This window comes from Chiloscyllium plagiosum, unplaced genomic scaffold (assembly GCF_037043375.1).
Source record: "Chiloscyllium plagiosum isolate Xiang-an unplaced genomic scaffold, Cpla_swu_hap1 HiC_scaffold_19, whole genome shotgun sequence".
NCBI lineage: Eukaryota > Metazoa > Chordata > Chondrichthyes > Orectolobiformes > Hemiscylliidae > Chiloscyllium > Chiloscyllium plagiosum.
The window spans coordinates 16971947-17093842 of record NW_028270157.1 but is presented as its reverse complement, the minus strand read 5'-3'; the positions used below and the strand labels follow the sequence as shown (position 1 = coordinate 17093842).

General features: G+C 42.6%; 1 long non-coding RNA gene across 1 annotated transcript; it reads right to left on the bottom strand.

The window, feature by feature from the left end:
- Nucleotides 1–315: 315 nt before the first annotated feature.
- LOC148146723 (uncharacterized) lies at nt 316–94270 on the bottom strand. Its single transcript, XR_015760382.1, has 4 exons — nt 94214–94270; nt 23820–23895; nt 8650–8873; nt 316–926 (listed from the first exon to the last, which is right to left on the bottom strand). It is a non-coding gene; the product is annotated as an uncharacterized LOC148146723 (long non-coding RNA).
- Between the last annotated feature and the right edge of the window lie 27626 nt (nt 94271–121896).

Sequence of the window (121896 nt, the reverse complement as noted above, 5' to 3'; positions counted from 1 at the left end):
TTATGCTAAAACTTTATAAGTCACTAGCTAGGCCTCATAGAGAGAATGAGAATGACAGGCAAGGGTCAGAGATGGAGACAATCCACAAGTGGGGGTAGGGAGCGTTAAAAAGAGGTTGCTAAGGGTAGCATTGGAAAGAAGGCTGGAGGAATATTTGAGAGGGGCTGGGGATGTTTTGGCGACTATGGTAGGGACTTATGATGTGGGTTTCTCCTCCAGTAGGATATTTTAACTGATGCAGAACTGCTTATGTTATCCCACAAAACGTAAGAAACAAGGCAAGGATAGCGTGTCATTGTAAGTTCCAAAGGACATTTAATGCAGTTGAATTATTTATACAATATTACATTCGCAGGCACATCTGAATGTACCTGCGCTCAGATTAACTTATTTGATTACTGCAAAAGAGAAAGCTTCTTGTAGTGTGTCATGCTTTAAGTTATCTCACTCAAGTATAATGTGAGACACTGACATGTTGACTATGAGATACTGACATAATGACATGAGACATAACCCAAATCCCCCTTTTTCCCAAAGATTAAAGATCCCAACGAGATGGATGTTGTTGTGCATAGGCATGTATTTCAACATAATAATTCTACATGATTGCTGTGTCATACTCTGGTTTGAGCAGAGTTTGGTTCTTTTGCAATGTAGCACCCATGATCAATAAGGATTTCATATGATCTGGACTGGTTGCATACTTTAGAAATCTTTGCTGGTATCAAAGTATTGGTATTTGTTTTTTCCACATTCTGCCAGTGTAGTTTGGTAAATGTTTACTTGCTTGCTTGCTGTGTATCTCTTTCATTCTCCTTTGTCTTTGAAGAGTAATGGTCTGTCTTTTAAAACGGTTAGACAATTCTTTGCTGGGCAATGTTGTTCTCACTTTTCCTCTTAGCATAAATTGTGCTGGAGATGGTAATCTATTGCACGAAAATGCAGGAACGGAATGCAAACATCTTAGAACATAGAACATAGAACACAGAACATTACAGCACAGTACAGGCCCTTTGGCCCTCGATGTTGCGCTGACCTGTCATACCAATTTGAAGCCCATCTAACTTACACTATTCCATGTACGTCCATATGCTTGTCCAATGACGACTTAAATGTACTTAAAGTTGGCGAATCTACTACCGTTGCAGGCAAAGCATTCCATACCCTTACTACTTTCAGAATAAAGAAACTACCTCTGACATCTGTCCTATATCTATCACCCCATAATTTAAAGCTATGCCCCCTCGTGCTCGCTGTCACCATACTTGGAAAAAGGGGTGAGCCAAACTGCTAAATCTCCCACAATCCCATTCCTCCTCATTTTGTACAATAGCCTACTGTGGGGAACCTTATCAAATGCCTTGCTGAAATCCATATACACCACATCAACCGGTTTACTCTCATCTATAAGGTTTGTGAGCCACGACCTACCTTTCACAAAACCGTGCTGACTATTCCTAATCAAATTATTATTTTCTAGATGATTATAAATCCGATCTCTTATAATCTTTTCCAATACTTTACCAACAACTGAATAAGGCTCACTGGTCTGTAATTACCAAGGTTGTCTCTACTCCCCTTCTTGAACAGGGGAACCACATTTGCTATCTTCCAGTCTTCTGGCACTATTCCTGTAGACAATGACGATTTAAAGATCAATGCCAAATGCTCAGCAATCTCCTCCCTGGCTTCCCAGAGGATCCTAGGATAAATCCCATCCGGCCCAGGGGACTTATCTATTTTCACACTCTGCAGGATTTCTAATACCTCTACCTTGTGAACCTCAATCCCACCTAGTCTGGTAGCCTGTATCTCAGTATTCTCCTTGACAACATTTTTCCTGTCCACCCTGTCTAACCCTCTGATTATCTTGTATGTCTCTATTAAGTCACCTCTCAACTTTCTTCTCTCTAACAAAAACAGCCTCAAGTCCCTCAGCCTTTCCTCTTAAGACCTTCCCTCCATACCAGGCAACATCCTAGTAAATCTCCTCTGTACCCTTTCCAAAGCTTCCACATCCTTCTTATAATGCAGTGACCAGAACTGTACACAATACTCCAAGTGCGGCCGCACCAGAGTTTTGTACAGCTGCAGCATAACCTCATGGTTCTGGAACTCGATCCCTCTATTAATAAAAGCTAAAACACTGTATGCCTTCTTAACTTCCATCTCAACCTGGGTGGCAACTTTCAAGGATCTGTGTACATGTACACCGAGATCTCTCTGCTCATCTACACTACCAAGAATCTTACCATTAGCCCAATGCTTTGCATTCCAGTTACTCCGACCAAAGTGAATCACCTCACATTTGTCCGCATTAAACTCTATTTGCCACCTCTAGGCCCAGCTCTGCAGCTTATCTATGTCCCTCTGTAACCTACAACACCCTTCATCACTATCCACAACTCCTTAGTGTTGTTTGCAAATTTACTAAACCACCCTTCTACACCCTCATCCAGGTCATTTATAAAAATGACAAACAGCAGTGGACCCAACACTGACCCTTGCAGTACACCACTAGTAAGTGGACTCCAGGGTGAACATTTCCCATCAACCACCACCCTTCTTCTTTCAGCAAGCCTATTACTGAGCCAAACTGCTATATCTCCCACAATCCCATTCCTCCTCATTTTGTACAATAGCCTACTGTGGGGAATATTATCGAATGCCTTGCTGAAATCCATACACACATCAACTGGTTTACTCTCATCTATAAGGTTTGTGAGGCACGACCTACCTTTCACAAAACCGTGCTGACTATTCCCAATCAAATTATTATTTTCTAGATGATTATAAATCCTATCTCTTAGAATCTTTTCCAATACTTTACCAACAACTGAAGTAAGGCTCACTGGTCTGTAATTACCAGGGTTGTCTCTACTCCCCTTCTTGAATAGGGGAACCATATTTGCTATCCTCCAGTCTTCTGGCACTATTCCTTTAGACAATGACGATTTAAAGATCAATGCCGAAGGCTCAGCAATCTCCTCCCTGGCTTCCCAGAGGATCCTAGGATAAATCCCACCTGGCCCAGGGGACTTATCTATTTTCCACTCTGCAGGATTTCTAATACCTCTTCCTTGTGAACCTCAATCCCACCCCCAGTCTAGTAGCCTGTATCTCAGTATTCTTGACAATATTGTCATTTTCTAGAGTGAATACTGTCGAAAAATATTCATTTAGTGCTACCCCTATCTCCTCTGACTCCACGCACAACTTCCCACTACTATCCTTGATTGGCCCTAATCTTACTCTCATCATTCTTTTATTCCTTAAATACCTATAGAAAGCCTCAGGGTTTACCCTGATCCTATCCGCCAACAACTTTTCATGTCTCCTCCTGGCTCTTCTGAGCTCTCCCTTTAGGTCTTTCCTGGCTACCTTGTAACCCTCAAGCGCCCTAACTGAGCCTTCACATCTCATCCCAACATAAACCTTCTTCTTCCTCTTGACCAGAGATTCCACTCCCTTCGTAAACCACAGCTCCCACGCTCTACAGCTTCCTCCCTGCCTGACAGGTACATACTCATCTAGGACACACACAGTAACTTTTCCTTGAATAAGCTCCACTTTTCTAATGTGCCCACCCCCTGCAGTTTCCTTCCCCGTCCTATGCTTCCTAAATTTTGCCTAATCACAGCGTAATTGCCTTTCCCCCAGCTGTAACTCTTGCCCAGTAGAATACACCTATCCCTTTCTATCTCTAAAGTAAACATAACAGAAGTATGATCGCTATCACCAAAGTACTCACCTACTTCCAAGTCTAACACCTGGCCTGGCTCATTACCCAGTACTAAATCTAATGTGGCTTCGCCCCTTGTTGGCCTGTCTACATACTGAGTCAGGAAGCCCTCCTGCACACACTGGACAAAAACTGACCCATCTATAGTGCTCGTACTATAGTGTTCCCAGTCAATATTTGAAAGTTGAAGTCCCCCATGACAACTACCCTCTCTTTCTCACTCCTAGCGAGAATCATCTTTGCTATCCTTTCCTCTACATCTCTTGTTTTGTTCTTGACATGAAGCATAGGAGGCTGAGAGACGATCTGATAGAAGTTTATAAAATATTGAGAGGTATGAATAGAGTTAATGGTAGTTGTCTTTTCTCTCAGATAGGGGATTTCAAGACAAGGGGGCATATTTTTAAGGTGAGAAGAGAGAGATTTAAAAGAGACATAAGAGGCAATTTTTTTTACACAGAGGGTGGTTCGTGTGTGGAATAAACTTCCTGAGAAAGTGGAGGATGCAGATACAATTACAATGTTTAAAAGACATTTGGATAACCACATGAATAGAAAAGGTTTGGTGGGATATGGACCAAGCGCAGGCAGGTGGGACTAGTTTAGTTTGGGATTATGTTTGGCATGGACTGGTTGGACCGAAGGGTCTATTTCTGTGCTGTACGTCTCTATGACACGGGACCATTGATTTGATATGGTCTACCAATCGTTTTGTTAGAGAGTGTGAAGCACAGATAGTAGGGTAATGATGTGGTATGGGTCAGTCCCTATTTGATACACATAAATTGAAATGGTTTGTTAGTGCATTGTGGTCCATTTTTAGACATGTTCTATTCCAGGACACTAAAAATTGAAAATAGTAGTCATTGTGTCAATGATGGTCATGCTCCTTGTGTTGTTAAGAAGTCGAACAATTGGAAATTTAAAGAAGTATTCTGTAACAAGGAGCTAAATGCCCTGTGCGGTGAGTAGGTTTGTTGTTATTTCGGACCGAGGAGTGGATGAAACGTGCGGATGTAGAGGCTCCTTCTGTTGCTGGGGGGGGATACATTTAGTGTGCCTCACATGCATTCATGAGTGATTCAATATCTTGATCCACTTCTGCCCAGTACACAGATTCACATGCTATCCACCTTGTGTGCTGAACATCGAAAGTGTCCCTGGTGTAACATGGACATGGTATCTTGGCATTGTGGTTTAGTTATGAGGCCTTGTTTACCCTTGAAAAGAATTTGTGATGTAATCAGTTCATCCCTGTGTGGCCAAAGTTAATGAATCATTGTAGAGATGTCCTTAATACTCTCAGGCCATTCCTGAATAATGATCTTTTGCAACACTTGTAGTTGCTCACATGTGGCAATTGTCTGTTGCAACTGTTTACAACGGCTCTGGCCAAAGTGTAACAGGTCAACCTAGAGAACATTTTCAACTTCATAGTGTAGATCATCAACACTTGGATCAAGAAAACTGCCTCGGTCTTTGTGAGGGGTTGGGTAATCGGCTCAGCGTGTGAAATGTAATCATTCTAGTACCTAACTTATAATTCACTTCAAAGTCAAACTCTTAGAGATTGTTGACTGATTTGACTGTGTTACATGTGGTCTGTAGTGGGCGCAGTTTGAATCTCATGAATTGTGACTATATTAAAACTGTGCCTGCTGGCTGTCAGTCCATTAATATCTACAGGAAGAGGATATTGAGAAGCTAAGATGAGATTGTGTACTGGCACTGCAGTGTGATTCACCAATGCATAGAATTGGTAATTTGTTATACGCTCTTGTAGTCTGTACCATGGAGTGCCAATGGCTATGGTATATGTCTTTCAGGATGGTACTATGTTGCCACTAGCTCCTGTGTCAATTATAGCTCTTAGGGTATGTGGTCTTGCCTTTTCAGGGCATATGATATGAATTGAATTGAACTGAATTAAATTGAATTGAATGAACTGATATTAATGGTTGTAAAAGCTTCTGATCACATTATACTGTATTAAGCGAGGTTGACAAAATGGAAAGTTTGGTCATCCTTTGACATTTGCCTTTTACTCGGTTGACTCTTAAGTTTGCTGGCATGTTTATGATTGTGCACTATCTTAACGTTTCCCTTGCTGTCAGTGTTGTGGAGTTGTATCTGTTCTGGGACCTGGCTTGCCCTTTATAACTAGATTTCCTGTGCATGAGTTGCCAATGTCCTTTAATGCCCCATTCATTACAGACATCGAGAAAAAACTGGCCAGTGCAAGAAACTTGATCTCTAAATTTTGTATTGCTGGTGCACTTCACTGACTGTGACAATTGTGTTGGCTGCACCTAAGGAACGTTATTGTTGTTGCCTTAGTCACTATGGCTTCATCCTCAAGTGATATGCCAATGGTATGGCCCTTTGTTTTGCTTGAACCATCCTTCCAGAAGTTATCCTTGAGTGAGCGAAGCATGGACCTCGAGCATTTGTAAAACTGGAGCCGTAGAGGCAGTGGCTGGAGCCCAACATGAGCCCGGATGGTGGCAGTAGAGAGCAGTGGCCGGGGTGAAGTTTAACAGCAGCAGCCATCAGCTTTCTAATTTATTTCTTTATTTCTCCATTTCTGTAACAAAGTGCATAGATAGTTTGTACTGAAGATGGCGTCTTGTGTGGTCTTTGTACACTTTTCACTGTACTCTTGAATTCTGTACTTGAGTCCATATGGCAAGAAAACCGAAATCTAAATCTAAATATCAGGTTTCCAGTGATCCCAAGTAAGGTGGTGCTCATAAGATCTTCATACTTTCAGGTCACATGCTGTAATATAGTGCTGATAACATGAGCAGGTGTCTTAATGGAACATGTATAACAGCTTCTACACCACCGTCTGTCTGGGTTGGTTTGTCCCAAACCTTTTAGTGTTTCAACTGGTGTAATATGAGTCTGAAAATGTGTTGCTGGAAAAGCGCAGCATCCAAGGAACAGGAGAATCGACGTTTCGGGCATAAGCCCAATATAAGTCTGCTCCACTTTAACAGTAATCTCCATGGTATGCATAGTACAGTCGTTCCAACTCTGTATCTTCTTTCTCAGTCTCTTTTTTAAACTATTCTCTTCATGTCTTGATTATAACATCAGTTGCATCACTTACATTAACCTCTTACTCTTCAGAGCTGGGGTAATGAAGAGAGGACAGTGCTGAATCGCACTTGGGAGACTTTGCAGGATAGAAAATAAATGAAAGGAGCAACACTGAGAGAGGGCAGAAGTGTTCTGTAAGGATAGGGATTGGCTGGGAGGGCCAAAATCAATTCCAGGGAGAAATCCATGGGAGGGGTAATTGATTGGGGAGGAATTAAAATATCCGGGAAGGATTTGATGGGGGGGAAGGGTAGCTGGGATCATAAAATTCTCTTCCTGCATTAGCGGTAAAGATTGGGTCATTGAGTGTGTTCAAGATAGATTCTTAATCAACAAGGAAATCAATAAGTTTGAGGGACAGAAATGAAAATGGAGATGAGACCGATCAAATCAGCCATGATCTTATTGATTAATGGAGCAGGCTTGAAGGGCTGAATGGCCTCTATCTGCCATTCAAGTGTTCCTGCAATGAATGTTTTAATAATGCTGTAAGTGAATTGCCAGTTTGTTACAGATGTTGATGAATTATTGATAGATACAATGGTCTTTATGGAGTTTTCCTGGTTCCTATTTAGGTTAAAGGGTCAGTTTACTCTGCCTTGTGCATGTGACCATTGAATCAAGGGTTCCCAGGAGACTGTAGATCCTAGTATTAAACCAGAGTCATGCATGAAAAAGGTCCACATGCCCCAGGATAGAACCTTTGGACCTGTGATGGGATTCCTGTTTGGAAACAACGTTTAAATCATTTTTCCTTCTGCACTACCCTGGCCTCGCTTTGTAAATACAGAAGAATTCAGTTTCCCTGATGGAAAGCAGCAATGTAAACTTTACACAAAATCTGCTGAGTCAGGCTAACCCGAGACAGCTAAATCTGAACAATGGCCTCTTCACAAAACGCTGTGATAATGAGACCATACAGTGTGCTGTTTATCTGCACCTAGGAATGTCATAAGCAATTTGAAAGAGAGCCCACTATCTTGTGCCTGGAACCATCGTCTGATCTCACACAGTTGGGACAACAGCATTTCATTAGCTACAATCTTACAGCAGTTCATAAAAAGAGCCTCAGTCAATTTATTCTGAAGGCAAGTAAAATAGTGTACTCGTTTAAATCCTTTCAAGAAGATTTTTGAACTAATTTGTTTTCGTTAAGAACAGAGAATCATGCGCAATTGTTTTGAAGCATTCAATAATATGTGGTCAATTAATTAAAGTTATTACAGTTTTGAAAACCTACTAAAATGCATACTCTCAAGAACAAGTGAAGAAATGGTAATTATAATTTGTACTTCAACACAAAACACTTCACATTGATCCAATGACTTTTATGTCTGGTAGACAGCACATTACAGCAAATGCAGACAGTTTGAAGTGTTGTGATTTGTAACGTAGAAACTAAGGGATAATTCTTTTGTAAAAGCTCTTCAGTATAGCCTTGTATAAATAGTGCAGCGAGAAATGTCTCAATGTTAAGCATGCAACGTTCTATTTCCTAAAACAGGTAGCTTAAGAAGATGCAAACTTTCAACACAAACTAAAACACAAACAAAAATACCACTAGAAATCTGAAATAAAAATATAAAATACTGGAAATATTCAGCAACAACAATGGAGAACCAGAATACAGGGGTGAAATTTAACTGAGCTTGCTGCAGTTGGTATAATAGAAAGTGAGGGTACGTAAGAGAGTCAAGTGGAAGAGCATTTTTTGGATTCCTGTTAAACTGGGGACTAGAACAGCGCAACAGAGATATCCTGCCCACTATCACCGGGATGTTAATCAGACTCTGTTACGATCAGACCTGAGCAAGATTCTCCAAATTATTCAGGTTCCAGACTGATATTCCAAATCTTCAAGCTCCCCATTGAGGAGATGGGGGAGGATAGGGGGAAATGAATTGACTTCCCTTCAGCTATCACACCTTAGACAGCAGTCCCAACCGAGTTAGTTTAAAAATTAATATACCATCGATGGTGGAAATCTGAAAATTAAAAAAAAACACAAAGATGGCAGGTCTGGCAGCACCTGTGGAGAGAAAAAAAAGTTAATGTTTTGGGGCTGAAATAACTCCAATGGAGGCTTGTATCCCATCACCAAGTCACCCATTATTTACATGCACACAAAACATGGACTCTGACCAGCTAGCTAAGAGCTAGTCCATAGAGTGAAGAGACTCTCTGCAACGCTTGTTTATATCTGTCAGCCAGGACTCCCTCATTAGCCCAGGTTAACAGCCCCATTCAGGGAACTTATAGTCAATATGATCCACCTGACCAACCTCGATCCAATCACTGGACAAGACAAAATCTCTGCTTTAGAATTCTTCCAGTGAAGAGTTTTTGGACTTGAAACATTATCTCTGCTTCTCTCTCCATGAATACTGCCAGATCTGCTGAGTTTTCCAGCATATTCTGTTTTTATTGTAGTATAACAAAGATCTATTCTTTGTGAATGCCTTTCTTCCAGATCTAATACTTTTATGTTTTAAAAGGAGTCAGTTTAGCCAGGCTTTTGTGAGCTAATAAATGAGTGAGTTTATAAATTACTAAGTATGCAAAGAAAAAATAATCCAACAAACGCACAAATTATGAATAGGAAATGAGTCCCAAAACAAAAGACAAAGGTTAAACGTTACATGGATCAGTATATCTGGCTGGTTCATGAAGCATGGGGTGTTGACTGTTGAGCTGTTGCTTTTGGAAATCAGTCTGTGATTCAAGACAGATTTCATCATCCTCACTCCTGCTTGGTCTTTCAGATTAAATGTTAAATTGAGATCCTGTTTAAAAAAAATCATGGAATTGCTGAAGCATTAAACCCAGGTATCCTAGTCAATATTCATCCCTTACTTAACATCATAACAACCTGATCGCTGAGCCATTATCACATTGCTGTTTATGGGAGTTGCTGCAGCATTTTCTACATTACAGCAATGATTATGTTTCAAAAATGATTACATGACTGAAAACATTCTAGGACATCCTGAAAGGTGTTTTATAAATGAAAACTCCTGCTTTCTTTCTAGTTGGAATCACTTATTAAAGAGTGACCCTTATCCTGTACAAACGGCTTAGATTAATGCACACAGGATACCTGTTCTAATATCGTTTCACTAGGTTTGGTGTCAAATTTTATCACATAGCATTCCAATGAAATGCCTCAAGCACTTTTGCAACATCAAAGCCTCTGTGCAAATGTAAGTTGTGTTTCTGTATGCAAAATTCTTAGTCAAGCTTTCAAAATTCTACAAGTGAAGTTCGTGCTGTGTAATGGAGCTGGTGTGAAGCTGGTCTTGTTTATTTCCTGTTGTGTTCAGTCCTGTATCATAGGAATGATGGATATAGTGGCATGATTAAGCCATTCACCCAATTGAGTCAGCTTCACCAATCAAATAGATGGTGGCTGATGTCTCTGTCTATACTATTTTCTCCACTATCTGCATATCCTTTTAAGTCATTAGGCTCCATTAAAATCTGTCATAAATATGGCTCAATGATTGAGCCTCTGTAAGCCTCTGGGATAGATAATTTGAAAGATTTACCTTGTCTGAGTTTAGGAATTCATCCTCATCTCAGTCTAAAATGACCTATTCTTTGTTTTGTCTCTTATGTGGTTTGATTTAAATGCCACTTCATAATCCTTGATGAATGCATATATCATTGGGACTTTGGGAAAATTATTGATCAACATAGTGCAAGATAGCAACATTGTTGTGTTCTTCTGAAACAATGTATATTAAATGCTCTCTCCATGTATCCTCCATTACTCATCCTCCATCAACCTCACCGGCTCAGAAAGAAGTGTGTAATCCAGGAATTCAAAACTCTGTCGGGGAGGAGGGTGCTGAGGCAATTTATCTGAATAGTACCAGGGATGAGGGACTTGAGTTGTATAGAGGGGTCTGGGGATTCTGGAGTTTTTCTTCTCAGAGTAGAAAAGATTAAGAGGAGATTTGATACAGTTGTTCAAACACATGGAGGGTTTTGATGGTTTCCATTGACATCAGGTTCAATAAACAAATTTAAGATTATTGCCACAATTGCTGTTTTTGCATATGGCTAGTTGTTATTGATGTAAGTTTGCCTCTAGCAGTGTTTTCTTTCTGATGTGGCAATGTTTACATGTTCCTTAATAACAAGAAAACTGGGCATGGAAATTATGTTATTGAAGAATCTAACAGACATTTATTCCAGCTAATTATTATGTAGAAATATTACATTCCCAGATAAATAAGTGTCTGGCTAACATTAAGCTGTAAGAATACAAAAGAGAGCAGCAAGCTTCCAGTAACATGTCATGCTTCGAATGGTCCAAGTCAAGATGGAGTCCTTTATACCTTCAGGTCACATCTTGTGATACAGTGATGGTATAATTAGCCTGTCTCTTAAAGCTTTACTGACATCCTGACTATGAGACATAAAACAACGGTTATTATCAGGAATTACTAACTGAAAGAGCATTGGAAGTGATTCAAGGCTAATGTTTGAAAGAGAATTGGCTAAATTATTTGCAAGGGGAAATAATTTTAAGAGCTAAGGGGAAAGAATAGCTAAGAGCATAGCTAACTGGATAGTTCTTTCAAAGGACTAGCACAGACATTATGAGCTGAATGTCCTCCTTTTACATTGTGTGGTTCTTTGATTTATGCACATTTATGAGACTGTGAACTCATGAAATCTGACAAGATATTCACTCCTACATCAGAGAGGTTGTAATTTTCCATGAACATGACTGGTCTCAACTGGGCAGAGACCTGTTCTCACTCGTTCACTGACCAACAGGCATGGAAGCAAGTCCCACATGGAACACAGCTCCTATTCACAGTGTGGGTGTTGTACAAAAAAAAAACCAGTTCATAACGTGGGCTACTCAAAACCAGATTAAACCTAGAATTAGCTTGACATGCCTACGAGCTTTTTCAAGCCTTTATACAGAACGTAAATATTGTATCTGAAAACATATTTGGTTCCATAAACATTTTAAAGTTGAAACTCCCAGTTCCATAAATATTTGTCTGAATTTTACCCATACCTGTGCCTGCCCTTCATCATCGGCAATGCCGGCTAAATTATCTCCAGCTGTGAAAGCACGTCAGCGCAAGGATGAGAATTTGGGATTAATTGTTATTGTTATGGCTGAGTTGGCTTAAAAATTAACAAGAGCAAAACAGTTAACGTGCTGGGTCACAGACTGACCTCGTTACCAAAATAAACCTTCACACTTGGTTTAAACAAAGTGTCTCTAAAGTCTAACTAGGCTTGTAGGAGCCATTTTAAATTCAAGTAATTGTATGGTTTTGTGCAAAATCATAAATCTTTACAAAACGTTTTGGTTTGCAATTAAATTTGGTTTAAAAAAATTGCATTTTCATGTAAACATTGTCCATTTCGCTTCCAAGCCATAATATCTAAACCCCTGAAGAAAGGTCAACTCGTCAATAGACCTGCAGAGTTTATAGCGGACTAGCAAATGCTCATGGCCTATTCTTAGGGTCTTGTGGTCTGTTTTCAAAAATCCAGGGCCATATTCTTGGCATTCTTAGTGAATTTTCATAGCCTTACCTGCCCATTAAAAACCCGAGTACGCAATGGGACAGAGGGTTCTGTGTACTATGGTACCCATATGGGCTCAAGGTGAGAGTAGTGCTGGAAAAACACAGCAGGACAGTCTGCTGTGAAGGAATTCCTGATGAAGGGCTTTTGCCCAAAATATCGATTTTCCTGCTCCTCGGATGCTGCCTGACCTGCTGTGCTTTTCCAGCACTACTCTAATCTTGACTCTAATCTCCAGCATCTGCAGTGCCCACTTTTGCCTATTCACATGGGCTAACATGGGTTTGAACATTAGCATGCTATGAAAGTCACAAAGAATTATGCCCTTGTCACCCCTATATCACAAGTAAAAAAATTCTTTCACTCTGAGTGTTAGCAGCCAGCTAGCTAGCAAATCAGACAAAAGAAAAAGGACAACAAAAGGAGTCACTCTCACCACTAGCAATGGCCTAATTATTGCTGTAGACTTAATCCAGAAACCCAGGTAATATTCTGGTTACCGGATTCAAATCCCATGATGGCAGATGGTGGAATTTGAATTCAATCAAGAATCTGGAATGAAGGGTCTAATGATGACCGTGAAACAAATTGTCAATTGTCAGAAAAATCAATCTGGTTCATTCAGATTGCCCTTCAGAGAAGGAAATCTGCCATCCTTACCTATTCTGGCCTACATCTGACTTCAGACCCATAGCAATGTGTTGACTCTTAACTGGCAACTGGGCAATTAGGGATGGGCAATATATGTTGGCCTAGTTCATGATATCCATATCTCATGAGTGAATTAAAAAAACACCCGAAATTGGGGACTGTCATCTGGAATCTGGCTATAACACAGAGGAGAGATATGTCCCCACTCTGCTTTTGTGGCAATTTCTATTGCTATCTTATGTAGTCTCTATATAATAACATCCTTAAACAATAAGGTATTGTTGTTTACCATAGCGGAAAGCTAGTGTTATTTAAATATTTATGGAAACAGATCCATTTTCAATCTACCAAAGATCTTTCAATTACTTCATGTCATAAAAGTGGGCCTTTACTTCCTCGCAGGGAGAAGCGATAAATCTGGAACAGTGAAAAAGAAATTATTCAGACTCATTGAAGTTTCTAGTTTGAGTCTGTTAAAACAATGCCACCCTAAGGCAAAAAAGAACAACTAAACTGCCCTCTGTCATCAAACTCCATTGTCTTCTGCTTCTAGCAGAGTACCTAAAAATACTCTACCACATGTAACATATGTTGTGAGACATACTCATGTACAAACATAAATATAAACAGACACTCACGTGGACAAAGACAAAAAGAGCACAGAGAGGCACAGGCAGATGCTCTGCTGCCAGAGATTCAGACATTGCTAAAAGGAGGAAAGAAATTGATATTTTTCAGCTTGCATTCATCAAAACTAGGATACAGGAAACAGACTTGACAATATTTTATACAGCATGAGAAGGGGGTGCTGCTTAGTTGGGCCATCATAGGTATGGAGTTGTAGCAAGAACAATTAACTATTAATCTTGATTTTCAGACCAGGCAGGTAGATTCTGATTGAATAGGGTGTTGACAGGGAAATACAGCAGCAATTGACTGGCTCCTAAACCTTTTTTTCTGAAGAAGTTGCAGTGTATGTACAAACTCCCCTGCTTACATAAAGAAGAGTCCTGTTCATGTACACAGCAGAAGTTACACATATAAATACACAAAGCACTGTTGTACTTAGGTGAAAGGAATTTGTTCATACAAAAGGGGGTCATGGAGGCAGCCAATCTTTGCTTCATCCCTATGGCAATGACCTGTTCAAAAAGATTCTATCTGTCTGATCTGAGAAGTAAGATTGACAGTTAACTGTTGGCCCATCTCCATACCAACAATGGCCCAAATAATCAGTGCTCTCTTACACCATATAAAGTAGAGTCCTTTTTAGCAAGTCTGTTTTTTTGCCTTCTGCTTCTGATGACTGCAAGATGAAAACAATTTCTTGTTTTCTTTTGGCTACATTTAAGTTCTGTCTTCCCAAGCAATTATTTGTCGTTATACCGGAGATGAGACAGTATCTGGAGAATATGATTAGTGGGCTATTACAACAGAATGAGTCAGGATTTGCTTATCTCCTTGCAAGAAAAGTTATGGAACACTTCATTGTCTAAGTCCTTACTTGCACCAAGTCCCATTTACCCATTAGCTTGTTGACCTACATCCAAACTTGATCTGTCAATGCTGATTTTAAAATTCAAATCCTTGTGGTTAATTCCTCTACTGCTTTTCCCCTCACTCTCTGTAATCTCCAGCCATTCAACCTTCAACTCGAATTCTTGTGCATGCTTCACTTCCGTTTTATGCACAATTGCTGGCCTTGACTTCAACTGCCTACACTCTGGAAAACTCTCCCAAATCCTCAAGGACATTCTTTTAAAATTGTCCCTTTTTGACTTTAGCCTTTTGATCAGACTAAAAGTCTACGGTTTTGGCATGTGGTCAGTTTTTAATGGATTATGTCACGGGGAAATCCACTGATTTGTTGTTTTCAGTTTGCAGCTGGACTTGAATGCATCACAGGTTGACTGTCAAGGTGTAAAATTAATTCACATCCACTTTCAAAACCTATACTCTTTAGGTCTGGTAATTTATCAAAGCTTGATCTGGCCTTTAAAATTTAGAATTCTTAAATTTTTAAAAAGAATTAAGCATCTTTTTAATACATGCGTGGGGGAAGGGGTGATATAGTACTAATGTCACTGGTAATCCAGAGACCTAATCTAATGTTCTGGATTTAAATGTCTCCATGGCAGATGATGAGATTTGAAAAGCTATCCTAATGCCTACTATGTAAGGACCATCAACTCTCTTTAGAACCCATCTGGATCATTAATGTCCTTTAGGGAAGAAATCTGCTGGCCTTATCTGATTTGGCCTACAAGTGACTCCAGACCCACAGTAATGTGGTTTACTCTTAACTGCCTTCTGGCCAATTAGGAATGGACACTAAATGCTCTTCTAGCTAGTGATGCCCACATTCCATGAACAAATGGAAAAACAATTGAAATTGTTTTCTGTCAGATTTTGCAGTCATCTTTGGACAAAAATTAACGTGACACAACTTGCTGTCAAAGACTTTCCATGGGCTATCACCCTTGGGATTTGTGGCTATGAGAAAGCAACTTTGGCATAATAACCTCTCTGGGAAATCTGCGACCTGTCACATTGAAGAACCCTTACTTAGCTAAGCAAAGACTTAAACAGAGAGTGTTAGCTATATTTTGATTTCAATGTCGAATCAGGAACAGAAAACAAAATAAAGAGCAGGAAAGAAGATGGAATTAAAGGGGAAAAGTAAATGAAACAGAAATAAAAAGTTAAAAAAATTGTACTTCCTCTCTTTTAAATTGCCAACAATAATTAAATTCTCAACACTAGACTCCACGCTAGTAAAATTTAGTGTCAGAAAGGATGCTTGAAAGTAATTAAGCCGTTTCACATCATTACAACTTTGCTTACACTGGAATAACACTGCCGTTCTGTCATTTTTATGGATTTGTACTACAATTTCACACTGTTACATGTATTTGAATGCTCTGTCACTCAGTGAGATACTGGTATTGTCAATCTTTTAGGTTAACAGGGCAAATTTGACAACACTGACAGATTTCTACACTTAACTGCACAAGTGCGGTCCCTGAAAGTTTCTATTAAAGTTAATATTCAATGATGGGAGAGTGTTGGTACCCCTAATGTTGTTTTCAGTATAAAATGTAGGCCATTATTAAAGTACAAATATGTTGAAAAGCATCACTACATAATTTGCAAACATAGAGAAATATATGACTATATCATTAAAGTCATTGAAATACATTCTCGTTAGACACATACAGCAACATCATTATATCATTATATCATTACTTTGAAAGGTATCATATTATTATATACAAAGAAGCCATCATAATTCATCATCACTGCATTTGAGAGACACAAATATAGAAATAAATCAATACACCATTTGCAACTAATGACAGTTGACAAACAGAAAAATAGGAGCTACAACAAAATGTCTTATAATTTGCATTTATAAAGAAAATTCATCCCTCAAATCTTTACCCCACTTACCCTGACTGATGGAAGTATCTAACATATTTGGACTTAACCTGAATCTTTTAGAATGTTAGAAGCAGCTTTAGTTAATTAACTTGGTTTCAAATTTTTTTTATAGAACTTAAATTGATTAGGAGTTGTGCTCACCTAAGGAAGAATACAGGGCTCTGGATGGAATACAATGCAGAATTATACTTGGACTGAAAAGAGAACAGGTCTCATAGACTAGACTTACATTTGTTTGATCAAGGGAGATTAAGGGATGAAAGATGTTTCTTATGATTAAAAGGATTCAACAGATCTCGAACTCTCTTCTCCAAACAGTTGTTAACTCTAGGGACAACTGAAATTTTCCAAACTGTGTTTAATAGATTTTTGTTTATCGAGTGTGTGAAGGGATATAAAATCGATGGGTTTAACATACGGATCAATTCCTATCTAAGAATGGTGGGACAGGCTTGGGGGTGCTAAATAGCCTCCTTGGCAAGTAACTTTCACAGTAACCTTTACAAAGGTTTGCTGCATTAATATAACACCTTCTGTGATCACAGGACATCCTCCATTGCTTTACAGTCAATGAAGTACTTTTTCAAAAGCAGCCATGATTGTAGTGGAGGAAATGCAGATGTCCACAGCACTGTGATAATGATTGGGGTAATTTGGATTTGTGGTGGAGGATTAAATATTGGCCAGTACACCTGGGATAACTCCATTCTTCTTCCTCAAAGAAATGTGAGGCATGTCTTTTATGTCCACCCAAAAGTGTGGATATGGGCTTGGATTAATGCCTCCAACAATGCAGCACATTATTGGTATTGCATTGGAGGGTTAGCCTTCATTTTAACATTGAAATTCTGGAGTTGACTTGAATTCAAATCATAATGAATCAGAGAAGAAAGCACCACCAACTGAGACATAGCTGCTGAAACATATATAGAAGGAAAGCTCACTACTGTCAGCTACAAATATCATCCAGATCTTAATCAAGTGTGGGGCCTGTCCATTCAGAACAAAGTACTGGGATGGACATAAGTAACAGGCCTTGGCTTCCTTGTTCTTATTCCAGTTTGGCTTGCCTGATGGTTTTCCTGTGATAGAGAAGCAGATAAATTTCTGTAGGAGAGAGACCCAATGATGTAGGAGAGTGGGGAATGTTGTGGAAGATAATGGTCCTTCAAGAGTTAATGTTGAAGTTATATTAGCTCCATCCAACCTGATGATGTTACGCAATCTTTAGGTGAAGAAACAGTTAGTCTTGCACAAGGTCCCAATAGAGACATATGTGACATATCTGGTCACTGATAGTCATGCCCAACTAGTTAATGTTAATTATACTTGTTACTCTCATGCAATAAACTATACATTGTTATTTAAGATAAGTGGCCTTTCTCTGTAGTGATTTGTCCTCCACTTCTGATAATTAGACACACCTTTGATTTAATAAAGAACAGATTGGTGGCAAAAAGATACCCCAGACACAAGCCAACAATAGGGGGTAACCAGAAAGTATGTCATGCTGACAGCAACAGTATCCAAGAATATGACATGGTAAGCAGCGATGTGGATTCAAGTTCTATTTGACCCTGAAGAAAAGAAGTTTTGAAGAACTTTTTAAGAATATTGTCATTTGAAGGAATCACAGACTGTCAGTCAGCAGCTGAGATGTGAAAACTGACAGTTGGCAGCATGTGCGGGAGATGCAGCAGAACAAAATCAGTACTCCAGAACAGGATCTTTATCTCCAAGAGACACAGGGAAATCAAAAAGAGCCATGCTGAGAAAAAACAGAGAGCTTAGTAGAGAAGACTCTGCAGGAAGTGATTAATGGCCCCAGAGTAAAGTTAGAATCTGAAATTTGAACTTAAACATCTGAAGCCACTTTAAAGAAAATAATTTAAAACAGATTGAATACAAAGATACAAGCCTGAAGATAGTAAATTGTAAACAGCATTGAGATGCTACAGATTTAAAATAGATTTAAAGGAATAAGAGTAAATAAACACTGAAGTTTTTGCAATTATTAGCGATTCTTCTCAATGTGAGGGATTGCCAAATGGAACAGAAGATTGGATTTTTTGATTAAGACAATTCTTAAGATAAAATCACAGAATCCCTATGGTGGAAGCTGGCCATTTGGCCCATCAAATCCACACTAACTCTCTGAAAAGCATCCCACCCAATTCCCCCTGCTATCCGATCCCTGTGACCCTGCATTTCCAATAGCTAATCCATCTATCCTGTACATCCTTGGATGCAGAATTGCTTCAAAATATATCTGAGGCTAATGCATTCTGAAGAAAGGTTACAAAAAAGCCATACTGGACTCGTAATGTTAACTCTGTTCCTCTTTCCATAGATGCCATCAGAGCAACTGCGTTTCTCTAGCAGTTTCTGTTTTTATTTCAGATCTCCAGAATTCATGGGACTTTTCTTATAATTAAGTTAATACATTATTATATCAGGACCTTGATCAGTTGGGGAAATGGGCCAAGAAATGGCAAATGGAGTTTAACACAGATAAGCGTGGGGTCTTGCATTTTATTATTAGATTAGATTCCCTCCACTATGGAAACAGGCCCTTTGGCCCAACAAGTCCACACTGACCCTCTGAAGAGTAACACACCTAGACCCATTCCCTTACCCTATATTTACCCCGGACTAATGTACTTAACACTATGGGCAATTTAGCATGGCCAATTCACCTGACCTGACATCTTCGGACTGTGGGAGGAAACCGGAGCACCCAGAGGAAACCCATGCAGACATGGGGAGAATGTGCAAACTCCACACTGACAGTCACCTAAGGCAGGAATCAAACATGAGCCCCTGGCGCTGTGAGGCAGCAGTGCTAATCACTGAGCCACTGTGCCACCCTTATTTTGGAAAATCAAGGTAGGAGTTTCATGATGAATGATAGGGCCTTCAGGAGTGTAGTGGAACAGAGCGACCTAAGATTTCAGTTCTCTGAAAGTGGAGTCACAGGTAGACAGGGCAGTGAAGAAGACTTTTGGCACATGGGTCTTGATCAGTCATGGCATTGAGTATAGAAGTTGGGAAGTTATGTTGCAATTGTATGGTTGATGGGGCTGCACTTGGAGTACTGTATTCAGTTTTGGTCACCTTGCTATAGGAAGGATCTTACTAAACTGGAAAGAGTGTAGAAGAAATTTATAAGAATGTTGCCAGGACTCAAGGGACTGAGCTATGGGGAGGGGTTGGACAAGCTAGGACCTTTTTCTTTATAGCATAGGAGACTGAAGGGGGGACCTTATAGTAGTGTATGAAATCATGACAGGCATTGATAGGAAGAAAGCACAGTCTTTTTCCCAGGATTGGGGAATTGAGGACAAGAGAACATCAGTTTAAGGTAAGAGGGGAAAGAATAAATGGGAACCTGAGAGACCACTTTTTTACACAGAGAGTGGAATGCATATGGAATGAGCTGCCAGTGGAAGTGTTTGAGGTGGATACATTAACAACATTTAAAAGGCATTTGGACAAATAGATGGATAGGAGATGTTTAGAAGAATATGGGCCAAGTGCAGGGAAATGGGGTTAGTATGGATAGACATTTTGATCAGCATGGACCTGTTTGGGCCGAAGGGTCTGTCTTTGTGCTGTAGGATTCTATGACCCGATTGTATTCAGCGAGTTCTATAGCCGGTGAAGCAATAAATCACCAAAATATCAAAGACAATACAGAGAGATTTGATAAAGTTTTAAAAACCTTTGAAAATTTAATCTGACAGCAAATAAAACTCTTGATTGAACAAGATTTAAGAGAAGAGTTCAGTTTCCAGGGGAATTTAATTTAATTGATAAGCTTTACACATTAGCTCAAAATGGACCATGGAAGTATGAAATCAGATATTACAAGAGACAGAATTTTTGTTGGAATTATTAATGAATATTTGTCAGATTTATTATAGCCCAAGAAAGATTTAACTTTAGAGAAAACTATTAAAATTATTCTGGAAGCAGAAACCAGGAAGACTCTCAGATCCTGAGAGGAGAAAAACAATCCTACCTCAGGATAGCAACAGGGCCTATTCACTTTATATGATATGGACCGTCTAAAGGGATATGTGACAAGCCAACATATCATCTAAGATTCAGTATCAGCGCAGTAGAATAGTAAAGCTACACAGATACAGGCAATGGTTGGCTATAACACAAGAATGCCACGACCCGTAAGACTATACGTCACTTCAAAATGATAGGTGGAAGGAAGACACAGTTTCAGAAAAGCCAAATGCTTACTTCTTCAAAGAAATTTTTATGGTTTGAACCCCTTCTTTCAAAATGATACCTGCAGAAGACAATATGCCTCCACAAGAAAATGTGGCAAAGATTTTCTTAGGATAAGTTATGGTTTTAAATGAAAGGAGTTATATAACCAACTTGACTCTCAAATAACCTATTTAATGCACATCTTGTGAAGTTTAAGCCTGATGCAGGAGTAAGTGTTACTATTCTATCAGATCAAATATCTTGGCTGAAGAAACAGAGGTTACAGCCTACGAAGATGAGACTACATAATCCAGGTGGAACTGCTCCTAAGATTAAAGGTATGCTGTAAATAACTCTGCAACCGCAGACAGCACTCGAGAGTTGAAAATGTACGAGCAGTTCGCAATTAACACATTTCACTTTTAACAAAAAAAACCCAAAAGAACTGCAAGTGCTGGAAATCAGAAACAAAAGCAAAAACAGAAATTACTGGAAAACCTCAGCTAGTTTGGCAGCATCTGTGGAGATAAATCATTTTGAATCCAGTGACCCTTCTTCAGAACACACATTTCATTTTGAGCCTACACTCATACATTGGCCTCAACATCCTTGTGGTAGGAGAAGGAATATAACATGTTTCAAGAGAACAACTAGATCAGAAACACACTATTGTCAACCAACTGGTGAAGGATCAACTGGTGTAAGAGTTCACTGGTTTGCCTAGACTCATGGTGGAACACAAACCAAGAGAATGAAATTATGGAGCTTAAAAGAACCGTCCCTTACTGTCAACAGAAACAAAGCTACAAGCCTTACAGGCATAGTCAAAGTGTTTTCCATTCCTATCTTCAATGAAGAACATATCTCAAAGCAGAATCAACAATGCCAATGATACAGATGGTAATGAGTGAACAGCAATCCTTCGGTAACTCAACTAAGGTTGTGGAAAATGGGTAAGTTCATAAGGAAGACTACCTCTTGGAGTGCAGGTTCATAGCTCCTTGAAAGTAGAGTCGCAGGTAGATAGGATAGTGAAGAAGGCGTTTGGTATGCTTTCCTTTATTGGTCAGAGTATTGAGTACAGGAGTTGGGAGGTCATGTTGCGGCTGTACAAGACATTGGTTAGGCCATTTTTGGGATATTGCGTGTAAGTCTGGTCTCCTTCCTATCGGAAGGATATTATGAAACTTGAAAGGGTTCAGAAAAGATTTACATGAATGTTGCCAGGGTTAAGGGGGATTTGAGCTATAGGGTGAGGTTGAATAGGCTGGGGCTGTTTACCCTGGAGCATCGGAGGCTGAGGGGTGATCTTATAGAGGTTTTTGAAAATCATGAGGGCATGGATAGGATAAATAGATAAAGTTTCTTCCCTGGGATGAGGGAGTCCAGAACTAGACGGTATAGGTTTAGGGTGAGAGGGGAAAGATATAAAAGAGACCTGAGGGGCAATTTTTTCATACGGAGGGTGGTATGTGTAGGGAATGAGCTGCCAGAGGAAGTGGTGGAGGCTGGTACAATTGCAACATTTGGATGTGTATATGAATAGGAAGGGTTTGGAGGGATATGGGCCGGGTGCTGGCAAGAGGGACTGGATTGGTTTGGGATATCTGGTCGGCATGGATGGGTTGGACTGAAGGGTCTGTTTATGTGCTGTTCATCTCTGTGACTCTATGTCCAATTTATTCAAAATGTTATAGTGCTTCAACCATGACATATCTGCAAATTGCGAAAAAGATTTGCTTGGACAAAGTAGAGCTACTTTTACGTCATGGAAACCAGACCACAATCCAGCAAGTTTCACAGGCAGAAAAATATGAAATTGCTTGGTTTCAACATAGACTGAAAGAAAAGAAATTACTTGTTCAAATCATAAGGCATTTGTCTAGTTCAGAAGTCCAGGAGACCACAAGGAAGAAAGTGCTTGCTTATTCAGAGCAAACATCTTCCATGATGGAAATTCATGAGATTAAGAAGTCCCCCACATGATGGTATGGAGCAAATACTGAGTTAGCAGGGAAGAGTTCACTGTGAAAGAAATTCAGGAGATTAAGTTCGTCCAGATAAGATAGTGGACCAACTACCAGGTACATTTTCGTGAAGGTCAAACAAGTGATAAAAGGTCCTCCCACAGAGAAATTATTCACAGAGAATCAGAATGAAGGTCAACAGTCCTCAAACCAAAGGCTCACTAAGTTTCCAAGCCTGAAAACAACACATTCTGGAAGAAATTTTTAAAAACCTTCAAAATCATCTGTATTTGTAAAGTCAGAGACTTTGGGGGAGATGTGTATTGGTAAATGTAACAGTTTCTGTTCTGTGAGATTCTGTTAACTGTTTATTGTTTCTGTTGCCATGCCTCACTGGAGACTGTTTAACCCATTAACTTTTGTTGTTTTGAAAGCAGAAAGGCAATTGGTGGCAGCAAACCATCCAAACTGTCAGCCATCATTATTGATAATCGGGAAATATGACATACACTGCCTGCCGGCTATTGTCAAAAGGATACAGGCAAAAGGATTTTAAGTGAACTGCAAAGAACAGAATTACAAATCAACTGTTCAACTAATATCTGCTTCTCATGAACCACTCAAAAAAAAATCCATATTCCTTTCGACTTTTGTCTTCTTTTGGACTCACTCTCATTTCCAATCTGTGTGCATGTGTGCTCCAAAGATGAATCATACTGGATTCAAAATGTTAACTCGGTTCCTCTCTCCACAGATACTGTCCAGACCAGCTGAATTTCTCCAGCAATTTTGCTTTTATTTTTAAAGACTTCCAGCATGTCCAGTACTTTGCTTTTATTTGTGCACGTGTGTTGACATTATTTCTTCACACATCCGGTAACTAACAAACTCACTCTGTTACCTGGTGAAATTAGATTCATTTAAGAAATGAACTATTTTGATCCGGGAGAAAGCTATTCACAAGGGAAGAGATCCTTTGTAAACTAATCCTGATTCGCAACCGATTGAGAAGGTGGGTGAAGAAAGAAGGAGAGCTGGTTAACATTACTCACTGGTTAACACTACTCACTGGTTAACACTACTCACCTAGGAGCTTGACAATCTTATGTGGAATTGAATACCTGAGGGAACCTCACCTGGAGTCTGGTCGTAACACCACACTCAGCACAACCTGTGAGTAGAGACACCTGCCACCTTCATTGTGTCAGTGATCTGTGGACATCAACAGAACTATCAGTATTGCCATAAAGATACCTTCAATGGGAGCAAAGTCACTGTCATTACTGCAGACTAAGAAAGCACTAGCAGTCGTCAATCTCCATAAAGCGTCTGCATGGCTTGAGGAGAGATCGCCTTTGTGAATTTCTAGCAGAAAATTTATTTAAACCTTCAATTGACCCTTGGATATTTAGCTATCACTATTCTACGTTCAGTCTCCTGATTGAACAGGAGTCCTGTGCGGCAGCAGGAAAATCTCTTGCAGAGTGGAAAATTGAGGATAAGTGGCTCATTATCAAAATTAATTTGATTCCTGCCACTGCATCAGGGATCACAGCCAAATCTGTGTCTGTATCTCTAGGAAAAAGCCTCAGATGCAATAACAAGTCAGGCAGCTGTTCCACCTTACGAAATGTTATCATGATCCTCCTCTCCAAAGCCATCTTAGGGGGTCTGGGAATAATCAACTTTTTCTCCTGCTATTGTTTTTTCTTTGTTTCTCTTTCTCATGGAAAGTTGCAAACTTTCATAGACCCAAAACACCACTATCCACTAATCTGTCTTTCCACACAAAGCATCACTGTCCCCTAAGTGTTAAAAAGGCAGGGGGAGGAATTTATTTACTTTTCCTGCTCTTTTGAGTTGCTTGTAGTGTCCTGGAGATTAATTTTCAATTCTTGGAGACTCCAGTACAATCCTGCAGGTTATACTTAGTGTTTCCTATCATATTCGCAGATACCAGGAAGAGGGTAGTTATAGAGTTATAGAGTCAGAGAGATGTACAGCACAGAAACAGACCCTTCGGTCCTACTTGTCCATGCCGACCAGATATCCCAACTCAATCTAGTCCCACCTGCCAGCACCCGGCCATATCCCTCCAAACCCTTCACATTCAAACACCCATCCAGATGCCTTTTAAATGTTGCAATTGTACCAGCCTCCACCACTTCCTCTGGCAGCTCATTCCACAGACACACCACCCTCTGCATGAAAAAGGTTGTCCCTTTGGTCCCTTTTATATCTTTCCCCTCTCACTCTAAACCTATGCCCTCTAGTTCTGGACTCGCCAGCCCCAGGGAAAGGACTTTGTCTATTTACCCTATCCATGCCCCTCATAATTTTATAAATCTCTATACGGACACCCCTCAACCTTCGACGGAGGGAAATCAGCCCCAGCCTATTCAACCTCTCCTTATAGCTCAATTCCTCCAATCCTGGCAACGTCCTTATAAATCTTTTCTGAACCCTTTCAAGTTTCACAACATCCTTCCAATATGAAGATCAGAATTGCACGCAGTATTCCAAAAGTAGCCTAATTGCTGTCCTGTCCAGCCACAACATGACCTCCCAATTCCTGTACTCAATACTCTGACCAATAAAGGAAAGCATACCAAAAGCCTTCTTCACTATCCTATCTACCTGCGACTCCACTTTCAAGGAGCTATGAACCTACACTCCAAGGTCTCTTTGTTCAGCAACACTCCCTAGGACCTTACCATTAAGTGTATAAGTCTTGCTAAGATTTGCTTTCCCAAAATGCAGCACCTCGCATTTATCTGAATGAAACTCCATTTGCCACTCCTCAGCGCATTGGCCTAATCTGAGGTAACTTTCTTCGCTGTCCACTACACCTCCAATTTTGGTATCATCTGCAAATTCTCTTGTCCTGCTTTATTGTGACCAGCTTGCTGGCTTCTAGCTCTCAGAACAAGAGAGAGGTATCTTATCTTTAATGCAGGGATGTCTAATGGATGGTTCTTCAAATTTGACCTTCACAACACACTCACACCCATATATGAACTCAGCTCATTGGCACATCCTCTTCCAAGAGCACATGCGGACCAGAGTTGATTTGGTTTTAACCTGTTCTTGTGTAATCTTGAAAGCAAAAAAACAGAAAACATAGTATCTCACTGCTGCCTTTTCAGCCAACATTTTGAGACAACCCCAAGGAGATTACAATTCATTTTATATTAAATTTCCACACTTTCAAAGCCATTCCTTTGAAACTTCCTTTAAAACTTGTCAAATGGACATGCTTGGGACTCTCTCTCTCTGGACAGTCACCTGATTTACATCTGCAGTATTTTCTTGGCTGTAGCAGTCCCCTTTTAAAAATCACATGTTGTAATTGAGGTTTGATATGTGCATAGGTGATCTGGAGTTATACTCCGTGATCACAATGTAACAAAAATGCAGTGACCGATCATTTCTCCTTTGACTGGGTCTAAGGGCTTAATTGGTCTATAGTGGCAGAGGAATATCTGGTATTGAGTCTTAATGAGAAAGAGGCACTTGTCTGAACAAGGTGTAGTTCATTGTATGATAGCAACTAAGTAAATGTTGTATTCATTTGTTGAACCTTGCTATTAATGCTGAGGTAGATATAGGTCTAGTCTCCATGAGAATCTAAGATATTTTGTCTTATCCCTGCTCAAACCAGCATGACATCATCAGATTGTGTGGATTGTAATGCAAGTCTTCAGATTTAACCCATTCAGAATCATTCACTTATACAACATTGGAGCTTGACTCTCAGACTTGGCTACAGTTCCTAATCAGACAGGGGGCTGCTGAAGGCAGCTTATTAATTAATCATCTTAAGGAAAACAGTTTCTGACTTGGAATTCATCCCATTGGTGGCATTGCCACCAATAAAGAGCAAATGACAGAAATGGAAAAGGAATTAATTTTTTTTGATTTAGATGTAGATTTTTACTGTCATGTGTACTCACGTACAGAAGTACCACAATAAAGTGAAAAGTGTACAATGTCATCACACATGGCGCCATCACCCCCACCTCTCCCCCCCCCACCACCCCCTTCCCCCATCCCCACCTTTACCCCCTTCCCCTAACCTCAAACCTTTCCCCTAACCCCTCACCCTCCCCTGTACCCCCCACCCTATTCCCCACACCTCCACCTTTACCCCCTTCCCCTAACCCCTCCCCCTCCCCCTAATCCCCCAGCTTTTCTCACCCACTCAATGTCATCGTTAATAGTGGACTTTAAAACCTTGCCAACAACTGAGCTCAGGCTAACTGGCCTATAATTTTCTGAGTTCTACCTCACTCCTTTTTAAATCGTGATGTTATGTTAGCCATTTTCCAAACCCCTTCCCTGACTCCAGACACTCCTGAAAGGTCACCAGCAGCATCTCTATCATCCCCTCAGCTATCTCCTTCAGAACTCTGAGATGTAGTCCATCTAATCCAGTTTATTTATCCACTTTCAGACATTACAGTTGCTCCAGCACTTTCTCCTCAGTGATGGCCAATACAGTCACCTCTGTCCCCCGACTCTCTTGAAGTTCTGGTATCCTGCTGATGCCTTTCATTGGGAAAACTGATGCAAAGTATATATTTCGTTCCTCTGCTGTTTCCTTGATTCTCATTATTACTTCTCCAGCCTCATTATTCCAGTGGTTTGAGGTCTAATCTTGCTTCTCTCTTACCCTTTAAAAAAGGTCCAAAAACATTTTGCAACCTTTTATATTACTAGCTGGCTTACTGTCATATTTCATCTTCTCCAGCTTATTGCACTTTTAGTCATCTGCTGGTTTTTAGTTATCTGCTGGCTTCCCACTAATCTTCACCGTATTGTATACCTTTTCTTTTACTTTTATGCTGTCCTTGTTTTCCCTTGTTAGCCACGGTTGCCTCAACCTCCCCTTAGTATGCTTCTTCTTCTTTGTGATGAATTTCTGTTGTGCTCCCTGAATAAGCCCCAGATACTCCCGCTATTGCAGGCTCCACTGGGTGTCATCCCTGGTAAGCTTCCCTCCTGATGAACATCTGGCTCATTACACATCACCAAATCCAGAATTCCCTGTTGCCAGTGGGTTCTGCTAAAGCTGTTCCACAAAAAAATCTCATGACAATCCACAAATTCTTTAGCTTGAGATCCACCATGAACCTGATTTTCCCAGTCCAACTGCTTATTGAAGTCTCCATGATTATTATGAGAGTGCCTTTCTTACATGTCTTTTCTATTTCATGATGTATTTTCTTCTCCACATCCTGACGACTATAGGAGGCTGGTAGACAACTCCCATCAGGGTCTTTTCTCCTTTGCGGTTCCTCAAAACTACCCACGCAGATTACCCACCTGCCGACTCTATAATCACTTCTTATAGAGTCATAGAGATGTACAGCATGGAAACCGACCCTTCGGTCCAACCCGTCCATGCGACCAGATATCCCAACCCAATCTAGTCCCACCTGCCAGCACCTGGCCCATATCCCTCCAAACCCTTCCTATTCATATACCCATCCAAATGCCTTTTAAATGTTGCAATTGTACCAGCCTCCACCACTTCCTCTGGCAGCTCATTCCATACACATACCACCCTTTGCGTGGAAAAAAAACTACTCGATATGTAATACAGAATTATAGATTACAGGCACAGAGAGGACAGACATTCAACCCACCCATTCCATGATATTTTTCTACAAGAACCATTTAACTGATTCCACTTCCTCCACTTTCCCTGTAATTCCAAAAATGGTGCTTTTCCAATTGTCTTTTGAAAACATCCGTGAATTTGCCTCGCTGCCAGCGCACATCCTGATTCTGGTCACTCTGCATAAATGTGCTTTCCTTTTTGTGTCATCTTTGGTTCTTTTCCAAATCTCACTTTTTCAAAAAAAAATTTGCAGGTTTATGATAAGTGGTGTTGAGTTAATTTCTTGAACCATTGTAGTCCATTTGCTGTAGGCAGCCCCACAATAGCATTGAGGAGGCAGCTCCAGAAGTTTGACCCAGCAACACTGAAGGAACGACAATTCCAAGTCAGGAATTTGTGTGGCTTGGAGAAGAATTTGCAGGTGAGGGTGTTCCCATGTGTAGGTCACCCTTGTCTTTCTAGATGGTTGCTATTGATTTAATTTCATTTTTAACTAACAAGGCAACTCTTCCCCCTCTTCCCATCTGCCTGTCCTTTTGATAGAGAGAAATGGAGAGAAATTATTTTCATTTGCCTTTTCCTGACTCTGCGTTTGTCACCTGTCAAGGTGTGTGTTGGAAGATGGGTCTGCTCTGATTAGAATCAGGTGATTTTCCAAGCTGCTTAGTTCAATTACACCTCATTGAAAAGAAATCTTGCTCACTGCTTCACTGGGACGTCTGCCTTACAATATGTTGACCCAGTCTGACCTTAACTGAGGTATTATAACAAATGGACCAGATTTTTTTCTGATTACTATCTCAGTAAGAAAATATATAGCTAATACACATTTGATGTTAATTGTGGATAACAATTCTTCTTTGTTTACGGATGGACAATCCCAGAAGAAATATCCTGCAATAAATCATTCTTTCTACAAATCTTTAAACAGCGTCTGAGGCTAGATTGCCCATGATGACTAACATGTACGTAACAGGTTATTTAGAAAGTTAATACATCCATTTTTTTGCCAGCAAACTGCTCTAATCTGATGTGACTGATGAGATAAATGCAGGGAGAGAAAACATCTGCATAAATATTTTTCAAGTTATAGCAAAAGAATGAGAGTTGAGATGAAGACTCTTTTTATACAAATTGAGTCATTGTGATCTGGAATTCATGGCTTTGAAAGAGTGATGGAAGTAGATTTAATAGAAACTGTCAAAAGGATTGGGGAGAAAACAGGTGCAATAGTACAAAGGAGATCTTATGGTGCAGTGGGTAATATCCTTATTTGTGAACTGAAGCTCCAGGTTCAATGCACCCCCCCCCACCCCCCCCACTCCAGGACTTCATGGCCAAGACAGATGTGCTCATTAACTTGTAAATCTCGCCAAAGTTAGCCAAGCGCACATTAAAAGGATGGGTGAGATTCCTGGTTGGCCACATGATGGAAAGCAAATAGAGCTTCTGCCATCACTAACCATGACTCTTGGCTACAACAGTAACATGGACTTCTTGGCTAGGCAGCTGATCTGGATTAGATTGGTGTCAACTGCACAGGGTTCAGACACCAACCTGGCCGGGATTAATTCAGAACCTGCCTCCTGGCGCAATCCTGCAGTGGGTCATACCAGCACTGGGCAGAGAACTCAAGAAGAAGTGGTACTAAAAGGAAAGCTCTTTGAAAGAGTTGGCACAGGCATGATGGGGTTCCTTATGTGCCATAAGCTTTTATAATTCAAAATGGAATTATAACTCAAACCAGAATGCTACTGTTGATGTGACATAACAAATTGTTAGAAAATACTGTGCAGGAAAGCCCAGATTGTATTTGATTTTAAAGTTTAGAACCAAATGAAGCATTGTAATAATTTTTATAATATTATTGATAAAAAAAATCAATATATCACCATTTAGCAGGTGACAGTTACGGCTCATGCTCTTCCGTGAATCAGATGGTCATGGGTTCAAGCCCCACTCCGGAGATTTGAATCTAGGTCTACACTCCGAGGCAGTGCTAAGGGAATACTACATTAGCGAAGATGCCAACTTCCACATGAGGACTGGAAAAACCTGCACTAATATTATATCTTTCACTACCTCAGGAGGTCTCACAGTACTTATTAGCCGATGAAATGTTTTGAAGTGGAAGTGAGCACTGGGCTAATTTGTGAACAAGGCCTGCTGTAAGTTAAGACATGGGAACAGGGTATGTGAAAAAAAATGGTTGTAACCTACTCTGGGAAAGATGTTGCAAAACCTGAAAGGGTTCAGAAAAGATTTACAAGGATGTTGCCAAAATTGGAGGATTTGAACTATAGGGAGAGGCTGAATAGGCCATGACTGTTTTTCCTGGAGTGTCAGAGCCTGAGGTTTATAAAATCATGGGGGGCATGGATAGAACGAATATACAAGCTCTTTTCCTCAGGATAGGGTAGTCCAGAACTAGGGGACATAGGTTAAAGGTGAGAGGGGAAAGATTTAAAAGGGACCGAAAGGGCAAATCTTTCATGCAGAGGGTGGTGTGTATGGAATGAGTTGGTACAGAGGAAGTGGTGGAGGCTGGTACAGTTTTGAAAAGGCATCAGGATAGGTAGATGAATAGGAAAGGTTTAGAGGAATATGAGCCAAATGCTGGCACATGGGACTAGATTAATTTAGGATATCTTGTCAGCATGATGAGCTGGGCTGGAGGATTTGTTTCCATGCTGTATATCTCTGTGATTCTATGACTATAAACTAAGCACTGGACCCAGATGTACAGAGAGATCTGGATGTTCAGGTCCATTGTTCCTTGAAGGTGACAATGCAGGTCAATGGAGTGGTCAAGAAAGCATACAGCATGCTTTCCTTCATTGGACGGTGTATTGAGCAGCAGAGTTAGCAGTTCATGTTACAGTTGTATAAGTCTTTGGTTCGGCCACATTTGGAATACTGTGTACAGTTCTGGTCACTGCATTACCAAAAGGATGTGGATGCTTTGGAGAGGGTGCAGAAGAGGTTCATCAGGATGTTGCCTGGTATGGAGGGTGCTAGCTATGAGGAGAGGTTGAGTCAATTAGGATTATTTTCTTAGCAAGAAAGCTGTTGAGGCGGGACCTGATTGAGGCCTACAAAATCATGAGAGGTGTAGACAGGGTGGATGGCAAGAAACTTTTTTCCCAGAGTACAGGACTCATTTACTAGGGGTCACGAGATCAAAGTGAGAGGGGAAAAGTTTTGGGAAGATATACAGGGACAGTTCTTCACCCAGAGGGTGTTGAGTGTCTGGAACGCATTACCACCGGAGGCGGTAGGGGCAGGAACAATAGCATCATTTAAGATGTATCTAGACAGATACATGAATGGGTAGGGAGCAGAGGGATACAGATCCTTATAAAATAGGCGCAGGTTTAGATAGAGGATCTAGATCAGCGCAGGCTTGGAGGGCCGAAGGGCCTGTTCCTGGGCTGTAAGGTTCTTTGCTCTATGTCAAATCTGTGAATCATCCCCAGAGCTAAATGAAACAAACCAATCTCTCAACTGGGGATCATCTTGGATTCTAGACTATGTCCTCCTTCCTGGTGACACAAAACTCACCACTATCAAGAGTATTTTTGCCAACTTGTTTGACTTGTCAACTTGCTTCCAAAATTCTAGTTCAACTCCAAGTCAGTGAATGAGCAGAACAGTTGGCTGCTGCTGAAAGGTAAATGTAGGGAAGATGTTTCCACTTGCGGAGATCCATCAATAGTCATATTATAGAATCATAGCATAGAAGGAGACTTTCTAACCCACTGCAAGAGAAGCTTACTCCCCTGCTTAGATTCCACAGTCCTATAATTCTTTTAGCTTCATCTAAGTATCCAATTCCATTTTGAAAACCATCTGTACTGTCATGCAGTCCGTTACCACTCACTGCATAAAGTCATTCACCACCATGCCTCCTCTAGTTCTTTGGACATTATGGCTGGGTTTCTACACTTCCACCAGCAGGAGCACAATTTTTTTTATCTCCAAGTTTGTCTGCACCTCAGGACTTTGAACACCTCTGTCACAGCTCCTCTCAACATTCTTTTCACTGAAGAGAATAGTCCCAGCTTCCTTAATCCATCTACATAACTGAAATCTCTCATCCCTGGAGACAATTTTGTGAATGTTTTTTGCATATCCACCAAAGCCTTCATATTTTTCCTAAAGTGTGATGGCTCAGAATTAGACATGCTACTTCAGGTGAGTCCAAACCAATTTTTTATTAAAGTCCAACATAACTTCCTTACTACATACCCCCATAACTCAGGAATTGTTATGCTTTATTAACTGCTTTCTCAACCTGCCTTGCTACCTTCAACAATTTGTGCACATATACCCACCAAGTCCTTTTGTTCCTGATCCCCCGAGAGTTGTATCTCTTATTTCATTTTGACTTTGCTCATTCTTCCAACTGAAATGTAGCACATTGCATTACTTTATCTTAAAGTTCATCTTTTAAATGTCTGCCCATTCTAGTATGAGTCCACATCCTCCAGAAGTCTGTCACTATTCTCCTTTTGGTTCACAGTACATTAAAAGATATTGTGCAATCTGCACATTATGAAGTTGTGCCCTGCAGATGCTCATTAATATAGATTAAATAAAGCAGTGGTCTTAATGCCAGTCCCTGGGAAATTTCACGATCATAAAGCACAATAGAGCACCTTCGGACATTGTGTTGTTTAATAGCCCTACATAAATGTAATTTATTGTGGTAAAAGTCTGGTGTCTCTTCGATTGCCATTCCCCAACTGAGCAGGTGTGTCATCCTACAATGGACACAGTTTTGTCCATTGATAGAAAATTAAAACCATAGAGTCATTGAATCCCTCTAGTGCAGATAGAGGCCTTTCGATCCATCAAGTCTGTACCAACCCTCTGAAGAACATCACCCACCCCTCCCCCATAACCCCACACTTTCCATTGCTTGCACATCACTGGACACTGTGGGGCAATTTAGCATAGCCAGTCCACTTAAGTTGCACACCTTTGGAGTATGGGAGGAAACCAGAGCACCTGGCAGAAACCAAGTTGACATGGGGAGAAGGTACAAACTTCACGTAGAGAGTTGCCTGAGGTTAGAAATCCCACATCCCTCGTGCTGTGAGGCAGCAGTGCTAACCACTGAGCCACCCAGAAGGGGAACAGCCTTGTCTGAGAACAGCTTGCAACATAACATCATTTAAAAGGCATAATTAACAATAAATTAAATTTGGATGGATTCTTTTGTTCTCTTGTAACGCTGACTCCCTCTACTCTCTCAAGGATTTTCTAGATCTTCCAACATGTTCAACACAGGCTATTGTGGTACAAATGGAGGCAATAAAGCACTGGAGGCACAGCAGGGCAAGACCTAAGAGCTAGAGCTGTGGACTCCCCTCTGAGTCATAAAGAAAAACAGGAGATTTGGGCCTTAAAGCCAGGAAGGAAATGCCTTTTTCCTTTTCTTTCATGGGATTTGGGTGCTCCTGGCAAGACTTCTATTCCTATTCCCAATTCTCCATGCACTGAGTGGCTTGCCCTGCCATTTCAGAGGGGAATTAAGAATCAACCACATTACTGTGGTGCTGGAGTCACATGTAGGTCAGACCAGGTGAGAACAGCAGATTTCCTTCCCTAAAAGACACTAGTGAACCAGATGGGTTTTACAATAATCAATGGCAGTTGTCATGGTCACCCTTACCAACACCTGCTTTCTATTCTAGATGTATTGATTGGATATTAAATTATGATGGTAGGATTTGTACCCTTGATCCGATCTGGGCCTCTGGATTACCAGACCAATAACTTTACCCTCGACCCCATCACCTGCAAAGAAGTTTTTATGTGTCAACTAGCTATTAGTCCTTTGTCTTCCAAACTGACATGATTTTGCAATTTAAAAAATATCTTTTATAGGATCTGGATGTCGCTGGCAAGGCCAATATTTATTGCCCATCTGTAACTGTCCCTGAACTGACTGGCTTGCCAGGCCATTACAGAGGACAATTAAGAGTTAAAACACATTATTGCAGGCCTGGAGTGGCATATTGGCCAGACTGGTTAAGGATGGAGATTTCCTTCCATAGGAAATTAGAGAGGTAGAAGGGAATGGGATGAGAATCTTGTTTGTCAGACTAAACTAAATGGTGAAATTAGGACACAAGGGGGCAGATTCAAACTAGCAAAAGACAAATTTAGTCTGCTGATGTCAAGAAGCTGTTCTTTACATGAAAGCCGAAGAAGTTGTTCATTAAGTCATGTCTGTGGATTTAGGATTTAAAATTCCACTCTAAACAATTAAGCATATAATCTATGTTAATGATTCACTGCAGTATTGAGGGAATTCTGTACTGTTGGTCCTGTGGTCTTTTGGATGAGATATTAAACCAAGGCCCCCTTTGCTGTCTCAGGTGAAATTACAAGCCACTGGATTAGTGGGATTCAAATTTCACTATGGAAAGTTGGGGAATTTAATATCCACTTAAATCAATCTGGAATATAAAGTTATGGTGACCAGGATAATAGTATCAATTGTCATAAAACCCATCTGATTCACCACATGTATCAGGGAGGAAATTTGCCATCCTTACCTGATCCAGCCTAGATGCACAGCAATGTGGATGACTCTTAACCCTCTGATGGCCTAGCAAATCAATTAATTCAAGAGCAGTTAGGCATAGGTAAGAAATGCTGGCTTTGCCAATGACACACACACATCCCATGAAATGAAAAAAATAATTTAAAATGTCCTATTGTAAGAAGAGCAGGGGAGTGAATGAATGAGTGAATTATTTTATTGTCACATGTATTTTACAGTGAAAAAACAGTAAAATACAGTGAAAAGCTTTTCCACTGTCACCACAATCCAGTGCCATTTTGAATAGTTAGAAGAATAAAAAAAAGCTTAAAAAGAGTCCATCGGTCCTGAGCCAGCTCATCATCAACAAGTTTGCACTGTCATCCCTCTCCCACTGCCTCACTGCCGTCTACACCAGACCCAATCATCATTGAAGTTGGCACCCTTCAGGCATCATCCTTCACACTGGGCCAATTCACTTCCACCACCCCCTCAACACCACCTGCGCTGGACCCACCAGTCACATGTCTTGCCAGAGGGCCCATCTTGTCAATGTCGGCCTGATGCCCTTCCACCACTGCTTTGCCGCCACCAGCACTGGACCCAGCCAATGATGAAGTCAGCGATCCTCAGGCACTATCTTTTGCTGCTGGGCCTACATCCCTAACATCGTCTCTACTGATGAAGCAGCCGCTAAATCCAATGCCAGGTCCTGTGCTTGTCCTGGACAAATAAGTGAGGATTCACTCCCTGCCGCCACCAGGTCCACGGTGGGTCCACTCGAATCCATGCTGGGACTTGTCCCTGGGTGTGTTCCTGCTAAACTGGCCAATATTTGTTCTTCATTCAATATCACTAAATTAACAGACTTTCTTGCCATTGTCACGGTACTATCTGTGGGGGCTTGCTATGATCTTGGCTGCTGTGTCTCCCATATTACAAGAAATTCAATATCGAGAGATAGAAAGCAGGAGCAGGACAAGGTCATTCAGTTCATCGAAACCACTCATGTTGAACATTTCAACGTGATCATGGCTGATCCTTGATACAATCCTTACTCCTGTTCTCTCCCCACCCCACCCCCCACACCCCTTGACACCTTTAGGAGCCTATTTGCTTCTGAAATATATTTGGCGTCTTGGCCTCCACACCTACTGTGGTGGAAAACCCCAGAGGTTCACCACACTCTGATTGAAGATATTGCTCCTTATCTCAATCTGAAACAACCTATACTTTACCTGAGATCATGTCCCCTTGTTCTGTACCTCTTGGCAGGGAAAACATCATCCCTCCTTCCAGTCTATCCAGACCTGTCAGAATTGTATACGTTTTAATCTTGTTCAACAGATACATTATTGGCCATAAAGCACTTTGGGATGTTCTGAGATTGTAAAATCCCTTATGGAAAAGAAAGTCTTTCTTACAGTCATTGTTGTTATGGGGATATATGTTCATTATTACCACAATTGTTAAGCAATGCAATGATATTATTGGTTCTTGAAAGCGATTGTGTAGATGGTTTGTACAAACTTTTAAAATTCTATCTACTTATCAGTTATGCATATCTTATCAAAACATCTGGACTAATGAGCCTCTGATTTGTGAATACCTTAAAAGTTCGCTTCTGAGTTACTGACTCTCCTTTGCAACAGTCTGAGATTTAGCCAGATTATTTGTAACCTTGGTCTCACATTTGAGGCTTAGGTGTGTTTCTGATCTTATATCTTGCTTTCACCAAGGCCATCTACAATTTCTTCTTGTTTTAGTTCACCTAATGGCAAAACCTGCCTTCCATCATAAAATCAAAAGTGGGGATATTCACTGATGATTGGGTTTTAGATTAGATTCCCTACAGTGTGTAAACAGACCCTTCGGCCCAACCAGTCCACACCGACCCTCCGAAGAGTAACCCACCCAGACCCATTTCCCTCTGACTAATGCACCTAACACTATGGGCAATTTAGCCTGGCCAATTCACCTGACCGACACATTTTTGTGACTGTGGGAGGAAACCGGAGCACCCGGAGGAAACCCACGCAGACACGGGGAGAATGTGCAAACCCCACACAGTCGCCCGAGGCTGGAATTGAACCTGGGACCCTGGTGCTGTGAGGCAGCAGTGCCACCATCACTCCTCAGATACTAACGTGTTCACCTCCAAATGCAACAAGACCTCAGCCATATCCAGGTTTGGGCTGAGAAATAGCAAATAATATTCACAGTACAAGTATCAGTTAATGACTATCTCCAAAAGTAGAGAATCTAACTATTTCCCTTGACATTCAGTGGCATTATCATCACTAAATCCCCCACTATTAACATTCTGAGAATTATCATTGACAAGAAACTGAACTGGACTAGCCATCTAAACATGGTGGCAACAAGAAATATTGAGTACCACACTGTTAGTAGTGCTGTTGCATCAGTACTCATTACTTGATGTTAAAGATGATGTTACTCGAGAAAGAGAATGATAACCGTCCCTGGGGTTCTGACAAATATGTATTTCTTAACCAGCATCTCATGTAGAGCAGATTATCTTGACATCAAAAAAAGAAGAAAATGCTGGAAAAACTCAGCAGGTCTGGAAGCAACTGGGGAGAAAGAGAGATACAGTTGCCACTTCAGGTGAATGACCTTTCATCAGAACAGTCTGGTCACATAACTCATTGATGTTTGTAGGAGCTCGTGGTGTGTAAATTGGCTAATGCATTTCTTATATTACAATAGTAACCACACTTCAAAACCCACTTTAGTGGGTGGGAAGCACTTTGGGACATAGTGACATCATGAAAGGTGCCTTACAAATGTAAGTTGCTTTTCTTTATCACTTTTTTCAAGAAGGAAGCTCACACAATCTTTATAGGGTTATAAGGAGTGCACCTGTGTCTGAAACACAAACAGAAAAAATTCACCGAATGGAGCTATTTTTTGCAGAGGTCGAGAAATAAACTTAACACAAAGATTACATTCGAATGATGGTATAAAATCTAAATGATTACCTTGTGCTTTTCACAGGATCCTTTAGAATAATGAATGAACTTGTTCTCATATAGGGAATGTAAAGTACTTAACTTTGCATAATTATCACATCTCGTAGTCAGCCTTTAGGGCATGTATAGTGTCAAACGAGCAAAGAGTTTATCCTGATTTTGTTTTGTTCACTTTACCAGCCTGGGTTAGACTGGTTGCAAAAGAATCCACAAGCCCGCAGTTTGGAAAACACATTTAGTTTACAGTCAGCAATAAAATTCTCATCTGTTGATTAAAATGTTAACAACCAGAAAAGGTGATTTCTTTTAATTTCAATCCAGCTCATTGCCTCTGTGTGTTTTGATAAAACACCCACACTGTCTGGCCCTGACATATATCTGAGCAGTGATTCATGCTGTCTCTCCATCGCGTTATCAGCTACCCAGACATTCCTGCTACTACTTGCCTTTTGACAAAAGCAATCAAATCGAAACTCTATAGCAACACTTGTGTCATTGTGTGGTCAGAAATAGCCTGGACCCCAGCAAGCATGTGGTGATGGTTCCTGCAACTTATCACAGCAAGCATCTTGCAAACCATTAAGACTCGGAGGAAGTTGCTTCTATTTACTGTGGATGAGCAACGCAGTCTTCGATGATTTGCTTATATAATATTCTTTTCATCTGGAAAAACTTTTCTTGGAAGGCAGCTGTTTGTAATGATTCAGTTAATGCCAATCTTAACTCCTCAAAGACACATCTTTTGTTAGCTTTGCTAACATTTTAATGAGTGCTTTGCATCTGCATTCACTGTAGCAAAAAATGATGAAGGTATAGAAATCAGAGCGGGGGACTGTGATATAATTGAATGAACTAGCATTGAGAAAGATGCGGTATTAGCAGTTCTAGCAGGCTTTAAAGTGAATAAATCCTCAGGCCAAGATGACATGTATCCCAGGCTGCAATGGGAGGAACCTTTAATAATGCCTTTGTTGTTAATTCCACAACCTACTCATGGTAATGACATCATTTCACCACCTTATTCCTTCTCCTTATTGTAGGAAACAAATGAGAAAATAAATTGTGAATTTAAAGCTTCATTAAACATTTCAGTCAAGCAATATCACAAGCAATATAATTAACTGGGCCCTGACAACATTTCGGAAATAGTCCTGAAGACTTGTGCTCCAGAACTTGGGTCATTTGGATCAATGGGCTGAGAAGATAGAGTTTAATTTGAATAAAAGCAAGGTATTGCATTTTGTAAAACAAACAAGGGCAGGATTATACTATTAAAAATAGGGCCTTGGGTAGTGTTGTAAAACAAAACGACATTGGGGTTCTGGTACATAATTCTTTCAAGTTGGCATCACATTTAGACAGGGTGATTAAGAAAACATTGAGCACGCTGGCCTCCACTGCACAAACCTTTGAGTATAGGAGTTGGGACATCATGATGAGGTTGTATAGGATGTTGGTGAGGCCTCTTCTGGAATACTGGTTATAGGAAGGATATTGAGCTGAAAATGTGTTGCTGGAAAGGCGCAGCAGGTCAGGCAGCATTCAAGGAGCAGGAGAATCGACATTTCGGGTATGAGCCCTTCTTCAGGAATGAGGAAAGTGTGTCCAGCAGGCTAAGATAAAAGGTAGAGAGGAGGGACTTGGGGGAGGGGCGTTGGAAATGCGATAGGTGGAAGGAGGTCAAGGTGAGGGTGATAGGCCGGAGTGGGGGTGGGGGCGGAGAGGTCAGGAAGAAGATTGCAGGTTAGGAAGGCGGTGCTGAGTTCGAGAGATTTGACTGAGACAAGGTGGGGGGAGGGGAAATGAGGAAACTGGAGAAATCCGAGTTCATCCCTTGTGGTTGGAGGGTTCCTAGATGGAAGATGAGGCGCTCTTCCTCCAACCGTCATGTTGCTATGGTCTGGCGATGGAGGAGTCCAAGGACCTGCATGTCCTTGGTGGAGTGGGAGGGGGAGTTGAAGTGTTGAGCCACGGGGTGGTTGGGTTGGTTGGTCCGGGTGTCCCAGAGGTGTTCTCTGAAACGTTCCGCAAGTAGGCGGCCTGTCTCCCCAATATAGAGGAGACCACATCGAGTGCAGCGGATGCAGTAAATGATGTGTGTGGAGGTGCAGGTGAATTTGTGGTGGATATGGAAGGATCCCTTGGGGCCTTGGAGGGAAGTAAGGGGGGAGGTGTGGGTACAAGTTTTGCATTTCTTGCGGTTGCAGGGGAAGGTGCTGGGAGTGGAGGTTGGGTTGGTGGGGGGTGTGGACCTGACGAGGAAGTCACGGTGAGAGTGGTCTTTTCAGAACACTGATAGGGGAGGGGAGGGAAATATATCCCGGTTGGTGGGGTCTGTTTGGAAGTGGCGGAAATGACGACGGATGATACAATGTATATGGAGATTTGTGGGGTGGTAAGTGAGGACCAGTGGGGTTCTGTCCTGGTGGCGATTGGAGTGGCGGGGCTCAAGGACGGAGGAGCGGGAAGTGGGGGAGATGTGGTGGAGAGCATCGTCGATCACATCTGGGGGGAAAATTGCGGTCTTTGAAGAAGGAGGCCTTCTTTTTCAAAGACCGCAATTTCCCCCCAGACGTGATCGACGATGCCCTCCACCACATCTCCTCCACTTCCCGCTCCTCTGTCCTTGAACCCCGCCCTTCCAATCGCCACCAGGACCGAACGCCACTGGTCCTCACCTACCACCCCACCAACCTCCATATACATTGTATCATCCGTCGTCATTTCCGCCACCTCCAAACGGACCCCACCACCAGGGATATATTTCCCTCCTTCCCCTATCAGCTTTCCGAAAAGACCACTCCCTCCGTGACTCCATCGTCAGGTCCACCCCGCCACCAACCCAACCTCCACTCCCAGCACCTTCCCCTGCAAACGCAAGAAATGCAAAACTTGCTCCCACACCTCCCCCCTTACTTCCCTCCAAGGCCCCAAGGGATCCTTCCATATCCGCCACAAATTCACCTGCACCTCCACACACATCATTTACTGCATCCGCTGCACCCGATGTGGTCTCCTCTATATTGGGGAGACAGGCCGCCTACTTGCGGAACGTTTCAGAGAACACCTCTGGGATACCCGGACTAACCAACCCAACCATCCCGTGGCTCAACACTTCAACTCCCCCTCCCACTCCACCAAGGACATGCAGGTCCTTGGACTCCTCCATCGCCAGACCATAGCAACACGACGGCTGGAGGAAGAGCGCCTCATCTTCCACCTAGGAACCCTCCAACCACAAGGGATGAACTCGGATTTCTCCAGTTTCCTCATTTCTCCTCCCCCCACCTTGTCTCAGTCAAATCTCTCGAACTCAGCACCGCCTTCCTAACCTGCAATCTTCTTCCTGACCTCTCCGCCCCCCCACCCCCACTCCGGCCTATCACCCTCACCTTGACCTCCTTCCACCTATCATATTTCCAACACCCCTCCCTTTTATCTTAGCCTGCTGGACACACTTTCCTCATTCCTGAAGATGTGCTCATGCCCGAAATGTCGATTCTCCTGCTCCTTGGATGCTGCCTGACCTGCTGCGCCTTTCCAGCAACACATTTTCAGCTCTGATCTCCAGCATCTGCAGTCCTCACTTTCCCCCCTATAGGAAGGATATTATCAAGCTGGACAGGGATCAGAAGAGATTTACCAGGATGTTGCCAGGTATGGTGGGTTTGAGTTGTAAGGAGAGGCTGGATAGGCTGTGATTTTGTTCACTGGAGCGTAGGAGGTTAAGGGATGATCATATAGAGGTTTATAAAATCAAGAGGGGTATAGATCAGGTGAATGACAGGTATCTTTTCCCTAGGGTGGGGAATTTCAAGACTAGGGGGCATGTTTTTAAGGTGAGAGGAGAAAACTTTCAAAAAGACACGAGGGGCAACCTTTTTACACAGAGAGTGGCTTGTGTGTGGAATGAACTTCCAGAGGAAGTGGTGAGTGCAGGTATGGTTACAACATTTAAAAGACGTTTGGATAAATACATGAATAAGAAATGTTTGGAGGGATTTTGGCCAAGTGCAGGCAGGTGGGACTCGTTTCATTTGGGATTATGGTTAGCATTGACTGGTTGAACCGAAGTGTGTCTCTCTGTGCTGTCTGGCTTTATGACTCTATAACTTGCTGCATCCTTAGCCAAGCTGTTCCAGTACAGCTCAAGATTGGCATTTAGCTTACAATTACTCAGGTATGTTGTATGCATAAAAGGCAAGACAAATCTAACCCGTCAATTACCATGTGTTAGTCTATTCTTGGCTGTTGGTAAAATGTTGGAAGGTGTCATCAATTGTGCGATCAAGCCGAGTAATAACCTGCTCATAGATGCTCAGTTTGGGTTTTGCCAGGGCCACTCAAATTCTGATCTCATTACAGCCAAAGTTCAAACAGGGACAGCTGTAATGAGCTCAATTCCAGAGGTGAATGTGACAGCCCTTGACATTAAGACCGTGTTTACTGAGTGTGGCATCCTGATGAAGGGCTTATGCCCAAAACATCGATTCTCCTGCTCTTCGGATGCTGCCTGACCTGCTGTGCTTTTCCAGTGCCACACTTTTCAACTCTGATCTCCAGCATCTGCAGTCCTCAATTTCTCCTGAGTGTGGCATCAAGGAAGCTTAGCAAAACTGGAGTCAATGCAAATGAGAGGGAACATTTGTCAGAGTTTGGAGTCTTCCCTAACACAAATGAAGATAGTTGTGGTTGTAGGTGAGTCATCTAAGCCCAGGCTATCTCTGCAGGAGTTCGTCAGGGTAGTGTTCTAGGTCTAAGCATTTTTGGATGCTTAATCAATGACTTTTTCTCCAACATAAAGTCACACAAGTGGGATGTTCGCTGATGACTGAATAATGTTTAGCCCCATTTGAGACTCCTCAGAAAATAAAACAGTCCTAAAGCATCAGCACCTGGACAATATCCAGATTTGGGTTGAAAAATGGAAAGTAACATTCACACCACATTACAGCCAAGCAACTATCTCCAATAAGAAAGAATTTAACGCACCTTGACATTTCATGGCCTACTATCATTGAATCCCCTACGAACAGCATCCTGACCAGAAACTGAACTGTACTAGCCATATAAATCCTGAGGCTACAAGAGTGGGTTAGAGGCTTGGAATCCTGCAGCAATTAAATCACCTCCTGGCCAGCAGAGTCTATCCACTATTTACAAATCAAGAGTGTGATGGTATACTCCCCACTTGCCGAGCTGAGTGCAGTTCCAAAGATAGTGAGGAAGCTTGACACCATCCAGGGCAAAGCAGCTCACTTTATTGGCACCACATCCACAAACATCCACTTCCTTCAACAGTAAACCTCAGTTGTAGCAGTGCCTGTCACCCACAAGATGCACTACAGAAATTCAGCAAGATTCCTTAGACTCCAACTTTCAACCCTTACCATTGCCAATGGTAAGCAAGGGCAGCAAACACATGGGAACACCACCACCTGCAAGTTCTCCTCCAATCCTGTCACTATCCAGACTTGGAATAGATGCTGGTCCAGTCAGCAATGCCCAAATCCCATGAATGGACAATAAAAAAGTAAGCTTCTTGAGACTGTTTGAAGAAGCAATTCTTTATCACAGCTCTTTTTCTTTCCAATGAAGAGTGAGAAGTGATCGATGCAACTGTCCACTTGCAGTGAGTTTTGAAACTGGGGTTAGGAACTTTGAAGTCAGGGTCTCTAACCTGCCTGATATCAGCATAGCAGATAGGTAGCAGCCATGATCAGGCCTATAATGGAGCAAAGTGCCCACTCTGCCACTCAACTGGATCATAGCTGATCTTCTGCTTCAATGCCATTTCCCATACTATCCCCATATTGCACTGATGTCTTTAATGTCTGGAAATATATCAGTGTCTTACCTTAAGGAGGGAAAGGGATAGAGGGGGACTTGGAGGAGATACACATGGTCATTTTTAATAGCTACGTCCATCTCCTACTCTGGTACACTATGAAGGGCTTTTGCCTGAAACGTCGATTTTCCTGCTCCTCGGATGCTGCCTGACCTGCTGTGCTTTTCCAGCACTAATCTAGACACTATTTTAAGTTAAACCCACCTACTTTTCCAATAGTATTACAAGACTGCAATCAGGCCTTGAGGATTGGGCCATTGGCACAGGCTCATGATTAAAGGCACTGCGGGAATTCACTGTGACCCTGCAGTGCTGACACTCGGTCAGTGCCTGCACGAGTGTTACTCCCTCAGAGCTAAAACACCAAAATATTGGCATTCACTCTGGGTCACGACCCAGAGTTTGAGAATCACATTGCTTGAGCCCTTGAAATGATTGTAAGTTATGTAAGTACAGGCTGTATAAATAAATAATGTTTTCTCAATTATAGCACTTTACACAGAGTCAGTAATAGCAGTAACTAACAAATCAAGCAACTCACAACTTTTCCATTATGTCACCATGCGAGTACTTTTTCAAACTCGGCGTATTTATCATTCTCCTCCAGGATCTGTGTATCTCCTTCAGTTCACATTATGTCTGCTACTCTCTCCTAAGTTAAGTAATTTAGAATATCCTCTATGGACTGTTCCAAACCTCCTTCCCACTTTGTGTATCTCTTACAGGTCCTCCTCTCTTTGTTTCCCTCCCTCAAAATAAGACAGAAATACATGAAAGTAATACAGGAAATTACTCCACAAAGGCCAATGTCCTATGACCAAGTAACCCTTTAATTACATGTGCATAGTATATGACACCAACCCAGCTAGCTCACTGCTGGCTTCTAGAGTGAGCAGAACCACTATTACTCCTGTTTATATCTGTCAGCCAGAGCTCCCTGGTTGGACCAGGTTAACAGCCCCAATCAGAGAACTCATATTCCCTGAGGTCTACCTGGCTGACTTCACTACAATCACTACAACCCTTCCCCTCTAAGTCTTGGGATGTAAGCATATTCTTTTTCCCGTAGCTTCTCCTGGGGTGTTTTTGTACAAGATCCAGTTCCTTTTACTTTGCCTCAGAAAGTGGGAGCATGTACCAGACCATAACCTGTCTCTTGTACCCGGAGCGTCTCTGTCAAAATTCATCAGCTTCTTCAGATGGTAATGGTGTTGAGGCTTCGACACCTGTTGTGTCTATCTCGTCCTCAGAGGTTTCATTGGCACCAGCGGAGGGGAAGAACCAATGGGTTCTGACAGCTGCTAATGTTCCAAGGGGCCAGGTATGTTTTGTTTGTGCCCTGTTTGTGAGGTTGCTGCTTTCATGTGATCCATGTGCTTTTCATAACTGCCTCTCCTACCTGAACTTTGCAGATCATGGGACCTGACCTCACACTGATCATGCCTCTTACCCATGTAGGCTCATTCCCGTGTTTTCAACACCAAACCTGATCCCTTGAAGTAAACTGTCTTGTTACAATCATGACAATAACATTTCTATGTATTAAAGATATCAAATGATATGAAGGTAGCATGAGAAAGAACCATTGAGGCAGAAGATCAGCTATGATGCAGTTGAGTGGCAAAGTGGAAATGTTGGACTGCATCGACCACATTTGCTTCAATTTCAAATGATCCTAAAGCTCCCACATTTGGGATTCCTGATCCTGCTTTGAAATTCTGGCTTGTAATTCTGTTTCTTTCCCAACAGGTCCTACCTGATCTAATGAGTATTTCCAACACTTTCTGTTTTTATCTGATCTCTCATGTGGTTTTGAGAAGGTGCGTTTCATTTTTCCTGCCTACAATCAATTCGTTTGTCAGAGATGAAGGGCTTTTTTGATATGGCTCAGTCGATGCTCAAAGCAGCACAGAACAAAAATGTAAAAAATCTGCTTTATACATTTTGTGCAGAGTCTCATTAAGCAGCACATCTTAAAGATTTTAATTATGGTTTAATTTCAGCTTCTACTTCAGTCAAATACTGAACCAATGCGTTCCATATTTGCCCTCAACCCCCACCACCAACCACCAACCTCTCCACCCCGTAATTTACTCACCAAGAGTGAAGTCTCCATCAATATTTCTGCACATTTCTACTTTTCATTTACATGTTAGTGCATTTGGCCTCTGAAGAGGACTTCTGAAGTTAGAGTCTTAAAACACAGTAGATCATTTGCTCCATTGTGCCTGTGTTGATTCTTTGAATAAAACAACCAATTTGTCCTTGTTCCTTTCCCCTCAGCTCTAAAGTTGTTTTCCTTTTTAAGTTTGTCTCTAAATCGCCTTTTGAAAGTTACTTTTGAATCTGCTTACACCCTCCTTTCAAGCCGTGATCATAATGACTTGCCAAATCAAAATATTCTTCACATCTCCCCATAGTTATTTTGGCAATTATTTTAAATCTGTATCATCTTCCCTCAGAGGAAATAGTTTCACCTTATTTAATCCATCAAAACCAACCATGATATTGATTACACCTATTAAATCTCTCCTTAACTTCCTTTGTTTTAAAGAGAACACCACAGCTAGTTTCTCTAATCTCTCCGCATTCCCCTCTCTGACACCATTCTGATAAATCTTTTCAGTACATTATTCAAAACTTGACATCCTTCCTAAAGCTAACAGCAAATCAGACAATTACACATAGTATAACATCCTGGCTCTTATATTCCATGTCTTTGTTTATAAAAGCAAAGATCCTTTTATACTGTCTAGTGTATTTATCAATTTGTCCTGTTCCCTCAAAGATTTGTGTACATGTAATCTATACATCTTGCTGTTTGTGTGACTTCCATACCATTTAATTTGTATTACCTCTTCTCAACATTCATTAAAATGTATCAGTTCACACTTCACAGCACTAAATTTAACGTACCATGTGTCTGAGCAATTAACTTCAAGAATACAACTCCTGCCATGTAACTTTTCAAAAAGCTTGCAGAAGTAAATTTCAGCATTTTGACAATCAAACTACACTATGACACTGACAAATCTGTGCAATTTTGCATGTCCAAAGTTTCTTCAATATCATTGAAATGCATCTTTACAATTTTATAGATCAAAACATTCCATACATTAATGATTGGAACAAAGGAACATTTTGTATTCCTGCATATATTTCCCCTAATATGACTCTGTTAAATAAAGTCAAGGTGGTAAAATAACAATTTGCAAATACATATTGCCTTCAATATACTAAACTGTCCCAGGTCTCTTCATTGGAGCAATTACTGAAGTGAATCAAGACTGACATTCCAGTGCAGTACTGAGGGCGTGCTGTACTATCGGAGGTGCTGGCCTTTGGATGTGGCATTCATCCAAGATGGTATTTTCTTTGCAGGGTGAGCTAAAGCTGTTTTGAAGGTGAGCCATCGCTGGGATTTTGGCCAATATTCATCCCTCAATCAACATCACACAAAACTTGTCATCTGTCATACAGTCATACAGTCACAGAGATGTACAGCATGGAAACAGACCCTTCGGTCCAACCTGTCCACGTCGACCAGATATCCCAACCCAATCTAGTCCCACCTGCCAGCACCCGGCCCATATCCCTCCAAACCCTTCCTATTCATATTCCCATCCAAATACCTCTTTAATGTTGCAATTCTACCAGCCTCCACCACTTCCTCTGGCAGCTCATTCCATACACGTACCACCCTCTGTGTGAAAACGTTGCCCCTTAGGTCTTTTTTATATTTTTCCCCTCTCACCCTAAACCTATGCCCTCTAGTTCTGGACTCCCCGACACCAGGGAAAATACTTTGTCTATTTATCTTATCCATGCCCCTCATAATTTTGTAAACCTCTATAAGGTCACCCCTCAGCCTCCAACGCTCCAGAGAAAACAGCCCCAGCTTGTTCAGCCTCTCCCTGTAGCTCAGATCCTCCGACCCTGGCAACATCCTTGTAAATCTTTTCTGAACTTATTCAAGTTTCACAACATCATTCCGATAGGAAGGAGACCAGAATTGCATGCAATATTCCAACAGTGGCATAACCAATGTCCTATACAGCTGCAACATGATCTCCCAACTCCTGTACTCAATACTCTGACCAATAAAGGAAAGCATACCAAACGCCTTCTTCACTATCCTATCTACCTGTGACTCCACTTTCAAGGAGCTATGAACCTGCACTCCAAGGTCTCTTTGTTCAGCAACACTCCCTAGTACCTTACCATTAAATGTATAAGTCCTGCTAAGATTTGCTTTCCCAAAATACAGCACCTCACATTTATCTGAATTAAACTCCATCTGCCACTTCTCTGCCCATTGGCCCATCTGATCAAGATCCTGTTGTAATCTGAGGTAACCCTCTTCGCTGTCCACTACACCTCCAATTTTGGTGTCTTCTGCAAACTTACTAACTGTACCTCTTATGCTCGCATCCAAATCATTTATGCTAATGACAAAAAGTAGAGGACCCAGCACTGATCCTTGTGGCACTCCACTGGTCACAGGCCTCCAGTCTGAAAAACAACCCTGCACCACCACCTGTCTTCTACCTTTGAGCCAGTTCTGTATCCCAATGGCTAGCTCTCCCTGTATTCCATGAGATCTCACCTTGCTAATCAGTCTCCCATGGGGAGCCTTGTCGAACGCCTTACTGAAGTCCATATAGATCACATCTACTGCTCTGCCCTCATCAATCTTCTTTGTTACTTCTTCAAAAAACTCAATCAAGTTTGTGAGACATGATTTCCCACGCACAAAGCCATGTTGACTATCCCTAATCAGTCCTTGCCTTTCCAAATACATGTACATTCTGTCCCTCAGGATTCCCTCCCTCAGTGGTTAGCACTGCTGCCTCACAGCACCGGGGTCCCAGATTCGATTCTGGCCTCGGGTGACTGTCTGTGTGGAGTTTGCACATTCTCCCCATGTCTACGTGGGTTTCCTCTGGTGTTCCGGTTTCCTCCCACAGTCCAAAGATGTGCAGGTCAGGTGAATTGGCCAAGCTAAATTGCCCATAGTGTTACGCGCATTGGTTAGAGTGAAATGGGTCTGGTAGGGTTACTCTTTGGAGGGTTGGTATGGGCCGAAGGGCCTGTTTCCACACTGTAGGGAATCTAATCGAATCTAAACTTGCCCACCACTGAGGTCATGCTCACCAGTCTATAGTTCCCTGGCTGGTCTTTAGCACCCTTCTTAGACAGTGGCACCACGTTTGCCCACCTTCAGTCTTCCGGCACCTCACCTGTGACTATCGATGATACAAATATCTCAGCAAGTGGCCCAGCAATCTCTTCTCTAGCTTCCCACAGAGTTCTTGGGTACACCTGATCAGGTCCTGGGGATTTATCCACCTTTAACTGTTTCAAGACATCCAGCACTTCCTCCTCATGATCACATTGTGGCAGGTTTCCTTATGCAAATGGATTGCATAGCATACATTGCAACACGGTAAAAACAATGACTGCAGATGCTGGAAACCAGATTCTGGATTAGTGGTGCAGGAAGAGCACAGCAGTTCAGGCAGCATCCAAGGAGCTTCGAAATCGACGTTTCGGGCAAAAGCCCTTCATCAGAAATAAAGGCAGTGAGCCTGCAGCGTGGAGGGATAAGTTAGAGGAGGGTGGGGGTGGGGAGAAAGTAGCATAGAGTACAATGGGTGAGTGGCGGAGGGGATGAAGGTGATAGGTCAGGGAGGAGAGGGTGGAGTGGATAGGTGGAAAAGGAGATAGGCAGGTAGGACAAGTCCGGACAAGTCATGGGGACAGTGCTGAGCTGGAAGTTTGGAACTAGGGTGAGGTGGGGGAAGGGGAAATGAAGAAACTGTTGAAGTCCACATTGATGCCCTGGGGTTGAAGTGTTCCGAGGTGGAAGATGAGGCATTCTTCCTCCAGGCGTCTGGTGGTGAGGGAGCGGCGGTGAAGGAGGCCCAGGACCTCCATGTCCTCGGCAGAGTGGGAGGGGGAGTTGAAATGTTGGGCCACGGGGCGGTGTGGTTGATTGGTGCAGGTGTCCCGGAGATGTTCCCTAAAGCGCTCTGCTTGGAGGCGCCCAGTCTCCCCAATGTAGAGGAGACCGCATCCGGAGCAACGGATACAATAAATGATATTAGTGGATGTGCAAGTAAAACTTTGATGGATTTGGAAGGCTCCTTTAGGGCCTTGGATAGAGGTGAGGGAGGAGGTGTGGGTGCAGGTTTTGCAGTTCCTGCGGTGGCAGGGGAAAGTGCCAGGATGGGAGAGTGGGTTTTAGGGGGGCGTGGACCTGACCAGGTAGTCACAGAGGGAACGGTCTTTGCGGAAGGCGGAAAGGGGTGGGGAAGGAAATATATTCCTGGTGGTGGGGTCTGTTTGGAGGTAGCGGAAATGTCGGCGGATGATTTGGTTTATGCAAAGGTTGGTAGGGTGGAAGGTGAGCACCAGAGGCGTTCTGTCCTTGTTACGGTTGGAGGGGTGGGGTCTAAGGGCGGAGGTGCGGGGTGTGGATGAGATGTGTTGGAGGGCATCTTTAACCACGTGGGAAGGGAAATTGCGGTCTCTAAAGAAGGAGGCCATCTGGTGTGTCCTGTGGTGGAACTGGTCCTCCTGGGAGCAGATCTGGCGGAGGCGGAGGAATTGGGAATACGGGATGGCATTTTTGCAAGAGGTAGGGTGGGAAGAGGTGTAATCCAGGTAGCTGTGGGAGTCGGTGGGTTTGTAAAAAATGTCAGTGTCAAGTCGGTCGTCATTAATGGAGATGGCGAGGTCCAGGAAGGGGAGGGAGGTGTCAGAGATGGTCCAGGTAAATTTAAGGTCAGGGTGGAATGTGTTGGTGAAGTTGATGAATTGCTCAACCTCCTCGCGGGAGCACGAGGTGGCGCCAATGCAGTCATCAATGTAGCGGAGGAAGAGGTGGGGAGTGGTGCTGGTATAATTACGGAAGATCAACTGCTCTACGTAGCCAACAAAGAGACAGGCATAGCTGGGGCCCATACGTGTGCCCATGGCTACCCCTTTGGTCTGGAGGAAGTGGGAGGATTCAAAGGAGAAATTGTTAAGGGTGAGGACCAGTTCGGCCAAACGAATGAGAGTGTCGGTGGAAGGGTACTGTTGGGTACGTCTGGAGAGGAAAAAACGGAGGGCTTGGAGGCCCTGGTCATGGCGGATGAAGGTGTGGAAGGATTGGATATCCATGGTGAAGGTGAGGTGTTGGGGGCCGGGGAAACCAAATCATCCGCCGACATTTCCGCCACCTCCAAACAGACCCCACCACCAGGAATATATTTCCCTCCCCACTCCTTTCCGCCTTCCGCAAAGACCGTTCCCTCCGTGACTACCTGGTCAGGTCCACGCCCCCCTAAAACCCACCCTCCCATCCTGACACTTTCCCCTGCCACTGCAGGAACTGTAAAACCTGCACCCACACCTCCTCCCTCACCTCTATCCAAGGCCCTAAAGGAGCCTTCCACATTCATCAAAGTTTTACTTGCACATCCACTAATATCATTTATTGTCTCTGTTGCTCCCAATGCGGTCTCCTCTACATTGGGGAGACTGGGCGCCTCCTAGCAGAGCGCTTTAGGGAACATCTCCGGGACACCCGCACCAATCAACCACACCGCCCCGTGGCCCAACATTTCAACTCCCCTTCCACTCTGCCGAGGACATGGAGGTCCTGGGCCTCCTTCACCGCTGCTCCCTCACCACCAGACGCCACGCCTGGAAGAATGCCTCATCCTCCGCCTCAGAACACTTCAACCCCAGGGCACCAATGTGGACTTCAACAGTTTCCTCATTTCCCCTTCCCCCACCTCACCCTAGTTCCAAACTTCTAGCTCAGCACTGTCCCCATGACTTGTCCGGACTTGTCCTATCTGCCTATCTCCTTTTCCACCTATCCACTCCACCCTCTCCTCCCTGACCTATCGCCTTCATCCCCTCCCCCACTCACCCATTGTACTCTATGCTACTTTCTCCCCACCCCCACCCTCCTCTAGCTTATCTCTCCACGCTTCAGGCTCACTGACTTTATTCCTGATGAAGGGCTTTTGCTCGAAACATCGATTTCGAAGCTCCTTGGATGCTGCCTGAATTGCTGTGCTCTTCCAGCACCACTAATCCAGAATACATTGCAACACTCCAAGGGCTGTAAATCATTTGAGAATCTGGTGGTTGTGAAAAGCGCTACTAAAAGTATGTATAAACCTTGCAGTTTTTTGAGTTGGACAGATAGCCAAAAAAATGGGATATGAGGAAAGATTGCCTTGTAGTTGGTCAAAGTTGTAAGGTTAAAAAAATTTGAGGGCATGGAGCTAGGAGAATTGGGCTTGATGGTCTGAATGGCCTCCTGTATTTTAATCATTCTGTGCTTCTGTGATTCTAATTCCAGACCTTTCTAAGCAGCTGAAAACATGGCTGAAAAATTCAGTTGTTATCAGGATCTCACTAACACATTGCACACTCCTGTGCTGGTTTGCATAATTCAATTCTGGATTCTTTTCTAATGCAAATTTTGTTTGCTTTCATTCTTCAGCTGAAAACCTTATTTCTTTGTGAGAGGTAATGCGATGCAAATCAGCTACTATTTCATGCTAACATTTCCTTTGTGCCGTACCTCATGGTTTTGACTACCTGCACGTGTAGGTCATATCAGAGAAAGAGTAGGCCCAGTCAAAGACAAAGGAAGAGTGGAGCCAGAGGAAATGGGTGAGATCCTCAATGAGTACTTTACATTGGTATTTACTGAAGAGAGGGACATGAGGGATGTTGTGGCTAGGGAAAGATGTGTGAATACTCTTGGGCAGGTCAACAGAACGAAGGAGGAAGTGTTGGGTGCCATGAAATGTTAAGGTAGGCATGTATCCAGGGCCAGATGGGATCTATCCCAGGATACTATGGGAGGCCAGGGAGGAAATAGGTGGAGCTTTAATAGATATCTTTGAATCCTCATTGGCCTTATGTGAGTTCCAGAGGAGTGGAGAATGGACAATGTTGTTCATTTCATTAAGAAGGGAAACAAGATAATTCGGGTAATTACAAGCCTGTGAACCTGATGTCAATGGTGGAGAAGCTGGTGGATAAGATACTGAGAGATAGGATTTATTTGTATTTGGAAGCAAATGGACCTGTTAATGATAGGCAGCATGGACTTGTGCAGGGCAGGTCATGTCTCACCAACTTGATTGAGTTTTTTGAGAAGGTGATAAGGATGATTGATGAGGGAAAGGCAGTGGATGTTTTCTACATGGATTTGGTAAGGCATTGGATAAGGTACCTCATGGCAGGCAAGTACATCAGGTAGAGTCTCATGGGATCCGGGGTGAGTTGGCTAGATGGAATGAGTTGCCAGAGGAAGTGGTGGAGGCTGGTACAATTGCAACATTTAAGAGGCATTTGGATGGGTATATGAATAGGAAGGGTTTGGAGGGATATGGGCCAGGTGCTGGCAGGTGGGACTAGATTGGGTTGGGATATCTGGTTGGCATGGACGGGTTGGACCGAAGGGTCTGTTTCCATGCTGTACATCTCTATGACTCTATGGCAAACCTGGCTTGGTCATAGTTTCCCCTCTCACCCTAAACCTATGCCCTCTAGTTCTGGACTCCCCCAACCCAGGGAAAAGACTTTATTTATCCTATCCATGCTTCTCATAATTTTGTAAGCCTCTATAAGGTCACCCCTCAGCCTCCAACGCTCCAGGGAAAACAGCCCCAGCCTGTTCAGCCTCTCCCTGTAGCTCAGATCCTCCAACTCTGGCAACATCCTTGTAAATCTTTTCTGAACCTTTTCAGGTTTCACAACATCTTTCCGATAGGAAGGAGACCAGAATTGCATGCAATATTCCAACAGTGGCCTAACCAATGTCCTATACAGCCACAACATGACCTCCCAACTCCTGTACTCAATACTCTGACCAATAAAGGAAAGCATACCAAACGCCTTCTTCACTATCCTATCTACCTGCGACTCCACTTTCAAGGAGCTATGAACCTGCACTCCAAGGTCTCTTCGTTCAGCAACACTCCCTAGGACCTTTCCATTAAGTGTATAATGCTGTACATCTCTATGACTCTAAGACAGAGAGTAGCGGTGGAAGGTTATTTTTTAGGATGGAGATCAGTAAGTAGTGGAGTTCCGCATGGATCACCTATTGTCTGTAATATATATAATTGATCTAGAGGAAAATGTCTAATTAATAATTTTGCAATAACTGCACAGAGGCTCATATCCAGTCACCAAGTCACCCTTTATCTACACATGGAGAGTCCTTGACTTTGTTCCAGCTTCCTCAGAACCAGCTCTCAGACTGAACAGAACCTCTGACACTCCTGTTTATATCTGTCAGCCAGGGTTCCTTGATTAAACCAGATTAACAGCCCCAATCAAGGAACTCATATTCTATGATATTTACCTGACTGAACTTGTTACAATCATTACAACATCAAATTTGACGGTGTTGCCGATATTGAGGAGGATTGTCAAAGGACACAATGGGATAGAGATAGATTGCAGACTTGGGCAGAGAAATGGCAGATGGAGTTTAATCTGGACAAATGCTAGGTGATGCATTTTGGAAGATCAAATTTAGTGCGAAATATACAATAAATGGCAGAGTCCTTAGGAATATTGACATACAGAGTGATCTGGATGTACAGGTCCCTGAAAGTGGCAATACAGGTGGACAAAGTGGTCATGAAGTCATACAACACACTTGTGTTCATTAGGCAGGGCATCAAATGTAAAAGTTGGCAAGCTATGTTACAGCTGTATAAAGCTTTAGTTAGGCCACATTTGGAATATTACATGCAGCTCTAGTCTCCACAGTACCAGAAGGATGTGAATGCTTTGGAGAGGGTGCAGAGATTTACTTTGCCTGATCTGGAAGGTTTTAATTATGAGGAAAAGTTGGATAAATTCAGATCGTGTTCACTGAAAAGATGGAAGCTAAGAGGCAACCTAATAGAGGTCAACAAAATTATGAGAGGCATAGGTAGATTTGGTAGTCAGAGATTTTTCTCAGGGTGTAAAGTTTAATTACAAGAGGGCACAGGTTCAAGGTGAGAGGGGGAAAGTAGAGAGGAGGAGTGCAGGAAAATCTTTCACATGAGGGCAGTGGCTGTCTGTAGAGTGGTGGAAGCCGGCATGTTAGCAAGGCTTAAGGCAGATCTCGACAGACACATAAACGGGAGGCGCACAGAGAAATAGAAACCCCATATGGGAAATAAGTAGTGAGTCTAAATAAGGAGTAGGAAATGGAACAGGGTTGGTGGCACGAAGGGTTCTGCAATGTATTGTATTGTATTTCAATGCTTGTTCAGACCAATACAGACTAGACTACACACACATTACACACTATAATACACCATACACGACAAAAATTACACACAGTATGAATTCTATGTACGCATTACACACTATGCTACACACATCATACCTGAAATTCCTGATAAACTCTCTCCTAAAATTTTATTTTCTGGCTTTTATTGAAATGAATTAATGGTGAACTTCTCCATCTTTGTTCCCAGGTAGCATGTTCCATGGATTGGCATTCCCTGAAGTAGTAGGAGAGAATTTAACCCTAATACAACAGTTTAGTGAATATAAATAGGGTTAACATTTCAAAAGTGGGCAACCTTTTCAATCCGAGTGGATCTCCTCATTCCCAGCATTTCCAGGTCACTCTGTTTATAAAATCATGAGGGGCACGAATAGGATAAATAGACAAAGTATTTTCCCTGGGGTGGGGGAGTCCAGAACTAGAGGGCATAGGTTTAGGGTGAGAGGGGAAAGATATGAAAGGAACCGAAGGGGCAACTTTTTCACGGAGAGAGGAAGTGGTGGAGGCTGGTACAATTACAACTTTAAAAGGCATCTGGATGGGTATATGAATAAGGGTTTGGAGTGATATAGGCCAAGTGCTGGCAAGTGGGACTAGATTGGGTTGGGATATCTGGTCGAGTTAGACCGAAGGGTTTGTTTTGTGCTGTACATCTCTATGACTGTATGACCAGTAGAACCAGATGTCAGGATCTCGGGCTTGCACTTGAAGTGGTGGAAAATTCTGAGCTAATTGTAGAAATGTTGGCCATAAAGTTTATGGAAAGTTGGGGAGGATGTAGTTGATGGAGAAAGGTACAAACTGGGAGACCTGGAAATGCTGGGAATGAGGAGATCCACTTGAATTGAAAAGGTAGCCCACTTTTGAAATTTTAACCCTATTTACTCTCACTAAACTGTTGTATGAGGGTTAAATTCTCTCCTACTACTTCAGAGTCTGGGCCCAAGCTCCTTAAACCATGGAACATGCTACCTGGGAACAGTTCACCATTAATTCATTTCAATAAAAGCCAGAAAATAACATTTTAGAGAGAGTTTATCAGGAATTTCAGGTATGATGTGTGTAGCATAGTGTGTAATGTGTACATAGAATTCATAAAATTACATGTGTACATGTAATTTTTGTCGTGTATGGTATATTATAGTGTGTAATGGGTGTGTAGTATGGTCTGTATTGAGTAGTGTTTGAGTGTAGTATATGGGGTGTAGCATATTGTATAGTGTGTAGTGTAATGTGTTTTATCATGTGTGTAATGTTTATAGTGTGCAGTATAGGTTGTGTAGTGTCGTGTGTGCAGTTAAATTGTCATATAGTGTGTGTAGAGAATAGTGTGATAGAGTGCATTCTGTGTAATATGTAGGCTGTGTAGTGTTTTAATGTGCAGTGTAGTGTATGAATGGTAGTGGCAATATAGTGTAGTAATATATTGTGTTGTCTCATACATATTGTGTGTCACATGTAGTATGACTAGCATATCATGTGTGTAGTGTGTAGTATAATGTGTGCAATGTATGTAGTGTTGTTAACAATACACAGCATATCTAGTATAGCAAGTAGAATATAGTGTGCAGTAGTGTGGATAGCATGTAGAATATAGTGTGCTGTGTAGTGTCTGTAATATATCAAGTGTAAGGGATCAGTTATCTAAGGTGGCTGGTTTGTGATGCAGAGTAACACCAATAGCATGGCCTCAGTTCCGTACCAGCTTCTTGATCTTGCCCCTCATTGAGGCATGGTGACCTTAGGTTAAATTCATGCCCAGTTGCCTCTCTCTAATCAGTGAGTGGGACTATGGTGATTTTACTTTTGATGTGTACTGTGCTTTGAACAGTAAAAGTGACTTAAGACAAAGCTCTCTTCAACTGCTGGCTTGCCTCACTAATTTATAGACATTGATTACTCTGGTTATTTAAAAGCATGATTTTTTTTGTTAGCATGTGACTATCAGGTCCAAATGAGATGGAGCTTGGTCTTCAGCTTAAGGCTCCAACCTCTGGAATTCTCTCATTGTACCTCATGACCTCGCTGATGATCTCCTCCAGTAACACTACTAGTTGAAAAATGTGGTGCTGGAAAAACACAGCAGGCCAGGCAGCATCCGAGGAGCAAGAGAATTGATGTTTTGGGCATAAGCCCTTCTTCAGGAATCCTTCATTCCTGAAGAAGGGCTTATGCCCGAAACGTCGATTCTCCTGCTCCTCGGATGCTGCCTGGCCTGCTGTGTTTTTCCAGCACCACATTTTTCAACACTGGTCTCCAGCATCTGCAGTCCTCACTTTCTCCCAGTAACACTATTATCCAAGGTACCTGTGCTAGTCATCGTGAGCATTCCCAATTTTAATCGCATTATATTGATGTTCATGCCTTCAGCTGCCTGGGCCGAAGCTCCATAAATCATTTAGCCTCTGTCCTTGCTTTGCCCCTCTTACTTCATAAAACCTACATCTCTGAGCAAGCTTTTGGTCATCTGACCTGTATAGAGAATAGCAGTAGGAATAGTCCATTTTTTTCTCTCAAGTCTGCTCTGCCATTCAACTACCATTCTACAATAACATTGCCTTGTGCTATTTCCAGATCCCTCAGTATCTTTAATATTTAGCAATCTATCAATTTCTGTCTTAATAGCTAAGTTTGTCACAGCTCTCTGGGGCAGAAAATTCCCAAGATTCACCACTCTTTAAATGCCTGCCCCAAATTCTGAAACTGTCTATCATCTTCTTGAATGGTGTAGTGTCCAATCCTCCTTTATAATGACCCTGTGAGGCATCCTGGAATGTATTATTATATTAAAGGTGCTATATGAATAGAAGTTGTTGGTTTTGTTCAACAATTCCTACATTACTATTAAGGAAATGAACTATGAGCAGGAAGACAGAATTTACATTCCTTGATATTGCACCTTTTGTAACTCTAGGACATCAAAAGTGCTTTACAGCCGAAAGCACACTTTTGTGCTGTTTTTACAGAGGAAACATGTACAACGAGGACTATGTTGGATTTATAATCCATAAGTATTCCAAGGAAAAAGAGCTGCATTATACACTTAGATCTTTCTTCAGGTGCAGTCTGAGTCCAGATCTGGTCTCCAGATAGTTGGGAACTGTCTGGCAAGTTTAAAATTTCCAGGGGCAATTTCCCTCTGTCCAGAATCCAACAAAAAAATGTCTCCAACTCCAGCTTAGAGTTGCAGATTTCAGAGAATTGCAACTTACTCACGTGGATAGTTTCCCAGGTAATGTCTTATTCTTGCCTAACTATGCAACTGCCTTCTACCCTTGTGTTTTTGTGAGGTTGGGTGAGGGATGGATTTGTCAGGACACTGTGGAGAATGCCTCTACAGTTCTTCCAAATGGGCTCATTGGATTTTTTTTACTGATGTTATAATGAGTTCTTGAGTGAGATTGCCCCATTCATTATGGTTGCAGCCTGAATGCCATTAAAATGATAATGAACCTGTGAGGCATCTTGGAATGTTTTATTATATTAAAGGTGCTATATGAAGTTTCCAGGTCAGGAAGAAAGAACTGACTCCTTTTCTTTAATCACTTGCCCCCTTGGTTTGTTGCAATAAGATGAATTTATGAAGGATTCACTCCCTGGTGGATACCTTTGTCTCTTAAAAAATGAAAGTATGTTTTAAAAAGAGTCAATTCAATCAGACCTTCTTAAGTTAACAAAGAGTAAGGATGATAGATGTGAGAAGAAATAATTATGTAACTTAAGGTGAAGAAGCAGCAGACTCACTGATGGATTTTAGTTAGCACACATGGTGGGCTAAGTGGCCTCTTCCTGTGCGATCAGGTTCTGTGAATCGACTAAAAAATACACATTATAATTTGCTTCTGTGGGTAAGGCTTATAGGTCTAACTATTTGCCTGACTTGAAGGACTTGTGTAATCATAGAACCCCTACAGTGTGGAAGCAGGCCATTCGGCCCATTGAGTCCACACCAACCCTCCGAAGACCATCCCACCCCAGACCCAACCTCCTATTCTATCCCTGTAACCCTGCATTTCCCATGGCTAATCCACCTAGCCTGTACATCCCTAGACACTATGAAAAATTTAGCATGGCCAAACCACCTAACCTGCACACCTTGGGACTGTGGAAGGAAACTGGAGCACCCGGAGGAAACCCATGTAGACATGGGGAGAATGTGCAAACTCCACACAGACAGTTGCCTGGAATCTAACTGGGGTCCCTGGCACTGTGAGGCAGCATTGCTAACCACTGAGCCACCATGCTGTCCATTTAAGGATTTTCACAGACATATCTTGCTATTTTTTATAAAAAACCAGGGTGTAGATTGTTAAAGTCAGACAATCCTTTGAGAAACAAGCCTCAGTGTATGTATTCAAGATTAGTGTCATTGAGTTATTTCTGGGAACACTTTGGTTTTGGGGGAAGATTTGTACTTTTCCACTGGCCTGAAATTGTGTAATTGAAAAATCAAAACTAATAAGTGTGTCCTTTGCTCATTGAAAGTGAAAACTGACTTCATGTTTAAAGACATATGCAGGTGTTCCCCTACATCAATCCCAACCAAACTGAAAGCTGCTAAATCCCTTTTGGGGGATTAAATAACACTTTATTGACTGATCCTTAGCTACAAGACATTCTTTTTCACTTTCACTCAGTTAATTATTTCAGAGAATAGTTTAAAGGTCAGCTACATTGCTGTGGATCTGTAGTCACATGTAGGCCAGACTGGGTAAGAATAAAAGGCAGGAGGCTGAGAGAACACAGCAAACCAGGCAGCATCACGAGGTGGAGAAGTCGACATTTTGGGTGTAACCCTTCTTCAGGACTGGGGGTGGGTGTGGGGGGGAGCTGCAGATAAAGGGGGTGGCAGGGGCATGGTGGTGAAGTGGTGATAGGTGACGAGAGGTAGAGTTTGGTTAATGGGTGAATGAATCTGATTGGTGGCAGGAAACAGTGGAAGGGGTGGAGAGGGGCTGTAAAGGGAGTCAGGGGATGGGAAGGGAAGTTATTTGAAATTGGAGAACTCAATGTTGAGTCCTCCAGGCTGTAAGCTGCCCAGGCGAAGATGAGGTGTTGTTCCTCCAATTTGCAGTGTGGTTCGTTGTGGCAATGGAGGAGGCCAAGGATGCCATTGTCAGAAAGGCCCAGAGGACTCAACATTGAGTTCTCCAATTTCAAATAAATTCCCTTTTCATCCTGACTCGCTTCCCAGCCCCTCTCCATCCCTTCCATGCAGAAGGTGGTACAGTGGGTATGGAATGAGCTGCCAGAGGAAATGGTGGAAGCTAGCACAATTACAGCATTTAAAAGGGCTCTGGATGAATATATGAATAGGAAGGGTTTAGAGGGATATGGTTCAAGTGCTGGCAAATGGTACTAGATTGGATTGGGATATCTGGTTGGTATGGACCAAACGGTCTGTTTCCATTCTGTTCATCTCTATGACTCTATGAATCTAGATTTTCTGCCCACAAGTTTTTAAGTGGGGTGCTTAAGGTGCTCTTTACTATCATCTCTTTCAGACCCTTACACCCCTGTACAACAATGAACTCTTTTTTTTATTGAGAAAGTTTTTTTTAACAAAATTATAAAGTACAAAAGATAATCTTATAGTACAACATCAACAAACTACCTACTACGCTACCTTACAAAACAAACCAAAACTATTACAGAGATACAAAATAATCTTCCCAAATTGCAACTCAATAAATAATTAAACATAACAAATTAAATTAAATTAACCTGAATTGAACTAAACTAACTTAATTTAATTTATATCACTCGACACTCCCCCACCGAGGCTCCCACCAACAGGAGCATCAGCTAATATACCCTTATTTATTTATTCATTTATTCAGGCTTCCTCCCCAACCACCCACCTCCCCCCCTGCCCCCCGGGCCCCCAGGCCATTAAATCCAGCCTTCATGACTATTCAATGGCCCTGGTCAGTATGGCTGATAAGTCCGTGTCTATGTGGTTCAAGTCTGGCCGCCACATCTTATAAAATAGTTCTGATTTCTGATGCACTACATTTGTAAGAAAGTCTAGGGGGACATACAGCATCACTAACCTACACCATCCTGTAAAACCAAGGGGGTTTTCCGAGATCCAGCTCATTAGAATGTTCTTCCTTGCACAATACGTGAGGATAGGTAAATGAAGGGCTTTTGCCCGAAACGTCGATTTTACTGCTCCTCAGATGCTGCCTGAACTGCTGTGCTTTTCCAGCACCACTAATCCACAATACGTGAGAATGTTAAATAACCTCTTCCCATACTTATCTAGTGAAGGCAGATTTGGCAGTCCCAGAAGGAGGGATACTGGATCCGCCTTAACATCCGTTCCCAAGATCCTCTCCAACACGTTCGCTATGGCACCCCAGTACCTATGGATCTTATGACACAACCATAAGCAGTGTGTGAGAGTACTGGTATCTGTTCTGCATTTAGGACACCTTGGGTATGCTCCTTTCTTAAATGTTGCTCATTGTTCTGGGGCCAAGTGGGCCCTGTGGAGAATCTTTAGTTGTATAGCCTGCGCTTTATTGCAAATCAAAATTTTTTTAACTCTTGTTTTAAGGGATTACTGGTTCAGGAATTAGGATTGCTAGCTCAGTTACATAACTATCACTCTTTTATGCCTCTCACTTCTGTCATAACCTTTTGAAACCCATCTTCATCATTAATCTGTAAGTCCCCTGACATTCGCACTGTGGTTTGGAATTCATTCCTTTAACACTTTTCATGCAGTCATAGAGCATAGAAGAAGGCTGTTCAGCCCATCATGCCTCTGCCAGCTCTGTGAAAGAACTATCTAATTAGTGCCACTGACCAGCGTCTTCACCATAGCCCTACAGGTTCCCCTTTGAGTAGTGACCCAATTCCCTTTTGAAAACTTCTCCTGAATCATTTTACCCCATTCTTTCAGGCAGGTGCAATCTGGATCACAACAAATCACTGTATAAAAAAAATTCTCATCATCTCCTGATTATTTTGCCAGTTACATTGAATGTTTTGGTTACTGACTTGCCTACCAGTGGAAACTGTTTCTCTTTTTTTCACTTTATTGAACCCCTTCATCATTTTGAATTCCTGGTTATTCTTCACTGGACCTTCTTTGCTTGATCTGATCTTGTCATCCACATAACTGAAGTCCCTAATGCCTACCTCCATTTTGGTCAGTGTCCTCTCTACAGATCTCAACATCCTTTTTAAAATGCAGTGATCAAAATTGAATACCATACTCTAACTGGAGCCTAGCCAGTGTTTTCTACATTTAAAGCACTGTTCAGCTACACACTGGGTTAATGTGTATAACTGACGAACAGTGTAGGCTTTATTAGGAAATGCTGAGGCTGCAAGCATTAGACTCACCTAGAACGGTCAACAAGTGCTGTGCAAATGCAACATTTCCTGTTGGAGCCTCAAGCACTCAGTCAGTCAGTGTAGCAATGTGCAAATGATCACATGTGTCAGAGATTCTGGCTACAGTTGACGAAGGGAAGGTAATGCCAGTCAGAGCTTTGCTGCGGTCTGACGCTCGTCTGGCATGTTTACTGTATCATTTGTGGAATGTGTTTAAACTGTGAATCTACTGTAAATAGCATATCAGCCACACACCCAAGAGCCAAGGAGCGCTCAAAGAGATTAACCATCACTAAAGTTCCTGCCAGGAGTTTAATACTGTTAATATTCCAGCTGCATTTGCTTTGCAATCTTGGAGCTGACTTGCAGTAAGCATTTGGGAATAAATAGCACTGTATGATTGAGGCTAAAGATGAACAACAGCAACTTGTAATTATATAAATGCTACACAGGAGCGTTAGCGATCAAAATTTGACATTGAATCACATTCGTGAAGATGATCAAAAGGTGTGTCAAATTGGAACATTGTAAAGTAGGAGAAGGAGATAGAAACGGACATTTAAAAAGGGAGTTCTAAAGCTTTGGGCCTAAGTATCTGAAGGCATATGGCTGTTGAAGCAATGAAAACTGAGGTAGATGAAAGGGTGATTTGTGGGAGTAGGACATCTCAAACTGTTATAGTTGTTGGAGAGAATACAGAGATAAAGAAGAGAGGGATTTGAGAAAAAAAGGATGCTAATTTTATAATCACAATCAGTCCAGGACCCAATGTTGGGTGAATGGGATTTGGTGCAATTAAGTAAAGTTTTAGCTGAGCTCAAGTTTACAGATAATGTAAAACGTGGGAGGCTGAACAGATGCACATTGGAATTGACCTGAATAAAATGCATAAAGAGCAGGGCCAAGGCTTTAAAATGGTGGCCATGTCATGGTTAATATTGACATGGGCACCATGTGACAAATAGGGTTCTTTTGTTACGAATATTTCTAATGAGACTGAAATACAATTAGCAACAGAAATGATCTTCCTTTAGACACTGCTCCACTTTCTTTCCAGTGAGCAGGTGTCCATTTAACAGCCACTTTAAAAGAGCTATTTTGCTGTCCAATTCCACCCGCTCTCCAATTTCAGTTTGGAAATGACTATTGCATCTGCTGTCGCTGACCTTTCAGGACATCCATTTCAGATTATACCAAGTCACCGAATAAAAGTTTTAAGAATTTCATTCTGCTTCTAGTTCTTTTGTCACTACTGGCTGACTCCCTACTTTTTACATTTACCCAAATGTGAGGTCATCCAAAACTCTATTCTCACCCAGGTCTTGTTTTGCCCATCACCTGTTGATCCACATCGGCTGCTAGCCAAGAAATGCTTTGAATTTAACATTCTCATTTGTTGTTTCAAATTATTTCAGCGTTTGTCCCCCACAATCTCAGAAACCTCTCTCCTCTCACCTCATAACCATTCAAAATATCTTTGTTCAATTAATTCTTGCCTTTGAACATTTGCAATTTTAACTGCCAGGTCATCAGCTCCCTGGGATCTAAGCTCTGGAATTCCTTCTCTAAACATCTCATACCCTATATGTTATTTTCTTCCTTTAAGACACTCTTTAAAACCTAAGCCTTTGACCAAGCTTTTTTGACATCTGTCCAATATTACCTTACATAGCTGAGTACATATAATTGCTTTAAAATGTGCCTATGAAGTTTCTTTGAATGTTTAATGTGTTAAACAGGCATTAGATAAATATGAATTGTTGTTGTGTATCCTTTGCCAGGGGTTATTTAATTGCCTTGTTGATTTTACTATTAAATCTGTTTTCACCAGGTTTTCATGCAATACATTAAACGTAATATCTGACTACATAAAACAATGGCCTCATCAATTTTTAATTTTATTAATTACCTTAGATTGGTCTTCTGAATTCTCCTCAGAAAGGAATGGAGATAGAAATGGGAGCCAGATACATAATGGGCTAATGATTCTCCTTGTCTAATTTTGCACTCTCTCATCATCCCAGTGTATCTCATCAGAGTGAAACTTCCATTACTCATTGTTGAATTGAGCTGGTGGCCAATATCCCGCAATTTCTCTCACAAGACTGGGTAGAAGGAACTTCTAAGGAGCGGTTTGCATAAACATGTTATCCAAATCTTTTCTCAATCTAATTTTCCTTGTGTCATAGCCTCAATCCTGAACTCCAATCTCCTCTCCCTATCATGGTCTCCTTCCTAGCGCCCTCAGGGTTAGTTGTCCTATTATTTTCATCATCTTTACAAATATAACAGTTGAGAACTTGTTTCTGCTAATAATAACTGGTTGGCTAACTGACTGTGGCAGTGGATTACATTGACATACGCAAATTATTGATATAACGATCCTACTTCTGATTTTTAAGTCTCTTAGAAACCTCGGAACAAGAATAGATTGTTCAGCCTATCGAGCTTGGTTCGCCATTTGACATCATGGCTGGTCTCCTCAATGTCAATTGTACTGTCACCATATGCCTTAATGTCATTAGTCTCCAGAATTTCTGGTTTGAACCAGCTTAATAATGAGCTTTCTACAACCCCTGGGGTAGAGATTTCCAATGACCTGTCAACAGCTGAGTGAAGAAATTCCACTTCAACCAGTCTTAACTGGCACACCCCTTAACCTGAGACTGCATCTCTTGGTACTAAAATCACCAACCAGGAGAAACATTCTACCTATTTTCACCCTGTCACATCCTGTAAGAATTTGATACGATTCAGTGAGAAAACTAATTTAGGATCATGTAACTGAGTTGTACAAGATTATATCACCCCCTATTTGAAAAGAGAAAGCAACAGTGGTCTAGAATGTGGGTCTATTGTTTTCAGGTAAAGGAAATGTTCACCTGTTAAACCTGCTTTAGGGTCTGAAGTTAATTAAAATAGTAAGCATCAGCGACTGTTTAAAATAAGCTATAAAATTTAGTGGTGAGTAGAATTGAGACAATAGCCTGTAGTTTATTAACAGTCCCTTTCCCTGCACCTTGTCCAATGTTTCACGTACATAAGTATTCGATCCCCAAGGTCTCCAAATAGTTATAGATATCCTAATTACATGGAGTGACTAGAGAAGCTAGGATTGCCTTCCATGGAACAGAAGGGAAAGTGTTCAAAATTGTGTTTTCATCCAGGAGTGACGGTCTCAGCCCAGCCTCCTCTTTGGTGGAGGCTTCTGGCCAATATTCCGGGAGCCTGGAATGGTGATCTTGTTCCAGAATGACGGTCTCATCCTAGAATGGTGGCTTGTCCCAGCTGTCTCTTCAGTGTATTCAATTATTCCTTAATCCCTGAGCCCAGGTGCCATTAACTGAACTGTAATGAACTTTGTCTTAATTTACTTTATTTTGTTTTTATATATGACTTCTTTTATTGATGTACATGCCGTGGTGTGGTGACTTATAAAACCTGTCACTGTATTTTTCACGTAAAAGTACACGTGATAATAAATTTCTATTCTATTTTAAAAGGTATGGAGAGATAGTTTCCTTTAGCATAAGGTCAGTGAACAGAGAGCGAAATTTAATATTATTAGCAAATGAAACAGAGGTGGAGAGGAGGAATTGATTTTTAACAGTGAATTTATGATCTGGAATGTGATGCCTGAAAGGGTGTTGGCAACAGGTAAGATAGTAACTTTCAAAAGGAAATTGCATAAATACTTGAAAAGAAATTGCAAGGGTGTAGGGCAGGGTAGAGAGCAGATGATGGTCCATATAGCCTCCTTGATATTTCTGGTTCTATCAGTGACAATACATTGCGTTATTTTCCATGCCAGTTATTTCCCCAACAAAGTGAATATCGCTGTAATCACTCCTGTAATAAACTGCTGAACTTACTAACGTGCAGAGGTGTCAGTGGGCAAGAATTGATTTTGGTTGTCTGTTATCACCTATCATCATCTAGTTGTACAGAGGAACCTCGATTATCTGACATTCGATTAACCAAATTCCAGATTATCTGAACAAGATTGCAAGGTCCCGATGCATAGCTAACTACGTTATCTGGCATTCAATTAACCGAACGAAATACTCCCCATCCATGTCCTTTGGATACTCGAGGTTCCTGTGTACTCGGATTTGGGGTTCATACACATTGCTCACAGAATCACAGAAATTTTACAGCACAGAAGGAGGCTTTTCGGCCCATTTAGTTTGTATTGGCTCTCCAAAAGAGAAATTAGCCTTGTCCCATTGGCCCACCTTCTCCCCTGTAATTTTGCGCATGCTCCCTTTCCAGATAATATTCTTGCTCTCTTCTGAAAGCTTCAAAAGATCTTGCCTCCTCCGCACTCTCAGGAAATGCATTCCAGGCCTTAGCCATTTGTTTTGTGAAAAAACTTTGCCGTCATATTGATTTTGCTTCAAATCTGAACTCTGCTCTCAACTCCCACTCCTCAGATTTTAAAAAAAACTTTCATGGGATGTGGGTGTCACTGGCAACAAGACTAGCAATTACCCTGAACTGAGTGGTTTGCTAGGCCATTTCTGAGGGCAGTTAAGAGTCAACCACATTGCTGTGTGTCTGCAGTGAAATGGAAGCTAGATCAGTTAATTTTCCTCTGTAAAGGACATAGAACATAGAACATTACAGCACAGTACAGGCCCTTTGGCCCTTGATGTTGCGCCGACCTGTGGAACCAATCTGAAGCCTACACGATTCCATTCTCACCCATATACCTATCCAATGACCATTTAAATGCCCTTAAAGTTGGCGAGTCTACTACTGTTGCAGGCAGCGCATTCCACGCCCTTACTACTCTCTGAGTAAAGAAACTACCTCTGAACATCTATCCTATAACAATCACTAGAGAACTGTCTATGTTTTTATTTTACAACAATCAGTGACAGTTTCATGGTTACCATTAATGAAACCAGATTTATTGATTTAATTTAATACCATCACCTGCCATGCAGACTGACATTTATTGAGAGGAATACTCTAGGTACTCTTGCACATATGAGATACCCTGTCTGATCTCTCTGTAATAGAACTGGGTTGACTTGAATTAACTTTATTGACACATGTACTCAAATGAGTATAGCGACACGTTTATAAGTCGCCACATACAGTGCCATCTTAGGTACAAAGGTACTGAGGTACAATCCTGAGTTACAGAATATAGAAATGAAGAAAAAAAGTTACTTTACAGCGATACACAGCATAATGATAGGTCAGAAAAACAAGATGCAAAGTTAAAAAGACAAACATCACAATCTCTCTCCAAGGGGTCTCCATAGCAGACAAGCGCAGGGAGCCTCCACACGGTCTGACTACTGGCTGCTACCACCTGCTCCCGCACTGGGCTAATATCCCTGCTCCCACACTGGACTAATACCTGCAGCTCCAACACAGGGCTAATAGCCCCACTTCTGCACTAGGCTAATATCCCTGCTCTCACACTGGGCTAATACTCTGGCTCCCAAACTGGGCTAATACCCCGGCTCCCACAATGGGCTAATACCCCCTCTCCAACACTGGGCTAATACCCCGGCTCCCACACTGGGCTAATACTCCGACTCCCGCACTGGGCTAATACTCCCAGCTCCCACACTGGGCTAATACCACCTGCTCCAACACTGGGCTAATACCCCAGCTCCCACACTGGGCTAATACCCGGCTCCCACACTGGGCTAATACCCCCGCTCCCACACTGGGCTAATACCCCCTCTCCAACACTGGGCTAATACCCCAGCTCCCACACTGGGCTAATACCCGGCTCCCACACTGGGCTAATACCCCCGCTCCCACACTGGGCTAATACCCCCTCTCCAACACTGGGCTAATACCCCCGCTCCCACACTGGGCTAATACGCCGAGCTCCAACACTGGGCTTATAACCCTGCTTCCACACTGGGCTAATGACCCTGCTCCCACACTGGGCTAATACCCCAGCTCCCACACTGGGCTAATACGCCGAGCTCCAACACTGGGCTTATAACCCTGCTTCCACACTGGGCTAATGACCCTGCTCCTACACTGGGCTAATAACCCTGCTCCCACACTGGGCTAATACCCCCGCTCCCACACTGGGCTAATACCCCCCCTCCCACAATGGGCTAATACCCCCGCTCCCACACTGGGCTAATACGCCGAGCTCCAACACTGGGCTTATAACCCTGCTTCCACACTGGGCTAATGACCCTGCTTCCACACTGGGCTAATGACCCTGCTCCCACACTGGGCTAATACCCCAGCTCCCACACTGGTCTAATACCCCCGCTCCCACACTGGGCTTATACCCCCGCTCGCGCACTGGACTAATAACCCCAGCTCCAACACAGGGTTAATAGCCCCACTCCCGCACTGGGCTAATACCCCCGCTCCCACATGGGGCTAATATGCCGAGCTCTAACACTGGGGTTATAAGCCTGCTTGGAGAAGAAAGTGAGGACTGCAGATGTTGGAGATCAGAGCTGAAAATGTGTTGTTGGAAAAGCGCAGCAGGTCAGGCAGCATCCAAGGAACAGGAGAATCCTGTTCCTTGGATGCTGCCTGACCTGCTGCGCTTTTCCAGCAACACATTTTCAGCTTATAAGCCTGCTTGCACACTGGGCTAATACCCCTGCTACTGCACTGAGCTAATATCCCCGCTCCCACACTGGGCTAATACCCCCGGTCCAACACTGGGCTAATATCCCCAGCTCCAACACAGGGCTAATACCCCCGCTCCCGCACTGGGCCAATAACCCCAGCTCCAATACTGGGCTAATACCCCCGCTCCCACACTGGGCTAATAACCCCAGCTCCAACACTGGGCTAATAACCCCGCTACTGCACAGGGCTAATACCCCACTCCCACACTGGGCTAATACCCCTGCTCCTGCACTGGCTAATACCCCTGTTCCCACACTGGGCTAATACCCCCAGCTCCAACACAGGGCTAATATTCCCACTCTCTCACTGCGCTAATACCCATGCTCCTGCACTGGGCTAATACCTCCACTCCTACAGTGGGCTAATAACCCTAGCTCCAATACTGAGCTAATATCCCCACTCCTGCACTGGGTTAATACATCCACCCCCGCACTGGGCTAATTCCCCATCTCCCGCACTGGGCTAATAACCCCAGCTCCAACACTGGGCTAATACCTCAGCTCCCACACTGGACTAATACCCATGCTCCCACACTGAGTTAATACCTCAGCTCCAACACTGGGCTAACACCCCCCTTCTGCACTGGGCAAATATCCCCACCCCCACACTGGGCTAATACCCTCTCTCCCACACTGGACTAATACCCTCACACCCACACTGGGCTAATACCCCCACTCCCACACTAGGCTCCTACCTGCCCTCAGCTGCTGGTATCCTTGCTTTGGGCCACTGGTTTCTGGTATCTCCACTCTGCCTGCTGGCAGTGGTGTTCCCACTACAGGCCACTAGCATATCCGACTGCCAACCCTGCTTCAGAGGCTGGGCCACGTGTCCAAGGCTGAGAAGAGAGAAGAAGAAAATAAAGAAAAAGAACAGGGGATGTGGAGGAGCCCTGGCTGGAGCGTCCTTCTCCACCATCATCTTACCAGAAACAGATCTTGCTGTGCTGTTTGAAGAAGGGCAGTTCTTTTGACTGCCCTGGTAAGAGTCTATTCCTTAACCCACATTATTAAAATACATTTTACCTTGCAGTTAGTGGGAGTTTGCTGTGCTCAAAATGGCTGCTGCGTTTCCTACATTACAACAGTGACTACATGTGAAAAGCTAATTTGTGATTATCTGAGCTTATGGATTGTCTTATGTAAGGGCAGGTTTTTGTTTCTCTCCTTTCGATGTATATTCTACTCCAGCAAATATTCAATGGGCCTGAGAGCAGCTGTTCCTTACTTAGATCTTTCAGAAGTCAGCATCTCTGTTGAACAATATGAGTATTATTTGTCTCAAAGCTTTCTGAAAGTGACATTCAGTGTTTTGGCCCTTCACTTTAATTCAGTTGAATGGCTTGCTGCACTTCAGTGGCATGCCTGAATCCTGACCTTGGTTTTCAGGATAAACTGCGACATGTAAAGGAATTTCCAGTTTACATGACATTTAAACTACTGCTGTACAATTTCATACATTTACTACCTATATCTCTAACCAGCAGAGAACATGCTCAGCCATCCACCCCTATGATCACCAGCCCAATTGACTAATAGCTCTATTTTAAAATTCTCATCTTTGTACTCAAATTACAATTATTCTGAAGTTCCCAAAACCCTCTATGTTCCTCTAACTCTGGCCTTTTGTATATACTCCACTCCTTTTGCTCACCATTGGTGCTGTGCCGTCAGCAAACTGAGCCCTATACTTTGGAATTCCCTTCATCAGTCTCTTTGAGACTTCTTAAATCCTTCCTCTTTGACCAAGCTTTCAGTCACCATTTCAAAAGACTCCCTCATTGGCACAGTGTCAATTTTATGTTGAACACTCTTGAGAAATTACCAGGGGAATTCTCTGGAGGTACTTTCCAAACATAAATTATTATTGCAGATAATCTGGGTACTCCCTGATTCAGAATCACCATATGCTTTGCTTCCTGTAAGCTGCTCCCTGAGTGACAGAGCTTTCAGATTTCAGCCTCAAATCTGTTCTCTCTGCACCTATTTGGATTTAAAGTTAGTACTTGATACTAAGTGGCTGAATTCAGAAACACCCTATCAATACTTAACACACCTTACTTACTCAGTCTGACCTATAAATGACTCCAGTAAATCTTACTCTTGATGGGGGCTAATTAGACCCTCAGTTGCATCAAACCTGATGTGATCAATTCATGAGAAAGGTCTACCACCACCTTCTCAAGGCAATTAGGAGTGGGCAATAAAACTAGACTTTTGAGTTAAATTGTGGATTCTGTAGAGACAAGATATCATAATCTAGGCTGATGGTGCAGTACTGAGACAGTGCTACATTGTCAGAAGTGATTGGATAGATGTAAAAGACCCCGGCACTATTTTGAAGAAAATCAGCTAGTGTCCGGGATAATATTTTTGACCGTTTCTGGATCAGAATATTAGGTCATAATCACATGGCTGTTTGTGGGATCATGCTGCATGCATTGGTTATTAAAAATGTATTCATTTCGTGTAATGTGGGTGTCGCTGGCTGGTTGCTCTTGAGATGGGGCTGAGCTGCTATCTTAAACCGTCGCAGTCCACAATGCCATTAGAGAGGGAATTCCAAGATTTTGACCAGTGACAGTGAAGGAACAGTGATATATTTCCAAGTCAGGATGATGAGTGGCAATATTCCCATATATCTGCTGCCCTTATCCTTCTAGATGGAAGTGGTTGTGGGTTTGAAAGGTGCTGTCTAAGGATCTTTGGTGAATTTCTGTTGTGCATTTTGTAGATAGTACACACTGCTGCTACTGAGCATCGATTTTGGGGGGAGTGGATGCTGTGGATGTGTTGCCAATCAAGTGGGCTGCTTTGTCCTGGATGCTGCCGAGCTTCTTGAGTGCTGTTGGAGCTGTACTCATCCAGGCAAATGTGGAGTATTCCATCACACTCCTGACTTGGGCCTTGTAGATGGTGGACAGGCTTTCAGGAATCAGGAGGTGAGTTACTTGCTGCAGTATCCCTAGCCTCTGACCTGTTCTTGATTCCATTGCGTTTATGTGGTAGGTCCAGTTGAGTTTCTAATCAATTATTACTCCCAAGATGTTGCTAGTGGGGGATTCAGTGATGATAACATTGTTTGCCTACATTATAACAATGTTTACACTTCAAATGTACTTCAATGACTGTAAAGTGCTTCAAGATATCATCAGCTCGTGAGAGGGGCTATGGAAATGCAAATCATTCTTTCTCTGCTATATACGCTGTTTAATAGCTGTTCATGAAATTTGCAGATATTAGCAGTGTTAACATCTTTACAGGCATCCTTTTGACAATAATTTAATGCTCATGCTCAATGCAAGAGCAGAAAGGAAAATGTTCTGGTTCAGTGGGCAGTACACTCACCTGTGAATCAGAGGTTGTGGGCAAAAGTCAAAATCCAGAAACATGCGCATGATTTGGGCTGGCACTTCAGTGCAGTACTGGGGGAGTAATTTGTTTTTGCGATGAGACTGCTCTCTCAGCTGGACATAAAAACTCCTGTGGAACTATTTCAACCAAGAGCAGGAGAGTTATTCTCCTAGTCAATATCTATCAGATAGTCTTAATCACAAACAGAGATTATCTGGTCTTTATCAAATTGCTGATTGCAGGAGAATGCTGTGTGCAAATTGGCTGTCTTGATTCTTACATTATAACAGCAACTATGCTTCATAAAGCACTTTGCAATGTCCTTTGGCAGTGAATGAAGCTAGATAAAGGCAAATCTTCCTTTGTTTTTTTATAGAAATCCATTCAACACTAATCTACAAATAGCAGCTCCAAAATCTTTAGGGTTATAGTATTTATAAATACTACTTTCAAATTTGACATCATCCACTACTGGTTTACCATTGCAGCACTTGGAGACACATATCCTCTTCCGTCTGGTGGTTGAGACTGTCTAGACTGCAGAATATCCTCACAGCCACTGCCACCGTCAATGATAACACTGCATTCCTCTTGGAGGAAGGTGCAGAAAGGCAGCATACGAAGAGCTACCACATTCATCAGTTGCTGGTGATAGGAGGCAAGATTTTGTTCAGGATAATGAATTTGGAATGAATATTTCTGGGGCCTCTACTGGAGGTATCAATAATCTCTATGCAAGACTGGCTACATGCATGACCTGGTCAATGATGTGTAAGGTTAATTACATCTTGGTAACTCAAGGTTTCTAATAATAACTTCCTTTATATGGAATGTGGAGTTGATTTATGTTTAGCATGGGCTTCAGGTAAACACGACTAATGTTTGAATTCATCTATTCACCACTTCTGGGGATGGTTAGATATCTGGAAGGTTATTTACATGTACTACCTTAGACTGTTATGAAAGCAATCCCCAAACCACAACAGTGACAAATGGCCAATATAAACACGGCAGTACGATAAATTTTGTTCACTTGCTTTCACATAGGGTGGGGTGTGTTGACAAATGTACCACTGGTAATTTGAATGAAAAGTTGGCACTTCTGGTCCGGAGAAGTGAAGTAGTGTCAGCTACTTGAAAGCCCCCACACTGGCAGTGGATGTAAGAGTATGCAGTCTAGACAGTCTCAAATACTGGACCAGAGAGGATTTGAAACATTAGCATTCTAAACACGAATAGGCCAAAGACTTCTACTGAACAAATTATCTCTTGCATAATAACACAGAAGGAAGCCATTTGAAGTTAACATACCAGTTTGATAATCTTTTGTTAGAACAGTCTAATGAATGGTCATTGGCCTGAAACATGAACGCTGTTTTTCTTTCCACAGATGCTGCCTGACCTGCTGAGTCCAATATGTTCAGGAATTTTGCACTACTTTTATCTCTCAACAAACACCTAAGAGTCAATATTTGGCCATTTATTGAAATTATTTAATAGCTGTTCATGGGGTTTTGCTGGGAGTAAGTTGGTTGCTGCTTTTCCTACATATAACAACAACTAATCTCCCAAAATAATTGCCTGCAAATTATTTCTGAGACATCCTGTTGTTGAGAAAAGTGCTACATGAATGCATGTTCTTTGTTTTGTACTTCTGTAAAACACCAAACCTAAAGCAAATAAAAATTAGGTGGAACGTTATGGAGGCCTGAATGACATGGGAGATAGTGAGAAACGTGATGGAACTTTGAAGCACGTCCAACGAGGCATACCTTGACTCTGGAAGCCACTTGCTGTGGCTTTTACCTACATTGTGGGTGTCGAGGCCAGATCCTCATTAGGTAACAGTAAGTTGCTTATTGAGAGGGATTAGCGTTTGTGCACCACACTGTTAATACTACAACATTGCTAATCCAGAACTTGCCTCTTTAACATCTCCCTATCCTATAACCCGGCATGAGCAAACTAGCCATTAAGAAATCTCAATATGGAAGTCAGACTGGGTACTTGGCAAATTCAACTTACAACTTGTTCCTAAGGACCTCTATGTTTGAATCAGGCACAAGCATCTCAGATCATGCTCTATGGGCACTGGTCACAAAAACCCCACATCCATCTGATATCTGCCAACCTCTAAGAACTCTCATGGTATATCTCCAATCCACTTACAGTGCTTCTGCAGTTCAATGCAACACCTTGGGGTACGGTGGCAACTATCATTGTAATCCTGCAGCAAGGACACTTTACACTGAGAGACATGTACCTTGCTCGTGGACAGGACCAGGCTACCTGTCTGTCCTATTTGCTTTATCTCACCGCTTACTCACTTTAAGTGTACCTGAATAATCAGAGAATCCCTGCTTTGTCTTGCGTTTTTGCACTTTACCGTCAGCTACAGATTTCAGGCACACAGTACTGCTGTAATGCATTGACATTTAGAGTAGATATAAAGCCAGGAAACTTCTCATGGTTGTCAGCAGACCTCAGTCAAGTCAAAGGAGGTAGTGTTTGATAAGGCCATCCCAACAAGGTAAATCAAGTGCAGTCTGCGATAACAGTCTAAGGACTTGACATACTCAGTTAGCTGCTCATAGTGGTCATAGTCACAATCCCCTCTACATCAGGGATGAGGATCTGAATGAGGATCTTGATCAGATGGGCCAATGGGCTGAGAAGTGGCAAATGGAGTTTAATTCAGATAAATGCGAGGTGTTGTATTTTGGGAAAGCAAATCTTAGCAGGACATATATACTTAATGGTAAGGTCCTAGGGAGTGTTGCTGAACAAAGAGACCTTGGAGTGCAGGTTCATACCTCCTTGAAAGTGGAGTCGCAGGTAGACAGGATAGATTAGATTACATTACAGTGTGGAAACAGGCCCTTCGGCCCAACAAGTCCACACCAACCCGCCGAAGCGTAACCCACCCATACCCCTACCCCTACATTTACCCCTTACCTAACACTATGGGCAATTTAGCATGGCCAATTCACCTGACCTGCACATCTTTGGACTGTGGGAGGAAACCGGAGCACCCGGAGAAAACCCACGCAGACACAGGGAGAACATGCAAACTCCACACAGTCAGTCGCCAGAGGCGGGAATTGAACCCGGGCGGGAATTGAACCCGGGTCTCTGGCGCTGTGAGGCAGCAGTGCTAACCACTGTGCCACCGTGCCGACCACAATAGTGAAGAAGGAATTTGGTATGCTTTCCTTTATTGGTCAGTGTATTGAGTCCAGGAGTTGGGAGGTCATGTTGCGACTGTACAGCACATTGGTTAGGCCACTGTTGGAATATTGCGTGCAATTCTGGTCTCCTTCCTATCGAAAAGACGTTGTGAAACTTGAAAGAGTTCAGAAAAGATTTACAAGGATGTTGCCAGGGTTGGAGGATTTGAGCTATAAGGAGAGGCTGAATAGGCTGGGGTTGTATTCCCTGGAGCATCGGAGGCTGAGGGGTGACCTTATAGAGGTTTATAAAATTATGACGAGCATGGATAGCATAAATAGGCAAATGCTTTTCCCTGGGTTGGGGGAGTCCAGAACTAGAGGGCATAGGTTTAGGCTGAGAGAGGAAACATATAAAAGAGACCTAAGGGGCAACTTTTTTCACACAGAGGGTGGTACGTGTCTGGAATGAGCTGCCAGAGGAAGTGGTGGAGGCTGGTGCAATTGCAACATTTAAGAGGCATCTGGATGGGTATATGAATAGGAAGGGTTTGGAGGGATATGGGCCGGGTGCTGGCAGGTGGGACAAGATTGGGTTGGGATATCTGGTTGGCATGGACAGGTTGGACTGAAGCGTCTGTTTACGTGCTCTACATCTTCATGACTCTATTAAGAGAGATGAAAATGGGTGGCACAGCTGTTATTTTTGTTGCTTTGAATCCAAATGGTAATTCAATACAGCAGCGCTGTGAGCCTGGTAACTGTGGCTGATGAGCAAGGTGCAAAAAAGTAGTGTCTTGAGTGAGTGAGTAGGCAGCACAAGGGCCATGCTGCATTAATGGTGTCAGTGATTGGGGTGGGTGAGAGTGAGTGACGGAAGATGTTGCAGCTAATAGTGATTCTGGTAAAGCATGAGCTTTGGTGGGAATTTGGCACAGTAGCAGATATGTAGTGACTATGAGGTATTGGAGAGAAGATAGTGGCACTTACAGTAGAGAAGTAGAGAAGATCATTTACCTTCCTCCTATATTGAAGGACTGCACACGGCCGAGACTGCATCGGCCACGGTGGCAAGCTGAGACCAGGCTGCCATGTTCTGGTGCCATGGCCTCTGTTGCTGGTTCTTGAGGTAGTGGACATCTGTGCACCACATCCACCTCCACCTCCAGATCCTTGCTTTCAAAGCAGGGTGACATTTTCCTTAACAACAGCAGCTGAAGTTGCTGGAATAGCATAGCAGGTCTGGCAGCATCAGTGAAGAGAAATCAGAATTAACATTTCGTGTCCAGTGACCCTTCCTCAGAACTGCTTAGAACCAGTTCTGAGGGTCACCAGATCTGAAATGTTAATTTTGATTTCTCTTCAAAGATGCTGCCAGACGTGCTGAGCTTTTCCATTTTTTGTGTCTGATTTACAGCACCTGCAGTTCTTTTGGATTTTTTTTCAAGGAAACTTACATTTGGCCAAAAATAATATAAGATTTAGCACAATGTGTACTTATGCAGACCCCCACGAAAACAGTGTTGGGCTTCTATTGATTACTGTGTTGACTTAAAAGGATTAAAGTACGGGGTTTATATTTATTAAAGTGCTCATATTGTACTGATTTCAACACTGTGATTATATTCATTGTAATCCTGGATTTGTACTGACTATGGTGCTGGACCTGCTTTGATTATAGTGCAAGCTTTGAATTGATCATAATCTTGGGCTTGTATTGATTACAGTCCTGGGCTTGTATTGACTACAGCCTTGGGCATATATTGATTACAGTTGTGGGATTGTATTGATTACAGGGCAAAAGTGAGGACTGCAGATGCTGGAAGTCAGAGTCTGGATTAGAGTGGTGCTGTAAAAGCACAGCAGGTCAGGCAGCATCCGAGGAGCAGGGAGAATTGACTTTTTGGGCAAAAGCCCTCCATTCCTGATGAAGGGCTTTTGCCTGAAACGTCGATGGGTGACATCAGCACAGGGAATGCATTTGTTCAAAGAATCGATATGTCAGCACCTTCTTTGAGCCAAATGGGGAAGGTCAACAATAGAATTGTCCCTTAGGGAAGACATCACTCCAGAGCCCACATGTGGTTGTTATTTAATACTCTCAAGGCAATTAATGATGACATCTACAGTCAATAAATACCTAACAAAACCAAAATACTGTCAGGAATCTGAAATAAGATCAGAAAATGCTTGAAATGCTCAGCAAGTCAGATAGCATCTGTGGAGAACTTGAAAAAGCAAGAGATATAACAAATTTGAGGCAGTGAAAAGGCAGGGTGTAAGGGAGCAAAGAAAAACAATTGAAGATCTGATATAGGGTGGAAGGCAGGAGTGAATAAATAACGAGAGAGATGGTGGAGCAAAGTGAAACAGGGTGATAATGAGACAAGGAAAGAGTCAAAAGAGGGTTTTAATTGACGATCATTGTAGTTGAAAGGCTAGCTGTGCTTTTCTTTCCCATGCCTGATATCTGACCCTGAGTATTTAGAACATTTTTCTCTTTACATTTCAGATTCCAGTTCTGAAGAATGATCACTGGACAGAAGATATTGACTCTGCTCTCTCTCCACAGATGCTGCCACACCTGCTAAGTATCTCCAACAATTTCTATCTTTGTTTCTGATTTCTAGTATCCACAGTTCTTTGTTCTTTGGTTCCAAAGTATTGATTGAATACAGGAGAAAGGAAACTTCCTTCACTCCTCTGGAAGTCATGCTGTTAGATCTTATTCCATCTAATCCCAACTTTAATATGTAGCTACAAGCAAGCAGGGGGGGCCTCAATTTATGTGTCCTCCATTGGTACAGCATTCCCTTTATACTACACATACAGCAGCTTTCAGCTGTTAAGTTCTGGAATGGGATTTCCACAAACCTTTTTCACAGGAATGAGAAAGCTATCAGCTGAGACACAGTTGGCAAAAATGAGAATTGTTCTCAAAAATGTTTTATTTTTAATCAATTTCAGTTTCATTCTGGTCAGGCTCTGAAAAGAGAAGTATAACAGAAATGTGGATTCTATTGCAACACACACAAGTAATACTAATTTGCTTGGTATTTTGAAGTCACTTCCTTAACTAGGTTTCAAATAAAAGCAAAATATTGCAGATGCAGAAAATCTGAAACTAACACAGAAAATGCTGGAGAAACTCAGCAGATCTGGTAGCACTTGTAGAGAGAGAGAAACAGAGTTAAGATTTCAAGTCTGATATGACACTTTTTTCAGAACAAGTACAGTGCTAGAATTCCACTATTTGAAACTTGCTGGTCTTCAGTTCAAAGAGTTGCTCGCCATCAAACATTAGAGATAGGCATATTTCCTAAGCTCTCGGGAAACATGCTGAGATACAGATTAAAGATTGAGGCAATTGTCACTAAGGCATACTAGGGAAAGGCCACTATGGCCTTTCAGCCACAGTATACTGAGGTGCTGGAATATGAGTGAAGTGCCTCAGCTGTATGCTTGACAATGAAATAATATTGTAAATATTATCCATATAATGTACTGTTTGAAACTGAATTGGTTTACACTGCATGTAATGCCAACTTTAAATAGTTAAAGTATGCAAATTTTTACACTTTTATTAATTTTAAGATCAGAATCACAGATTTACTACAGTACAGAAAGAAGCCATTGTGCCTGTACTGGCTCTATTACTGTGGTGCTAATTCTCTGCCCCTGCATACCATTGCAATCCAAAAAAAAATGTGATGCCCTCTTGAATGCCTCAGTTGAACCTGCCCCACCACATTTCCAGACATTGCATTCCATATCTAACAAAGTGATGTGTGAAAATGTTTTTTCCACACATCAACCTTGTTTCATTTGCACATCACTTAAAGTCTATGCTCTCTCATTCTTATACTTTTTACAACCAGAAATAGCTTTACCCTGCTGAGATCAGTCCGCTTATGAAAACCTCAATCAGATCACCTCTCAATCTCTTTCTCTCTAGGGAGAACAATCCTAACTTCTTCAATCTATCCTCATAGCTGAAGTTTCTCATATCTGAAGCCATTCTAGGAATCACTTTCACAGTGTCTCCAATGCATTTGCATCTTTCCCATAATATGGCACAAACAACTGTACACAATATTCCAGTTGATGTGTAACAAGTGTTTTGTACAAGCTCAACAGCATTTCCTTGCTCTTGTACTCTATGCCCCTATTAATAAAGATCAGAATACTGTATGCTTTATTCACTGCTTTCTCCACTTGTCCTGTCACCTTCAAGATCTGTACACATTTGCACCCAAGTCTCTCTGCTATACACCCCTTTAGAGTTATACCTTCATTGTTTTTAGTGTCCTTCCAACCAAAGTGCATTACCTCACACTTCCCTGCATTGAACCTCATCGCTAACTCTACCAACTTGTCAATGTTCTTTATGAGATCCACACAGCCCTCCTTAGTGTTTACAATTCTTCCAAGTTTAGGTTAGATCTCACGGAACCGACTAGTCGCTCAAGAATTTGTCTTGACTCAACTGAACATTCCCAAATTAGGGAATGCTTTGGAACATTCCCAAAGAACACTTTAAAAAGACAGACTCAGCTCTGAGGGCCTTTACCCTTGCTGCTATGTTGGGATGAATGGGTAACTGATATTCTATGAATTTTTAGTAGGCAGAATATGAAACTTCTATATGTAAGAGGGAACTCAAGACACTGGAGAAGGTGCCAAAAGATTTATGAGGATACAACAGAACTGAGAGATTATATTTGTCGGGATAGACTGAATGGACTGGGGCTCCTTACCCTATCCATGGAGTGATCGGATAGAGGTCTTATGATTTTCGAAGTGTTTGACAGTATGGACATTGAGATGTTTCCACTTGTTGAGGAGAATAAAACAAGGGGAATAAATATAATGTGATTACTAATATAAGGAAAAATCATCAGCCTAAGTATGTTTAGAACTTATATCTTGCTACCACAGGGGGAGGCTGATGTGAATAGCAGAGGAAGGTTTAAAGGGAAATTAGAAAAACATGCAAGGGCAAAAGGAACAGAATTTTTTTATGGATGGTGGTGGCAAGGGCCTTGAACTCAGTGACTTAGAGCCATAGAGTCATTGAGATATGCAGCATGGAAACAGACCCTTCGGTCCAACCTGTCCATGCCGACCAGATATCCCAACCCAATCTAGTCCCACCCAGCCCATATCCCTCCAAACCCTTCCTATTCATATGCCCATCCAAATGCCTCTTAAATGCTGTAATTGTACCAGCCTCCACCACTTCCTCTGGCAGCTGATTCCATACACGTACCACCCTCTGCGTGAAAAAGTTGCCCCTTAGGTCTCTTTTATATGTTTCCTCTCTCACCCTAAACCTATGACCTCTACTTCTGGACTCCCCGAACCCAGGAAAAAGCATTTGCCTATTTACCCTATCCATGCCCCTCATAATTTTGTAAACCTCTTTAAGGTCACCCCTCAGCCTCCTACGCTCCAGGGAAAACATCCCCAGCCTGTTCAGCCTCTCCCTGGAGCTCAAATCCTCCAACCCTGGCAACATCCTTGTAAATCTTTTCTGAACACTTTCAAGTTTCACGACATCTTTCCGATAGGAAGGAGACCAGAATTGCATGCAATATTCCAACAGTGGCCTAACCAATGTTCTGTACAGCCACAACATGACCTCCCAACTCCTGTACTTAATACTCTGACCAATAAAGGAAAGCATACCCAACACCTTCTTCACTATGCTATCGACCTACGACTCCACTTTCAAGGAGCTATGAACCTGCACTCCAAGGTCTCTTTGTTCAGCAACTCTCCCTCGGACCTTACCATTAAGTGTATAAGTCCTGCTAAGATTTGCTTTCCCAAAATGCAGCACCTCGCATTTATCTGAATTAAACTCCATCTGCCACTTCTCATCCTATTGGCCCATCTGAGCAAGATCCTGTTGTAATCTGAAGTAACCCTCTTCAATGTCCACTACACCTCCAATTTTGGTGTCATCTGCAAACTTACCATCTGTACCTCTTATGCTCGCATCCAAATCATTTATGTAAATGATAAAAAGTAGAGGACCCAGCACCGATCCTTGTGGCACTCCACTGGTCACAGGTCTCCAGTCTGAAAAAACAACCCTCCACCACCACCCTCTGTCTTCTACCTTTGAGTCAGTTCTGTATCCAACTGGCTAGTTCTCCCTGTATTCCGTGAGATCTTACCTTGCTAATCAGTCTCCCATGGGGAACCTTGTTGAAAGCCTTACTGAAGTCTACATAGATCACATCTACCGCTCTGTCCTCATCAATCCTTTTTGTTACTTCCTCAAAAAACTCAATCAAGTTTGTGATACATGATTTCCCAAGCACAAAGCCATGTTGACTATCCCTAATTAATCCTTGCCTTTCCAAATACATGTACATCCTGTCCCTCAGGATTCCCTCCAACAACTTGCCCAACACTGACGTCAGGCTCACTGGTCTATAGTTCCCTGGCTTGTCCTTACCACCTTTCTTAAACAGTGGCACCATGTTAGCCAACCTCCAGTCTTCCAGCACCTCACCTGTGACTATCGATCCTAAATTATTCTAGTCCCATTTGCCACCACATCTCTGAACCCTTCCTATTCATATACACATCCAGATGGCTTTTAAATGTTGTAATTGTACCAGCCTTTACCACTTCCTCTGGCAGCTCATTCCATACACTCACCACCCTCTGCATGAAAATGTTGCCCCTTAGGTCCCTTTTAAAGCTTTCCCCTCTCACCTTAACTGAAAATGTGTTGCTGGAAAAGCGCAGCAGGTCAGGCAGCATCCAAAGAGCAGGAGAATCGACGTTTCGGGCATGAGCCCTTCTTCAGGAACGTGCCCGAAATGTCGATTCTCCTGCTCCTTGGATGCTGCCTGACCTGCTGCGCTTTTCCAGCAACACATTTTCAGCTCTGATCTCCAGCATCTGCAGTCTGCACTTTCTCCTCTCACCTTAAACCTACAACCTCCAGTTTTGGACTCCTCCACCACATGGAAAGACTTTGTCTATTTAGTCTATCCACGCCCCTCATGTTTTCATAAACCTCTATAAGGTCACCTCTCAGCCTCTGACACTCCAGGGAAAACAGCCCCAGCCTGTTCAGCTTATCACTGTAACTCAAACCCTCCAACCCTGGCAACATTTTTTAAAGTCTTTTCTGAACCCTTTCAAGTTTCACAATCTCCTTCCAATAGAAGGGAGACCAGAATTGCACGAAATATTCCAAAAGTGGTCTAACCAATGTTCTGTACAGCCACAATATGGCCCCCAACTCCTATACTTATTGCTCTGACCAATAAAGAAAAGCATACCAAACGTTTCTTCACTATCCTATCTACCTGAGACTCCACTTTCAAGGATGTATGAAAGACTTGCTGGATCATTTAAGTTATAACCACATTATAGTGGGTGTGGAGTCACATATAGGCCAAACAAGGGAAGGATGGCGGATTTCCTTCACTAATGAAGCAGATGGAATTTTAATCAATTGCCAGGAAAAGATTAGCTCGGATAAATGTGGGCCCATTAGAGATGGTGATAAGAGAATTTATAGTCGAGCACAGGGAAATAATGGAGATGTTAAACAATTATCTTGTGTCTGTCTTCATGGAGGAAGATACAGAAAATCCATTAGAAATACTCGACAGAACTGTGAAACTGAGGAACTGAAATAAACGAATATTAGTAAATACATGGTTTTTGGAAAGCTAGCTGGTCTGAAAGTTGATAAATTATCTGGATCAAATAAGCAACATTCCAGAATATTGAAGAAGATAGTTATAGGGATAATGGATGCAAGGGTGGTTACCTTTCAAAATTCTACAGAGTCCAGAAGTTTTCTGCAGACTGAAAAATATCAAATGTGACTTCACTATTTAAGAACATAGGGAGAGGGAGAACAGAGGACTACAGGCATGTTAATTTAATTTTTATTATTTGGGGAAACGTTAGAATTGATAGAACCATAGAAGTGACACAGTAGAGAAGGGGGCCGGTCGGTCATCTTGTTCATGCCGATCCAAATCTCTAATAATAGATGTGATAATTCAACACTTGGAAAAGAATGACAAAATTTGATAGCGTTAAAATGAATTTATGAAAGGAAACTCATTGAAAAACTTGAAGAATTCATTTTGAGAATATCACTGTTACTATGAATAAAGGAGTACTAGTATATGTGGTGTATTTGGATTTTAAGAAGGCTTTTGCTAAGGTCACACACATCGTCAGTTAGTAAGAGCGAAAGGGATTCATGGTAATAAACTAGTATGGATTGAGAATTGATCAACAGACTAAAACTAACACTTCCCAATTTCCCACTAAATAAAAGATAGGAAGTTGGGAAGTGTTGGTGCCCAAAGGGACCAGGCTGGCTTTGTTTATGAGTCACTGAAAGCTAGCATGCAGGTGCAATCTGGAATATAAAGCAAGTCTTTGTGATAGGGACCATGAAACCATTGTTGTTTCCTGTAAAAACATCATCTGGTTCACTAATATCCTTTAGGGAAGGAAATCTGTTGTCCTTAACCATATCTCAGGTATATTTGACTTCAGATGTGCACCAACATGGCTGACTCTTATGTATCCTCTGAAATGTCCTAGCATGACACTCAGTTCAAAAATCTGACAAGTGACACTGCCAGTGATACTCAGATCCATGAAAGAAAAAAAAAGTGTCCACTGATGTTGCTTGAGTTGCTGAATGTTCCCAGCACTTTCTATTTAAATTTAAAGTTGATTTTGCATCATTGTTTTTTTTTACTGACGAACTCCCCATTCTTACAGGGCAAAAGTTCTCTTAAAATTGTTTTTAATCAGCTCAGTATGCAAATCTCATGTTACCTCTGCTTTGTTCAGGATTTCCCCACTCGATGGATGAGTCATTTTGTGAACTATTCCATTTCCTATCTAATCCTTAAAATTGCTTGTACTACTTTAAACACAACAATCAGATTCAGCCCCTTAACCATTAATCATTAATGATCTCGATCATAATTCTTGTTTTTACCTCTATCCCAGGAATCATTCAGGGTTTGATTACATCTCACTCCAGAATGGTTTTCCAAATGCTATTTGTGGCTGAGTTGTACAGCACAGAATTACAGTTTATTGTACCTGTAATGTGCAGGTTCCGTTCTCCTGCTCTTTCCCCATAGCCTTCCATATTTCTCCACTTCTGGGTCAGAGCATTGTCGGTAATGATGAGACTTTTGTCAGAATCAGACAAGAAGTCCAACAAAGGTAGAAGACAGAGGGTGGTGGTGGAGGGCTGTTTTTCAGACTGGAGGCCTGTGACCAGTGGAGTGCCACAATGATCGGTGCTGGGTCCTCTACTTTTTGTCATTTACATAAATGATTTGGATGCAAGCATAAGAAGTACAGTTAGTAAGTTTGCAGATGACACCAAAATTGGAGGTGTAGTGGACAGCAAAAAGGGTTACCTCAGATTACAACAGGATCTGGACCAGATGGGCCAATGGGCTGAGAAGTGGCAAATGGAGTTTAATTCAGATAAATGCGAGGTGTTGCATTTTGGGAAAGCAAGTCTTAGCAGAACTTATACACTTAATGGTAAGGTCTTAGGGAGTGTTGAACAAAAGACCTTGGAGTGCAGGTTCATAGCTCCTTGAAAGTGGAGTCGTAGGTAGATAGGATAGTGAAGAAGGCGTTTGGTATGCTTTCCTTTATTGGTCAGAGTATTGAGTTGGGAGGTCATGTTGCGGCTGTACAGGACATTGGTTAGGCCACTGTTGGAATATTGCGTGCAATTCTGGTCTCCTTCCTATCGGAAAGATGTTGTGAAACTTGAAAGGGTTCAGAAAAGATTTACAAGGATGTTGCCAGGATTGGAGAATTTGAGCTCTAGGGAGAGGCTGAACAGGCTGGGGCTGTTTTCCCTGGAACGTTGGAGGCTGAGGGGCGACCTTATAGAGGTTTACAAAATTATGAGGGGCATGGATAGGATAAATTGACAAAGTCTTTTCCCTGGGGACGGGGAGTCCAGAACTAGAGGGCATAGGTTTAGGGTGAGAGGGGAAATATATAAAAGAGACCTAAGGGGTAACTTTTTCACACAGAGGGTGGTACGTGTATGGAATGAGCTTCCAGAGGAAGTGGTGGAGGCTGGTACAATTGCAACATTTATGAGGCATTTGGATGGGTATATGAATAGGAAGGGTTTGGAGGGCTATGGGCCAGGTGCTGGCAGGTGGGACTAGATTGGGTTGGGATATCTGGTCGGCATGGACAGGTTGGACTGAAGGGTCTGTTTTCATGCTGTTCATCTCTATGACTCTAAGATTGTTTTCGACATTGGGAGAATCTCGCTCGATTTTATTTATTTTCACAAGTGAAAAAAGTGAGTGTCTCACAAAGCTTCAGTGAATTGCCAATTAAGGGTGATTGAAGCTTGTTAAACACCTTGTAAATGACACAACTCATGGCAATAATATCCAGCATCCTCTATTACCAAGACCAAACAAATCAGATATTGAGAAACCTCAAGATGGAAATCAAAAGGAGTATCTACTATATTCAGCTCACCACTTGTTCTGAAGGATCTTCATGTTGGACACCAGGCATCAAGATCTCAGGGCACGCTTCATAGGCACTGCCCACATGCACCCTTTGTTCATGGCACTGGCATCTGACATGAGCCAGCCTCTAAGAACCATCATAGTACATCTCTGATCCACTTACAGGACACTTCCGCATTTCAGCAATTGTCTTGATTATGTTGCAGTAAGGACTGTATGCTGTCAGGGACATGGACCTAGCTCATGAACTAGACAAGGTTGTATACACTTACTCTTTGAGCATTTGTTCACTTTGACCCTATTTGGATGCTCACAGCATTTCGGCCTTGTACTGTTTTGTTTTGCTTTTCAGTGTGTTGACCCTCAGTCAGTGAAGCCAACCTTACATTACTTCTGTCCTGCCTTGTTCAGTGCAGGCACATAAAAAGGAAGCTAGTCATGGTCATCAGCCATCTTCAGTCACGATAAGAGGGATAGCCTTAGCTCAGGAACTCCTAGCACAATAAACAAGGGCAGACTTTAATACCAGTCCAGAGGCTTGAACACAGTCAGCCACTCATGATGGTCACAGTCAGCCACTCAGAATCCTCTCCACATTAGGGATAAGGAGCCAAATGTTGGGCAGACCACCACCTTACTTGACTATCTTTGCCCTATTGTAGGCTGTTTTCCTCTTGGAATGAAAGTGAAGCAGCTATTTTAATGGAGATGAAAGTATATAGCCAATACTTTTATTGCAAGTGGGAAGATGGGCAAGTGATTAGGCAGCGTTGAGGGCATGCAATGTTAGCAAGTTGGTTTTTGGGGTGGGTAAGAGGGAGTGAGGGAAGATGGTGCAGGCAATAGTTAGAGTGGTAGAACATGAGCCTTAGTGGCAGGTGGGTACAGTAGTGGTGGTAGAGTGAATGTGAGGTTTTGGAGAGAAGATTTGGCACTTATGATGGCAATGTGGAAAAAGTCATTGACCTTCTTCCTATATTGCTGTGCATTCCTTAGATGCCTAAGAATGCACTGATCCAGGTGGTAATCTCGGAGCAGGTTGGTATTGTGGACCTAACTACTGGTCCCAAGGAAGGGAAGTCTAACCACTCCATCCACTAGGATCTCCAAGCCCCTGACAGCAGAGCGGGGTGCCAAACTTCCCTTGTCTGCCATGTTCAAGGCAAATGTCAGGAACCATGCAATGCAACTCCAGACTGACAACATTTGTTCAGGTGCACAATGAGTTTTAAAGATGATGTAAATGCAAAGATTCTGGTGAATTCCAGAATATCCTTTGAATGGTGAGTTGTTACAAGAATAACTCATGGCAAGACAGGATAGGATCCAACCTGGTGATATGGTGAGAAAATTCTCTGGGCCCCACAGTGAAAATCCCTTCAAATAATGCAACAAACTTGAAATTAAATAGAAAAGAATAAGATACAGACCTACATATATAATTTCCTTTTGAAAGTTCTTAGTTAAACTACTTATCTCCCCCTTTTCAGTGACCACAAGCCAAACTAAAACAATTCACTGTGGCAAAATAAAATCACCTCATCTCTCTTCCAAGGGTTTTATTTTGCCAAGTATCTTAAATGTGTGCTTTTTGGATAAGTATTTTAAATATAATACATTAAAAAACAAAACTAACTACAATAATTATCAATGCATTGGGAAGTCTTCAATGGTGAGCAATTGATTGAGATACTTTATGGAGAAAGATTGGCAGATTTTACTCTTTTTCCACACTTTATCATGAAAACATAGAAAATAGGTGTAGACCACTTGACCCTTCAAACCTGTTTTGCCATTCAATATGATCGTGGCCACTCATCCAGCTCAATATTCTGTTTCCACTTTCTCTCCATACCCTTTGATCCCTTTGGCCCTGAGAACTATATCTAACTCCTTCTTGAAAACTTTCTGTGGCAGAAAATTTCACAGGCTCACCACTGCCTGGGAGAAAAAAGTTTTCTTCTCTCAGTCCTAAATGTGGATCCTTATACTGTTATCCCTGGTTCTGGACTCCCTGGCGTCATCTGGAGCATTCTTCCTGCGTTTATCCTGTCTAGTCCTGTTCAAATTTTATAAGTCTCTATATGATTCCTCCCTCATCCTATTAAACTCCACTGAATTGCTAAGTCCTAATGTGTGCAATCTCTATTCAAATGTCAGTGCTGCTATCCCTGGAATCAGTCTGGCAAACCTTTGTTGCACTCCCTCCATAGCTTGAACATTCTTCCTATGATAAGGAGACCAAAACTGTACAGTTTTTAAAGTTCAGAAATGGTCTCAGCAAGACCCTATACAACTGTGGCAAGACATCTCTGCTCCTGTACTCAAAATGTCTCACAATAAAGGTCAACATGCTGTTTGCCTCATCCATTGCTTGTTGCCTGCATTCTTACTTTTAGTGACTGGTGTATAGGGACACCAAGGTCTCGTTGCACCTCCCCCTTTTCCAAAATAGTGCCATTCAGGTGTTACTCTGCTCTCCTGTTTTTGCTATCTACGTGGATGATCTCACTTTTATCCACATTACACTTCACCTGTCAGGCATTTGCCATCTGTCAACTTATCCAAATCACACTGGAGCATCTCTGCATTCTCTTCACAGTTCCATCTCCCACCAAGCTTTGTTTAAACATGGAGATATTACATTTAGTTCCCTCATCAAAATCATTGTTAGATGTTGTAAATAGCTGGGGTTCAAGCACTGATTGCTGTGGTACCCCACTAGTCACTGCCTGCCAACTAGAAAAAGATTTGTTTATTCCTACTATTTCCTTCCTGCCTGCCAATCAGTTCTCCATCCATGTCAGTACACCACCCCAATCTTATTTGCTTTAACTTTACATGCTAATCTGTTTTGTGTTTGTCATTTTATTTAGTTTCTCCAAGGTCTGTTAGGTAGAGTGAGTTCTCATTTTTAAAATATCTCCTCAAACCCTAACTCTGAACAAGCTTTTCTTCATCTGTCCTGATAACCCTTTCTGCGGCTCAGCATCAAATGATTGATATTGCTACGATGACACACTTTGGGCTATTTTGTTACATTAAAGTTGTTGTACAAATGCAGGCTGTTGTGCTGGTGGCAACCATTGTGTGTTAGAAGAAGCAAACACAATTGCTGAAAGGCTGTTTCTGTACTGTTGGGGCACAACTTTGTCAAAAAGTTTGGAACAGAGCGAACAGTAGATGTGACATATACTTGACCTCTGTAAGTTCCTTTGAGGTGAATACTGCCTTTTCCTGCTCTGTGTTTGAATGAGCCATATGTCAGTATTCTGTCTTATTCCTTGGCAACAAGATCTTTGACTCATTCTAAAGTTGCTTTGATCAATTTTTTTCCATTGCTGTAGATAAAAAAAAACTCAAGTCAAAGAGATATCGGGTGACTAAACTGTGAATTAGATTGATTTAAACTTCACTCAGTAACCATTAGCAGCTCACGACCAGGCATGACAGCAGTGCTAGTGTTTTAGGTTCTAAACAAAGGAAGAATGCATTCATATAAGACTTTAGATTTCAGAATAAAGAATTGAACATTTGGGGGAGAATTTTCTTCACTCAGAGGATTGTAAATCTTTGGTGTTCTCAGTCACAGAGAGCTGTAGATGCTCAGTGATTTTCTGTTGTCAAGGTAGAGGCGGATAGAATTTTGGGCATTAGGGAAGTAGTAGGAAAAGTAAACAAAGTAGAATTGATAAAGAAGTTGTAGTGGCTGTATTGAGGTCAGGCAGGTGGACCTCATAGAATATGAGTTGCTTGATTGGGGCTATTAATCTGGTCCAATCAGGGAGCCCTGGCTGACAGAGATAATAGGAGTTTCCTGGTCACAGACTTCCAGTCAGAAAAACACCTTCAACAACCACCTTCTGTTTTCTATGACCAAGCCAATTATGTATCTAATTTACCAATTCACCATGGATCCCGTGTGACTTTACCTTCTGGAACAGCCTACCATGAGGACCATCGTAAAATGCTTTATTAAAGTTTACGACGACAACAACCACTGGCAAAAAAAAGAAAAAAAAGTCATAGGAGTTTCAGAGACTCTAATCACTCTAAGAGTTGGCTCTGAGGAGGCTGGATCAGTGTCAAGGACTCTGCACGTGTAAATAAAAGGTGACTTGGTGACAGGATACCAGCCGCTGTGGAATTATTTCAGTGGCAATGAGAGTGGGATTAATGATGTAACCCATGGAAAAGTGCCTACTGGCTGATGCCCAACTGGACTTCAAACAGGCAATACAACTCGTTTGATCATTGGAAAATGTGGAATGTTGAGCATATGAGTTGCAGAGTGCTCTGATGAAAGTGGTCACCCTCGTCAGTCTGACTGAGCTTGGGGGACACCACTTGAGTGAAGGCAATTATATAGCCTCACTCGGGTCATATCCTGAGCAGAGAGACTCTAGGTCAGCCCACAGCAAAGCCCCAAAACAAAGCCAAACCTCAGCCAAACAGAATTTTTTTCAGGATCTGGGCCGGCAAACCATTACAGTTGCTGTTGGTATGCGGACTCAAGACAACAAGAGTCCCAGTAGACCTAAATTGAGAAAGAGATCTCACAGGATGGTATCCAGAGTGCAGACTCTGGAAAGTCCACGAATATATGTACAGATATAAGTATGTAATAATAATGGACCACAAGCCCCCGTTAGGACTACTTAAAGAGGAAAAGGCAGAGCTTCCCATAGCTTCAAGCCAAATTCAGCGATGGGCTCTAAAATTAAGTGCGTATAATTACAAGTTAAAACACCAACTAGGAGGTCGAGTAGCAAATGCGGATTCTAGAACTGCCTCCCTCTGGCAGATCCACCACTAGTGGTACTGCCAATGAAAAGGTCCATAATGGTTTTAAATTTTCTGTACAGATTTCCAGTCACAGCTGAATATCAGATTTTCGATGCAGAAAGATCCAGCCCTGGCAAAACTGAACCAGTTGGTAGTGAGGGGGGATATCAAAGGGCTATCACAACCAGAACTGAAACCTTTTTAGATAGGAAGATCCTGGGGAGTGTTGCTGAACAAAGAGACCTTGGAGTGCAGATCCATAGTTCCTTGAAATTGGAGTCACAGATAGACAGTGAAGAAGGTGTTTGGTATGCTTTCCTTTATTGGTTAGGGCAATGAATACAGCAGTTGGGAGGTCATGTTGTGGCTGTACAGGACATTGTTTGGGCCACTTTTGGAATATTATGTGCAATTTTGGTCTTCCTGCTAGAGGAAGGATGTTGTGAAACTTTAAAGGTTCAGAAAAGATTTACTAGGATGTTGCCAGGGTTGGAGGGTTTGAAGTATAGGGAGAACCTGAATAGACTGGGACTGTTTTCCCTGGAGCATCGGACGCTGAGGGGTCACCTTCTAGAGGTTTACAAAATCATGGGGGGCATGGATAAGATAAATAGACAAAGTCTTTTCCCTGGGGTGGAGAGTCCAAAACTGGAGGTTGTAGGTTTAAAGTGAGAAGGGAAAGATTTAAAAGGGATCTAAGGGACAACATTTTCACACAGAGGGTGGTGCGTGTATGGAATGAACTGCCAGAGGAAGTGGTGGAGGCTGGTACAATTACAACATTTAAAAGGCATCTGGATGGGTATGTGAATAGGAAGGGTTTATAGGAAGCTCTGCCTTTTCCTCTTTAAGTAGTCCTAACGGGAGCTTGTGGTCCATTATTATTACATACTTATATCTGTACATATATTCGTGGACTTTCCAGGGCTAAATGCTGGTAAATGGGATTAGATTGATTTAGGATATTTAGTAGGCATGGATGAGTTGGACTGAAGGGTCTGTTTCCGTGCTTACATCTCTATGACTCTAAGACTGTAGACCTGGAGAGACCAGATCACAGTAGAGGCTTTCATATTATTATGAGGAGCAAGAGTGATTGTCCTGAGCAAAGGCCACTGCCAGCTAGAGGCTGAACTCCACCAGAGTCATTCAGGAGTTTCCAAAATGAAGATGTTGGTGAGATGTTATGTTTGGTGGCCAGGATTGGATGCAGACATAGACGTGTTGCTATGAAGAGAGGTTGAGTAGGTTAGGTTTATTTTCACTAGAAAAAAGGAGATTGAGGGGGGACCTGATTGAGGTTTACAAAAACATGAGGGGTATAGACAGGGTGGATAGAGATAAGCTTTTTCCCAGGGTGAAAGATTCAATAATGAGAGGTCATGCTTTCAAGGTGAGAGGTGGAAAGTTTAAGGGGGATACACACGGCAACTACTTCACACAGAGGGTGGTGGGCATTTGGAACGCGTTGCCAGCAGAGGTAGTAGAGGCAGGCACAGTAGATTCATTTAAGATGCGTCTAGACAGATGCATGAGTAGGTGGGGAGCAGAGGGATACAAATGCTTAGGAATTGACCAACAGGTTTAGACAGTACATTTGGATCAGCTCAGGCTTGGAGGGCCAAAGGGTCTGTTCCTGGGCTGTAAATTTTCTTTGTTCTTTGTAACATGACCTGTCAACTCTTGTACTCAATACCCCATCAATGAAGGAAAGCATGCCGTATGCCTTCTTGACCACTCTACTGACCTGCATTGCCACCTTCAGGGAACAATGGACGTGAACACTCAGATCTCTCTGAACATCAATTTTCTCCAGGTCCTTTCCATTTACTGTATAGTTGGCTCTTGAATTGCATCTTCCAAAATGCACCATCTTGCGTTTGCCTGGATTGAACTCCTTCTGCCATTTCTCTGCCCAACTCTCTGATCTATTTATATTCTGCTGTATTCTCTGATAGTCCCCTTCACTATCTGCTACTCCATCAATCTTAGTGTCATCCCTTGGATAGGAATGGCTGGGTAAAGCCTGGAATTAGTTTTACATCAACTATGAAGGTCCTTTCATGGGCTCAACATTCTTTAGTCATTGTGGATGCCCTCTCAAAGTGGCTGGACGAATATAGAGTTCATTCATCAAACACGAGGACGATAGTAGGTAAAATGCACGCATCTTTTGCAATACATGGACTCCTGCAAGTGTTGGTCACAGACGAAGGCCATCTTTTACCAGCAACGCATTTGAATATTTCCTAAAGTCAAATGGTATTCATCATATGAGGATAGCCCCATACCATCCATCATCCAAGAGCAGTCTTGGATGATGGATCCAAGAGCAGTCCAAATGTTGAAGGCAGGCTCAAAGGAACAGCCTATAGCTTTACTAGATACCAAACTAATACCAAATAGGTTCCTATTTGATTATAAGACCATCCCTCATGCAACTGAGGGATAGTTCCAACAGAGTTGTTAATGGGGAGAAAACTCCGCACCAGGTTAAATCTGACCTTCCCACCTCGGGGCAGGGTAAAATAGCATCAGGAAAGCCAGTGACAGACACAAGACGCTGCTTTGCTTGAGAGACAATTTACTTCAGGGGACAAAGTTTGGTGTTGGAACCACGGGAATGGCCCTGCATGGGTAAGATACATAGTCAATGCAAGGTCAGGTCCAGTGACGTACAAAGTTGAGTAGGTGTGAAGGTCCTGAACAAGCATATGGACCATGTGAAAGCTGCAAACCCGCAAGCGGTGCGGGAGCAGTACATGACCAACTACTTGTCAGCCTTTCTGACTGTTCCGGAAACTCCCTGTCTGTGAAGCATTGAAGATACCTCGGAATCTGAGATGGACAAGGCTGTTGCTGCCACCTCAACGCCTTTGCCACCTGAAGAAGAGAATGAATTTCTTCCGAGAGGCTCCAGGCATAAAAGGTGACCTACTATGACTTATACGCTACCTGTATCAGAGGCAGAGTTGGAGGAATCTGACACGGTGCTAACAAGCCCCAGAAACAGCTACAAAGAAAAGGAACCAGCTGATGTCCTCAGAGGGGGAGGGATGTAGTGATTGTAACAAGGTCAGCCAGCTTTGACCTTGATTCGGGCTATTAATCTGAACAAATCAGGGAGCCCTGGCTGATATATATAAATGGGAGTGTCAGAGGTTCTGTTCACTTTAAGAGCTGGCTCTGAGGAAGATGGATCAGTGTCAAGTACTATGCATGTGTAAGTAATGGATGACTTGGAGACGGCATACTGGCCTCGGTGGAGTTATTTCAGAAGTTTTCCACTATCTTACTGAAAATAGAGGAAGACGCAAGAGGCCTATTTCTGTCCCATGTTTCATTATATTCTTATGAAATCTGCTATGGTCCCTGTAATCAGAAATCATACCTCTGACAAAATGGCTGCATCATCCTGATGGGAGAGCCTCAGGTTTGGCTTTGAATCAGTTGCATTCCGGAACCAGCAGCTGGAAGGCCCTCCTTCTTACAGTTAGAGTCCCAATCTGAAAATGATGTCATATTTCAGTAAAAACTGAGGTACTAAAATTCACCCATAATGTCTTCAATGTCCATTGACCTCTTCCTTCATCCATTCCTACCACTGAAATGATTTCATCATGAAGGATATTCCCTTCTCTTTTCCCTATCTCTCCTGACAGAGAGCCTCTGACAGCAGGTGATAATGGTGGGCAAGAACACATCGGTTCCTCTGGCCCCTTGCTGCAGGGACTATTGTCTTTTGCAAGCTGATTGTCAGGGAGAAGAGGAGCCAGAGGCCATGGCAAGGGCCAAGGAAATAAACAGAAGGGCAGGACTTGTGATTAGGAAGGCTCTGATGGTGGTTACAAAAACAGGAAGGAGAGTTGGAGCAGTTACACAAATGCTGGATACCTAGCCACACCACCTGGCAGCATCATTGAGCCAAAGAGCAGAGCCATTAGCCATGTAGGCCACAATCACTTATGGTAGCTGGAGAGCTGAAAGTTAATGGGGGAATGGGCCAACATCTCTAAGAGACCTAGGTGGGCCAACTAGGCAAAAGGTCTGGGTTTGAGTGGCCACAAGGAGATAACAAGCTCCGCTGTGTCTAAGTGGCAAGGTAATTGTCATTATGTGAGCATCATGAATCAAAATATGACACCAAGCTATAGGTGACATAAGAGATATTGAACCGAGGGCCCTGCCTGCCCTTTCAATCTGGAGTAAGGGATCTAATAGCACTATTTGAAGGACAGCAGGAGAGTTTTGGCTAATCTTTATTTCTAAGCCAGTCAGTTGATCTGTTTGTTTATCTTATGGCTGTGGGAGATTACTGTGAAAAATGTTGTGATATTTCTTATACTACAACAATGACTACAGTTCAAGAGCACTTTGAATAAAGTGCTTAAAGAGATCTGGTATTTCAAGTCTTTTTATTAAAGTCTGTCTTTGCTGTGATAAAATGCAGGTAATGCATGATATCCACAATCAGGATCAAATTATTGTAACAACTCACGATTTTGAGTGTAAGGAAAATCAGGACTTGTAATTATATAACACCTTTGACAACTTCTGGAATTCCTGAAATTCATACAGACAACAAAGTATTTTTAAATTGTAGTCACTGTTTGTAACATAGGTCAATATGTGCACAAGATTCCACAAACTGCAATGTTCTAATGACCAGATAATCCTTTAGTGATATTGATTGAGAGATAAAAAATGGTCTAGACACCACAGAGTGCTAGCGGATGTGTTGTATCCACCTCAGAGACCAGCTGGGGCCCTCGGTCTAATTTCTTATTTGAAGATTGCCTCTCTGATAAGGTCAGATAACTCGCCCTCAGATTTACGTATGTGGAAAGCAGGAAAGTTCAGCTCTAAACTTTCAGGTTTTCTTTTATATGCTGGGATTGTCAGTGTTCTTGAGGTAGGTCGGCCAGGAGGTTTTGAGTTCAAGTACAATTCTACGACTTGAGCAGAATAGCTCAACTATTAATTCACTGCTGTACTGGATGAATGGTGAGCTGAAAGAGCCGTCATTCTGTCTGCCTTTTCAGGTGGCTGGCGAAGTTCCCGCAGTATCATTTCACAGACCAGAAACTCACCCAGTGTCCTGGCATTTATCTCTCAATGGAAGCGCTAAGAAACAAGTTATCTTATCAATTGGCTGCTGGACTTACCCACATTACAAGTTAACACGGTTCAAAAATGTCATTCCTTCAATAGTCAGTGTGAACTTTGTGCAACCATCTTAGAAGATCTGAATGGCACCTCTGGAATGTCAGCACTACTTTTAAGGTCACACATTGGGCTAGGACTGGACCCCATTACATTTTGACTCAGATACTATTAAGTGCTATCCAATTATAGTTGATAACTAGTGGGTTATGCTATGCTACTATGTTGTCTTAGGTTAGGGAGGGTACACTGCTGGAATGTACTGGCTGGCTAATTTGATTGCAGCCCAATGTTAAGAATTCAGCAGTACCAGGTCTCATTCGTGTCATGTGCCACCGTCAAAGCAAGCTCCTTGTGAGGTTCAGGCTCACTGCCTCCCAGTTGGATTGAATTCTTTCCAGCGATTTGCCCAAACAACAGCTGTTCCCCTCTGTCAAGTGATACTTCTATAATTTGTTGTATGTGGATTCTAACATGAAAATCTCTCTATCAGCCTGCCTCCATTCCACACCATCCCTTCCCCCACAACGTTCAGCTCAGCTTGAAGGCACCTATGGTCGTGGGAGGTCTGTGGCTTCTCCCCAGTGTCACAGCTGCTGCAGAGTGGGACACAGATGAATAAGAAAAATGAGAGAGTATATACATGAAAAAAATGACTGGAAAACATCACCGTGAATTACAAAGGGTATGATAAGTTTTAGCAAAGAAATATCAAACAACTCCAGTTGATAGATGCCTGCTGTTCCGCTACAAACAATCTGGAGAATTGATCAAAATGAGGAAATTCTTTCAAATAACAGTCACAGTTAAAAGGGCACCAGCATGTAGAGTGAATCCAAAGCTCCCCAATTCAAACAAAAATGCTATTCTGCCTTCTAGGGTGCCCTAGTAGAAGCCAGTGCACATTGTTTATGTGTATATTTGTAAGAAAAGTCATACATTATTGGAATTAGGTCCAGTGTGCTCATTTTTACTGACAAGTACCTGAAGACTGAGATGAGAACCAGCAGTGCCAGAATCTGTTCAGGTTGGCACTGCTCCCCATTTCTACCACATCAATAAGCAATTCTAATATTCAACCACTGTGGACACACAGCAATAAGACTGTGGGAGCACAAAGTTAACCCTGACTGGATTCCAGTTATGAATTCCAGTATAATATTGGGGTCGTGGTAACCAATAATCTCCTGGCTGGGTTGTTCTGCTTACTTAACCTTGATAATGCAAGGAAGTAAACAATTCGTTCAGATGAATAGAAATCACCACTGTTGAGTTTCAGGATAGGGTGTGTATGCCTGGAAACTGCTCCCCAGCAGGATGTTATTGTACTGATGTTCAACCACCAATGTGAAAGGAAAGCAGTTTTTTTTAAAACTCTGTTTCTTTACAGCTGGATTATTCCCAAACGCCATCTGTGACTTCTGCAGTAGTAAAACAGAATTATAAAACAAAAATTCACTATAATGTTAGTTGGAAAATAGAGTTGAGTTAGGTCTGACACGTCAAAGCTGTAGGATCCTTGGAATACCCCAGGAAATCCCAGGTATTAAATCAACTGATGAGATTCAAAGATTGATAGTCTAATTTCTATTTCAGTAAGACGATATAAAGTCCTAAGAAATGTGTTGAGTTATTTCATAAACACAAGTTCTTTAACTTCCTACTTAGAAATTGTATTTATGAATTTGTCACATTGTACACAGAGAAAACATTCATAATTTCTTCTATAAGGGAGGGAAGACATATTTTTTAGCACTGAATGTGCTTAATAATGAAGAAGGCTGGATTCCTTGAACGCAAATATTTGGATAGTTTGAAACATAGTTTGATTTTTAGGAGGAGTGGGAACAAGGATAGATTATTCATCCCCACAAACCAGTTTCATTATATTACTAGATTATAGCTCATCTATCCCACCAATGTATTCCCCTGGTTTTGTACATTGATCCCCTTACACAAAAAAATCTATCCATCAGTCTTGAAGCCTATGATTGTTCCTCAGCATCTATAGCCTTTTAGGTGAGTCAGTTCCACATTTACACTGCACTGTGTGCAAACAAAATGCTCTTCGATTTCTCTGTTGATTAACTACGATGTCCTATCACTCTTAACTGTTCTATCGGAGTAAATAATTTCTCTCTGTCAACTCTATCAAAACCAATTTAAACGCCTTCATTAGTCAAATTAGTCTACAGTCTCCAAGACTTGAGGGAACACAAATGTCGATTATCCTTCTCCTTTGATGCTGCCTGACCTGCTGCGCTTTTCCAGCAACACATTTTTAAGCTCGGAACACAAACCAAGCCAACATTTGTAAACTATTCTTTGTTATTTGAGAATTATATTGATAAACGATACAGTGGGTGGAAAATAGCTTGGAACATAGTTCCAAAGGAAATTCTGCAAGTCAGATTCCTTTCTGGTCCTGAACACTAACAGGGAGGCAACCCATCCTGGAAATTGATTGAACTTTGTCAATGGGAAGCAGTTGTTTTGGCTAGCCTAGTAAAGGGTGTATTCGTGTTTCCAGATTATCTTAAGAAAATTTATACAGTGGCTGCTGGGCTTGGACTCTGAAAATGTTTCTATCTTTAAAGCTAAATCTCAGAAAGTTGGTTGTGCAAATGTAAACCTGACACTGATGTGTCACTTTGGTTCAATTGGCTTGGCTTTCTTATTCACTCCTGAGTCAAGAGGTCATGCATTCAAGTTCAATGCTCAAGCAGGTTGACAAAGTAGATGTAGAACCAATGTTTCCCCTGTAGGGCAATCTTGAACAATTGGTCATAGTTTTAGGTGAATGAATGGCAAATTTAAAACAGAGATATTCAGAGATTACTTTCTTCAAGTGGTCAGGAATGTGGGGAATTCACTACCCAAGTATATGGTGGATGCTGGGACACTGAACACATTTATGGAAGAGATAGATTTTTAATTAGTAATGGGTTAAAGGGTTATGAACAATGGACACGATGCTGGTTTTGAGACTGAGATGAGATCAGCCATGATCCTATTAAATAGCAGATTAGTATGAATTGCATATCCTTCTCTTAGTTGTTATGTTATTAAAACTTCGGTGTGTGATCTAGATGGGCCGATACCTTGTTGTCATGCTGATGGGATGCTGCATTATCAGAGGCAGCTTCCTCCATAAGAGATATGAAACCGATGTCTCTGTACCTTGATTGTCAGACAGGTGTTAACATCCAACGGCCTTACTTGAAGCAGATGTACATGTCTTTTCCAGATCTCTTGGCCAATGAACATTGGCAAAAATATTTTCGGCCATTCACCTCACGGTGGAATTTGAGATATGTTTGATCAATACACAAGTTAGCCACTGAATTAGAATACAATTAGAGGTGTTGAGAAAGATCCTGAATTTGTGTGATAGGGTAAAATATAGGAAAGCGCACTGTCAATTCATTTTACACCACTCTGAAGTTAAGTAACAGAATTAAAACTAACAATTCGTCAATTCGTTACCTCCATTTTACAATTTCACCCAAAGGTATGATTTCTCCTACTTTGCCTTGGAGATCTGAGAAACATGAAGAAATATTTAACAAATATAAGTTTCTTTTTAACATAATATTGCAAATTATGATCAGTTGGAAAATGCTAGAATTTAACATTTTCAATTTTTTAATATTGCTGATAAATACATTTTATCACTCTATGTGAATGCCCACAGCATTCCAGACAAGGTCGTGACTTATGGAGTCATACAGTCAGAGAGATATACAGCACGGAAACAGACCCTTTGGTCCAACTTGTTCATGCTGACCAGATATCTCAACCCAATCTAGTCCCACCTGCCAGCACCCGGCCCACATCCCTCCAAACCCTCCCTATTCATATACCCATCCAGATGCCTTTTAAATGTTGCAATTGTACCAGCCTCCACCACTTTCTCTGGCAGCTCAACCATACATGTATCACCCTCTGTGTTAAAAGTTGCCCCTTAGGTCTCTTTCATATCTTTCCCTCTCAACCTAAACCTATACCCTCTAGTTCTGGACTCCCCCACCCCCAGGGAAGAGACTTTGTCTATTTATCCTATCCATGCCTCTCATGATTTTATAAACCCTTTGCTCGTGTGGTTAGGGAGGGTTTAAACTAGTTTAGCGGGGAGGTGGGAATCAGAGTCACATATCTGAGAGGGGGGCATTTGCAGATGGGGCAGTGACAGGATGTAATAAATCTATCAGAACAGTTTCTCATGCCATGAAACAAAGGGATCGGTTAAAATGTGTCTGCTTTAATGCAAGGAGTGTCAGAAATAAGAGTGATGAACTTAGAGCTTGGATCAGTACTTGGGGCTATGATGTTGTGGCCATAATGGAGATGTGGGTTACACAGGGGCAGGAATGGATCCTTGATGTCCCAGGGTTTAGAATGTTTAAAAAGAACAGGGAGGGTGGAAAAAGAGGAGGGGGTGTAGCATTGCTAATCAGAGAGTGCATCACAACTACAGAAACGAAGGTTGTTGAGGAAGGTTTGTCTCCTGAGTCAGTACGGGTGGAAGTTAGGAACAGTCCCGTCATTGGGGGTTTTCTACAGACTCCGAATAGCAATAGAGAGATTGAAGAACTCATGGGTGGGCAGAGTTTTGGAAAAATGCAGATGTAGCAGAATTGTTGTTATGGGTGATTTCAACTTTCCCAATATCGACTGGAACCTCCTTAGTGCAAATGGTTTGGATGGAGCCGTTTTTGTCAGGTGTGTTCAGGAGGGTTTCCTTACTCAGTATGTAGATAGACTGACGAGGGGAGAGGCCATTTTGGATTTGGTGCTCGGCAATGAGTCAGGACAGCTGTCCGTTCTCGCGGTGGGAGAACACTTTGGTGACAGTGATCACAACTATGTCACATTTAGCATAGCCTTGGAGAGGGAAAGGAACAGTTACCAAGGGAAGATATTTAATTGGAGAAAAGGAAATTATGATGCTATCAACCAGGAGTTGGGAAGTACAGACTGGGAGCAATTGTTCCACAGAAAGGGCACAGCAGACATGTGAGACTGTTTAAGGAGCAGTCGTTGCGAATGATGCACGAATTTGTTCCTCTGAGACAGGTAAGAAGGGGTAAGATTAAGGAACCTTGGATGACGAGAACAGAGGAGCTTCTCGTCAAAAGGAAGAAGGCAGCTTATGTAAGGTGGAGGTAGCAAGGATCGAGCACAGCTTTAGAGGATTACAGGCTATCTAGAAAGGAGCTCAGAATTGGACTGAGGAGAGCCAGGAGGGGGCACGGAAAAGGCTTGTCAAGAAGTATTAGGGAGAACCCAAAGGCATTTTACTCATACATGAGGAATAAGAGAATGATCAGGATAAGGTAGGGCTGGTCAGGGATAGGAAGAAAACTTGTGTGTAGAGTCTGAGCAGATAGGGGAAGCCCTAAAAGAATTTTTTACTTCAGGTTTCACTAAGGAAAGGGACCTTGTTGTGAATGTGAACTTTGAGGAGCTGGGATACAGGCTTGACAAGATCAAGATTGATGAAGTTGATGTGCTGGAAATTTTGGCAAACATTAAGATTGATAAGTCCCCAGGGCCAGACCAGATTTATCCCAGGCTGCTGCAGGAAGCGAGAAAGGAGGTTGCTAAGCCACTGGTGAAGATCTTTGCCTCCTCACATGCCATGGGATTTGTACCAGAGGATGGAAGGAGGCGAATGTTGTTGCACTTTTCAAGAAGTGTAATAGGGAAATCCCTGGCAATTACAGAGCAGTCAGTCTTACGTCTGTGGTCAGCAAAGTTTTGGAAAGAATTCTGAGGGATAGGACTTATGACTATTTCGAAAAGTATAGCGTGATTAAAGGTAGTCAGCATGGCTTTGTGAGGGGCAAGTCATGCCTCACAAATCTTATTGCGTTCTTTGAGGAGGTGACAAGACAGGTCGATGAAGGTCAAGCAGTGGATGTGTGCGTATGGATTTCAGCAAGGCATTTGATAAGGTTCCCCATGTAGGAAGTATGGGATACAGGAAGATTTGGCTATCTGGATTCAGAATTGGTTGGCTGCCAGAAGGCAGAGAGTGGTTGTTGATGGAAAGTATTCTGCCTGGAGGTCAGTGTTGAGTGGGGTCCCGCAAGGTTCTGTTCTTGGGCCTCTGCTCTTTGTAGTTTTTATAAATGACTTGGATGAGGAGGTTGAGGGGTGAGTTAGTAAATTTGCAGATGACACAAAGGTTGGAGGTGCCATTGACAGCATCAAGGGCTATTGCAGGCTGCAGCGCGACATAGACGGGATGCAGAGCTGGGCTGAGAAATGGCAGATGGAGTTCAACCTGGATAAATGTGAAGTGATACATTTTGGAAGGTCAAAATCGAATGATGAATATAGGATTAAAGACAGGATTCTTGACAGTGTGGAGGAACAGAGGGATCTTGGTGTACATAGATCCCTCAATGTTGCCACCCAAGTGGATAGGGTTGTTAAGAAAGCATATGGTGTTTTAGCTTTCATTAACAGGGGGATCGAATTTAAGAGGGAGGTTCTTCCCGCAGAGAGTTGTGAATGCATGGAATGCGTTGCCAGCGGTGGTGGGGGAAGCAGAGTCATTAGGGACATTTAAGTGACTGCTGGACATGCACATGGATAGCAGTGAATTGAAGGGTGAGTAGGTTAAGTTATTTTATTTTACATTAGTATTAATCCTTGGCATAACATTGTGGGCCAAAGGGTCTGTTCTGTGTACTTTTCTATGTTCTATGTTCTCTATAAGGAGCCTCTATTGGAGCCTCCAATGCTCCAGGGAAAACAGCCCCAGCTTATTCAGCCTCTCCCTATAACTCAAATTCTCCAACCCTGGCAACATCCTTGTAAATCTATTTTGAATCCTTTCAAGTTTTACAACATCTTTCTGACAGGAAGGAGACCAAATCGCATGCAATATTTGAAAAGTGGCTGAACCAATGTCCTACACAGCCGCAACTCCTATACTCAATACTCTGACCAATAAAGGAAAGTTAAAAATCACACAACACCAGGTTATAGACCAACAGGTTTAATTGGAAGCATGAGCTCTCGGAGCGCCGCTACTGTCCATAACCACCTGGTGAAGGAGCAGCGCTCCAAAAGCTTGTGCTTCCAATTAAACCTGTTGGACTATAACCTGGTGTTGTGTGATTTTTAACTTTGTAACCCCAGTCCAACACCAGCATCTCAAAACAATAAAGGAAAGCATACCAAACGCCTTCTTCACTACTCTATCTACTTGTGACTCCACTTTCAAGGAGCTATGAACCTGCACTCCAAGATATCTTTGTTCAGCAACACTCCCCAGGACCTTACCATTAAGTGTATAATTCATGCGAAGATTTGCTTTCCCAAAACGCAGCACCTCGCATTTATCTGAATTAAACTCCATCTGCCACTTCTCAGCCCATTGGCCCATCTGATCAAGATCCTGTTGTAATCTGAGGTAACTTTGTTTGCTGTCCACTACACCTCCAATTTTGGTGTCATCTGCAAACTTACTAACTGTACCTCTTACGCTCGCATCCAAATCATTTATATAAATGATGAAATGTAGTGGACACAGCACCGATCCTTGATGCACTCCACTGGTCACAGGCCTCCACTCTGAAAAACAACCCTCCACCACCATCCTCTATCTTCTACCCAAATGGCTAGTTCTCCCCGTATTCTATAAGATCTAACCTTGATAACGAGTCTCCCATGGGAAACCTTGTCGAACACCTCATGGAAGTCCATACATATCACGTCTACCGCTCTGCCCTCATCAATCCTCTTTGTTACTTCTTCAAAAAACTCAATCAAGTTTGTGAGAAATAATTTCCCACACACAAAGCCATGTTTACTATCCCTAATCAGTCCTTGCCTTTCCAAATACATGTATATCCTGTCCCTCAGGATTCCCTCCAACAACTTGCCCACCACCGAGGTCAGGCTCACCGGTCTATAGTTTCCGGGCTTGTCCTTACCACTTTTCTTAAACAGACCTCCAGTCTTCAGACACCTCACCTGTGGCTATTGCTGATACAAATATATCTGTAAGAGGCCCAGCAATCATTTCTGTAGCTTCCCACAGAGTTCTCGGGTACACCTGATCAGGTCCTGGGGATTTATTCACTTTTATGTGTTTTGAGGCATTCAGCACTTCCTCCTCTGTAATATGGACATTTTTCAAGATGTCACCTTCTATTTCCCCACATTCTATACCTTCCATGTCATTCTCCACAGTAAACACTGATGCAAAATACTTGATTAGTACCTCCTCCATCTCTTGCGGCTCCACACAAAAGCTGCCTTGCTGATCTTTGAGGAGCCCTATTCTCTCCCTAGTTACCCTTTTGTCCTTAATTTTTTTGTAAAAACCCTTTGGATTCTCTTTACCTCTATTTTCCAAAGCTTTCTCATGTCCCCTTTTTGCCCTCCTGATTTCCCTCTTAAGTCTACTCTTACTGTCTTTATACTCTTCTTAGGATTCACTTGATCTATCCTGTGTATACCTGACATATGTTTCCTTCTTTTTCTTAACCAAACCCTCAATTTCTTTTGTCACCCAGCATTCCCTACACCACCTTTCCTTTCACAACTACAGAAATATATTGTCTCTGGATTCTCGTTATTGCATTTCTGAAGGTTTCCCATTTTCCAGCCGTCCCTTAACCTGCGAACATCTGCCCCCAATCAGCTTTCAAAAGTTCTTGCTTAATACCATCAAAATTGGCCTTTCTATAATTTTGAACTTCAATTTTTAGATCTGGTCTATCCTTTTCTATCAGTATTTTATAATTAATAGAATTATGGTCGCTGGCCCGAAAGTGCTCCCCCACTGACAGCTCAGTCACCCGCCCTGCCATTTTTTTCCCAGGGGTTGGTCAAGTTTTGCACTTTCTCAAGCAGGTAATTCATATCCTGGATCAGAAAATTTTCTTAACAAATTTTCTTAACACTTAACAAATTCCTCTCCATCTAAGCCTTTAACACTATTGCAGTCACAGTCTATGTTTGAAAAGTTAAAATCCCCTGCCATAACCACCCTATTATTCTTGATAGCACTTGTAAAAGTAAAAGTGCATGATTTCAATTGACATATATGGATCTGTGGTGGCAGGATGACCAAGACTGGGAACTGAATAAAAAGGAAAAAGGAGGTCAAATAGAGCTAATAATAAAGAACAGGACTGGTGTGCTTCTAAGAAAGTATCTCTGATCAGAAGAGCAGGATGGACAATCTGCTTGAGTTGAACTAAGAAACAGCAAGGACAATGAACATTGGTCAGCATTGTTTACAGGACATTAAACATTAATGGTAATGTAGGTCATGGTATAATTCAGAAAATTCTAAGTGCATGCAGAAGGGGAATTGCAGTCATCATTGGTGACTTCAATCTACATACAGGCTTGTGAAATCTAATAAGCAGCAATAATGTGGATGAAGAATTCATACAATGTGTTTCAGATAGTTTTCTGAAGCAATAAGCTCAGGAACTAAAGGGAGCATGGGACCATTTTAGATCTAGTAATATACAATGAGAAAGGGCTATTAATTTGTTATAAAAGAATCTTTAGGAAATGATGATCAAAATATTATATGATTTGCAGTTAAGTTTGAAAAAGATGTAGTTTAATCTGGAAATAGGCGGCACAGTGGCACAGTGGTTAGCACTGCTGCCTCACAGCGCCTGAGACCCGGGTTCAATTCCTGCCTCAGGCGACTGACTGTGTGGAGTTTGCACGTTCTCCCCGTGTCTGTGTGGGTTTCCTCCGGGTGCTCCGGTTTCCTCCCACAGTCCAAAGATGTGCAGGTCAGGTGAATTGGCCATGCTAAATTGCCCGTAGTGTTAGGTAAGGAGTAAATGTAGGGGTATGGGTGGGTTACGCTTCGGCGGGTCGGTGTGGACTTGTTGGGCCGAAGGGCCTGTTTCCACACTGTAATGTAATCTGTAATCTAAAATAATCTAGGCACTTAAACCTAAATAAAGTAGGAAGGGAAGGTTAGCTGTGGCTGCTGTGACCCCATGTTAGACCCAATATCTCCTGCCCACTAGGGTAGTGAAGATGGTGTTTGGTTTGCTTGCCTACATTGGTTAGAGCATTGAGTGTAGGAGTTGAGACGTCATGCTATAGCTGTATAAAATATTGATAAGGCCACATTTGGAGTGATGTATTTAATTCTGGTCGTCCTCCTGTAGGAAAAAAGATTTACAAGAATGTTACTGAGACTGACGGGTTTGAGTTAGAAGAAGAGGCTGAATAGGCTGGGACGTTTTTCCCTGAACTGTCTCTAAGGAGGCTGAGGGGTGACCTTATAGAGGTTAATGAAAACACGGTGTGGCATAGATAAGGTGAATAGCCAAGGTCTTTCCCCCTGGTTAGGGAGTCCAAAACTAGGGGGCATAGATATAAGGTGAGCGGGGAAAAATTTAAAAGTGGCCTGGGGGCAACTTTTTCACACAAAGGGTGGTGTGTATATGGAACAAACTGTCAGAAGAAGTGGTAGAAGTGGGTACAATTATAATATTTAAAAGGCATTTGGATGGGTACATGGATAGGAAAGGTTTAGAGAGAGATGGGCCAAATGGAGGCAAATGGGGCTAGTTCAGTTTAATGGTTGGCATGGACAAGTTGGGACGTGCTATATGACTGCAATACTTGATGACAACTCCATCACCTACCTGGCATCCTACTATTCTACTTACCCACTGTCTGGGACTCTACCTCCAATGCCCTTGGAATCTACTCCCTTGATACCAGCGCTCTCACTAATTGTCTTTCTTCTGTGCAGAACTCCAAAGCTTATGTGTTGGAGCAACTAACAGAACCAGACGTCAATGCTGCAAGTGGTGTTAACACACTAATTTCCATGCATGGACCCTTGGAGATACTTAGCGCATGTGCACAGCTGTGCAGCTTAGACGGAATGTTGCTTGCATTGTACTTAACAGGTACCCTAGCTCTATCAATTGGAATTTTACCTACTTCACTCTTGAACCCCTATCCACCTGGCACCCTACTCCCACTACCCACTTGGCACCCAATCCTTTCGGTACCCTAACATCATAGTTACCTCTTTTCACAGGAGCTGTCAAAATGGTTGTTGGGCCTTTATATTACAGAATATAGGAACTGACTGCTGTGAAAAAAATATGTGGTTTGTCTTTCCCCAACTATTCTTTGCTAAGGGGGACCTGTCAGAATGCAAGTATGGCTCTGCACTTCTAAAGGAGTCCTGATCAGAATCTCCTGTTGGAAATGTGGATCTCTTTTGTTTTGTAAAAATGCAGTAGTGTGGAAATCTGTGTGTGGCTGCCACTCCTTGAAAAATCCAGCTCAAGAAATCCCCCTGAAATAATTAAGATATAAGGGTCCAGTGAAAGTGTGGAACTAAAAGAAATTGATGGTGGAATATTTCCTGGCTCCACAAATCCAACCTGAGCAAACTGGCCTGGGAAGTCTGGGTTGGCTAAGCTGCCTGGAACATGGGCCAGGATGAGATTGCCTGCGGATGCAAGCTAGATTCATGCCCTGGCACAGTGTAAAAGATTAATTAAAAAATGAACGAAACTTAAAACAGTTCTTCAACTCTCATCCCTTTTATCTTCACCCTTCCACACACACTGCTCAAGTTCCATGGACAATGATCCAATCTTCCTCACTGTCTAATCCTAACCCATTCTCCTTCTACTCATCTCCACGCCACTTCATACCCCCAATGCCTCTCAATTCTCTCCCCATAGCACTATACTCTCTAAGATACTCTCTAATTCCGTGTACCAATCCCAACCAACCCAACCACCCCGTGGCTCAACATTTCAACTCCCCCTCCCACTCCACCAAGGACATGCAGGTCCTTGGACTCCTCCATCGCCAGACCATAGCAACACGACGGTTGGAGGAAAAGCGCCTCATCTTCCACCTAGGAACCATCCAACCACAAGGGATGAACTCGGATTTCTCCAGTTTCCTCATTTCCCCTCCCCCTACCTTGTCTCAGTCAAATTCCTCGAACTCAGCACCGCCTTTCTAACCTGCAATCTTCTTCCTGACCTCTCCGCCCCCACCCCACTCCGGCCTATCACCCTCACCTTGACCTCCTTCCACCTATTGCATTTCCAACGCCCCTCCCCCAAGTCCCTCCTCCCTACCTTTTATCTTAGCCTGCTGGGCACACTTTCCTCATTCCTGAAGAAGAGCTTATGCCCGAAACGTCGATTCTCCTGTTCCTTGGATGCTGCCTGACCTGCTGCGCTTTTCCAGCAACATATTTTCAGCTCTGATCTTCAGCATCTGCAGTCCTCACTTTCCCCCCATTCCCTTCATGCCAACCTGTACCCCTGTACCCACAACATGGTTGCTACATATCTCCTTGCCATTTCTCCCCTCCCCAAAAGGCTCATGATACTCCTCAAAGATTTCTCAGAACCACATCAAAAGGAAAAACTTACATCTCTAAAGAGGTATGCTGGTTATCCAAACATTATTACATAGTTCAGATCTACTTTTAGCAGATCAAGTGAGCACACTCCAAGTTCCACATTACAGAGATACCAAAAACATATGTCAGTGGAGGTAACTGGATGTTTTACGCAACCTCACCCTACACCTACCCCTTTGGTAGTGGAAAATGCTGTGTTTGCAGATGAGACTTGTGATTTCAGGCCACTTTCACAATTTCCACAATCATAAAGAGGCTCTCCATTGTGGCAGAAACTAGGCTGTTCTGTTAGTTCAGAAATGCTTGGTCAACCAATACTTTTACAAACAAATTTGTTGAACATTATGTTACTGCTATTATCTCTAATCAGATGTGGACATATGTATTTCGGTAGGACTGGCAGCCTTTCTCTTTTCCTCTGCCACTCTCTGCCCAATTGCCACTCTTAAAACACATCCTGAGATGTCATATACAGAATGGCACAGAAATTGGTATGCAGGGGTTAGAAGCAAATTGTGACTGCTAAATTAATCTCTTTGTTTCCTCTGTAAAATCTATTTTAATTGTTTGTTTCTGTGTGATTGCCTTAAACAGTATTCAAGATCTCTATATGACTGCAGAATGCACATTTCAATATGTTTATTTTTAATCAGTTTCAGACTGGTTTTCCTTCGTACTATAATTGTTTGCTGTAAAGATGATATGACTGCAGTCCTTCTGACAGCAGAGCCACCCAAACAAACAGATTAAATACAGGACTAGTCACATGGTCGACTAATAAACATTTATAGATAAACATCACTGCTTGTGAAGAAAACGGCAACTGAAGTCACCATACATGTAAACATACTTTATGGAGGGTATATTTATGTATGGTTGAATGTGTGGGTATGTCTGTATGCAAGTGTGTGCAAAGGGCTGTTTGCAAGTACAAATCTCCACAATGTGAATGTGCATGAAAGTGCAGGTATGTGGGCGAGTTTAAGTGTCTTTGTAAGAGTGTGCCAGTGCACATACCTGTCTGCAAGACTGCGCTTGCAACTGTGGTAAGTAAATCCTAGTATTTTATAATCAACACATTGCATTAACTTTACTCTTTACTCTCAAGATTGTTAAGCTATTCTGTTTACTTATGATTTTTAATGATACATATAGATCATATTGCATATAGGTTTGCAGAGAGAATTATTTTCTGCCAGAACACACACACACAAATATCTGTCCATATGAATATGTGTTGGTCTGGTACAATCGCTGCTTATTATGTTCTCAGTATAAATTTCACACTGTTCTATTTCATAAGCAACTGTCTTCACAGATGGTCCATAAACTTTACTATACGTTATTGTGTTTTTTAGGTCCTACACCTTATGTCAACATTAAACCCCCCTTTCCCACTCTAACTTGCTATGTCAACACTCAAACGTATTTATCAGTTCTGACCAGCAGGGGGCTCTCTGGAGCAAGCTTCTGCAATCTCCCAACTCCATCATCTTGGGTCTTTGGTAGAAATACAAGAGGTTAAAGTAAGAATTCAGTTGTTAGAATCTTGCATTGTTTCAGTATTGTTGCAGCACTCTGTTGCATTCATTATCTGCAGTGAAGCTTTTACCATCTCTTTCTTTATAGTATTTTGTTTGCAACTTACTGTGCACTTATAAATTGCAGCTGTCACAAAGCTGGTTCTTTTTTCTAAAAGCTGTTCCTTTTCTCAAGCATACTGTGTCTTTGGTTTTTTTCAGAGGGGTTGTAAACAGGCCAGGCTCCAAAACAGCTGGGTTTGGTACAGAGATGAAAGGCCTTTTTGTTTATATGTAAACAGATGAGTCTTTAGGCCAAAGCTTTTATGTTTTTAGAAATAACCTGTATAAGTCAAGGGGGTGTAGCCAGCTGTCTAGCTGAGCAGTACAGTCCATAACTAGTTAGCTCAGCTATGGAGCTTAGTGGAAACAGGCTGCCAGAATCTCTCTCCTTCTGCCCTTCTAACTTCAACCTATAAGCCTTTGTTTCATTTTTACTATGTTTAAAGGGGTTTGTTTATTGGGACTGTTGTGTATATTCAGAACAGCATAAATAGGTCTAGTTTGGATAGACTGAGTTCTGTGGATATTCTTTGTTCTGTTCTCTGTGTTTCATTCTGTAATTTTGTGAATAAATGTTTGTCTGCTTTAAAACCTGGTTGTCAACCTAGCTAACTTACTCTGGGTAATATTCACTGGGCACTTACCAAAACAAATTGCAAAGTTATGGTCTGGGCTGCCTACTTAAGAATGTTTTGAGTGGTCTGGCCTAGTCCATAACACAGCCAGGAGGTCATGTGGTTCAATGGGCTGTATCCTTACCGGGCCTGGGTACAAGAGGCATTGCAGAACTTGATGGCCATGGCAGCTTGCTAATCAATCTGAAAAGCCTTTTGATATGCCAATGGCACAAAATTTACAGAGGCACACTGTTGTGATTGGATAGAGGTTGGTCAGGTGAATCTCATTGACTATGAAGTCCCTGTTTGGGGCTGTTAACCTGGGCCAATCAGGGAGCCCTGGCTGTCATATAGAAATAGGAATCTACCGGGCGGTGGGGATCCCCAGTGGAGGGCTCTCTACGCGGGAGTCCTCCCCCTTTCTCTCGGGGATCTGGGGTGGAGGGCGCTGCACGCAGCAGTCCCCTGCAACCGCAGATTGCGGTGGTTCACGGACTCCCAGCCCAACTGCTTGTTCTGTGGTGCTGTGGAGTCCGTGGACCATGTATATATTGGGTGTGGGCGTTTGCACTCCCTTTTTGATTTCCTGAAAAACCTTCTCCTCTGTTTTTGGCTGCACTTCAGTCCCACCCTCCTGATCTTTGGGCACCCGGTACGGAGGAAGGAGGGCAGGTCTGAAGACCTCCTCGTGGGTCTGCTCCTGGGCCTGGCCAAACTGGCCATTAACAGGTCCAGGCAGCGGGCCGTGGAGGGGGTCGTTAGGGCCGACTGCCTGCCCCTCTTCCGCGGTTACGTTAGAGCCCGGGTGTCCTTGGAGAAGGAGCACGCGGTGTCGACCAACACCCTGGAGTTGTTCAGGGAGAGGTGGGCGCCGCAGGGAGTGGAGTGCATCATTTCTCCCTCCAATTCTATTTTGATTTAGTCCCTACCCTCCCCTTCACTGTTTTGATCACACAGCACTGCCCTTTGATGTGAAGGGCAGTGTTTGTCACTGGCCACCCGGGTGTTTTCCTATCTTCCTGGTGGTGGAAATTGAATAAAGATTCGTGCACTTTGTGTCTTCCACTGTGTCTCACACCTGCACACACACACCATGGGTGCTGGGGATAAAATAAGCACTACCGCACTTAGGTGGTAGTGTGGGGGTTAGAAAAAAAAAATTAACAAGGAATTCCCTCCCCTTCACTGTTTTGATCACACAGCACTGCCCTTTGATGTAAAGGGCAGTGTTTGTCACTGGCCACCCGGGTGTAAAAAAAGAAAAAAAGAGAGGAAAAAAAAAATAGAAATAGGAATCTACCGGGCGGTGGGGATCCCAGTGGAGGGCTCTCTACGCGGGAGTCCTCCCCCTTTCTCTCGGGGATCTGGGGTGGAGGGCGCTGCACGCAGCAGTCCCCTGCAACCGCAGATTGCGGTGGTTCACGGACTCCCAGCCCAACTGCTTGTTCTGTGGTGCTGTGGAGTCCGTGGACCATGTATATATTGGGTGTGGGCGTTTGCACTCCCTTTTTGATTTCCTTAAAAACCTTCTCCTCTGTTTTTGGCTGCACTTCAGTCCCACGCTCCTGATCTTTGGGCACCCGGTACGGAGGAAGGAGGGCAGGTCTGAAGACCTCCTCGTGGGTCTGCTCCTGGGCCTGGCCAAACTGGCCATTAACAGGTCCGGGCAGCGGGCCGTGGAGGGGGTCGTTAAGGCCGACTGCCTGCCCCTCTTCCGCGGTTACGTTAGGGCCCGGGTGTCCTTGGAGAAGGAGCATGCGGTGTCGACCAACACCCTGGAGTTGTTCAGGGAGAGGTGGGCGCCGCAGGGAGTGGAGTGCATCATTTCTCCCTCCAACTCTATTTTGATTTAGTCCCTACCCTCCCCTTCACTGTTTTGATCACACAGCACTGCCCTTTGATGTGAAGGGCAGTGTTTGTCACTGGCCACCCGGGTGTTTTCCTATCTTCCTGGTGGTGGAAATTGAATAAAGATTCGTGCACTTTGTGCCTTTCACTGTGTCTCACACGTATACACACACACCATGGGCGCTGGGGATAAAATAAGCACTACCGCACTTAGGTAAAAGAAAAAAAAAATAAACAGGTGACCCCTTTGATGTGAAGGGCAAATAAAAAAAAAAAGAAAAAAAAGAAATAGGAATCTACCGGGCGGTGGGGATCCCCAGTGGAGGGCTCTCTACGCGGGAGTCCTCCCCCTTTCTCTCGGGGATCTGGGGTGGAGGGTGCTGCACGCAGCAGTCCCCTGCAACCGCAGATTGCGGTGGTTCACGGACTCCCAGCCCAACTGCTTGTTCTGTGGTGCTGTGGAGTCCGTGGACCACGTCTATATTGGGTGTGGGCGTTTGCACTCCCTTTTTGATTTCCTTAAAAACCTTCTCCTCTGTTTTTGGCTGCACTTCAGTCCCACGCTCCTGATCTTTGGGCACCCGGTACGGAGGAAGGAGGGCAGGTCTGAAGACCTCCTCGTGGGTCTGCTCCTGGGCCTGGCCAAACTGGCCATCAACAGGTCCAGGCAGCGGGCCGTGGAGGGGGTCGTTAGGGCCGACTGCCTGCCCCTCTTCCGCGGTTACGTTAGAGCCCGGGTGTCCTTGGAGAAGGAGCACGCAGTGTCGACCAACACCCTGGAGTTGTTCAGGGAGAGGTGGGCGCCGCAGGGAGTGGAGTGCATCATTTCTCCCTCCAATTCTATTTTGATTTAGTCCCTACCCTCCCCTTCACTGTTTTGATCACACAGCACTGCCCTTTGATGTGAAGGGCAGTGTTTGTCACTGGCCACCGGGGTGTTTTCCTATCTTCCTGGTGGTGGAAATTGAATAAAGATTCGTGCACTTTGTGTCTTTCACTGTGTCTCACACCTGCACACACACACCATGGGCGCTGGGGATAAAATAAGCAAAAAAAAAGAAAAAAAAAGAAAGAAAGAAAAAGAAAAAAAAAAGAAACAGGAATCTCAGAGTCTTCTGTTTCTAGGGACTGGCACTGAACTGCCTGGTCAGAGTTGATGTACTCTGCTCATGTAAATAAAGGGTGACTTAGTAACGGGATTCCAGCCTCATTGCAGGTATGTCACACACCCAATGCAGTACTAAGAGATTGCTGTCTCTTGGAAGTGTTGTATTCAAATAAGAATTTAAACCGAGGTTGTGTTTGCTTGCACTCATGTGTAAATTAGGGATCCCTTAATTTTATGCATTGTGAATTAACCTGCAACATGGCGGACTGTAGCATTCAAGAAAGCAGGGTTCAAGTGCCACTCTGCACGTCCTGAAAACTAAAATCAAAATTGACTCAAATACATCACTGAGGAAATGCTGTACTGTCAGAGGTACCATCCTTTGGATGAGACTCTAAACCAAGGACCTCTTTGCTTTTTCAGTTGCATGCAGAAGATTCATGGCACCATATTAAAGAAGAAAATGGAATTATCCCTGGTATATTGGCCAATGTTTATCCTTTAATCAACATCTTCAAAAATATATTATCAGGTCACAATCGCACTTTGAGGGACTTTGAGGGAGTTTGCTGTCTGCAAACTGGCTGTAATTTCATCAACATTACACCAGTGACTACGCTTCAAAAGTGGGTCATTGGCTTAAAGTGTTTTCAGATGCTAGTTACAGAGTCTTTTTTATTCTAATGAGTTGAGGCATTTGATAAATGCAAATCTTTCATTCACATGACTGACAAACTCAACACAGAACTGTTTTTGTCATTTTATGTATAGGTGAGTGGTTAAGATGATCTCCTTGTACTGTAAGGACACACTGACATCACTGGAAATTAATACCCTCTGGAAACTTCATTGCAGAGGGGCTCAGTTGGCATGTTAAATATATACAATGCTTAGATTTAAAAAATCAAAATTTAAAATATGAAAACTGAAAAATACACTACACTACCTTACAGAAGATCTAGGAATAAGAACCTTTAATTGGTGAAGATCACACCGACGTACTAATTCACAGATATACTACTTGTGGAGTTCCAACACTTACGTTAAAGTAACACATATCATTTGCAAGGATGTAGCCAGGGTTGGAGGACTTGAGCTATGGGGAAAGGCTGAACAGGCTGGGGCTGTTTTCCCTGGAGTGTCGGGGGCTGAGGGGTGACCTTATAGAGGTTTATAAAATTATGAGGATGTGGATAGGGTAAATAGACAAAGTCTTTTCCCTGTGGTCGGGGAGTCCAGAACTGGAGGGCATAGGTTTAGGGTGAGAGGGAAAGATATGAAAGAGACCTAAGGGGCAACTTTTAACACAGAGGGTGATACACGTATGGAATGAGCTTCCAGAGGAAGTGGAGGCTGGTACAATTGCAACATTTGAGAGGCATTTGGGTGGGTATATAAATAGGGAGGGTTTGGAGGGATATGGGCTGGGTGCTGGCAGGTGGGACTAGATTGGGTTGGGATATCTGGTCGGCATGGACGTGTTGGACTGAAGGGTCTGTTTCCATGCTGTACAGCTCTATGACTCAATGGAATAGAAGAATGTTAAGCAGGTTTCTTGTTCTAATGCAAACTTTGCCAGTGGAAATTTTGTTTTTAGTGCTACCAGTTAAGGAACTGTCCTCCATAGGTTACTAAATTAAATAGATGGGGCCCTCTGGTGTGCATAGTAGTGTCCCTTCCCCTGCACTGGGAGGCCCAGGTTCAAATCCCACTTGCATCAGAGGTGAATAATGACATCCCTGAACAGCTTGGTTAGAAAATAGGTTAATAATAAAAAGGCAGTGGCCCTCTTTGCCCAGAGGTTTAGGCAGCTAAGTCATAGGGACCCAGCCACTGCAAGTACATGATCATCTGGCTGCATCCATGGACAGATTGGCAGCTGTAGAAACATGTCAAGTCCCCCCCAAGACTGCTAGAGACACACAAACACCTGCACTCCACCTTAGAGAGGCCTCCAGGACTGAGGACATGACAACAGGAGTTACTGCCTACTCAACGTGGCCCTTAATCATGAGGTGACAGGGCAGTGCAAGGGGGAGGCACTCAGCCAGAGGAGGAACTACATGTTGGTTCCTCAGAAGTCTCCTCTCAGGACATTGCAGATGCGGTTGGGCACTTTACCTCCACTCTGCCTGCCCTTTCCAACTCTTGGAATTTCAAATCAAGGGTCCACTAACGGTAAGAAGACCCTCAGAATTTTTGATGGTTTGGGTATGCTTGACAAAATCTCCATGGTTAATGAGCTCCACTGCTGAGCAGCTCCATCCACCCAGCAGTAGAACCTGGACATCACGAAGAAACATGCGAGCAAGAGAAAGAATAAAGTCTTTGGATTGCATTTTTGTCAAATAGGTAACAGCATACGGTATAAAAAGTTTCACGTTTGTATACATTTGATTGGTTTTACATCACATTCATTTGTTTGATTATCTTGATTGTACCTGTGCTAGTATAATGGCTAACTTTGCTTTCATACAGGATGGACTATGGATTGATGTCCATGTTGCAGCATGAAGAGAGATGAACAAGATATACATCAGACAATGGGTTCTGCTGACACTATTGTCTCTTGTGATCAAGCATTCCCATTCTTTTCCCGGCCTCTATGCATAAAAGTGATGGTGTGAATAAAGTAGTCACCAATGTCTGGGGCAGTGAGTTATACTGTACACAGAGAGCCAATGCAGTAAGATCACCATGGATTATGGGTTACACAGTTCCGTACTCTGTACAGTGCATGGGTCATTGTTGCCCTGTAAAGGGCCTCAAATCAGGGGTCTGATTTGCAGTCCCCTCACTCACAGATCAAAATTCTGATGTAGCCTATTCTGGGTGTGCTCACAGCCATTTTCTTTCCCATTGTGTACTTTCAATTCCCAGTATGCTGGAAGGTGATAGTGACCATTCTTCATCAGTGGCTTCAACCTCCACCTCTAGGTGTCGGTGAGACCTAAGTAGCTTGATTCCTTTCCTGATAGCCCTTCCTGTGAGCCTGTACGCTTCACCTGTCCCCAAGTCCCTACCTAACCTGTCTGCTTCAGTCTGTGCCTGCATACCTTCTGCCCACAGTACCCCCAACCCCACCCCCACCACAGTTCTTGGTAAACAGTCAACCAGTTACATTCTTATTGGAATGTGCCAGGAGAACTTTGGAATTCCTAGTCAGTCAGCCAAAAGACATTTTTACATTTTTGGAATTAAGGAACAAGTTTACACAAGCACCATTGTATTCTTTTTTAACGATGGGGTAATGCTGAGAACACACCATTTAATCTGCCAGTTTACAGAAGAAAAAATAAACATCTATTGCCAGGAATTGTGCCTGATATCTGTCACTCCAATTCAGAAGCCTGCAATGAACTGCACGTTCTTGCATTTTAGCAACTGAAACTAGTAGATGGGAGGTAGCAAAAAGCCAGCAATTCCTGGCATCAGCTTTAATGCAGCTCTGATTGAATACGATTAAAATCAAACAGACAACCACTCACTTCCCCTTTAAAAGCAAATCTTTGAAATCCTGATATCTTCACCATGTGATCTCAGTGGGGTCAGGGATGAACATTGATGTTGCTATTCTGTTTACACAAGCAGCTGAATTCCATTTTATTCTCTTCAGCTCCAAATAAATTGATCCACGTCAGCCTTTAAAGAAACATCTCTCCCAGCCTCATCGCTACCCACCTGTGTGAGCCTCGAGAAAGCAATCAATTGACAGAATGACTCATGGTTGGCGCCTGCATCTCAGTGAAAATGAGAGGAGATTCTAATCAGATTGTTGACACTGGTCTAATTCAAATCATTCAGCATCTTGGCTGCTACATGGCAGCTTTCCCTGTATTTCACATCAAATGCTCATCAGCAACTGACTGCTTTTTGTCTTTGGACCTAAAACAAATCTCCAGGCGACACACTGAACTTATTACACTGCTACTCCCGCCCATGCCAAGTCCCTCCTCCCTACCTTTTATCTTAGCCTGCTTGGCACACTCTCCTCATTCCTGAAGAAGAGCTCATGCCCGAAACGTTGACTCTCCTGCTCCTTGGATGCTGCCTGACCTGTTGCGCTTTTCCAGCAACACATTTTCATCTCACCCCCAGTTCACTAAGGAAAGAAATTCAGTAGCACTCTCATGTACCTCTTGTATATTTTACATAACTTGTATTTATTTAATGCCTTTAATATATTGAAAATGTCCCAAAGTGCTTCACAGGTGCAGCCTACCCCTCAACCAGCATTATAAAACTGAATAGCTGTTCGTTAACACATTGTTGTTCATGGGAGCTTGCTGCACATGACCAAATTGGCTGTGTTTCCTATATTACAACAATGACTACACCTCAAAAATAACTCATTGTCTGCAAAAGACTTTGAGATATCTTATGGTTATGGAAAGCACTGTAAGCCTCTTTTTGTTTACTTTCAAAATGGTGAAATATGGAAACCATGAAGGTTCCAAAGAAATTTGAGGGGTCTGGGTTCACAGATCATGGGTTCATGGGTCTGGGTTTCCTCTGGGTGCTCCGGTTTCCTCCCACAGTCCAAAGATGTGCAGGTCAGGTGAGTTGGCCATGCTAAATTGCCCGTAGTTTTAGGTAAATTAGTCAGTGGTAAATGTAGCGGAATGGGTCTGGGTGGGTTGCTCTTCGGAGGGTCAGTGTGGACTTGTTGGGCCGAAGGGCCTGTTTCCACACTATAGGAAATCTAATCTAATTAAAATGTTACGGGCAACTACAAAGAATACTCAAGAATGCTAATGAAATGCTAGCCTGTAAACCTATAGGGAATCGTAGTTGCCTGGTAAATTATAATCTTAGACTCAGGTCTAAGATCTTGGTCTTCAAATGCGCTTATCCTCAGGTGGCTTATAGGTGAAAAGTGAATTGTGACTGTGGAAGGAGCTCCTGAGCAGCTTATCCATGGCAGACAACAGACTCCTTTGTGGTGGCTGCAATCAAACTTGTCTCTCTTCTTTAATCCATTAACAATCACAATGTCTCATCAATTTGATGAGGTGGTAGTATCGTGATAATGTCACGAGACAAGCAATCCTGAGGCGCAGGCAAATGTTGTGGGGACACAAGTTCAAAGTGCATCATGGCACTTAATTAAAATCTTGAATTAAAAGCAAGGCCAGCAATGGTGGCCATAACAACAATCATCCATTTTGAAAAAAAATCTTGTTGACCAATATCTATCAGGGAAGGAGAAAACTGGACGGTCTACCCGGCGTTAATGTAGGCACTGGAAACGGCAATGATACACCCTCTATTGCCAACCATGCAAAGCTCTCCTTACTGACATCTTGTCTTTTTTGCCAAAATTGGGAGAGCTCTCCCAAAGACTAAGCAATAGTTTGACTTAGTCATATTAATGGAATTATGCCCTCAATGGCCAGGGAGTCCAGAACCAGGGGTCACAGTTTAAATATATGGGGTAGGTCATTTAGGACTGAGATAAGGAGAAACCTCTACACCCAGGGAGTGGGGAGCCTGTGGAACTCTCTGCTACCGAAAGCAGTTGAGGTCAAAATATTGAATGTTTATAGTTCTTAGGGCTAAAGGAACTAAAGAGCATGGGGAGAACCAGGGAACAGGATATTGAGTTTGATAATTAGTCATGATCACATTGAATAGGGAGCAGGCTCAAAGGGCAGAATGACATACTCCTGTTCCTATGTTTCTATGTCCTATCCCACAAATAGGTCAGACCCATCAAACAGGGAATACCTGTTTGTATACTGGGCTTGTATACCCTTAAGTTTAGAAGACTGAGAGGGGATCTGATTGAGATGTATAAGATTATTAAAGGATTGGACACTTTGGAGGCAGGAAACATGTTTCCGCTGATGGGTGAGTCCCGAACCAGAGGACACAGCTTAAAAATAAGGGGTAGGCCATTTAGGACAGAGATGAGGAGAAACTTCTTCACCCAGAGAATGGTGGGTGTGTGGAATGCTCTGCCCCAGAAGGCAGTGGAGGCCCAGTCTCTGGATTCGTTTAAGAAAGAGTTGGATAGAGCTCTCAAGGATAGTGGAATCAAAGGTTATGGAGATAAGGCAGGAACAGGATACTGATTGAGGATGATCAGCCATGATCATATTGAATGGTGGTGCAGGCTCGAAGGGCAGAATGGCCTACTTCTGCACCTATTGTCTATTGTCTACTGGTCGGGCTTGCCAGCCCCTAACCTACTTCATCCTAATGCACATAACTAGAAGCCTGAGTCTGCTGCAGGTGGCGAGGGTACCAAAAAGAGGTCTAATGCACTGATCTTACGGAGAAGAAATCCCATCTTCACACTGAGGATAACTTCCATTGTGATGTGTGACACTACTACCACAATCAACGATCAGAAGTCACGACACCAGGTTATAGTTGAACAGGTTTATTTGAAATCACAAGCTTTCTGAGTACTGCTCCATCATCAGATGAAGAGACTTCATCTAATGAAGGAGCAGCACTCCGAAAACTTGTGAATTCAAACAAACCTGCCCGAATATAACCTGGTGTCATGTGACTTCTGACCTCATTTACCCCAGTCCAACACTGGCACTCCAGATCATAGTAAATGGACAGAGATCTAACACATCAAACATCTCAAAGGCAACCATTAGATGTTGTGGGCCATCAGCAGCGGCAGAATTACATTCAATCACAATCTGTAACCCCACAGCCTGGCATATCTTTCACTCTGCCATTAATATCAAGCTTGGGGATCAATCCTGCAGCACACCTAAAGTGAGGTGTCAAACTAGTGAAGCCACAACACAAGACTACAAGACTACAAGACTACAACACAGTCGCATTGCAGGTCATGCCTCACAAACCTTATTGAGTTCTTTGAGGATGTGATGAAACAAGTTGACAAAGATTGAGCAATGGATGTGGTGTATCTTGATTTCAGTAAGGTATTTCATAAGGTTCCCCACAGTAGGCTCTTTCAGAAAGTTTGGTGGTATGCCAAACAGCAGAAGCAGCAAGTTATAGAAGGGCCAAGCTATTCCACAATCAACAGATTAGATCTAAGCTCTGAGTCCTTCCACTATCAGTGAATGATGGTGGACAATTAACCAGCTCACTGGAGGAAGCTCCCCAGATATCCCTATCCTCAATAATGGGGAGCCCTCAGCATTTCAGTGAAAATGCCTGAATTATTTGTAACCATCTCCAATCAGAAGTGCTGAATGGATGATCCATCTCAGCCTCCTCCCAAGTTCACTGCATCATAGATGTCAGTCTTCAGCCTATTTGAGTCACCCCACATTATATCAAGAAACAAGTAGAAGCACTAGAAATCTATGGGTCATGACAATGTTCCTGCAAAAGTACTGAAGTCTGGTGCTCCAGAACTGGTCACACTCCTAGTTAGGCTGCTTTGTACAGGCACAGCAGAATAGCTGGCCATGTGGAAAATTGCCAACGTGTGTCCTGTACAGGACATGCAGGACAATTCTTAGCTGGTTAATTACCGCTCCAACAACTCATTCCAAATCATTAGAAAAGTGATGGCAGGTTTATTGGCAGGGCTGTTAAGCAACATTTCCTCAGTAATAACTGTAGGATGGCATGGTGGTTCAGTGGTTATCATGACTGCCTCACAGTACTAGGGCCCTGAGTTCAATTCTACTCAAGCAGCAGGGGTGGGTCTGGATGGAATGTGCTTCAGAAGATTGGTGTGGACTTGATGGCCAGAATGGCTTGCTTCATGCTGTAGGGTTTCTATGATTATATGATGATGAATAACCTGTTCACAATGCTTAATTTGGGTTTCACCAGGACCTCTTTATAGAGTCATAGAATCATAGAGATGTACAGCATGGAAACAGACCCTTCGGTCCAACCCATCCACACTGACCAGATATCCCAACCCAATCTAGTCCCACCTGCCAGCACCTGGCCCATATCCCTCCAAACCCTTTCTATTCATATGCCCATCCAAATGCCTCTTAAATGTTGCAATTGTACCAGCCTCCACCACATCGTCCGGCAGCTCATTCCATATACGTACCACCCTCTGCGTGAAAAAGTTGCCCCTTAGGTCTCTTTTATATCTTTCCCCTCTCACCCTAAACCTAGGTCCTCTAGTTCTGGACTCCCCGACCCCAGGGAAAATACTTTGTCAATTTATCCTATCCATGGTTCTCATAATTTTGTAAACCTCTATAAGGTCACCCCTCAGCCTCCGATGCTCCAGGGAAAACAGCCCCAGCCTGTTCAGCCTCTCCCTGTAGCTCAGATCCTCCAACCCTGGCAACATCCTTGTAAATCTTTTCTGAACCCTTTCAAGTTTCACAACATCTTTCCGATAGGAAGGAGACCAGAATTGCACGCAATATTCCAACACGC